Source organism: Nuphar pumila, chromosome 13 (assembly GCF_984573655.1).
Source record: "Nuphar pumila chromosome 13, dmNupPumi1.hap1.1, whole genome shotgun sequence".
Lineage (NCBI taxonomy): Eukaryota > Viridiplantae > Streptophyta > Magnoliopsida > Nymphaeales > Nymphaeaceae > Nuphar > Nuphar pumila.
In genome coordinates, this window is record NC_143261.1 from 24,259,984 (window position 1) to 24,376,024 (window position 116,041).

The following is a 116,041-nucleotide window of genomic DNA, read 5'->3' on the forward strand; positions in this document are numbered from 1 at the left end:
GTTACATTGTAAAGGATAGAAGGAAATCAGTGTGTTATGAATACCAGGAGACATGTTTTTACAATAGCATGTGGCTGTTTGTAGTATTCCATGTTATTTCACAGAAGGACCTACCTTACTAAATAATGGACACCCAATTTTCTTCTGCCTATACGTTGTATCAAGCTATTGTATTAGACATTCATAAAGTTATTATATGGGGTTGGGTCAATAGATGTCTTGAGTAAGCTACACATCCTGTGTAGCCTCTAACTACTGACTTTAAGCCCCACATATAAAATCAATGGTGCAGCTATAAAAGAGTTGAGTGAATGCTACTCAAAATGGTTATTAATGTTGTGCATTTCTTGAGATATCACACGTCATGCTGAGTATGGGTGACCATGATGCCCTAATAAGATGCATATGGTGTATGTTTTATGCCCCTCTATAAGTTATACATATGCTATCCACTTTCACTTTTTCATATTTTTGGGTTTGCTATGTTTGATTTGATCCTTGCAATAGAGGGCATACAAACATGACTCTTGGTGCATTTTCCACAACATATCTATATCCTACAAGTATTTTGTGTCTCCGAAGTTTGATATCTCTCTTACTGAGCTTTTTAATGCAAATGACTAACAAAGTTTCTTTAAATCGTGATTTTGTGCGCTTCCCACATCTATATCCTACAAGTTTTTTGTGTCTCTGATGTTTGATATCTCTCTGACTGAGCTTTTTAATGTAAATTACTAACAAAGTTTCTTTAAATCATGATTAGTTGTGTGCTACAATGGTTTCAACAAACAAGATTGCATAGAGAGGTCTTGTTGTTGTGAGCTAGGGATTAGAGGGAGAGAAAATGAAAGGCCTCCAAATATTCTTGAAATTGGCAAGCCCCTCTTCATGGATAAGGTACTTGCTGGATGCCCATACAAAGGAACAGGTTACTAGACTGCCTCTCTGAAGTCCCCAAATGCCTCCTCAACACCTTTGTTTTATTTGGCAAATGATTGCATTGTCATGTAAAAATAGCATTTTTCACAAAAACCCACAAACATGTCAAAATTCTCCACATGCCCAAAATCACTGATTCTTGATATTTAAAACCAGTTTACCCTTCGTAACATATTTATCAGACCTCTTGACATTCTCACAAATATATTGTGAACATTTGAATATAATTAAAATTATCAAGGAGATTCGCAATATATTTGTGGAGACCTCACATTCACACAAATATGTTGTGAACCTTCGAATATGATTAAAATCGCTGAGGAGATTCACAATGTATTCTGTTTGGACTTCCTTATGTTCACACAAATATGTTGTGGACCTCCAAATATGGTTAAAATCATCGAAGAGATTCGCAATATATTTGTGTGAACCTCCTCACATTTGCACAAATATGTTGTAAACCTTCGATTATGGTTAAAATCACTTAAGAGATTCGCAACATATTTATGTAAACTTTCTCACGTTTGCACAAAAATGTTACAAACCTTCAAATATGTTTAAAAGTTAAATTAACGAGATCCACAACCTATTTGTGCAAACCTCACATTCGCAGAAATATATTGTGAACCTCTAAACATGGTTAAAATCAAACTAAGGAGATTCACAATATATATATATATATATACTCTTTACGTTCGCACAAATATGTTGTGAACCTCCAAATATGGTTAAAATAAAGATAAAGAGATTCGTGACATATTTGTCTAAACTTCCTCACGTTCGCACAAATATGTTGCAAACATCCAACTATGGTTAAAATTATCAAGGAGATCAGTAACATTTGTGTGAACCTCCTCACATTCGTACAAATATGTTGTGAACCTTCAAATATTGTTAAAATCTTGGCAACATATTTATGCAAACTAAATCACATTCACATAAATATATTGTGAACATTTGAATATGGTTATAATTGGTGAGAAGATTCACAACATAGTCAAATAAAAAAACACAAGTATTTATACATGTATGAAAGCATGCAACTATAAGATGTCAAGATAGTTTATGTGAATGTCGAAAGGTTCATGTAAATATCACGTGGATATCCTTAGTTTGATTTTAATCTTTCAGAAGTTCATAAAATATTTGTGTAAATGTTGGTAGGTCCACATAAATATCATGTGAAATTCTTTTGATTGATTCTAATTTTTCATAAGTTTGCAAGATATTTTTTTGAAGGTTGGAAAACACATGTAAATATCATGAAAATCTCTTTAGTTTTATTTTTGGCATATTTGAAGGTTTGCAACATATTTATGCGAACGTGAGGAAGTTCTCACAATTATGTTGTGAATCTTTTATGGGATTTTAACCATAGTTGAAGGTTCACAACATATTTGTGTGAATGTTAGGAAGTTGGTACAAATATATTGTGAATCTCTTTGGTGAATAGAACCATATTTGAAGGTTCACAACATATTTGTACGAATGTGAGGATGTCTGCGCAAATATATTGTGAATTTCCTCCATGATTTAAACTATATTTGAAACTTTGCAACATATTTGTGTGAACGCCAGGAGGTCTGCACAATTGTGTTGTGAATCTTATTAATTTTAACTATATTCAGAGGTTTACAATATATTTATGAGAACATGAGATCCATGCAAATATATTGCAAATCTCCTTAGTGATTTTAATCATATTTGGAGGTTCGCAACATGTTTGTACGAACATCAGGAGGTCCGCACAAATATATTGTGAATCTTGTCGGTAATTTTAACTATATTCATATGTCTACAATATCTTTGTGTGAATGTTAGAAGGTTCTTATAAACCTTCTGTGAAGGGTAGAATGGATTTTGAACATGCCAAAGATTTTGGCTAGTTTTTGCGAGAATGTTCCATTATTATAAGATAATACTGTCACTTTTTTTTTCTAATGTGCATGATGCTTGTGACTTTGCTCAATGATGAGCAATAGAATATGCACTATGGAGGCCTAGCCCAGTACTACCAGGGCCAAATACGTACTTAGCAAGGTACTTGTGCTGCCACATGTCTTGGGGGTCATTAAACCCCAAAATAGTGGTCAATTAACCACCATCCTTGGGAGGGTGGGCCCCAAGATGAACTGACCACCGTGCTTGGGAAGGGTGGGCCTGGATGTGTGGAAGCACCCAGTTGGGTTGAGTACTCAGCCCCATTACTGGGTCTACTTTCATTAGAATAGATTGCTTGCCATGGAGGACAGTGAATGGTGACCTTACAACCAAAGAGTAGGAAATGTTTTAAGAGCATGGAATAGGTAGACAATGGCAATGGCATGTCAAGTGGGTCATTAGTTTTAGACATCTAATGTGGTAGAAATCTTACAGATCCATAGCCACAGATATTTGGATTGTGGATCACCTTACTAAATCATGGCAAAGCCTGGTGCATCCCATCAAGAGGACACACATGTTGGGTTGGATTCCGGCAACGCCTCAATCGGCACCCCTGAGCAGCGATGGCCCTGTGAAAGAAAAACAGAAATAACACAGAGCACGCGTACCTGATGCCATCATTGGTGGAGCTGTTGTGCTCGTCGGAGATGGTCGCTGGAGTTTCTCTGCTCAGCCGGGTTGCAGCCACCACAAGCGCAGGCTTCCTCAGGCAGACAGTGAGTAGACCCTGTATTCCTCTTCCGCACACCAGGGTCGCTCATGATACCCTGTTTATATATAAAGCATACAGTGGGAACGGTTTGTGTAATTGTTCTCCCTTATCGTATGCACATTTATCAGATGGATCATCTCTGATGTGGGGATGTTTCCACATCATGGATAACCACCATGTCAATCGTGGTGGTTAATCCAACATTCTCCCACTTGATCCGACGATAAATCTTTTAACCAGAAAACCTTATGGGAATAACTTGATGAATAGAATGGCCTTTATAATCTATTCTATAGAGCCTTAGTTGAATCTCTAATCCTTATAAGATTAACAACAACCATAATGAGAATCAAGAACTGAAAGTGATCACTTTATTTATATGCATATGTCAAAAGAGTTTAACAATCTCATCCTCATTACATGTTCGGAATATAATCCCGGTGCTAGCTCTTTAGTAAGAGGATCAACGATCATCTCTTTGGTACCAATATTAACAATATGCACTAATTGATTCTCCGTTCTTTCTTTAACAACAAAAAACTTCAATTTCATATGCTTGCATGACGTAGTACTTTTGTTGTTGTTCGAAAATGACACTGCAGCTTCATTATCACAGTAGACCTTCAGTGGCTTCCCAATGGAATCGACCACCTTTAACTATGATATGAAGTTCTTTAACCATATAGCATGCAAAGTAGTCTCGTACAATACTATGAATTCTGCCTCCATGGTGTGGGCAGCAGTGGTCGTCTGCTTCCCACTCCTCCAAGAGATTGCACCCACAGCAAGTAAGAAGATGTACCCAGTAGTAGACTTTCTACTATCAAGGCATCCTCCTAAATTCGCATCTGAGTAGCCAATGACCTCGATGTGATCAACTTTATGATATGTTAACATATAGTCTTTTGTCTCTTGCAAGTACCGCAAGACTTTCTTGGCAGCCTTCCAATGGGGTAAACCTGGGTTAGACTGAAATATGCCTAGCACCCCTACTGCAAAAGAAATATCTGGTCTAGAACATGTTTGTATGTACTGCAAGCTGCCAACAACTGATGCATATGGATAAGCACTCATCTGTGTTTTATCAATATTATTCTGTGGACAATCCTTTAGGCTCAGCTTGTCACCTTTTGATATGGGTGTAGAACTAGGAGAACAATTCTCCATCCCATATCGCTTTAACACCTTATCTATATAGAATCTCTTGGAGAGGCCTAGAACACCTTTTGCTCTGTCTCAACGGATCTCAATGTCAAGAACATAAGCAGCCTCACCCATATCTTTCATATCAAAATGTGATACAAGAAACTGTTTTGTCTCTAAAAGCAACTTTATATCGTTGGTTGCAAGTAAAATGTCATCCACATACAACATCAATATAATAAACTTGCTCCCACTTTCCTTAAGGTATATACATTGATCAATAATGTTTTCTGTAAACCCAAAAGTTACAATGACTTGGAAAATTTTAATATACCGCTGTCAGGAGGCCTGTTTAAGTCCATATATTGTTTTGTTAAGCTTGCAAACTAAATGATCATTTTCAGATAAACCAAGAGGTTGTTCCATGTATACCTCTTCATTCAGATTTCCGTTGAGAAACATTGTTTTCACATCCATCTGATGTAGCTCTAAGTCATAATGAGCTATGAGGGCCAAAATTATCCTCATTGACTCCTTAGTTGAGACAGAAGAAAATGTTTCATTATAGTCAATGCCCTCAATCTGGGTGAACCCTTTAGCAACCAATTTTTCTTTATGAATCTCTATGTTACCTTTGGAGTCCTTCTTGGTCTTAAAGACCCATTTACACCCTGCGGGCTTTACTCCTTTAGGTAACGTGACAAGATCTCACACTTGATTTTTAGCCATAGAGTCTAACTCTTCTTTCATGGCTTCTATCCAATGCGAAGATTGTTTGCTTTCAACAGCTTCCATAAAAGTCAACGAGTCATCATCCATATCTATGAAATCACCAAGCTCCTGAAGGTACACCACATAATTAGGATGTATAGCAGATCTCCTAATCCTTGTGGATCTCCAAACAGGTCGTTCTTCAGGCTCAGATTGAACCTGATCATCATGTTTGTGCTCTTCTGCATTATCCACAATAGGTTCACTTTGGATTTGTGAATTAACAATCGAATGATCAACCACACCATCATTAGGAATAACAATGTGGTATCTTTTGATGTTTTCCTTAACAGGTGACGAAACTGGATCCTGTACTTCCTCAAAACCAAGGCTTTGAAGTGCACTCAATCCTACTGAACCATCTTCTAGGAATTTTGTCTTATCCATTTCAATAATCTGTGGTGAGTGAGATGGGCAATAAAACCTGTACCCTTTTGATCTTTCTGGATAACCAATGAAATATTCACTAGTTATTCTTCGATCAAAGACTTTAATGTGAGGGTTATACAGTTTAGCCTCTACAGGACATCCCCATATGTGCATATAAGACAGTGATGGTTTCCTACCTGTCCACAGCTCGTAAGGAGTTTTAGGTATAGATTTCGTAGGAACCTTATTCAAAATATGCACAGCAGTTCTTAAGGCTTCACTCCACAACTTTATGGGAAACGTTGAATAATTCAACATAGCTCTGACCATTTCCTTAAGTGTATGATTTATCCTTTCAGCTACATCATTCTGATAGGCACTACCAGGCATGGTATATTGAGGCACAATGTCTTCCTCTTTGAGAAATTGCGCTAATGGTCCTTCCCTTTGCCCCATCTTAGTAAATCTACCATAATATTTGTCACCTCTATCAGACCTGACTTTCTTAATAACCTTATCGGTTTGTTTCTCTACTTCTTTCTTAAATTCCTTAAACATCTGAAAAACATCAAATTTTTCAAAGATCAAGTAGAGATACATATACCAAGAATAGTCATCAATAAAGGTGACAAAATATTTTTCGCCTGTGTAACAAAGGGAAAAAGGTACACATACATCCGTATGGACTATCTCCAATATCTCACTACTGTGTTTGGCACTCTCTTTATATGTGTTTGTATGCTTAGCCTTTATGCAATCAACACATGGGTCATTATCGGTAAAATCTAGATATTTCAAGATCCCTTCATTTACGAGTCTCTTTATTCTCTTTTCAGATATATGATCCAACCTCCGATGCCAAAGCATGTAAGATTTATTATTTATCAAGCTACGTTTATTTCCAACCAATGCGTATTCAGAAGTCAGAGACTCCTGAGTTTGGATCTTCACATTCAATCTATATAAACCATCATAAATTGATGCAGAACCAATTTCAATTGAATTTCTGAATATGAACAATTTGAAATTTTCAAACTTAAAACAATATCCAAATTTATCCAACTTTGAAATTGGAATTAAGTTTCTACTATATGATGAAATAAAAAAGACATCATGAAGATCTAAAACTACGCCTGTGTCTAGAGTAATCCTGCAGGTTCCAACACCCTTCACATGTGAACACATCTTGTTTTCCAAATAGATGTTTTTCTCATGCATTGTTGGTTCCTTTCTGCTCAGGAACAGCTGTAGACAAATGGAAATATGAACAGTAGCACCAGAAGCAATCCACCAGCTATTTTCAAGAATTTGTAATAAATTACATTCATGAGAAATAAATGACAAATTTCCTCTCTTTTCCAACCACTTCTTGTACTTTATGCAATATGCTTTTATGTGTCCCTTCTTCTTGCAAAAGAAGCACTTTATGGGAGCACAGTTGAATTGCTTGTCTTGGGATGACTTATCCCCGGTTGGCTTCTTCCTAGCATTTCTCTTAAATGCATGCTTCCTTGGTCCTACCTTGGATCTATGAGAAGTCATATGTGCACTCTGCACATTCTCCCCTTTCAACCTCTCTTCTTCTTCAACACACTTGGACATAAGTTCATTGAATGTTCATTCATCATTATGTGTATTGTAAGAGATTTTGAAAGGTCCGTATTCCAAAGGTAAGGACGTTAGAACTAAATGTGAGCTTCAAGGTAAGGAAAGAATCAAAGATGGTGAGCTTCATGTCATTTAGCTAAGACGCTATGTTCCTCATCTCCAAAATGTGCTGGCGAATGTTTCCCCCTCTTGTATATTTCATAGATATGAGTTTTGACATCAGGGTACTGGCTCTGGCCTTGTTTGAGCTCATAAACTGTGCCTCAATGACATTCAGAAATTCCCTCACTGTTCTGCATTGTGGGATAGCACTGCGAATATTCTTAGCCACTTTAGATTGCAAAAGCAACAGGCTAAGCCTATTCGAGTGCTCTCACTTCTCAAAGGCAATCTTTTGATCAACAGTGCTCTGATCAGTGAGGGCAGCGAGTTCATCTATCCTTAGAGTCAGATCTAAATCCATATACCCTAATGTAAAAAGAACAGTTTATTTCCAATCACTAAAATTAGATCCATCAAGAAAAGGCATAGAGTTTGAGTCATCTAAAATCACATAACTAGAAACTGCATGACAAAAGACACGTATTAAGAAGCATTCGTACGAGACTAAAACTTTAGTGGAAAAAGCAAAAGAATAAAGACCCTTAATATGCTTATTTTCAGGCGAGTGAAGGGGGTCATCAGAGTCCTACTTTGGTAAGAGCTCCGACACGCGAAACCACTTTGCCTACCGACCATATTCGGTAAAACTAAGGTTCTTGTGAAGTTAGACCATCAACACAAGGTACCTTTGGATACACATATGTGATGTATCTCGACATATTTACCTTATTTTACACTACTTAAATTTCAAACACGATAAAACTACCTTTGGGTCGTTTATCGTTTCATGAATATAAGTACAACAATAATATTGGCTAAAACCATATGATAGTATAACATTTTGACAACATACGTGTATTCAGTCACTTTGGTGACATGAATACACTAAGTTATCTAGCTATCCTTAATGCCAATATTATAAAATAATATCTTAAAATGGTTCTTAAACCGAATGAACCAGTCATATGACCTTCAAAATGGTTCAAAAACTGAATGAACTAGTCATATGTATCACGAATCGGTCTTAAAGCACTCTGAAACGGTCGGAAACAGCCTCGAACTGGTCATCCAAGGGTCCGAACTAGTTCTAAACCTTATGAACAAGGACGAGTAAGAACAAAAGTTTATAATAACCCTATAACCACATGCCAAAATCCCTATATTTTCTTATATTTAAGAAAACAGGGTCTTAGCATCTCGAAACCGGTGAGAAACTGGAAGGAACCGGTCAAAAACGGCTCTAAACCGGTCCCGGAAGGGGGCTGAATTAGTCCCTGATCCGGTTCAAGCCAAATAGTGTCTGGACCCTAGTGGATCTGGGTCAGACCCGACTGTAACCGGATCTGGGTCAGATCCGGTAAGATCTGGATTCGGGTCAGACCCGGTTGGAACCGAATCTGGGTCAGACCCGGTATGAACTAGATCCGGGTCATACCCGGTATGAACTGGATCTGGGTTGGATCCAGTTACAACCAAATCTGGGTTGGACCCGATATTGTATGGATCTGGGTCAGGCCTGGTACTTTCTGGATCTGGGTCAGACCCAGAATTGATCTGGATCTAGGTCAAATCCGGTACTGACCGGATCCGGGTCTGACCCGGGGTTTACTGGATCCTAGTCGGACCCAGTACTTTTCGGATCTGGGTCAGACCTGGTATTGATCTAGATCTGGGCCAGACCCGGTACTAACCGGATCCGGGTCTGACCCGAGGTTTTAATTGGATACGGTCCAGACCAAAGCGGGTCCCCACCCGAATCCCAGATCTGATCCAATAAGAAAAACGAAAAGGGCTAAAAACCCCGATCTTTCAGAAGAGAGGGGTTTTCCCCATTTTCATTGTCGACGACCAAATGTCGCCCGTCGGTGACCAACGTCGTCTGTCGGCGAGCTGCCACGACTTCCGACAACCCTCACGGAGTCCAGACCCGGCGCAACTGCTTTATCGAAAAACCAAAGCATCGCCGGCTGGACGCTTGCATAGCCGGACAGTGGCTGGCCAGAATAACTGCGACTCTACGTGGCAGTCTCCGGCGACAGCGAAAGAAACAGCAGGCTCAGGTAAAAGAAAAACCCGAAACCCCTTTAAATTTATTTATTTTTTATTGTATGTCGCCCAACAGCGACACTCGCCGTCTGCGGTCGACTGGCTGTAGAATCGCTCCACGGCGATCTGCAATGTCGGATGCCTAAGCACACCCCGCAGCGGAAGCAGGGTGTGGGCCCATAACCCAATGTTGGATCGGATTCCGGCAATGCCTCAATCGGCACCCCTGAGCAGCGATGGCCTTGTGAAAGAAAAACAGAAATAACACAGAGCACGCGTACCTGATGCCGCCATTGGTGGAGTTGTTGTGCTCGTTGAAGATGATCGTCGGAGTTTCTCTGCTCAGTCGGGCTGCAGCCACCACAAGCGCAGGCTTCCTCAGGCAGCCGGTGAGTAGACCCTGTATTCCTCTTCCGCACACCAGGGTCACTCATGATACCCTGTTTATATATAAATCATACGGTGGGAACGGTTTGCGTAACCGTTCCCCCTTATCGTATGCTCATTTATCGGATGGATCATCCCTGATGTGGGGATGTTTCCACATCGTGGATAACCACCACGTCAATAGTGGTGGTTAATCCAACAAGACACACATATTGTCAAGTCCATGAAAGGGGTTCACACCAAATAACCATGTGGTCTTGCAATATCATGTCTCAACCTACTTTGGTTGTCCTTCTTTCTCTATATATACAGCAGTGTTCCAAATTTTGTTCATCAAATCATCTATTTCACACTTCTCATCACAATCATCTTGTGTTTGTTATTTCTTTCATCTTCTTCATCCTTCAAAAAGGCAAACTTATTCAGTCACTGGTTCAAGCTTAGTGCACAAAATTATGGGTATCTGTGTGCCGCAATTGGTTCTTGCTAAGAAGATTGTTCAACAAGTACTTGTGGTCAGAAATGAATCCCTTTTGATGGCTGACATCCCCAAGGGTCACTTTGTTGTCTCTGTTGGCGAGAATCGGAAGCCGTTTGTGATTCCAATTTCCTTCTTGAAGAATCCTACCTTCCAATTATTGTTAAAAAGTGCAGAGGAGGAATTTGGATTCAAGCCTCTCAATTCCATGTAATGAAGATGTCTTCCAAGCTCTTACTGCACAACTAACATCTAGATAGAGGAATGGCTCATCCATACCGTCTTCATTCAATTTTGCCTTCTTAAGAAGGATGAACATACTTGGTTGTATATAAGGGATCACATCCCATTGTTATCAAAGCATACATTAAATACAATTCCAATTTTTATTGGTCTAAACTCTTCACTTTATTTTCTTTTCTTTTCTTTTTTCTCCAATGGCACTTCCATGCATTGGCTTCCCTTGTTAACATAATCAGGTTCAAATTGTGCCACAATCCTCTATAGAAGATGGATAGAAAGTGAAATTTGTTGATATCTTCATTATCTACATCCCTAAGTTCTTCATCTAATCTCTTTGCACAGCATAAAATGACCCGAGCATGGTTGTTTATAGATCCTTTTTTAATCTTTCAAAAAGGGCACAGATCTTTTTCTTTGCATATGGATATGAAAACTGAAATCCAATCAAAGTTGGGTTATACATAGATTAGAAAATTCTTGATCTGATAATATCAAAATCAGGTTTTTGAATCAACATGTATTGGATTTGAATCAGTAAATTCTTGAACTGACCAGAATCAATTCAGATTTGGATCAAACTGATCCAATTTGGACACATACCCAAAGTAAAGCTTCTCATTGCATGTGTACGGTGCTACCCCGTGAGTTGGTCACAGCCCATGTTTGTGGTTGGCACCGGTTCCTTTGTAAGAGTTCAGTATTTATGAATGAATTATTACTATAAGACATGTTTTGAACAAGGGCACATGGGCGCCTGTTGAACATCCCAATAATTGTCCTATTGAGGGGTCCTTCTCTGTTCTGGGATAGATGTGCATTTGATTTAGGTCTCATGGGAATAAGTGGCTAAAATTTTCAGAGGTCCACAGTCAAGTCCTGAAATTCAAAAAAATTGCTGGGCATCTTAAAAAACAGATGGCTCAAGGGCCCCATATTGTTTAATATGGGTTGGCCACTCTCTAGAATAGCACCAAGCAACTTAATGTGGTCATGTCTTGTGAGGATTATTAGGCCAACCCCAAGTGGTGAAACCATACTTTGCAAAATTCCATTTAAAAAGCATCTTTTTGGATAAAACTTTGAAAAATAAAAAGAGAAAATGAAATTCTGACTTTATTGAAAGTATGCAAAAGAGATCATTCTTTTGCAGGGGAACATTCAGAACCAAAAAACTACAATTAGAAAATTTACTTAAAAAGAAAACTCAATTATGGATCCATTTTTATCTGATCCCAGGTTCAGATCACACTCTTGATTTTGAATCCCATAGTTCCTATAACCTAACTTGATTTTCAAGCAAAAAAACTGTTATATGTGCCCATTTTTTATGTTTTAGAACAAATTAAGAGCAAATTAAACTTGTCAGAATTGTCTACCAATTTTTTTATGGTATTCTTTCAAAATGTCTGATCTGCAGAACAAGTCTAAGATTCTTGGCATGTGCTTGGATGATGAAAGTATGAACGAAATAACCCATTCTTCCCAACATGCCCTATCCTACAGAGAGAGATCAAAACTTTGAAAGTATTGATATAAAACAAATTTATGGTTTTGTATACAACATTGGATTTAAATCCCTGTTTTTTTACAATTGTGTATGTGTATTGACTCTTTGAGATTGGAGTAAGATATGTGCATCTTCATGCCAATTGCAATGTGAGAGCTCTGAAAACATCCTCACTACATGGGATGGTGAGGCCCATGTTGGGATGGAAGCCATACTCCTCTTCAACTTTTCTTAGTAATTCCTGAAATGTAGGACTCTTCAGGTAGGATGTTGGAATCACAAACCGCTTCCGATCAGCGCCAACATAGACTGCAAAGTGACCCTTAGGGATTTCAACCCTTGAAGCTGACATATTAGTATTGAGTACCCGTCGAAGGACATTCTTAGCAAGGAACAGCTGTGGCAAAAGGGGAGCCATAATTGTAAGGAGAAGAAATGGAAGATGGAGTAGAAGATGACTATCACTCAAGTGATTCGATGGACGATGAAAATCTTTTCCTCAACTAACCTTATATAGAGCATAAGTCACAAGGGAGTGAAAGAATGCAAGACGTAAATTTTGCAAGGAGACATGTTTCTGCATATGCATGTGGTTGCTTGTCCACATCCTTGTCAATGTCTCACTCAAGGGCCTACCTTGCCTAATATTGAATCCTCATTTGCATTTGCTCATTTTACCTATGTCCAATTGTCTTGTTAGGTATCCACAAGAGCATCTCAGGGATCAGACAATATCGGCTGCCTTGCACAGTTAAATAGCAGAAATGGGAGACAGGCCCAATGTGGCAATCTATACATTAAGGCGCACCAATAAAATCAGAGGGCTGCCTCTGCCTATTATTTTGAAGGGTTGGGATGAGTACTCTTAATTCTTTTTTTTTCACATAAAGTACTCTAATTCTTGTCTTGAACTTCACACAGTTCTCTCTCTCATCAACTTTATATGATGAAGCTGACCACAAAGATGAATGTGGCAGGGTTCTGTAATAGAAATCGTACCTTAGGTCGAGTGGTTTCAATGTAAGAACGTGATTCTTTAACCATAGAATTTTTTGCAACATAGCCAGATGATTGAAACATGATTTGACTGTACAAACCATGATATAGATCATACCCATAAGAACCCTTTTTTATGAATTATATCCATAAGACTTGATTGGCAAAAAGTGAAGACAATAAGAAAATACAGGTGGCATCTTCAGTATGCACACCATAAATTTAGCGTCAATGAATATTATCTCATTATTGCTCATGAATTGTTGAAGTAAATATAACCAAAATCTGACCATATAGGTTGATTTATCATGGTTGCTATATATATATATATTTGCGTGTGTATATGTGTGTGAACTGAAAACCATACATGGTGCATGAATGGATAATGTTTTTTTATAGAATCAATGAACTGGAGGACATTTTTGTGTACATGCATCATCATGATTATCACATGTAATGTTCAATGGAACCAGAAAAAAAATTCTGAGGAAGTAGTTGGCAGCAACTTTTTAATTTCAAGTACTGTGACTGTGAGTCCCACTTCCATTTTAAAATAAAATATGCTTTGACTTTCAGCAGTGCCAACAGTTTTTGGTAGTGCCAACAGTTTTTTAAGTGGACAAGTTTTCATACTCAGCGCACTCCTTTTAGCATACGACAAAGCAAGACTGATTCAATCCAAGTTTGGGACAAGTTGTTGTGGACATCCAACGTGGGACTGAATGAATGAGTTGAGTTAAGAATCCATGTGGCTGCTCTGCTAAAACACTTGCAAGAAAGATGGTTCAACAAGCTTTTAGAAGCAATCAATCATCATTGGTAGCTCACACTCCAAAGGGACACTTCGCTGTTTATGTTGGTGAGAATCAAAGGCGGTTTGTTGTCCCGACCGCCTATTTGAAGAATCCTGCTTTTCAAGGATTACTAAGGAAAGCAGAGGAAGAGTTTTGGTTCAACCCTAGCATGGGCCTCACCCTTCCATCTAATGAAGATGACTTTATAGCTCTTACACTTCAGCTAAGGGGAACAGAAGATTCCATTCAGGTGTCCACACAATTTTGTATGCTTAGTGGCTGAAAAAGTTTGATTTACAATTTGTAGAAAAGGGATTAAATTCCCATTCTTATATTGCACACATCAGTGTACATCAATGTATATTCAGAGACTCTCTCTCTCTATCTATCTATCTATCTATCTATATATATATATAGTGGTAGCAGCTTGATTCTTCATATTGCAGAAATTAGTTCTGCAGTCACTTTTGATATCCATCTATGCTTTTATCTGTAGAGTTCAGGTATTGCTAGCATCCAGAACATATCATTTTAAATAAGAGGAACCAGAATAATATGAATGACCCCTAATATGGTAAAGAACCTTATGAATGGACCGACCCTATGGTATATATTTTGTGGAGAAACTAAGAGATGGAGCATCCCTTCATTTATGATAAACCCAGCATTGTACAACAAAAAATTGAAGTCTGATTCTTAGTTGGCCAAGTTTTTCATTGGATTTGAATTTTGTCATGTCAAATGGGCCATGGTACATGTAAAATTAGGGTTTAGAACTTCCGATTAGTCCAGGAATCTTTTAATTACTGTATTCTAGTAAAGGTTTTATCCACCTACCAAATAGGCTTCCTGATTGGAATATTGATAGCATCTATGAGATTGTTCCCCTCCTATAAGAGGCATTTTTAAATGTATACCATTGCACCAAAACAAGGGCCATGGTATTTTCAAACTGTACATGAAGCTTCCAGGCCAACATGTATACTTTTCTAAAATTTCATGTGTCCAGTGAATTTCCAGCATTGCCATCCATGTCTGATAGTGTGGCTGGACTGCCAAAGATACGTTTTGCTCACCTTATTGCCCCAGATAAACAAAAATTCTTGAGCACGTGATGGATCAAATAAAGGCAACTTTTCTTCTAGTTCATCATATGCTGCTATCTGCTATGAATGGTAACAGATAAAAATACTAGTCTATGGTCATCATGTTGTAGTGAACAAGGTAAGAAACAAGTGTTTACAATTGTAGCAGCATGCTTGATTAGCATGTGACCAGCCATGACAGTAGCTTGGATTCTGTCAAATATTCATGTCAAAGCAGCAATCTAATAGTCACTTGCAAAAGGAATGCATAAAGCTACAAACAGTAAATCATATTTTTTATGTACATAGTTACTGCAATTAGGATCATAATCACCATAGTTAAAAAACATATGCAGTTCGTAAGGAACCTGTAGTGAACCACATCAAATAAGGCATAAATAAATTGGTTAAATTATTTAAGGACATATCACCTACTGAAAAGCAGACAGCATGTAAAGGCTCCTCTGTGATATCATTATCATTAATATAGGAAATGGTGATCTAGCAGAAGGCTTTCAAATGCAGATGCCATATGCATGTTGAGTCATTTACTTTGTAAACTAATTTTATGTTGCAAATTGGAATATAAACTACTCGGTTTCCATTCCTGCCCCAAAAATAACAAAAATCATTGGAAATATATTTCTCACACTGAAAACACAGATTCTAGTGTTTAAGCTTACGCCTAAACATGTATCCTAAAGATACTCGTGTCTTTCCGGATAGCAAGTACTATCTGCTACCACATGACATTTTCAAAACAAGTGATCTTGAAATCTATGAAGAGCAGCCCATTAAGTGGCCTCTGTTCCTGGGCAGGTTCCTCGTCATAAAAAAGAAAATCCTGATGAGCATTTTCTTATGAATGGATGATCTATGTAATAGCTTGCTTACCCATTCATTTTCGTGGTTTATAGTACAAAATCCTAATTTTTCATTACTTTGCAAGTTGGCCATCTTAATCATGTCTCAGTCGAGTTGTAGAGACCTAATTTGATTTTACGAGCACATTTAGAGTCCTGAAGTTCTATTTACACTAAACATGTGTATGCATGTAAAACATGCACACAGAAAAATTTGATAATCTTTTTCTCAGATCCATTTGATTGAATTTACTTTTGTTTGCAGAGGATTAAGCAAGTGGTTCACCATGCAAGTAGATTGAACCAAGCGCTTTCAGCTGTCAGAGGAGTTCCTTTTACAGGAGCACAGATTAGCTTTGGAGGGTACTATAATGGTTTCTGAGATGCAGCTAGATCTAAAATAAGTCTTTAGCATTAAACATAACTATGCTCCATGGTATTGCCAACCATGAGCTTACAGTATAGAATACAAAGTACATAAAATAAACTAGTATACATTCCAAAATGCAGGAAACAAGATTGAATGTAATCAGTCAGTTTTGCATGCCATAGCCATCTGAAGACGCCTAAACATGTATCCTAAGGTACTGGTTATGTCTTTCCGGATAGCAAGTACTAGCTGCTACCACATCTATGAGGCTGATTAGTGGTAAAATCAATAGGGATTCAAACATAACTATGCTCCATGGTATTGCCAACCATGAGCTTACAGTATAGAATACAAAGTATATAAAATAAACTAGTATACATTCCAAAATGCAGGAAACGAGATCGAATGTAATCAGTCAGTTTTGCATGCCATAGCCATTTGAAGTATGGTGGCTTACATGTAAATAAGCTACATTTTCCCCTTATCATGTTACATTTTGCAGGATAACAGAGACCATTCATCAGAAAAGATAGAGTAATCTTGCTATACTGCTCCATCTAAACATCAAACTGCACATCCTCCTCCTTTGAAGCCACCCAAAGGTGTTTTTATGTCTGAATTTTGCAGATAGATAGCAGGAAAACAATACGCTCAAGCTTATAGCTACTCCATAACTAAAAGGAATAAGACAAATGGACCACATTTGCATTCTGCAAATGGAAAACATAAACCATTGTGCTCAGGGTTTGAGGCATCGATGCAGATACTAGAGAAACAAGTTGGTTTAAAGCACTACTTCCAAATAGCTAAAGAAACATATGTCAAGTGAAGGAAATTTTCATTAAAGAAATAAAAATAACAACAATATGTGCTATCCTAGAGTTCTTGCACTGTTCATGCTTATAAATGATTTTGCACATATTGGAAGACGAAAGATTGAATTCAGTGATCTCCAAATCCTGCTCATAAGAAACTGTCTCCTCATATTATGTTTGAAACCACTAACATCAATACACTGAAACAGAGAGTTTCGCAATCACGAGTGTGTAGACATTAACTGGTGTTTTGCTTGCACTCACATGTCCAGAAATCTTGAATAAGTTCTGCTCGTTGCATTATTTTCCACATTGAAATATCCCACTTTGTTCCATTGTTTTGCATGAGTAGGTGCAACAAGACGTGCCCTTAAACTCACGACCAACATCACAAAATCAATTTTTTTGTCTAACCATAAAGTTCCATAGTTGGTCACAAGACTTGAAACGATGAGAAGGCAATAAAAACTGAAGTAAACAAGGATCAAACGGACACCATGTAAAAATCAAAGGACAGAAAGAAACTACCAACGAGAATACCAACCGGAGCACCTTGGAGGCTGATATAGACGTCGGCATAACCACCAATTCATTCCTTCTGCTCGTCATCAGTGGCAAGAACAATCTGCAGAGTGACGTTCACCACACCATCCTCAAACAATTGAAAGCAAAGGTTCTGCAGGTATTGGTCTTCCTCTCATGAACCCTTTTAAGGGGACTCTCTGACCCTTCTTAGAGGATATGCGAGACTCATTTCTTTGGTTACATGCCAACCTCTTCGCTCTTAGCTTCCCTATTTGTGAAGCTGGATGTGCTAAGAGAGAGACGCAACAGAGAGAAAAATCTATTTTTCATACAGCATGCGAGGATTTTCCTTATATTTATGTAGACCCCGATCACAGTCCATGATTTATGGGAACATAGCAGTAAAACAACTTATAGTCCCACATTTTATGGGACGATAACAGAAAAAAGAAAATACACTTTACCCTAATAAATTTACAAAAGGAAAATGTATAAACAGATAACACGCTTTTGCTGAAATGCAGGAAACGCTCTTGCTGAAACTTGTGGGTTTTTGTTGCTGAAATGCAGGAAACGCTCTTGCTGATCTTGTGGATTTTCTGATAGAGCTCTCCGTCAGATCGTCATAGACGAGTCTGTTTTCTTCAATCGTGATCCGGATTCTCAATCAAGATCAAAATAGTGCATCGTAGCACTCCCCTTCAGACTGGAGCGTGCAAGTCAGAAACACGACAGTAGACTCGAGAATTCGAGAATTGGTCCTTGCCCAAAGATTTTGTAAATAATCTGTGATTTGATTTTTGGAACTCATCCTACTTTATTAATAAGCCATGTAATCTTTTCTCAAATAAGAGATGAAAATGGATGTCTATGATATGTACGCTTATGATAAACTGGATTTGTTGCTATATACATTGCAAAATTAGTGTTGGAAATAGCAAGTATTTCAACCAAGTGATTGTACAAGCTGCATTTTTCATTGCTCTATATTCTGCTTCTAGATACTGTAGTATGTTTTGTAGACTTTCAATATTGCCCAAAAAATACACAATATCTTTGGTATGGATCTCGGTGTATCCGAACAACACGCCCAGTCTCGGTCATAAAAAGCTTTTATGTGCAACGATGAAGATGAGAGCATAAGAATTCTTTAACAGTTTTTTTTTTTTAGATAATGCACTGTTCTCAAAGAAGCCCCAATGTGAGAATGTTTTGCATGAACAGGCTCAAGACATGGACTGCAAATAAGATGTGTGGTCGTGTGATGGTCAAATATATCAACCACTCAGATTTGGGTCTGAAGCACTTAGATTGATTTGTTGCTCCAATTGGTTTGGCTCCCAAAGTCATTTTTCATCAATAATCTCGGTGTAAGTTTTTTATGAAATAGATTTTTAAAAGATCTTTTTTGATGAAAACAGTGTGAAAGTTAGACACCAAATACTAAAAACCGGCTCACACTAGAATGGAGGTCGGGTTAAACTCAGGGAATGAGAAAAAACTTTGTATTCCACACAAATCTATGCTTTATTATCTTAAAAATAAAAATAATTAATTAACTAATCAAAGGAGAGTATGACCCTTTGCGAAAGGCTTAACCAAATAATAATTAGTTACAAGCTTTTTACAAATTCAAATTAATAAAATAAACAACCCTAATCTAAAAGAAAAGAAAAATAGGATTTCCAGTACTTGAGCTTATAGTCTCTCTTATCTTTCTATTGCTTCTTGCTTGCTATTGAGGGCTCTCTGAAGGCTCTAAAAGAGCCTTTCGAGGGATCTTTTGGAGACATTAGAGAGCTCTTCGAGGGCTTGTTTGTGGGCCTACCGCACATCCAAACAGTTTTCTGCAAAAACAAAATACAAAACAAAAATAATACAAAACTAGACATAAATCAAGGTTAGTCGAATAAAAAATTAACAAAAAAAGAATCTAGTGAACTAATCTAACAAACTAAATAAATCACTAAAAGACAAGATTGCAAAACAAACTAACTAATTAACACATTATGAAACAACTAAACTCCTTGAAACAAATATGCAACTAATGAATTCAAATCAAACTAATTACATGAATTAAACTAATGACTTGGAAACAACAAAAAATTGACTCACTAAATTGACACAATAAAAAAGTGAATTGAAAAGAAACTAACTAATCAATGAAACTCGTAAATCTAAATTAAATAGATATAATCCAACTATGGATAACATAAACTAAAATGCAAACTAACAATTTTAATTAAAGAAAAACATGAACTAGAGACTACCTAATGACCAATTCTAATTTATCAAAACCGTGAACTCATAAACTATCTTAAACAATTAAGAAACTAAAAAGTCGGTTCTAAACTATGTGATAAAATAACTAATTAAATCTAAACTGCACTTAATGACTAAACAAAAAATATTATCTTGCTGAAAGAAACGTGAAATCAACACACTTGCTGAATAAAAGAAAAATCTAATTAACTAAATATCCAAACTATGACAGAATAAATATATATATATATAGTGATCAGCGTTGATACACGACCACAGTGTGAATCTGGTTCTGATTGTGACTGTAAACCAGAAAATTTCTAGTAATTCAATACTGCAGTGATGATAAAATCGTGCTCAAACAAGGTCTGCAGCACTCGGATTGAAGGTGCCTCGTTGAAGAATAGAGGTTAGTTCAATCACGCTGGAATGTGATTGACGTTAACTTCTAAAAAAAATGAGAACAGCGAGTGCGAAGATCTACAAGCTGCATGGTCTGGGTACTTCAACAAAGAAGACATGCAGTGTATTGCCGCTACATTTCCGATCCACAGCCAATGAGCACAGATTCACACAGTTTCAGCATCACACAAATATGATGATCGTGTGATGTTGCAGTTGTGTTTCATGTTGTACATGAACTCGACAAACAATAAATAAAAACGGTAACTAAACAGCAACAAAAAAATGATTTACAAATTAACTATTGCTAAAAATATATATTTTTAATCTACGCTACCTAAAAGGATCAAGAAAAAAATGAATATGACAGAAAAATGCGACAAAACTCATTTTTACGATGCATAGATTATTTCCTAATATGTAAACACCGAACAAATAAAAAATAGATTATACTATATGCGATGAAGATGCTGAAATAACACAGGATGCATGCAATGATTCTAAAATAACTATAGAGATGGGGGAGAAGAAACAAACCTTACGATTTACCTCCGATGGAGGGGTTGAGACGTGGTCTCTTCTCTAGGTTGCACGTACCTTCAATGATGGGGACAAGAAGAAGCTGACAATAGCAGGAATTAGAAGAAAAATGAAACAAGAGGAAAGGAATAAATGGGAGAGGAACCGACCATGAGTAAAACAGGAGAAGAAGAAAAGAGAGGGAGGGAGGCAGAGGACGTGTTTTTCAAAAGAGAAGACACCTTCCATGGCTGGAAAAATAGTATTTATAATGAAAAATTAGGTTACACGATTTTTCATAAGAGGTCCGATTAAGTTTTGAAAATTCCAAAAAAAAACACCTCTAGAAAAATGTGTTTTCAAATAGAGGACACTTCTAAACTAATTAAAATATTAGTTGAACACTTCTAAACTAATTAAACTACAAATTAAAAAGTTTTAAACTAATTAAAACACTAAAAAATACAGTGAAGAGCTTGAAATATATGGATTTTCTTTTATTTTTAATTTAAAAGAAATTTTTCAAAAATATTGATAAGAATGGGGTTTTAACATGATTTTTCAAGGGATCATGCATAAAAATAAATGAATAAAATGCAAAACTTATGCATAATCAAATTCTTTTATGCTTATCGTTTACTAGTCCTCGAGCAAACTAACCCTTAATAACAAAAAGCAAAAATAAACAAACTAGCAAAGCAAAGGCCTAACTCACTTTTGTAGGAATCATGGTTGTATTTAGCATATGCAACAAGCACTTTAAACCCTTGGGTTACCCTAGTGGACGAGTAAGGTCTCGTGAGGGTTTGCAGTGATGCTACCCACAAACATTTCTGTCATGTATGCATAAAAATTCAACTTCAAAAAGTATTAAGCAATTCAGGAGTTTGTTTTTATAAATATTTCATGCCATTACATTCTCAAAACGTAATTAGAGTTTTTTACAGGTCACCATAGAATAAAAGTTTTTCTTTTACTTTTCTAAATATCATAATTATTTATGCTTTATTCTCAAAAAATCAAATATACATATGTCATTATTTACTTATCCTCACGTATATATTTTTTACACAGGTTTTCTCAATACTTATTCCTAAGCAGTGAACTTTTTCTTTTACGCTCTTGGTTTTCTTTTTTTTTTCAGATTTTTAAATTTTTTTATACTTTTCCTTTTTGTTGAACACTATTTTAAATTTTCAGTTTTCGTGACTCGTGTAGCGAGCTTTGGGTCAGTGACTCCCCGGCTAGACAACCTTAGGGCACCAGATACAAAGTATCCCTCAGACTTAATTGTTCGAGTCACTAGACCTTCCATTTTCATAGTTTTACGTATAGATTGTTTCTTGTCATGTACAATGGCAACATCTATTAAGCTCTTTATAAAGTCTATGTAATGGGCTTTCAAGTCAGTGGCTCCCAGACTAAATAGCTTTAGGGCACCAGGTATAAACACCTTTCATATTCTACTTGCTCGAACAAAATAGGCCACAAATATTAACTTAGACACAGAAGTGACTTCTTTCGTTATCCTTTCCGACATGAAACTCAAACACTTCAACTTGTGTCTGAGCCCAGCTAATAGGGAATACAAAGAGATCAAACAACTAAATGTATGCTCTTTTTCACTTTTTGAGCTCTTCTTTTCAATTTTTATTCATTTGCTTAGTTTTTAAAAATAAAATTATGCATATTCATACTTATGATTCAAAATAAACTCTAGCATGAATCTATCATCATTTCTTTAAAATCCATATAAATAACCACATTTTTTTAGATCTGTGTCAGAAAAAAAATTTGGGGGGCTTAAAAATTCTCTAAAAACATTAGATTATGTAAAGCATTTATATAAGGTCAAACTCATTCCTTAAAAGCACAATTTTTATAAGTTTTTACCAATGTGTAAGTAAAAACACAAAAAAAAACTTTGGGTGTGCAAACTACACCATCCCTCATGCTTGAATGACACTGTACTCACTGGCACTCTCCTATGCTTGCATGAAACTATATGAATGCACATGAGAAACAGAAGAAATAGGAGGAAAGTAATAGAAGTCACCTAATTCGCAATGTGAAATCTTACCTGATACTGCCATGTACTGGCTCTGCAGAGATTCCACTTGTCTCAATGTTTATAACTCATAAAAATGCACAAAATGCAATAAATACATAATCTAACATTCTTGCTCATGAACAAGGAAATAAACAAACACATCCTAAGAAAATTATGAAAGAATAAAAAATCTAATCCTAAAAATACAACATACAAACATTGTGCACTTCCTCACTCATCAACAAGGTCAATGACCTTGATGTTCTGACTAACTACAGCATCAGAAATATAGGGCTTCAGTCATTGCCCATTGACCTTGAAGGTCTCGTTCGTATGAGGATAAAAAATAATTATTGCCCCATGTGAGAACACTTTTTGTACTATGAATGGGTTGTCCCATCTGGACTTCAACTTCCCTGAAAAAAGATGGAGTCACGAATTGAAAAGCCAGACCTTTTGACTAGGCTCGAATTACTTTATCAAAATATGTTGATCATGAAAATGCTTAGTTCGAGCCTTGTAGATCTTCGCACTCTCGTAAGCCTCATTTTGCAACTCCTCAAGCTCACTCATTTATAGTTTGCGCTCTGCGCTAGCTTGGGCCATCTCAAAATTAAACTTCATAATCACCCAGAATGCCCTATACTTCAAATCAACAGGAAGATGACATGGCTTCTCAAAAACCAAGCAATAAAGGGACATGCCAATTGGAGTCTTGAAAGCAGTCCTATAAGCCCATAATGCATCATCAAGGCGCTGGGACCAGTCCTTTCGATCTGGTCAGACTGTCTTTTTAAGAATTTGATTGATCTTCTTATTGGAGTCCTTGACTTGGCCACTCGTCTGTGGATGGTATGGCATAGCAATCCAATAATGTACAGAGTACTTCCTGACCAGGGAAGCAACATGTACATTCTTAAAGTGCTTACCTCCATCACTAATCATAGCTCTTGGGACATTGAACCTACTAAAGATGTTGTGCTTGATAAATCAAAAGACTTCTTTGTGAATGTTGGTTCATGTGATCACAACCTCAACCCACTTGAAAACATAATCGACTGTCACTAAAATGTAAACAAAGTTGAATGATGGCGGGAAAAAACCCATAAAGTTGATGCCCCAAACATCAAAAATTTCTACGACAAGAATGGGAAGAAAGAGCATCATATCACACTTGGAAATGCTCCTTGTCTGGTGACAGCGTAAGCACCTCCTACAAAACTCATGAGCATCTTTATGTAGTGTCGACCACCAAAATCCAGACTAGATGACCTTTATAGCGGTCTTCTGGCTAGAAAAGTGACTTCCATAGGTCAAGGAATGACAAAACTCCAGAATAGATATGAACTCCTCCTCGGAGATGCACCTTTGAATCATCTGGTCAGAACATAGTCAAAACAACTCTGGATCCTCCCAGAAATAATGTTTCACCTGCGACATAAAGTGATCTCTCTCGTTTTTGTTCCAATGTGCAGGGAACTCTCCGATCATCAGAAAGTTTGTGATATGTGCGAACCACGGCAAATGCATGACATGAAGAAGTTGCTCATCTAGGAAGGAATCATCAATCTATCCATAATCAGTGGATGTCTCTATAGTCAGTTTGGACAAATGATCTGCTATAAGATTCTCACATCTACTCTTATCTCAAATCTCGAGATCAAATTCTTGTAGCAGAAGGATTCACCAGATGAGATGCGGTTTGGTATCCTTTTTACTCATCAGATACCACAAATCGTCATGATCAGAGTAAACAATAACCTTGAAGCCAATAAATATGAACGAAACTTAGCGAGGGTAAATACCATAGCTTGCAATTCCTTCTCAGTGGTCGTATAATTCATTTGAGCATCAGAGAGGGTCCTGCTAGCATAATAAATAACATGAGACCTTTGTTCTATCTTCAGGCTCAGAATAGCTTCTACCGCGTAATCCAAAGTGACGCACATGATTTCAAAAGGTACTGACCAATCGAGAGATCAAAGAATAGGTGCAGTGGTCAGGGCCTCCTTCAAAGACAAAAACACCTCCAGACATGCATCATCAAAACAAAACAGTTGATCTTTAGAGAGAAGGTTGCATAACGGTCTAGAAATCTTGCTAAAATCCTTGATAAACCGCCGATAGAAACCACAATGCCCTAATAATGAGCGTACCTGCCACACAGAGGTCAGTAGAGATAATTTAAAAATTGACTCCACTTTGGCCTTATCGACCTCAATCCCTTTCTCGAACACAATATGTCAAAGAAAAATCCTCTTTTGTACCATAAAATAGCTTTTCTCCCATCTAAGCATGAGATTTATCTCCATATAACATTTAATCACTCGTGATAATCCTTAGAAACAATCGTCAAATGAAGATCCATACACTGAAAATTTGTCTATAAATATCTCAAGGACATCATCGACCATATGGGAGAAAATGGCCATCACGCACCTCTGAAAAGTTGTCGAGGCATTGCAGAGCCCAAACAACATTCTTCTGAATGTGAAGCTGCTATAAGGACAGGTGAAGGTAGTCTTCTTTTGGTTCTTGGGGTGAACAACCACCTGATTGTATCCTGAATAACCCTCTAGGAAGCAGAAATAATACTAGCCTACGAGTCTCTCCAAAATCTAGTCAATGAATGGTAACGAGAAATGGTCCTTCTACGTTGCATTATTCAACTTCCTATAATCGATGTATATTTGTCACCCTGTGATAGTCCTCATGGAGATGCTCTCTCTTTTCTCATTAATCACAACGGTGAGCTCAGACTTCTTGGGGACAAGTTGGGTGGAGCTCACCCAGTGACTATCGGAAATGGGATAAATGATCATTGTGTCCAATCATTTGACTACCTCCTTCTTCACCACCTCATTCAAGTGGAGATTTAACCTCCTTCTCATCTCTCTTGAGGGCTTGTCACCCTCATTCATGATAATCTGATGCATGCAAAAGGAGGGATCTATCCCCTTCAGATCTACCACTGACCATCCTATCGCCTCTTTATGCTGGTGTAGAACCTGCAGAAATTGACACTTCTGAGTGTCAGTCGGGTCTGTGGAAATGATGACGGGGAGAGTTTGATCCTTGCCTAAAAAGGCATACTTAATCGAAGCTGGTAAGGGCTTTAACTCAAGTTCGGGTGAACTCTTAATGGAAGGTTGAACAAGCTTCTCTGCCAAATCAAGGAGTGGTTCAAACTGCCAGGTCCACTGCACTTCTTTTGTTAATCTATCAAACAAACCATGGTCCTCTCACATTAGTGAAGCATCATCCTCGTCTTGAGGTGGATCACTCAACGTCCATACCAGCTCTGCTTCCACCATGTCCTAAATAAAATCGACCTAGAATGAAGCATCTACTCCTGTAAGGCTCATCGCAACATTAAAGATGTTTAACCTCATCTTCTTGTTGCTAAACGAAACATCCATTGCACCAATGCGGCAATTGATGCACGCATTGGCAGTAGCCAGAAAGGGGTGACCAAGAATAATGGGCATCTGTCTCACATCATTCACTCCCTTCATATCCAAAATGATGAAGTCTGTAGGGAAATAGAAATTCTCCACCTTGACCAACACGTCCTCAAGAATCCCTCGCAGGACCTTGATGGAGCGATCTGCCAGTTGCAGGGTCATCAATGTCGGCTTTATTTTCTTTAATCCAAACACGTCATAAAAGAAACCCGGCAAGTTGTTCACACTTTCCCCGAGGTTGAGCAAAGCATGCTCGACTATAATGTCTCCTATGACGCAAGAGATAATAGGAGCCTTTGGGTCCTTGATCTTTGGTGGAGTTTAGTACTGGAGCACTGCACTCAACTGCTTAGTCAGATAAATCTTCTTCGGCACATTGGATCGCAACTTTTGTTTCTACGTACAAATCTATTTTAGAAACTTTGCATATGCAGGGACCTGCTGGATGGCGTCAAGCAGAGGAAGGTTCATCTGAACGTCCTTGAATATCTCAAGCATCTTCTAGATCTTCACTCTCTGCTTGTCGAACGACTTCGGCTTCTCTAGCGCCTTAGGAAATGAGGCTTTGGGTATATAGGACTTGGAAGGCTCATATGGGGGAGCCTTCTTGCTTTCTTGAGGTATGACAGTAGGGTTCGACTGCTCAACATTAGATCTCGCACTTTCTTTTGCAGCCTCCCTCGCTCTATATTGTTTTCCGCTCTTAAGGGTTATAATTGCTTGAGCCTGCTCTTAATGGGTATCTATTCTATGCAGGTCATGTATTGGCTCCTTACCCCTAGGGTTAACCATCGACTGACTAGGTAGTGTCCCCTCACTCTGCCTGCTTAGTGCCTCGATGAGCTGTCATATCTATGTTTCTAATTTGGCAATAGATTGCGTGTGGGAGCTCAGATTCGCCTTGATATCTGAGAAGGCCTGCAACATCTTGTGCTCGAAGGACTGACTAGATGCAGACTCTTGAGATGGAGGTTGACTAAACAAAGGCTGGGCTGAAGAGAAATTAGACTGCTGGAAACTAGGTGCATAATTGTCTTGCCTAGGTGGGTCGTGCAGGAATAGTAGACTGGTCTCTAGGGCTCACAAGCAACGTGGTTCTATAAATACTAATTACTGAATTAAACTAACAATCTTAAATATTATGCAAGAAAATAACCTAGTAATCATAGATAAATAAATGAAAGGAACCTAATAATCCTAAGTGAAATGAGAACACACAAAAGGCAATAAAGTGAATACTTGTTTCTATCACCATTCCCTGGCAACGATGCTAAAAATTTATGGTGAGTTTTTTATGAAATAGATTTTTAAAAGATATTTTTGCATAAAACAGTGTGAAAGTGAGACACCAAATACTCACACTAGGGTGGAGTCCGTGTCAAACTCAGGGAACGAGAGAAAACTTTGTATTTCACACAAATCTACTTTTTATTGCCTTGAAAATAAAAACAATTAATTAAGTAATCAAAGGAGAGTACGACCATCTGTGGAGGGCTTAAACAAATAATAATTAGTTACAGGCCTATTACAAATTCAAATTAATAAAATAAACAACCCTAATATAAAAGAAAAAAATAGGGTCCTCAGTACTTGAGCTTCTAGTCCCTCTTATCTTTCTACTGCTTCTTGTTTGCTATTGAGAGCTCCCTAAAGGCTCTAAAAGAGCCTTTTGAGAGATCTTTTAGGGACACTATTCCAGATCACGATGGGAGTGCGAAGATCTGTAGGCTGCATGGTATGGGTGCTTCAACAAAGAAGACACGCAGCGTGTTGCCTGCTGCATTTCTGATCTGCAACCAACGAGCATAGATTCACACGGTTTCAACATCACACAAATCTTATGATTGTGTGATGTTGCAATCGTGTTTCACCTTGTACATGAACTCAACAAACAATAAATAAAAATGGTAACTAAACAGCAACAAAAAAATTTGATTTACGAATTAACTATTGGTAAAAAAAATTGTATTTTTAATCTACGCTACCTAAAATGATAAAAAAAAATTGAATATGACAGGAAAATGCAGCAAAACTCATTTTTATGATGCATAGATTATTTCCTAATATGTAAACACCGAACAAATAAAAATTAGATTATACTATATGCAATGAAGATGCTGAAATAACACAGGATGCATGCAATGATTCTAGAATAACTACAAAGATGGGGGAGAAGAAGCAAACCTTATGATTTACCTCCGATGGAGGGGTTGAAATAAAGAACATGGTCTCTTCTCCGAGCTGCACGTACCTCCGATGATGAAGACAAGAAGAAGTCGATGATAGCAGAGACTAGAAGAAAGATGAAACAAGAGGAAAAGAAGAAACGGGAGAGGAACCGGCCATAAGTGAAATGAGGGAAGAAGAGAAGAGAGGGAGGGAGGCATAGGACATGTTTTTCAAAAGAGAAGACACCTTCCATGGCTGGAAAAATAGTATTTATAATGAAAAATTAGGTTACACGATTTTTCATAAGAGGTTCGATTAAGTTTTGAAAATTCCAAAAGAACAACTCTAGAAAAATATGTTTTCAAATAGATGACACTTCTAAACTAATTAAAATATTAGTTGAACAATTCCAAACTAATTAAACTACTAATTAAAACACTGAAAATGCATGGAAGAGCTTGAAATATGTGATTTTTCCTTCATTTTCAATTTAAAGTAGTTTCTCAAAAATGTTGATAAGAATGGGTTTTTAACATAATTTTTCGATGGATCATGCATCAAAATTAATGAATAAAATGAAAAACTTATGCATGATCAATCTCTTAAGTGTATTTTCTTTGATACAAAGAAATACCAGATTTGGATCAGTCGATTTCAATTCCAAGAAAGTACTTGAGGGCCCCAAGTCCTTTATATGAAATTTGTGACTTAAGTAGTTTTTAAAATGAGCTCATTATTCTATAAGATCATCATAATATACTAAGATGACCACAAACACTCGGCCTTGTCTCTAGGTGGACATAGAGTAATTTGTCTGACTTATAAAAGCCATATTTGACTAAGGTATAGGAAAATTTGCCAAACCAATTTATTGGGGCTTGCTTGTGTTTGTACAATGACTTATTCAGATTGCACACGAGTGACTGCCCTTGACGAGAAAATTGGGTGGCAAGGACATATACAATTATTTGTGTAGAGATCTCCATAAAGGAATGCATTGTTAACGTTCATTTGATGGAGATACCAATTTTGGACTGCAACAATGGCAAGTAAGCATTGAACTATAACAAGTTTAGCAATATGTACAAATGTCTTGTGATAATATGTCTTATTGTTGATAAAAGCCCTTAGCAACAAGATGTATTTTATACCTCTTAATAGAATTGTTTGCCTTATACTTTACCTTTTTAATACATTTACACCTGATAGGTTTACCACCTTTAGGTAAGGTAGTTAGAGACCATGTATTACTTCCAATGCATAGATTTTGGAAGCCATAGAATCATGCCAACATGCTTCTTTCATGACTTGATTAAAGGAAGTGGACTTAGGGGTGGTGGATACGACAATAAAAAAGGCTAAATGCGAAGACAAAAATTTATCAAATGAACAATTTTTTTAAGAGGGAAGTGGACCTTTGGAAGTGCTTGGCCTTGTAGACGATGATGGGGCAGGTGAATAAGCAATAAAACAGTAAAAATCCTTCAAGAGCATTAATGGTTGACATTCTCATAAAGAACGTCTTAGGATGGGTTCTTCTGAATGGTCTTCAAGGGGGTTGATGGTCTCGATGGTGGTGTCCTCCAGACTATCAGTTTCTTGAGGTTGCTTATAAGAGGGAATGGGATGGTGTGTCTGGGAATTGGTCATTTCTTGATGGTTGAATTCAAGTTGAGATGAACTATCAGTAATGTGCATTGGCATGATGGGTGTTGCATCCAACCCTTTCATCATATGAAATGAAAAAATATTCTCATGAAACACATTGTGACTTAGTAAACAAGACTTGGGATTCAAGGTCATAGACTTTGTATGCCTTTTAAGCAAAGGGATATCCCAAGAATACATATTTTCGTGCTTGATGATCAAATTTGAACTTATTGTAGTCTAAATTGGTGGCATAGCACAAGCATCTGAACACTTTAAATGATCAAAGGTAGGTTTTTTGTAGAATTATTCAATCATGAAGAGGGAGTATGATTAATGAGGTACACAGTGGTAAGAACACATTCACTCGATAATTTGAGAGGTAAGTTTGCCTTGAATCATACAACATGAGCAACTTCCAATAAATGATGATGCTTTCTCTCTACCGCTCTATTATGTTGGGGTGTGGCAACACAATTATGTTGGTGGATAACCCCATTATCAAAGAGAAACAATTGCATGTCTTGAGAAAAAATTCAATGTCATTATCAGATCTAATACATTTGATTTGGGTCGGGTACTGAGTACGAGTCATATTAAAAAAGATGTGTCTTATAATTTACACACAAGTACATCATGAATAATCATCGACTATACTAAAAAATAATGTGTTCTTGATAAAGGGGATTGAGAGTACGGACCCTAGATATCGCAATAAATTAATTCAAAGCCAAATAGAGCAAAAATATCACTAAAAACAAGTGAACATCTAGCTTGTTTGGCTAGAGGACAGATATAATAATGACATGTTTTTTAAACAGTAATACTAGAATCATAACTTTTAAATAAATTCCTCCGAGATAGAGAAAGATGACCCAACCGCTAGTGCCACAGGTTAAATTCTCATTTTTTAACAGTCAAGATTGATGATGAGTTGTGGACGTTGGATGCTTTGATCATGCATTCATTTTAGCATTTAATTCATATTAATCCATGCATTATCCAATAAAGAATCACATTAAAATCCCACATTTATTGTTAGTTTCGAGAAAATGCACGAAAAAAGATAAAATTCAGAAAAAACATAAATTGCAAGTTAATTTTGCGAAGTAGTGTTGTTTAGAAATTAGTTTTTTCATATTTTTCTTTAGGATTTAGATTTTTTATCTAATTAGGTTCGAAAAAATAAATTGGCGCAATAGTTTTTAGGAAGTTTAGTAGTTTAGGCAAATAGTATAAATTTTGAGGTTTTTAGGAAAAAGTTTTGTTTTAAGCTCTTTTTTAGAAATTATAAAAATTAATAGGAGTTAGAACAAAACCCCTTCTCTTTAAATATCTCATGTATGTGATTGAGAGAGGGTCCTTATTTGCCAAAGTCATTTCCATCTTCTTCTCAACCCCTCTCTCCATCGGTTCTCCTTGCCCCTTCTTTTCCCTCTCCTCTTTCTCTCAACCTCTCTTTCACCGGTAACACTTCTCAACGAGAATGTCGACAACAAGGGAAAGGCCGCTTCTCTCCTCAACCCAATCCAACGTGTGGTAAGTTCTTCTCTACTCCTTCTTCCCTCTTCTTCCTTATCTTCTCATCTTCTTTTCTCTTCTTTCTCTTTCTCATTGGATGATCTAAGATTTTTCTTCTCTGTTTTTTGTTACTCTTGCATCTTTGCATAAGTATTTTACTAATTCATCGGGTCTCATACTTGCATTTGCTTTCTGCTCACCAATCATCACCTCCATTAGCATCTTAATCAACCTCCATTGTAGATTCTTCCATTCATTCGATCTCTTAGCATCCATTCATCTTCATTGCATTTTATTATTTCATATGCATCTACATTATCTGATCTGCATCAGCATCCAAGCATTTTGTCATACCTATCTATAGATTTGTGCATGCTCTATGTGTTCATTTCATCGATTTCATCATTTTGTATTGTCTGTCACTAGGCATCAACAGTTTCTCATGTTTATAGCATTTAATGTTTTCATAAGCATTTGCATTAATTTCTTGTTGCATTCACGTTGCACGATTTCTTGTTTCATTCATGTTGCACAATTTCATAAGCATTTCATCTTCATTGCATTTTTTTTCATTTGCTTCCTCATAGCATAAGCATCCTGTAATCTGCAATTACAGCATATTCAATCCAGAATCCATCTCATAGCATCGATCATCGTTCATCGCATCATCTCATTTGCTGCTTTGCAATTGTTGTTCATTTATTCCATTTTTTGTTCCATGCATCATTTTGTGCATCTTTTGCATTGCATCCAGCTGTATTGATTTCATTATTTTATCATATTTTGATCATCAATCATCAAATTGTGCATCTAGCATGTTCGAATTCATTTCTGCAACGCAGTTTGTTTCTCAGCATTGCATTGCATTTCTAATTTTTTGTGCTCTGCATCATGAGCATTTCATTAGCATAAGCATCTTCATCTCCTATGCATCTGCATTGAATAGTCCATCAGCATATGCATTTCATCTTCTGTTTCATCCTCATTTGCATTTCTAATTTTTGATTTGCATTCACTGCATTTGTGTTGCACAACATCATCATCAGTATCACTCCTGTGAATCATAGCATCTCTGCAACAAAGCATAAAATGCATTGCACTTGCATATTTCATTCACGGTTCATCTGCTCATTACCTGCTTAGCATTGCAGAGCATTTTGTTTATTTTACTAATATTTCATTTCATTCATGCATCTCATCATCATCTATTTTTCTTTTGTGCAGCTGCATCGTTTGCATATCATTTACCTATAGGTTATTTCATATGCATTCCAATTAGTTGCCATTAATTTCCTGTTTTGCATTCATTAGCTAATTCTTAGTTTGCTGTTTGTTTCTTACTTTTTTACTGTTTGTTATTTTCGTTTTTCGCTACCTGTCATTTGACATTTGTTATTTTACTTTTTGTCATTTCATATTTCTCATTTACATTGCATCGCATTTTTAGCGCAATTGCATATTCTCTGCATTTAGCATCTAAGTTGCATTAGTGCATCTTGTATTCATTTCTCGCACAATTACTTTTCATATATTTTATATATTTTTTCAGTGTAAGTGCTATTTGTCTTGTGTTGCTGTTTTATGTTGTTCGTATTTTACAAGAAAGCGTGGAATGGAGACAAGTGAGCGAGCGATACGTGGTGGTATGCTTTTGATACGCGACATGAGGCACAAGCACAGAAGACATTTTTGCTTTTCTTTTAGAATTAGAAATTTAATTTTCATTTAATTTTGGGTTTGTAATAAAACCATTTTAAACCCTCTGTGCAGGGTAACATTTATGTAATAGTTAAGTAGTTTATTTTTTTATATTTTTCTATTTTTGGCAATAAAGCGTAGTTTAGTTGCGTGTTTGAATAGAAAGTATCTCTGATTCCTTGAAATCGACTCGGACTCCACCACTCGTGCGAGTAGGGTTTTTTATTTTTGGTGGTTGGCTTTCACGTGCTTTTAATTAAAAATCTTTTTAAAAATCATTTTATAAAACCAAAGAACCACCAAATTTTGGCATCTTTGTCGAGGAACGATGAAATACGAGTATTCACTTTATTGCCTTGTGTTTGTTCTCGTATTTTAAGTTGTTAGTTTACTTTCAGTTCATTAATTAGGATTGTTTAGTTTGATTTTTGTACTTAAGAATAGAACCACGTGTTTGCACAATGTAGAGACCAATTTACTTTTCCTGCACAACTCACCTATTAGGATACCCTTAGAGGTGACTGCACATGATTGGTACCGTGCTCTTAGTTTACTTTTCGTAAATTCCCTGTTGAGTGCAAGTGTGTGGTGTGTTATTTATTTCTAGCTTTTTATTATTGCTTTTTGTTTTACTCACTTTGTGGTTTTGGTGGTTTGGCTGCTTAGCGCATTAGTTAGGCAGAAAACCCAAGTTTAGGATATTTGTCGCACTGGTCTACTCCGTTGGTGCATGCAAGAGCGATGATCGCTCGACCCCGAGCTTGTTGAGCCTATTGAGGATCCTGAGTCTCTCATTAGGAGAGCCCGTCATCCCATCACCATGGCCGACAATCAGCCATTGATTCATCCTCTTAGGGAGTATTTCATTCCAAATCAGTACACTCTCGCCTCCTGCATCATGAGATCTGATGTAGGAGCGAACCAGTTTGATATCAAGGCCAGTGTAATCCAAATGTTATCATCTTTCTATGGCCTTAGCAACGAAGGCCCCTATCGTCATCTCGATGAATATTGAGATCTGCTCTACAGTGCGGATCAATAATTTTGAAGATGACGCATTGAGGTTGACGTTGTTTTCATTCTCCTTCAAGGATAAAGCCAAGCACTGGCTAAAGGCTCTCGATACGATTCAGATTACCACTTGGGAAGGAATACAGTGCGAGTTCCTCAAAAAGTACTTCCCAATTGGTAAGACGAATTAGTTTCGTAAAGTCATAACTAGTTTTTTTCAGATTGAATGAGAACAATTCCACGAGACTTGAGAGAGGATGATAGAACTTCTCTGCAAGTGCCCCCACCACCAGGTGCCTCGTTGGCAATTGGTGCAGTATTTTTATGATGGTCTGACCGAGAAGGACAGGCAAATGGTTGATTCATCATGTGGGGGCACATTCATGCTCAAGAGTGAAGACGAGGTATGGACTTTATTTGAGACTTTGAGTGAAAATGTCATGCATCATGCCTTGTCTTCACGGCTCAATAAAACCACATTTGTGCCTAGTGGTCCTAGGAAAGTTGGGATTTTCGAAGTAGGGTCCGAGCATGAATTGCGAACCAAAGTTGACCTCTTGACTAAGAAGTTAGATCAATTTTTAGTCAATTTATCTTCAAAAAGTCCAGTAGGAAAAGTGTGTGAGATATGCGCTAGCCCTACATACGTTGTTTTCGAGTGTTCGATAGCATGGATATATCCTGAATTCATTCAGGAGCAGGTGAAGGCTGCCCAAGGTTTCGCTAGACCCTTGCACGATCCTTTTGCACCTACATATAACCTAGGATGGCGAAACCACCCCAATTTTGACCCACTCTATCATCCCTCCCAGACATAGCATAAACAAAGTAACTTTTCACAAGGTTACTCGCATCCCATATTTCCACAGGTCCACCCCCAATTTAGTCTACCTTCTTCTCAAGAGCCCACATCGAGCACATCGTTTCAGGAGAAGATGTTAGAGGTCTTTTCTGACATTAAGGCCACTCTTTGTTTCCATACGTAGTCCATAGCCAAGCTAGAGACTCAAATTGAATAGTTGGTTGAGGCCTTAAGCAGGCGCAATGAGGGGACCCTACCTAGTCAGCTTGTTGTCAACTCAAAGGCAAAGGATCCCATGTCATTTGGCTTGCACCCTACAGATTCACATCATGCGCAGGTCAACTCTTTTATATCCCTTTGGAGTGAGAAGGCGTGCCACCTAATTCAGGAATCGACTGATGAGCCCATTGGCATACCCACTGATCAGTCGATCTCCTCCACCAGGCCTTAGGAGAAGAGGCAAAGCACGCAGCTCATAGCTTCATCATATATTTTCCAAGATCCTGTTTCTCAGACCTTAGGGCAATCGATTGCTTATAGCAAGCAAGAGGTGCGCATGCACAAGATGCTTGACCTAGTCAAGCAGGATCACATTCATCCCTTGCTTGATGTTGCATACAATGATAGTCGATCGGTTCTTGATTCTCCTTTTGATCATAGTTTTCATAAGGAGACTAACCTCCTACCATCTAGTGTCCAGAGTCATGATATCACTTTTAGGGGTAGACAGGGCAGAAATATAGTGTGCAGTGTCACAGATGATACTCTTTTTCTCAGAGAGCCCAATTGAGCACCACTTTATGTCCATTGATCTCATGGACGATGAAGGGTTTTTCAGAGATCCGTCTGGTTGGAGACGTAAAACTTAGTGCTTTATGGGAGGCAGCCCATATGTTGTATATTATTAGATTTGCCTTTAGGATTTGTAGATTTTCTTAGGTTGTATTTTTATTTTCATTCATGACTTTCATATCATGTCATGTGCGTATTACATTCAGTGCAGTCATCGAACGTGCATTCATATTTCATGTCAGGTTGTTTCTACTCTTTTCCCTCATTTTCTGTGTCTCATGTGCATTCACTTAGTTTCATATAAGTATGGGAGAGTACCACTGGGACAATGTCATTCAAGCATGGGGGAGGATGTAGTTTGCACACCCTGGTATTTTTGTCTACATATTTGCATATGTTTACACATCTTTCATGAAAAGTAGGTGTTTAAAGAAAGAGTTTGAACTTATATGAATGTTATTCAAAATCTAATATTTTTAGAGGATTTTTAAGCCCCACGAAATTTTTTCTAACATGGATCTAGAAATTGTGGTTGTTTAGATTTCAAAGAAATGATGATACATGCATGTTAGAGTTTATTTTGAATCACAAATATGAATATGCATAATGTTATTTTTGAAAAACTAAGCAAATGCATATGCTCAATGAGCTTAAAAGTATAAAAGAGCATGCGTTAGATTGTTTGGATCTATTTCACAATCCTTAGTAGTTGGGCTCAAACGTAAGTTGAAGCGTTTGAGTTTTATTTCAAAAAGGATTGTGGAAGTCTTCGTGATCCCTAGTAGCTAAGAGCAGATACAAGTTGAAGTGTTTGAGTCTTATGTCGAAAAGGTGAATGGAGGAAGTCACTTTTGTGTTCTAGTCAATATCTTTAGTTTATATTGTTTGAGCAAGAAAGCTCGTTACATGGATCTTATAGAAAGCTTAAAGATATTGGCATTGCACAGGGCATAAAAGCAGACCATACGCAAGCCATAAAAATAGTGCACAAAAAGAAAAAATATGAAAAATTAAAAATCAAGAAAAAGAAAAGTGCATAAAAAGAAAAAGTTCACTGCTTAGAAGTATGATTGGAAAAACCTATGCAGAAAACATATGAGTGAGGATGAGTAAAAAATAAACATGTATTTATTTGATTTTTAAAAAATAAAACATAAATAATTATGATATTTAGAAAAGTAAAAAATCTTTTTATTGTGTGGTGGTATATAAAAGACTCTAATTATGTTTTGATTATGTAATAACAGAAAATATTTGTGAAAACAAAGTCTTTAACTACATACTGCTTGTGAAAATGAGTACTTTTATGCATACATGAGAGAGATGTTTGTGGGTAGCATCACTGTAAACCCTCACGAGACCTGACTCATCCACTGGGGTAACCCAGGGATTTAAATGGCTTGTTGCATGTGCTAAATGCAGCCATGATTTCTATGAAAGACAATTAGTTGAGTATTTGTTGATTCCTGCATTCTTTACTTCAGTTTGCTTGAGGACTAGCAAATGATGATCGTGGAGGTATTTGATCATGCATTCATTTTAACATTTAATTCATATTAATTCATGCATGATCCAATAAAGAATCATATTAAAATCCCATGTTTATCATTAGTTTTGAGAAAATGCGCAAAAAAGATAAAATTTGGAAAAAAACATAAATTGCAAGTTAATTTTGTGAAGTAGTGTTGTTTAGAAATTAGTTTTTTCATATTTTTCTTTAGGATTTAGATTTTTGATCTAATTAGGTTCGAAAAAATAAATTGGCACAATAGTTTTAGGAAGTTTAGTAGTTTAGGCAAATAGTGTAGATTTTGAGGTTTTTAGGAAAAAGTTTTATTTTAAGCTCCTTTTTGGAAATTATAAAAATTAATAGGAGTTAGAACAAAACCCCTTCTCTTTAAATATCTCATGTATGTGATTGAGAGAGGGGTCCTTATTTGACAAAGTCATTTCCCTCTTCTTCTCAACCCCTCTCTCCATCGGTTCTCCTTGCCCCTTCTTTTCCCTCTCTTCTTTCTCTCAACCTCTCTTTCACTGGTAGCACTTCTCAACGAGAATGTCGACAACAAGGGAGAGGTCACTTCTCTCCTCAACCCAATCCAACGTGTGGTAAGTTCTTCTCTACTCCTTCTTCCCTCTTCTTCCTTATCTTCTCATCTTATTTTCTCTTCTTTCTCCTTCTCATTGGATGATCTAAGATTTTTCTTCTCTGTTTTTTCTTACTCTTGCATCCTTGCATAAGTGTTTTACTAATTCATCGGGTCTCATACTTGCATTTGCTTTTTGCTCACTAATCATCACCTCCATTAGCATCTTAATCAACCTGCATCGTAGATTCTTCCATTCATTTGATCTCTTAGCATCCATTCATCTTCATTGCATTTTATAATTTCATATGCATCTACATTATCTGATCTGCATCAGCATCCAAGCATTTTGTCATACCTATCTATAGATTTGTGCATGCTCTATGTGTTCATTTCATCGATTTCATCATTTTGTATTGTCTGTCACTAGGCATCAACAATTTCTCATGTTTATAGCATTTAATGTTTTCATAAGCATTTGCATTAATTTCTTGTTGCATTCACGTTGCACGATTTCTTGTTTCATTCATGTTGCACAATTTCATAAGCATTTCATCTTCATTGCATTTTTTTTCATTTGCTTCCTCATAGCATAAGCATCCTGTAATCTGCAATTACAGCATATTCAATCCAGAATCCGTCTCATAGCATCGATCATCGTTCATCGCATCATCTCATTTGCTGCTTTGCAATTGTTGTTCATTTATTCCATTTTTTGTTCCATGCATCATTTTGTGCATCTTTTGCATTGCATCCAGCTGTATTGATTTCATTATTTTATCATGTTTTGATCATCAATCATCAAATTGTGCATCTAGCATGTTCGAATTCATTTCTGCAACGCAGTTTGTTTCTCAGCATTGCATTGCATTTCTAATTTTTTGTGCTCTGCATCATGAGCATTTCATTAGCATAAGCATCTTCATCTCCTATGCATCTGCATTGAATAGTCCATCAGCATATGCATTTCATCTTTTGTTTCATCCTCATTTGCATTTCTAATTTTTTATTTGCATTCACTGCATTTGTGTTGCACAACATCATCATCAGTATCACTCCTGTGAATCATAGCATCTCTGCAACAAAGCATAAAACGCATTGCACCTGCATATTTCATTCACGGTTCATCTACTCATTACCTGCTTAGCATTGCAGAGCATTTTTGTTTATTTTACTAATATTTCATTTCATTCATGCATCTCATCATCATCTATTTTTCTTCTGTGCAGCTGCATCGTCTGCATATCATTTACCTATAGGTTATTTCATATGCATTCCAATTAGTTGCCATTAATTTCCTGTTTTGCATTCATTAGCTAATTCTTAGTTTACTGTTTGTTTTTTACTTTCTTACTGTTTGTTATTTTCGTTTTTCGCTACCTGTCATTTGACATTTGTTATTTTACTTTTTGTCATTTCATATTTCTCATTTACATTGCATCGCATTTTTAGCGCAATTGCATATTCTCTGCATTTAGCATCTAAGTTGCATTAGTGCATCTTGTATTCATTTCTCGCACAATTACTTTTCATATATTTTATATATTTTTTCAGTGTAAGTGCTATTTGTCTTGTGTTGTTGTTTTATGTTGTTCGTATTTTACAAGAAAGCGTGGAATGGAGACAAGTGAGCGAGCGATACGTGGTGGTATGCTTTTGATACGCGACATGAGGCACAAGCACAGAAGACATTTTTGCTTTTCTTTTAGAATTAGAAATTTAATTTTCATTTAATTTTGGGTTTGTAATAAAACCATTTTAAACCCTCTGCGCAGGGTAACATTTATGTAATAGTTAAGTAGTTTATTTTTTTATATTTTTCTATTTTTGGCAATAAAGCGTAGTTTAGTTGCGTGTTTGAATAGGAAGTATCTCCCATTCCCTGAAATCGACTCGGACTCCACCACTCGTGCGAGTAGGGTTTTTTATTTTTGGTGGTTGGCTTTCACGTGTTTTTAATTAAAAATCTTTTTAAAAATCATTTTATAAAATGAAAGAACCACCATGCTTAAACTTAGTAAAGTCCATCCTCTTCACATGCTCTAATCGTTATCTTCGTAGTTAGGTCCTGGATTATACACAAATGAGGATAAGAGGTGATAAAACAATTCAAAGATTTAGTTAGTTGGCTAACTGACAAGAGATTAAACTTGAATGAGAGAATATATAAAACTCTATCTAGTATGACTTTAGAAGAAATGGATGTTGGCCTTACATGCAACACAACGATAGAAATCTCATTTGATAGTTTAGCAGGTAACATGCAAAAATGAATGAATTTTGAAAAACAAATCTAATAAAGAAGACATATACTCACTAGCTCGAGTGTTTATGATTCATTGGGAAGATAACAAGTTAGTGATAAGAGATAGACCTATGAAATTGACCAATGGGATATTCTACATATCCTTGATGAGTGGGCAAAGTTGTTAGTATTCTTCCATAGTGAGAGTAGATTTCATAGCATTGGCGTCTTTTCCTAAGGTCTTTCCATCATTCTCACTGACCACTTGTGGGGTGACTGAAGCACTGGCACTAAGTGTGTCAATGGGTCGGGTTTGGTTCAGACTCAGGTAAAACCAGACTCGACTCCAATTTTTAGGTATGGTATTAGGTTTGGACCCGAGTTTACTCAGACCCACCATAAGAGAAACCGTACACGGACCCGATAATAACTACGTGAACCAGACTCGGGGCATACCCAATAAAAGAAATTTTTTTATCATGTTTACATTGAAAAATTGCGGGTCTTTATCAAAACTAAGGTCGAGCCCGTGTCTAGTATAAAATTTCACAAGCTATACTCAGATCCATCTATTAATCAGACCTTCAGGTTTGGACCTGAGTCTTAATCAAGTCTTTTTATTTATCACCATACTCGAACCCTATAGGTTTTGGTTTGGGACTCGTCCAAGTAAACCTGACCCATTGACACCCCTAGTTGGTACGGGGCTGATTTTGATTGAAGAGGCGATGACCTAACAAGTTTGACCTATTGAATGATGGTTGCTCGACTGAGCTTAAAAATCTAAACAATGTAGTGACAATGAACTGCAAAGATATGTAGTTGAGCGGTGTCTGCACAAATGTAGGACCAAGATGATGTCCTCAGCCGCGATGATGGGCTACAAGAATGTAGAGTCAAATGACACAACAACGTTGATGGACAATTCTTCAGAAAGAAGGCTGCAGTCACTAAAGCAATTACTGCAACAAGAGATCATCAGTTTTGCACCACCCAATCAGTGTAGTATAGACTAGGACAATAGAGGAACAAAGGAACAAATGATCTTGTGTGCATAAGGTTGAACATCGGGTTGCATCAGAGAAAAAAATGAATGATCAAAAGAAAAATATGCCAGACAATCAAGAGAAGGCACAAATTAGGACAAGCTTGTATGATCAGAGTTGTGCTCTGATACCATGTGAAGCTGGAAGTGCTAAGAGATAGACACAACGGATTAAAAATTCCATTTTTCATACAGCATGAGGACCACAATCCACGATTTATGGAAACATAATAGTAATACAACTTACAGTCCCACATTTTATTTGATAATAGAAAAAAAGAAAATACATTTTACCCTAGTAAAATTACAAAATGAAAATATACAAATAGATAACACACTTTTGCTTAAATGCAGGAAAGGCTTTTGCTGATCTTGAGAATTTTTGTTGCTGAAATACAAGAAACACTCTTGTTATCTTATGGTTTTTTGGATAGAGCTCTTCATCAGATCGTCATAGACGAGTCTGCTATCTTGTTCAATCATGATTTGAATTCCCAATCCAAATCACAATAGTGTACCTTAACACTCTTAGGGTATGTTTGGTTATGTTTCGAAAAATGAAAATATTATTTGAAAGACATTCAATTTCAAAATCTCATGAGATTTCAAATCAATTAAGACGTGAGAAAGTGAATCTCACACAAATGAGATTCACTTTCTAAAACTTATTTTTAGGGTTTGTGTCAATTCACTTTTTATAAAACTTATTTTTTAAGTTTTATGCCGAAAGTTTTGTATTTGGTTGCTTTTAGAGTACTGTACAAGTGAAATTCACTTTCTAAATCTCATTTTTGGGGTTTGTGCCAACTCAATTTTTGCAAGGCTTATTCTTTGAGTTCTGTACAAAAAAAGTTGTATATTTGGTTGTTTTGAGGGTACTGTTTAGATGAGATTCACTTTTTAATCTCTAAATCATATGAGATGCAACCAAACATACCTTTACTCTCAAAGACCATCGGGTTGACAAGACTTCCACCATCAGGGTCAATGAGGAAACCCTTCATGGGTTTAGGATGAACACCAATAAACATGCACAGGTGGGAGGAAAGATCGCCTGTGGATGGGCCTACACTCTTCTTGCATTGTTGATGGTGTGAGGAGAAAGATCCATTCGGGGTGGTGCGCTAGCACTGTCGGTGGGTTTTTGAATTTAAAAAAATTACATTGAGGGCAAGCCTTTTGCTTTAATTCCAACTGGATTTTTTGATATAAGACAATTTTTCTGAAAACTGCCAAACATATACATGCTCTTATCATTGGCCATTAACTCTAAATCAAATCAAATCAAATGACAATAATACCCTTGAATAATTAAAATACCTTCCTAATCTTTTTTATGAGGGTAAATAAATTTTTTTGTCTTCTATTCCAAAGACAATATATAAAACTCAGAAGAATCACTTCTTACTAGATCATGGAGGTTGACAGGAGGTTTCTGTTTGGCAGTTTTTAGAAAATCCTGTGGCCTCGTGAGCCAACAATTTCATAAAAATGCAGCTTATTTTTGGAATTAGAGGCAAAAGGTTGCCCCTAAATGAATTTTTCCTTTGAATTTTTGTTGAGTAATTTTACACATTATGACATATTTATGTTTATCAGCATTGTGGCATGATTATGCAGAGTGTATTTCTTTTTGTGGTAATTTACATGCAAGTGCTTCATGTATGGTAAATTCATGTTTCGCCGTCTTAAGGCCCGTTTGGAAAACACATGACAAAATTTGAGTTTATGGAACTTAATTTTTTACTAAAATAATGTATTCGGAAATGGAATCTACCGATAAATTTTTTTTTCTGCTTGGATGACAAAATACATGTTTGAGTGGTCATTTGTTCAATTGTTTTCTAACTAACCACCAGCTGAAAATGGTTGGACTGCTGACTGCATATTGGACTAGCTAATTAAAAAGGATAATAAGCAACAACATTTGGGTTGTAAACGTATTGCTTATGAGCCAAAGTCTTTAGCTATTTGGCTTACATTATAATGTATGATGTAAAAATATAACTACAGTATATCTACTAAAAGACAAGCCCATATGAGCCAAGTCTACTCAAACACTTGTTTTTTGTGTTTAGGTCACGATGCCTATCTTTTAAGGTCAAACAAGCTCTTTACAAATTGAGACATAATGATGCAATGAACAAGAGGATCACTCTTGAAGCCCACGATAATCAATATCCTAGCACAACTACAAAACTGAGAAACTATGAAAAAAATACAAAAAATAACTAAAAAATGTTAATAATTCATTATCAACCTTCCTTTCTACTTCTCTACATGAATATTTATACTGACTGAGAAACTCTAAAAACGCTAATCTTAATAAATGATGCATGAGCGAGAACAAGATACCATTGGGTCTATAGGGTCCATTTGGATCTATATTAAATTATTTGAGTATTTTATAATTATTTACTTGAATATTGGTTTTGATTCATGTTTGGATCATAGTTTACTGTTGGATTTATCTCAAATCTATATTAAGATTAGGGTTTCTTTTTGTCTAGTGTAAATATTCATGTAGATAAGCATAAAGGAAAGTTGATGATGAATTGTTAATGATTTTTAGTTACTTTTCATAAAATTTTACATTATTTTATTTGTTTTACTAGTTTCTTAGTTTTGTAACTGCAATAAGTATCAATTTTTGTGGAGTTCACAAGTGATCCTCATGTTCACTGCATCATGTGAGCATCCCATCTCCATCTAATCTCTTTTCTCTTCCTACATACCACAACCAACATGAAATTTAATTAAGGTGTTCAAATGGCCTCAATAGATTAGTTGAACAAATATTTGATGGTCGGGTATTATACTTGTTTGTACTTGTCAGCATCAACCTCTTGAATAATTTAAAATGAAAAATGGTTGTTATACTAACAAACCTACAAAGTATTTAAAGTCATAGCATAGCTTTTTGCAAAGATTCTCAAATTAGTTTCCTTTCATGAACCCATCCGAGTTGGCCTTTCATCAATGGACTGCACTCTTGGCTTTATTGTCGAGTTGCTCACTATCCCAATGGGTACATACGATTAGTTGGCCACTATCTACCAATGGTTCTTTTAAGGCTTCAACTTTGTATCGCTTCCTTGGTCAACCATCACTTTCTTCGTTAACCAAAGAGTCCTATGGAGTGTTGGTCTTTCGCTTAGAGGTTCTCTTATGGGTTGGATGATCCTACAAGATGTAATAAACGCAGAGCTTAGAGTTTTGATGATTGGTTTGGAAGCAGCATGGTGATGGCTTTTGCTGAAATGCAGGAAAGACTCTTGCTAATCTTGAGGATTTTCATTGCTGAAATGCTGGAAAGACTCTTGCTAATCTTGAGGATTTTCATTGCTGAAACATAGGAAATACTCTTGTTGATCTTATGGATTTTTGGATAGAGCTCTTCATCAGATTGTCATAGACGAGTTTGTTATCTTATTCAATCGTGATATGGATTCTCAATCCAATTCACAATAGTACACTAACACTTTTAGGGTACGTTTGGTTGTGTTTTTGAAAAATGAAAATATTATTCAAAAGAAATTCAATTTTAAAATCTCATGGGATTTCAAATCTAATAAGACTCGCACAAATGAGATTCACTTTCTAAACTTACTTTTGGGGTTTGTGCCAACTCACTTTTTATAAAGCTTATTTTTTAGGTTTTATACCAAAATGTTTTGTATTTTGTTGTTTTTGGGATACTGCACAAGTGAGATTTACTTTCAAAATCTCACTTTTAGGGTTCAACTCACTTTTTACAAGGCTTATTTTTGAATTCCGTGCCAATTTTTTTTATATTTGGTTGTTTTTGATGTACTGAGATTCGCTTTATAAATCTCATATGATTCTAAATCATATGAGATGCAACCAAACGTACCCATACTCTCAAAGACCACCAGGTTGACAAAACTTTCACCATCAAGGTCTACGAGGGAACCCTTCATGGGTTTAGGATGAACACCAATGAAAATGTAGAGGTGAAAGATCCGTTGTGGATGGGGCTATGCTCCTCGTGTATTGTTGATGGTGTTAGAAGAAAGATCTACTGTAGGTGGCGCGCTAGCAATGTCGGTGGGTTTTTGAATTGGAAGTTTTGCATTGAGGGCAAGCCTTTTGCCTTAATTCCAAAAATAAGTGTCATAGGATTTTCTGATATAAGATTCTAATTTTTTGAAAACTGCTAAACAAATACCTGCTCTTATCATTGGCCAATAACTCTAAATCGAATCAAATGTCAATAATATCCTCAAATAATTAAAATACCTACTTTGTCTATCTTTTTTATGAGGGTAAATAAATATTTTTTATTCAACTTCAAAGGCAATATAGATAACTCAGAAGAATCACTTTTTACTAGATCTTGGAGGTTGACTGGAGGTTTCTGTTTGGCAATTTTTAGGAAACTTGTGGCCTGGTGAACCAACAATTTCAGAAAAAATAGTAGCCTATTTTTGGAATTAGAGGCAAAAGGTTGCACCTAAATGATTTTTTGTTCACTCTATACAAGAGTAATTTACACAATATATTTATGTTTATCCACGTCAGATTGCTGTAATTTACCTGCAAGTGCTTCATGTATGGTAAATTCAAGTTTGGTTGCCTTAAGGCCCGTTTGGAAAACACATGACAAAATTTGAGTTTATATATGGAACTTAATTTTTTACTAAAATAATGTATTGGGAAATGTAATCTACCAATAATTTGTTTTCGTTTTTTTCTGCTTGGATGACAAAAATACATGTTTGAGTGGTCATTTGTTCAATTGTTTTCTAACCAACCACCAGCTGAAAAAAGGTTGGGCTGCTTACTGCATATTGGACTAGCTAATATATGATGTAAAATATAATTACAGTATATGTATTACTAGACAAGCCTATATGAGCAAAGTCTAGTCAAACACTTGTTTTTTAATTGTGTTTAGGTCACGATGCCTATCTTTTAAGGTCAAACAAGCTCTTTACAAATTGAGACATAATGATGCAATGAATAAGAGGATCACTCTTGAACCCTACAAGAATTGATACCCTAGCACAATTACAAAACTGAGAAATTAGGAAAAAAAATACAGAAAACTAAAAAATGTTAATAATTCATTATCAATCTTCCTTTCTACTTCTCTACATGAATATTTATAGTGAAGTGGGAAACTCTAAAAACACTAATCTTAATAAATGACATAGGAGCGAGAACAAGATACCATTGGGTCTATAGGATCCATTTGGATCTATATTGAATTATTTGAGTTTTTTGTAATTATTTACTTGAATATTGGTTCTTGATTCATGTTTGGATCATAGTTTATTATTGGATTTATCTCAAATCTATATTAAGATTAGGGTTTCTTTTTGTCTACTATAAATATTCATGTAGATAAGCATAAAGGAAAGTTGTTGATGAATTGTTAATGATTTTTAGTCACTTTTCATAAAATTTTACATTATTTTATTTATTTTACTAGTTTCTTAGTTTTGTAACTACAATAAGCATCAATTTTTGTGGAGTTCACAAGTGATCCTCATGTTCACGTACTGCATCATGTGAGCATCTCATCTCTTTTCTCATCCTGCATATCACAACCAATATGAAATTTAAGGTGTTCAAATGGCCTCAATAGATTAGTTGTATATGATGGCCGGGTATTATACTTGTTTGTACCTGTCAGCATCAACCTATTGAATAATTTAAAATGAAAAATGGTTAACCTACAAAGTATTTAAAGTCATAGCATAGCTTTTTACAAAAGATTCTCAAATTAGTTTCCTTTCATGAACCCATCGGAGTTGGCCTTTCATCAATGGACTGCACTCTTGGGTTTATTGTCGAGTTCTTCACCATCCCAACGGGTAGATATGATTAGTTGGCCAGCATCTAACGATGGTTCTTGTAAGGCTTCAACTTTGTATCGCTTCCTTGGTCAGCCATCATTTTCTTGGTTACCCAAACGAGCCCTGTGGAATGTTGGTCATTCGCTTAGAGGTTCTCTTATGGGCTGGATGATCCTGCAAGATGTGATAAACACGGAGCTTAATTAGACTCAAGCATTGTGGGTTTCATCTGGTTAGATGCTGCATATGCTATCAATGAAAGTTAAATAAAAAATTTATTTAAACGAAAGGACATATATTTGCTTGGGCTCGACTGGTCTATATATCATTGGACCCAACTTAGGGTTGTATCTAACCTAGCCAAGCCAAGTTGAACGCCATGTGTTTGGGCTTAACTGATCTATGCTAAATAAACATCTCATAGCTTGATTCACCATCTACATGGACCAATCACAAATGAGCTCAAGACGAGACAAACTAAGTTGAGCCATGAGTCTCTTTTAGAGATGGTAAGCTTTTAATAGCTGGTTGTTAAAGAAAAGCTTAGGATGTTGGCTGTTAGAATCCCACAACTTTAATAAATGTCTCATAGCTTGATTCACCATCTCCATGGTCCCGATCATGAATGAATTCAGGATGAGCCAAACTAAGTCGAGTCATGAGTTGCTTAGTTCATGTGCCAAGTGACACCTTTTGGCTTGCATCATCTGAACATGCTATTGGAGCCTCAACGTTTTGTAGACACGACATGACTTTACCAAATTTATAATTGCCCAAGGGGCTTAGCTCATTTGGTAGGAGGAGTGACTTATAAATGTTACAAGTTTTAAACTCATCAGTGGCATCCCTTGTTGCAAGGTTGAAGCTGGACATACTTCTTGGTGGGAAAGGGGGGACCTCAAGGGTTTTACCAAACAATGTACCATTGGTGAGGGGTTCCCTTGGGTTATTCAAAAAATAAATAAATTTTACAAGGATGTTATATATATTGAATAGTCAAAGAAAAGTGTTTGATTTGTTGTTTAATTATTGAAAGTACAATTGATGTCCCTTGCTTCGATGAAGGTTCCTCATCATAAAAAAAGGAGAAAAGTTCAATCAATGGATTCCTACTTTGGCTTATAAAAGGAGTTTTCCATAAAACTCCAACTTTGGATAGAGGGAGAGCACCTTATCACAAATCCTAAACTATGTAAGTTGCCTCACGGGTCACCATAGGTTCTCCTTGTCCACAAAGGGGTTGTTTGATTCCCCATCCCCGTGCGATTTCTTACAGAAATCACGCTGAGAATGGGAGGATATAACAAACTAAGGATGCGGCGGACACGCCGAATGCATCCACTGCATCCTTTTTACCAAGTAATTTTCATTTTACCCCTTATTATGATTAGAATGGGGACATAAAGAAAAAAAACAATTAAAAAAAGTTGAGGGGTCCCTCAACTCTCTCTCTCTCTCTCTCTCTTGCTGCCAAGCGATGAGGGATGAGGCGGCGCTAGGGTCACCAACATCACTGATGAGGCTGCCGACAATGCCTCTTTCCCTTCTTCTTTATTTTTTCCCCTTTTCTTCTTTTCTCTCCTATTTGTTTTTCGTTTCCCCCTCTCTCTCTGTCTCCCCCTTCTTCTTCATTTTTTTTTCATTCTTCATTCTTCTTCTTGGGGATTCAAATCAAATTTCTTAAATTAAGGCTTTTTAGAGCTAATAAGATTGGTTTTTTTCCTTTTTGATAAGGACTTTGAATCAAATTTTTTAAATTATTGCTTTTTATGGTCAATTTGATTAGGATTTTGTTTGTTTGATTAGATTTGTTTTAGTTAGGCTTTTGAATCAAAAATTTTAAATTAGGGTTTTTTTATAGTTAATTTGATAGTGGTTTTTTTTATTCAGATTTTTTTTATTAGGGCTTTGAACCAAAATTTTTAAATTAGGCCTTTTTATAGTTAATTTGATTAGGGTTTTCTTTGATTTGATTAGAGTTTTTTCTTGATTTTCTATGACTAGGGCTTTGATTCATTTTTTTTAATTCAAAAATTGTATAGTTAATTTAATTAAGGTTTGAATTAAGGTTTTTTTATTTAATTTTATGATTTCTTTTTCTTATGGTTTAAAGTTTTTTTTGTTTATTTATGATTTATTTTCTTACATTTTAAGCTTTTATGATTTAATAGGATTTGATAATTTGGATTTTATAGTTGATTTGATTTTAAGGTTTGATATTTTTATGACAAACTATCATAATTAGATATAATATGGCATTGATTAAATCATTTATATATTAAAAAATATTAATTTTCTTGTCAAATTACTCCAAATTTAAATATTTTTTAGTTTTTAGATCCAATCCGGGATCCATATTTGAGGCTAAAATCTATAATGTGTTTGTTAAAATACTCATGATTGGGCAGATTGAGTTGCATGATCCAAAAAACGAAGTTATCCGACCCATTCTCCATGTGTGTTCATTTTATCCACATATAACCTAAAAGAAACCGTGAACACAAAGATCACAACTTTTTGAAACATTAGACATAGTACAATTGTTAAAGAACATGAGTTATGTTTGCTATGTTCGTTCATTCTATCAAATCTTGGACGAGCCATCAATCAAGCCCAAGTATGAAGACATGAAATGCAAGCTTTAGTTCCTTCTTTCTCTTCAACTTGATGATATACAAACTGCCTTCTAGGCAAACAAGTGATAGTTATATTTCATGATCATTATCATCAAGACTTAGTCGAACTGCATGGGGTTGGCTTTATGAGTCTTGTTTTCTCGTTCTTCCTTGTCTACAACTAAAGTGATTATATATATATATATATATATAAAGTAATGCACTCGGTTAAGTCCTTTCAAAAATTATAGTTTTCGATACTTTTTCTCACATCTAACACGATAGATGTGATCTATAGGTTTTGTTTAGTGAGAACGACTTTTGGATCACTGAAATCGAACTTGTATATAGGTTTTTCTGGTGATCCAAAATCAATGGCTATGAAGACACCAATTTTCTTCGGCTTATAAAGTACATTTTGTCATAAAAAAAATATGATCCAAGAATCGATTCCCACTAAATCTCTCGTGCTAAACACATCTAACGGTTCAGTCCTATAATAAAACATTTAATAAACTATGAGACAGAACAAGAAAAGAAGTCCTAAAATGTTCAGTTCTCATATATTAAATATCTACATATCCTTTTTGTACATAAAATTTACTCCGATGCATCCGTGTCCATGTCTTTCAGATGTACATGCTCCCTTTCCCTTACCCTGGCCCACCATCCAAATCCGTTGTCGGACGCAGCAATGTCACGTATGAGACAAGCCGTATTACAAAATCTCTACCGTCGAACACATTGCGGTACAAACCCTATAACAAAATATCTACCGTCCATCGTAGACACGAACGGCCCAAACTCATTGCGGGACCCAACATCTCCCGTAAATATCCAAACACATACATCACGACAGCTAGACCGTCCGATCTTCTGGATCCGACCGTCCATATTACACTCGCACAGACGCTGCATAAGCAATCCGCCTTCGTTGCTTTAAAAGAAGGATCGAATTAGGGTTCGGGCGCCTACGCACGGCACCGACTTCCCTATATGCCCTTCTTCTTTGATAAAATTATTAAGCTAGTAGGAGAACCTCTCCCGGTAACAAACGAAATCTTTGAGGCTATTTTCGAGATAACAAATGAGACGGACTCATATACGCATGGAATGGGGGGAAGAAGACCTTCTCTTTTTCCTTCGCGAGTGAGAGGATCGTTGCTCTCTGCAAACTCTCCGTTAGTTTTTTTTTTTTCCATTCACAAGGGAGGGTGAAGCTGTCCGTCCTGCGAATCTCCGGCGAGCGAGGATGGGAGTTCCGGCTTTCTACCGATGGCTGGCGGAGAAGTATCCGATGGTGGTGGCGGACGTCATCGAGGAGGAGGCGGTGGAGATCAACGGCGTCAAGATCCCCATCGACACCAGCAAGCCCAACCCTAACAAGTTGGAATTCGATAACCTCTACCTCGACATGAACGGGATCATCCACCCTTGCTTCCACCCCGAGGACAGAGTAGGCGTCCTCCGTTTGATTCTTTTCGTTACGATTTTTTAGGGTTTCTGAAGTAAAATCTTCTTCTTCTTCTCATCATCATCATTATCATCTTCTTTACCTGCATCGGAATTTGGTTGTCGTCCGTTCGATTTTTCTGTTTTTGTGGCTTTCTTGATTGGATGAAATGCTAGGTTTGTGGCGTTAAACGTTAGTGACTCCTCGAGTTGGGGCTGAGAGTGTGTAGAGAAGGGCGCCCGCTTGTCTTTGATTCTTATCTCTTCTTGTTCCTCCTCACTATATGTGTCACCGATGTTTCGCGGTCGATCACTTCATTCAATTATTCCATTTTGTGGCGACTTGGACAGGACGGGAAATTATGTTTGTGCCATTGAATGTTAGTGGTTCCTTGAGGGCTGTAGATGTGTAGATATAGACGCCTGTTTGTTTTTGGAATTGGAAAATTGTAGTCGGTTGTGATCACGGATGAAGAATTCATGTTTCGTGCGTGCTGTTTCAGAAACATCACAAATAAGTAAATCTATACATGTTGCTGCAAGTGAGAGGCTTTTGTTTGGGCCACTCTGAAGTGCCATTGTGCAGTTGTAGTGTTATGCAATGCTCTTCGGTACATTAGTGTGTGATTTTATTTTCTTTTTTCTTGCATACATTTAGGTGAAATATCCCTAGTGCTATGTTTGCACATAAACAATAGTGTAGAAGAAAAAAAGGAAATTTTGGGCTCCTCCTGTGCATGAAAACTGTGCACACAGTGACACACACACACACACACAAACAACTGCAGAGGCTGAATAGTGTGACGAGAAGCAACAAATAGCACAATCAACTGCCTAGGCTGAATGAGATAAACTGCCTAAAAATTAATTTGTCTTAGATGGTGCTTCGTAGTCATTCTCTCACATTGTGTGGAAGATGTGTGATCTATGCATTGAATAAAATAAAATTTCACGGTAGAAGAGTATGTATTCGGATTGATTTTTAATTTTTTGAAGAATGAATATCTTTCTGGGATCATCTCACTGCATTATATGCCTTCTATTAGAGTTCGGCGTGCTATCACTCCATGCACGTAGAGTTCTTGGGGAGGTGATAAAAGAGTACTCAACCTTGTATATAGTTTGTACCAATTGCTCGTGTATTTTTTTTGCTCGTGTATTTTTTATGGCATTAATGGTCAAACTGTTGGACCAATTCCTATAAAGCCCTTCCTGCACCACACAGACATACTTCTTCCTCTTAGGAAAAGGACCGATAGATGCTCTGGATGCCCATTGGAGTTGTAGTGGTAGTAGTTATTGTTGCTGCTGCTGCTTATGTAATGAAGGAGAATGGGTAGGATATCTGAGGCAACCAAAAGAGGAAGATTTCTACCAACAGTGAAGGGACAATAAGATGCTGAATCTAGAATAGATGATGTAAGGGTTTTGGGTTCTTAAATTTGGATCTTGGATCCACTTAACAATTCCAAACAATGTTTGATTGTCATTCTCAAATGCCAGAGTTCAAACTTTCAAGAAACTGGAAATATAAAAGAACTGTAATGCACCTATCTGATATCCAAGTTTGGAAAATCAATATCCTTGGAAATCTAATTCCAGAGAATTATCAAACAAAGTATTCAAGCACGTACTTAGTCACATAAGGTCTTCGAAAAAAGACATAAAATAGTTGAAATCTATGAATAATGAGCAACTGCAATCAATAATGTTCCAGATTTCATGAACTGCAGTATTCCCTTTGTACCGTTCCATTTTTTTCAGATGTCTCCAAGGACACATAAACCGAAGAATTCCACCAAAACCCAGGTGAAAATGCAGCAGAAGCTATGGAAAATCCTACAGAGTAATGAAACAAGCACCCAAAATTTGATACAGAACTCCCACTGAATTATTAAAACAACTATCTTGGAATTGATAGAGCGGAAGTGGAGAAGAAAGAAGGCTCTGATATTGTTGGAATTGCTAAATTGATTATCTTTGTGTGTTCTGACTTTGTGCTGTCATTGTTGTCCTTGCCCTCTATTGAGTTTGACTGGTAGAGGCAATCTCATTTTTGTTGCTCTTCTTCCTCTTTGTATGAGGGGACTTTCCATTGGCTTCTTTCAAATGAGATGTTTGCCTGAAACCATGAGGTGCATGCCTCATGGAGCTTGCACTTCTACTATGTAACCTGAGGCATAGAACTTGTCCCTGCCCTGGGGCATCTACTCTACACAATGAGACCGCTATTTTAACATTGCATTTTGAAGCCTTAGTGTTATCTGTTTTCACTGGTGACATATTTATCTTGCTTTAGGTTTATGTTTGGCGATATGTATTGAGTCATAGTTTTTCCCAATATTTTGCAATGTTCACTCTAACTTTTAAAAATAAAGAATCTAGAAAATAAAGTATCCCCTGTTTTTTTTCCTTTTTTATGATTTTTCCATAATCGTCCCTAACATATAGGCCATTGGAAAATAAGTCCTTGTCTCATTGCCATTTTCATATCAACCCTTGCCTTTTCAGACATTAGGAGAGATTTGTCTTTCTGTCTAGTTGACTTGAAGTTAACCATGGTCAACTTTTAATCATGGTTAAATAAACATGGAAATGACAAAATCACCGCTGTTTTTTACATTCATCCGCCTCTTACTGAGTGGCAGTTGCACCTCTTTTATGCAAATCGTCAAGCTAATCCGCCTTTCGGCAGCAGGTCTGGTGTGGCATGTGTGTGTGGTGATCTGCTTCTCTCCTCCTTCCTTGTGGATATTGGAAGATTTAAACTTTCTATAACCAATCTGCTCAATGCTTTTTTGTTCTGATTTCCTGGTCGAAATCACATTCTAGGGTAACCTTGATCTCTGAAATTCTCTGTAGGGATTTCTGGATACTTAAAGATTAGAGTTTTTGGGTTTCTAAGGTTTGGGTTTGGGGCTGGACAAATTTGTGGTGTTGAGATTAGCCAAGCTCAGGGGGGTGTTGCTATGTCATTCGACCTTCTATTCCTTTTCTTGTTCCATATTTTTATGGTTTACATTTGACCTTCCATTCCTTTTCTTGTTCCATATTTTTATGGTTTAATTTGTTGGTGATTTTTGTATCTTAAGGTTTTGGGTCATCCCACATATGAACTAAATCCTAAAAAGCTGTTATTGTCTTTTTTTTTTTTTGGGGGGGGGATGATTTGGTTTGGAAGGAGAGCTAGTACTTCTTTTTTGTTGAATCTTGAAGGAAGAAAAAATGATTCTTTTCTTTAGTTTTTATTGGAAATGATTTTCAAACTCGTGTTTGGTATTGAGAAGTTAGGGATGTTTACTTATTATGAATAGTAAAATGTTGTTGCATTCAACTCCAATTGTATTAAACCCAATAATGAAATGGATACCATTTGCCCTTTCCCATGTCATTCCTAATCATAGGAATCCAAGTTTCAGTGGGTGGTGGATTTTGGGTTCACATTTCTTGGTGGGTGTTGGAAAATCCTCACAATAAATAAAAGTTGGTTTTGGGAAAATCTATGGAAAATATTAGCATAAGGAACATCAAATCTTTAGGAAAATATGGAATATAAAAAATAAGAAGTAAGACATTGTGATTGTATCTCGATTATATCATGCTATTTCCAAATAAGTGATATTAGGTAAACGTGAAGGGTTAGGTTTACATTATATATATGAAAATTAGGCTCTTTGTATCGAGGTGTCCTAGCAGTCAGTTTGTGTTTGTGCCATTTCACACCTAAATATTTAAATTGATCCAAACTGTTCCCTTTTGACAGGTTTTTCCATAATCATCAGTATTGTACACATGAATTCCAAATCCATCCTTATCTCTTTTGCCAAATCCATCCCTATCTTATGCATATTCGCAAGTTCATGCCTATGTTATCTTGTTTTCCAAATTTGTCCTTGAGGGTAGATACATCATTTCATAAGAGTTGGTGGTTTCTGTCAGCTCAATTGGTGGCAGGTAACCTGAAGATATTTTTTTTTGGAATGGCCATTGAAAAGGCAGGAATGAATATGGGAATGACAATAAGGCAGGGATGTGTTTCAATCTCTCATATCCTGGCTATGTCACATGGGTGCGGCACTTTCAAAAACCTTGGGTACGGGGGTGCGGCAGGGGCAAAAATGTAATATATATATATATATATATATATATATATAGAGAGAGAGAGAGAGAGAGAGAGAGAGAGAGAGAGAGAGAGAGAGAGAGAGAGAGAGAGAGAGAGAGAGAGAGAGAGAGGTCCGGGGGTTCCCCCCGGCGCGGGTCCAGCTGCGCAGGGGTCCGGGGGGGGGGGGGGGGTATAGGGGGGCACCCCCCCCCCCCCCCCAAGATTTTTTTTTTAAATTCCGCATCCCATTCCATAGGGCAATTTTAAAAAAAATCCAAAAAATGGACCGAATGACCCTGGGTGCGGTCAACGCACCCAGGGCGAATCCCTGTGACATAGTTTGCTAGGGATAATTATGGAAAAAACCCTTGTTTTTTAAAGATGGAATGTGATTATGTGACAATGCCACAGTGTGGTGTTATCACAGATTTTGAGGTCTTGCTTTGCTATTAAAATGCCCTTTTTTGCTAAAGTTGTGCTGATATTTTTTCTTAGGAAAACACACATTCTGTTCATCTTAGGCGTGCTTTCTTGCCAAAATCCCAAGAAAAATTCTTCTTGTTTAGACCAGTGTTGTCAGTACCATTGCGAATTGGCTGATTCGTATCGTATCAGCAAAAAATTGATACTAAATGAGCTGAATTGGCTTATTTTTAGATATTTTCAAAAAAGGTTTAAAATATGTTTTAATATTTTAAATATTATTTAATATTTTCCTGACATATGTAATCTGCTGGTTAAAAATTGACCGATTCAGCTCGATTCGGTTCAGAATCGGAATTGGCTGATTCCCTGAATCGTTTGAAAATCGATTCAGGGTCCAATACAATTCTTGACAACATTGATTTAGACATAAAGTTCTACATGCTTCTAGTTCATTGTGAGTGGATATATAGAAATGGTACTGTTCTTCTAGGGATGCTTCATGGATATTTGGGTGGACTTATAGAGCTATTGTGGAATTCATTTGTTATGTATTTGTTGCTTGTGCTGCTGTATGCTTGGATCTATACCGAGCTTATTTACCTGGACACACCATCACAGTTCTATAAAATATTTAATGATAAATTAATTTATGAATTTGATTCTTTGAATTTATTTTGTATTTATGTGATATTTAATATATATATATATATATATATATATATATATATATATATATATATACATATATATAGCCGTGTCCCCGTACCCACAATTTTTTTGGAATTGCCGCGTCGCACCCGCACCCGTCCTCAGGTGACATAGATTGCAGCCATCCATTCTGTCCATATTTTTACTTTTGAATGTCTAATTCTAGATGCTATACAGTTATTAGCTTAGTGATTTCATAGAGCTAACAAGTTGTATCCAGATCTTGTGCTCTTCAATTCCTTGCTGTTCCCTTTTCTACTTTCTTTCTAGAATTTATTTTTTGGCTGTGTTCAGACCTGGGGAAATATTTATCTGGAATTGTCTTTGGACTTCTAATGAACCATTCTGTCTTGTTTAACATCTTGCAGTGCGCACATGGCTATTTTACTTTAGCTTACTTGATTGTGTATATTGTCATAGTTAATTAATTTCTTTTTTGGTGGTCAGCCTGGTCCAACTACCTTTGACGAGGTCTTCCAGTGCATGTTCGATTACATAGATAGGCTTTTTGTGATGGTACGCCCAAGGAAGCTTTTGTATATGGCTATTGGTAAGTTGTTGGATTTGGGCTGGTTTTAATCATGCTGTAAATTTGATAATGATATCTTGTAATAGGTTTCTTGCCTGCCCATGGTTTGATCACGATTAGAAAGCACTTTGATATGCTTCCTCTTGTTTTGGTTATTGAAGGAATGGCCATAGGCTGTTTCTTCATTAATTGCATGCTTTTTTGGCATCTTCATAAATCTTTTAAATCAAGTGTTTGTCCTACTATATTGTCTCCTTTTGTCATAGTTGGCCCACTCAGAAAAAAACTGTTTGGGATCTAACTTGTGACTCCGCAAGTCAACTCGGACGACTCAGATTTTTTTATTTTTCATATATTTGAAAATAAAATTACTTTAAAATACATTTAACTAGTGAAAAATAAAAACAAAACATAGAAAATATAATTTACATGAATTTTTGCTACTCAAGCTTTCCTATTATAGATCCAGATTCCAGTTTAATTCAATAACTCAATAACCTTTGTTTCCAAGGTAATATGGTGTTGACCCTGATCCAGATTTCATGCATACCACATGCTCAAGTCAACCAACTCAACCCAGATTACCCATGGGTTTCCTCAAAAAAAAAATTATATAATATAGTAAAATAAAAGTTACCCCATGGGCCATGCCACTTTTCCCTAGATCCGCGTATGGTATGTGGACCCACTAACTCTGGTACTGGCACATATTCCATTGGCATTTAAAATTTAAAATTCCAAAAAGGCAATTTCGTCATAAGGAATTAAATGGGATTCAAAAAACTGATGAGAGAAGGAATTAAATGGTAACGTGTAATCCCATTTGAATTAAATGGGATTCAAAAGGGAATTAAATGGTCATTGCTATTACTGTGTGTGCATGTAATAGTTGATAACTCGGGAACTCGGCCAGAGTGGAGTGGTTCACACCGGTTATGACTGAGTCCCAACCGAGCTTTGGTTCAAAACGTGTTAAACTTGAACCGCCACTCGGTTGGGACCCCACTCGGACGAGTCACCGAGTTGAGCGGTTCAAACCGGTTAGTTTGCCAACTATGCTATTTGTTTCACTTTTGTGTTTCTGGCAACATGACTGATTGTTGAACTTGTGTAGATGGTGTGGCACCAAGAGCTAAGATGAACCAGCAGCGATCAAGACGGTTTAGGGCTGCCAAAGATGCTGCAGAAGCGGTACATTTGTAGTTATTGTTCTAGGAGAAGCTTCTTCTTCTTCTTCTTCTTCTGCTGCTGCTGCTACTACTACTACTACTTCTGCTACTACTACTACTACTACTTCTCACAACCTCTGGTTGCTCCTTTTAGGCAGCAGAAGAAGAGCGCCTAAGGCAAGAGTTTGAGAAGGAGGGGAGGTTACTTCCTCCTAAAGAGAAATCACAAGTTTGTGATTCTAACGTGATTACTCCTGGGACTGAATTTATGGCTGTTCTATCAACCGCTTTGCAGTACTACATTCACCTACGTTTGAATTATGATCCTGGATGGAGAAATATCAAGGTCATCTCTAGAAGTTTTCAGATGCAATTCAGTAAGATGACACTGTTGTTCTTCATGTCCTTAACCAACTAACTATTTATACATGTGTCTTCTTGAAGGTAATCCTTTCAGATGCAAATGTTCCGGGTGAAGGAGAGCACAAAATTATGTCATACATACGCCTTCAAAGAAACCTGCATGGTTATGACCCAAATACACGCCATTGCTTATATGGTTTGGTAGGTTTTCTATCACATACATTATTTTTCTCGGTAATCTAGGTGGGCGTGTAATGTAGTTAGTGTGTTCAGTTTCTAGTAGCATATTTATCCTTTTTTTCTTCTTGCAAAACACAGGATGCAGATCTAATTATGTTGGCTCTAGCTACACATGAGGTTCATTTCTCAATTTTAAGAGAGGTAAGTGGATGAATTGCCCATTTATTCTAGAATTGTTGTACTGCTTGTGCTAACTTAGGAAATCTAATGAACATTTACATTTTGCTTAGTAATCTAATATGGTTTGTCATTGTCAAATTTCTTGTGCTTAGAGTAGGGCATTTTATGTCCAATTTCACTACTTCATGTAATCCAGTTGCTGTTGCAAATTTAAGTTAATTCTTTCTAGTGCAAAACATTTGTGGGTTGTACAGATAGTTTTCACCCCTGGGCAGCAAGACAAATGCTTTATATGTGGTCAAATGGGCCACTTAGCTGCTGATTGCCAAGGAAAAGAAAAGAGAAAAATTGGAGAGTTTGATGAAAAGAGTGCAGAATCTTCAGTTACAAAAAAACCTTATCAGGTCTGAGTTTTTTTTTGCTCCTTCCTGCATCTAGAAATTCTCCAACCGTGTTGTTTCTTCAGCATATTTAAAACACATTAGAATAAAACTGGTGCTTGACGCTTTTCTTATTACTGGTGATCATTTTGCAGTTTCTCAACATTTGGACATTACGAGAATACTTGGAATATGAATTTAGAATCCCTAATCCTCCTTTCAATATTGACTTTGAACGCATAGTGGATGATTTCATCTTTATATGCTTTTTTGTCGGCAATGATTTTCTTCCACATATGCCCACACTAGAAATTCGCGAGGTAGGTTCTCATTTTTCTTTCGTTCGCCAAATGCATCTTGTGAATGTTTTCCATGTTAGAAGATCATCTCTTTCAATATGATTTTTGCCTACATAGATGGTATTTAATGTGTGTTCTATAGGTTCTCTTTTTCTTTGCTGACTTTAGTTTGTAGCAGTCAAATGTATCACATGTATTGACCACATGCTGAATCTCTGTTATACGTTTTGCTGATTAGGGTGCAATCAATTTGCTCGTGGCTGTCTATAAAAAGGAGTTCAGGGCAATGGGTGGATATCTGACTGATGCCAGCAAGGTACTGAGGGTTTTCTTTCTCTAGTATGCTCTTTGGTGCCATGATATCAAATATTTAATGTGTCTGCCTTCTTTGCTGCTAATCCCCAATCGTTGTGTATTATTGTTCTCTGTAGCCAAATCTGAAGAGAGTTGAGCAGTTTATTCAGGCAGTGGGATCATATGAAGATCAAATTTTTCAGAAAAGGGCCCGACTTCATCAGGTCTGTGTTTATTTTTTGTTGCTACATATTGGTGGGGCTCTCTACTGGGAACTTTTTTTTGAAGCCTTGGTAACTATGTTTCTTGTAGTTTGTAGTATGTGTCAATCTTTTCTAGATTGTGCCTAATAATTGGGTTGTGACCCTTTATTCTTATACTTTGTAATATTGTGCATCTCTAGTCCTTTGTTATGTTTACATGGACTTCAATGAAAAGATGAGTACTTGTTATAAAAAATTTTAGATGGAGTCATTAGATGTCTTATCACTATTTTGTGGTGATATACTTTACATTACTTCTAGTTTTTGTCTTTTTTTATTTCCCATTTTGAAAGGACTTCTTCTACAATGCATGTCATGCAACTTAATAGTAGTATTCTATGAAATTTATCTGGACTTCTTATTTGAACTATTTTGTGTTTTTTTGAGGGGAAAAGAAAATATTTTATTCAATTGAAGGTGTTGAAGTCAGCAAAATACATTCGGGCTTGAGAACAGCTGAAAACTGAAGGGCCAATTCTAGGAAATACCATTCCATTTAATTTCATCCCCCCGAAACTGATTTATTACATATGTCTGTATCTTCTTGAATTCTTTGATGAAGTACAGTAAGATTTATATCGGATATTATTAAATATCCAGTTGTGTCTTTCCCACCAAATGGACAGCAGTCATCACCTCCAGATTTTCTGCCATCATTTTGATTTCTGTGAGCTGTTTAGGGTCCTAAAGTAGTTCTCTAAAACATGATGCAGAGCAGATCTCAGGCTGTATCTGTGGCCATGCAAGCTTGAATAGGTATTGGAAAGAGTTACAGAACCGAAATAGGTGAATTGCTGACTCTTCAGCTTATATACACATGGCATGCTTATTAGCCATTTGGATTCTGAACCTCTTTAAGGGTGGTGTAAGAATTTTTCCCATGCACAAGCCCACCCAAAAATGGCTTCTTTAGGTGAAGGCCCCCAGACCCACAGCACCCACTTAGGTAATAGATTCATACCTGATTCTAGCTCGGCTGTATAAAAGGATGAGGTGGAGTAGATACTACAACAACAACAACAACTACGCCTTCATCCCAAAACAATTGGGGTCAGCGATATGAACCAAAAAAGAAATTCATTTTGGGTCTTCCACATGAATCCTTTTCCTCCAATCATTTCTATCCAATGCCATGTCCTCGGTGAGGTTCAAAGCATTCATATCCTTTCCTATCATCTCCATCCAAGTCTTCCTAGGCCTACCCCGCCTTCTTTTAACTAATATATTTTCCCATTTCTCCAACCTTCTAACTGGAGCATCATTAGGCCTTCGCCGAATATGTCCAAACCGCCGTAAACGATTCTCTCGCATCTTATTTTCAATGGGTGCAACACCTACCTTCTTACGTATCTCCTCGTTCCGAATCTTATTTTTTATTGTATTTCCACACATCCATCTAAGCATCCGCATCTCAGCTACACTCATTTTTTGAATATGATGTCTCTTGGCAGCCCAACATTCCGTACCATATAGTAAAGCGGGCCTAATAGTTGTCCTATAAAACTTTCCCTTCAACCGCAATGGCATTCTACGATCGCACATCACTCCAGTTGCACTTTTCCATTTCATCCACCCAACCTTTATCCTATGATACTGTCTTTTGTTAATTTCCAGCTAGCGCCATCATGCTGATCAGTAAGCTTTAAGTTAGGGCTCTATCATGAAACCAATGACACCTAGTTTATGCACAATTACTGTATCCCATTTGGTAACAAACCGGTGGTAATTTTGCACGTTAACATTTAAGCTCATGGTCATAGCAAAGCAGTGTAGGACAAAAATTTGGTTTCATTGTTAGTTTTACTGTAAAGAAAAGGTGATTAGTAGCAAATACTAGATGTGAGAGTATTGGTTCATGGAAAGTCCATATCAGATGGCAAAGCCTGTATCTGCACTGATACTAGATGGTTATCATTTTGAAAGTCCATATCAGCTGGGTTATCATTTATAGGCTTGAGAAGAATCAACCCAAGTGTTGAAAAGAATGTATACACAAGAGTCTTGGCTATCAAACCTGTTAGTTTGACTAGATGGTACCTATGGATTGGGAGACTATCAAGCTGACTACTTGGTCTTGTGCTGTGTCACTGTGTACGGTCAACCTTTGGCGACTGTGTTTGTACAAAATCACAACCTTATTAAAGACTTGATTAGTCCGCTGACTCTCGCTTGACTTGTCTCACCAAATTGAATCTAATTTTTCTTGTTGACTTGCTGAATCGATGAATTTCAACCATTGTATTTTTCATATGAACGTCATGGTCTAATACATAAATTTGGATGCAGATTTTGCTTTTTTATAGTGGTTGTATTTTATGCTGGAAATAGGATTATCTTTTGTTCCATGTTAGAAAATGAATCATCTTACATGTTATGTTGTCTCAAAAATTTCCAGCGCCAGTCAGAGAGAATCAAGCGTGAGAAAGCTCAATCTAAGCGCGGAGATGATGTGGAACCACAAATTTGTCCTGATTCTTTAGTTCCAGTTACTCGTTTTCATGGTTCACGACTTGCATCAGCGCCTGTAGCTTCTCCATATCAAAATGTGGGATCTGCTAACAAGTCTGCAACTAATCGACTTGGGCATGCTATGGATGGCGTGTCAGGTCTCAAGATAAATGTGGAGCAATATGGCACATCATCTAAAAAAGAAGCTTCTGTTCGAGCTCATAAAGTCGCCCGTGTTTCTGTACAGGGGCCTAGTGTTGGTGCTGCTATTGTTGCAGCTGAAAACAGTCTTGAGATGGAAGTATGCTCATCTTTTCTGTGGTTGAAGTTAGTTTCATGCTTTTGTGTTTTCAAGAGTCCGTCTAATCGATGACAATTTGCTGTTTAGATTTCTATTAAATGTAATATCATGAATTTTTTGGTTGTTGTAGTATGGCTGGAGATCTGTTTATTGTATTCACAACTTATTTTGGTTGGCAGGTTCGTGAAAACAAAGAGGAGCTGAAAGCAAAGCTCAAAGATTTACTTCGAGAGAAGTCTGATCTTTTCAACTCTGAAAATCAAGAGGAAGACAAGGTTTGAAGAAGTTGATTTTAGCATTGACTGGAAGTTGTTCAACTTACTACTTGTTGTCTGTAAAACTAATTAGTTATAGTTTTAGTTGATACTATTGAAACTGGGTTAGGTGGTCTGCGTCCAGGTGGATGCAGATCTTATTCAATTTGAATCTGGTGCAGTTCTTTCATGGTGAAACTGTGAGGACCGGGTAAGTTATCTCTAGGCAAATTTCAAGTTGGATTGGTGTGGTCATAGTAGGATACAGATAGGATCAGTCTGAGTCTGATTGGATTAATTCAGATGCCCCTGGTGGGCACGTACATACACTTGCACATGCGCACATTGCTATGTTATATGTGGGCTATATCTGATAGCGATATATGTGAAAGTTGGTTGAGGATCATGAGTTTAATCTTGTTATATGTGGGCTATATCTGATAGCGAATTGAGGTACATGTCTGATTTGCCCTTATGTGGGGTGTACCTGATTTGAACTGGGCCACATGTTGGATGTGTCCTGACCCTGTCGGTCTGTAATCAGGTTGCATATGGTGTAATCTGTGTAACAAGACCCACTTTCACATCTGCAGGTTAAACTGGGAGAGCCTGGATGGAAAGAGCGGTACTACGAGGAAAAATTTTCTGCAAAAACACCTGAGGAACTTGAAAAGATCCGTAGAGATGTTGTAAGTTGAATGAACTTCTTCCATGTACTCTGTTTTATGCATGAAGTAAATAATCAAATTCACATTTGCCAGTCGTGTACGAACATACTCTAGCAACTTGCACCATGTTGAGGGAGTGCAACTTTTGCTATCCTCAATCAAAGTATTGCTTCTGGATGTGATCGAATTTATGTTTCTGGGTTGTTGAACTTCTTGTAAAAGTTTCCCTATAAAATAATTCTGCTTTTCTGTATTAAGATCACTGTAGCACAGAGAAGTTAAGTAAAAATCAACAGTTCATGTTGCACCAAAAGTCGATGAATTCGAGTTTTTTTGAGAGAGATGTTTTGGTCATCAAGTTCCATTTTTTCTGTTTGCTAACAATAACAGCGTTGATTTTGTTAGGTTCTGAGCTACACAGAAGGTTTGTGCTGGGTTATGCACTATTATTATGAAGGAGTATGTTCATGGAAATGGTGAGCCAGTATCTGAGACTTTCAGGAATGAATTGCATGATGTTGGCACATTTGTCACTTTCATAGTGGTTTGAACTTTGAATTAACACCTCTTCTTGTGTGTGTGTGTGTGTGTGTGTGCTCACTGTTAAGAAGTTGGAATAGATTTAGATTAGCAATATGGTCTTTTGGCTCTTGCTATGCCTGTTTTAGTAATATCTCTCTCTTAGTTCATCCTGAACATTTGGTCTTGCAGGTTTTATCCTTATCACTATGCACCATTTGCTTCTGACATCAAGGGTTTGGATCAATTCGATATAAGCTTTCAAATTGGTTCTCCCTTCAAACCTTTCAATCAGCTGATGGGGGTGTTTCCTGCTGCAAGGTTGGGTCTCATTGCACAATTTCTACCCTCTTTCTTCTATTGAATGAAGCTGATTGATGCACTTTTGCAGTTCTCATGCACTTCCAGAGCACTATAGGCGTTTGATGACTGATCCAAATTCGCCTATCACTGATTTTTATCCAACTGGTAGGTATCTGCATTTTGATCTGAGTATGATTACTGATTACATTTTATGATTCTGATTATCTTGTGTTTTCATGATGATCAGATTTTGAAGTTGACATGAATGGCAAACGCTATTCCTGGCAGGTTATTTTCATATCCTAGAATTTGGAACAAAAAGTTAATCTGATTCATATCCAAGATATACGGAATTATCTTGGGTTTAGACCACTGACTTTTCCATTTTGTTCTCTATGTTACTGAAGGGTGTGGCTAAATTACCTTTCATTGATGAAGGACGTCTTCTTGCAGAGATAAGCAAAATTGAGCATACTTTAACAGTATGGTATTTTGCTTGTAACTTTGTGAAATTTGGGTTTTTTTTGCTGGTCTCCATATCATCTCTTTCTGAGAATTAACTATGTGATGCTGATCTGAAGGAAGAGGAAGTACGGAGGAACAGCATGATGTTTGACATGCTTTTTGTGACCGTTAGTCATCCTTTGGCTCCTTTTATATTTTCACTCTATGATCGCTTCAACCAATGCTCCGATAAACAACGGGCTGAAGTCAAGGAAAAAATTGATCCAAATGCCAGGTCTGTTTGCAAACTTTGTTTGATGTACAGTTATACACTTTCCCTGATGTACACATGTGTTATATTTTCTGCTACCACAATTTTCAGTTTTTCAGATCTTGGATTGGTTTGTCTTAGCTGGTCAGGTTATATTAGATAGTCAACTATCATGTGAATTTTCCGTAGTTACTTGCCAATAATCCACATTGGCATTGTTATTATCAGAGTGTCATTTCATTTCACTGTCGCCTGGCAGGAAGATCATGCAGCTTATTGTTCTCTCTTTGAGTTTCTAAGTTAAACTGGCTCACCTATCGAAAAAAATAGGCCTATTGAGAAAAAAAGTTAAACTGGCTCAGTTGAATGATTGCTCACAAATTAGCAACTTTATTCTTTATTTTTTTAAGACAATGAAATTTTTATTAAAAGGGAGGTGACAAGCTGTCACAAAATACAGCAAAGCTTCACCAAACAACTACATATCATCAGTTCTACACCTGCCTATCCAATGCAGATCAGAAACACCCTATGTATTAATGGCATATATCTGGGTCTCTATGTCACATAGGTGCAGGTGCGGATGCGGCAATGCGGCACTTTAAAAAAACTTGGCTGCGGAGAGGATATATATATATATAATTTTAACATTTTTAAGTTAAGCATTCTAAGCAACCAACCTTCTTTGGAAAGTATAAACACAGAGGCTCTTGATTCACTTAATTAGGACTTCTACTGCATGGATACGACCTGTTCTAGGGGGAATAGCTGGAGGATGCGGATATGTGGGTTGCTAGATTTGGCTTCGGTTGTGGTGTTCATCAATAGTGTGGCAAAAACTGTTTATTGAGCTCCTCAAGGAAGCCATCACGTGAAAGAAGCGTGTTTTTGGTGCTCGTCTTTCAACCAAAATGCACGAGTCCTATATCCCCATTTCAGCTCCTTTCTCAGCCTCTAGTTAGTCATCTCCTATAGTTACAAAATAACCTGTTGATGAGCCTGAAAATCAATCAAGTCAATCCCAAGAATATTTTCCTGCAATTCCAGTAGTCTGCACTGTAGTTTCTTAATCCTTGCCGTTGGATCAACCCCTCTGCTGCACCTCCAAGTCACAAGATCCCTCTTGACCAGGTTGAGTTTCCTCATGATAACAAAGGCCACCCATCTACTTGACTGCACAGGGCTCCACCACAGTTGACATTTTCTCTTTTAGCTCAGCAATAGACATCCACCAGTTTGGCCACCCATATACTTGACTATGGAGAGCTCCACTGCAGTTGACATTCACTCTTTTAGTTTCAACGGTAGACATTCACCAATTTTCCCATTGGAAAGTGCTCCCCCTCCTATGCTATTGCTCCCAGAAAGGTTTGTTTGAGTTGTGATATGAAATACTACATGGCTCAAAATGCTAGTGTATCCCTGACCACTTCTCTTCACCAGAAAGCAATGTAACTTGTGCTTGCACAAGCACGGAGTTTATCTGTTTTTCTACCAAGAGAAGTGTAACCCTGACAAAGGCATGTCCTGAAGTCCCTATCTGGAAATCATGGTCTCATGATGAGGCCCCTTGTTGAGACATCAATCCTATCAGCCAAGGTGAGGATCATGGTAAAATCAAACCCCCTTTTGTGCACGCTCGTCAAGGCAGGAAAATTATTCCTCCATCTCATTGAGCTCTGCCCAGAATAAGGTTCTTATCACTGGTAACCAGGTCCTGCACCATAGTGATCATAAAAAGGGCTTGTGTGAAACGTCTCTTGAAACGTAGCGTGATAGAGATCTACTCAGTCATCTATAGATCTACCCATATGACCTGTGTTATTAAAAGAGCGCCTCGCCTCAAGGAGAGGGGCCGTGTGCCTTGAGGCGCAGGCATAAGGTGCAAAAGCCCTGAGGCGCATGCCTCATACGCCTTGAGGTGTACGCCTCAAGGTGAGGCGTACGCGCGTCACCTTGTTTTGGAATTTTTATTTGATTTCACTGCAAGCTGCATATGATTTCACCAGTTTTTTATTACAACCAGCAGAGGACATTTGTTGAACTTATGCCATGATATGTTGTCATTCATCAGGTGGACAATGTCTGCCTTATCATTTAAGTTTAAATACATGTGCTCAAGAACTCTATTTGACAGTAGTTTCCTATATATATATATATATATGCACAATTATCTTATATTTTATAAAATGCTCTAGATATGAAGTTAGATTATCAATTACAAACTAAAATGTCTATTGCTACTATTGCTATGAAAGATTATTGATGTTTTCTGATTTTTTTCTATAAAAGAAAAAACAAATAAATGAGAAAAAAAATCAAAATCGTGGTGCAATGCTACAAATCGTAATCATACAATAAGGTTTTTTCTTGTAAAATATGTTTCTTGTTTTTCCTGTTTGTTTTTAATAGATCATGGACAATGGGAGTCTCAGATAGAAATGTGTTAAAAACATATTCTTTTTTTTATAAAAGGCTTCCTGATTGGTAGGTTTTATGATTTTCCCTTATTATCTGTAGTCACTGAGGTGTCATATCATTCGGTTGCATTCTTCCCATGCTTATCAAGACAAATTCACAATATTCTTCTTTCAAAACTTCAAGTCTAGATACAATTATGTGTCTATCCATCTTTCATAGATTGTTACCAATAGATTGTTAATTTTGATATTTGTGCAAAATGAAAAAATAAAATCATTGTTATTGTTGATAGAAATGGCATAAAGGAGACTTATAAATAACCCCAATTCACATTTAAGAGATTAAAATAATGGAAAACAAGAGAGACCTTGAGTGCTGCTTCCAGTGGCACGGAATAAGTGACCATTGCAAGAAAGACCTGAGTCATTGCAAACTGCACAAATCTCAGCTAACGTCGGCAGATTGCTATCCATATTGTAGTAACTCCAATCAACAATCCCGCCATCCTTTGGATTATATGTCGTGCCTTCAATATTTATTTGATATTTTTTATTTTTTGTTGGTTGCTGCTTTATCAATAAAGCATTTTTTGTTTATTTATAATTTTAGATATTTTTATATATTTTTTTAAGTTTAAAAAAAAAATTGAGGCTTACGCTTTACGCCTCACCTCAGATTTTGGTGGAGCGCCTCGCTACGCCTCAACGTTTTTCACAACACTGCATATGACTGACAAAACCCCCTAGAAACTGGTTTTAGGGCATCAAAAGACCCCAAATTTTCCCATAGCAAGGAGACAACCAAGTCAGGATTTCTCCATATTAAGGTTGATGGTAGTTCGACCTTGATTCCTAGTTCGCCTTTGAGATGCAGAGGACATTGAAATTATTTTCTGAAATTCACTAGAAATTTTCTGCAATGTTGACCGCACCTAACAGATGCATTGCCCCAACATTCACTCTGACTTGATTGGCCGCTTTGCCCTCATCATCCTGAAGCAATCAGCAAAACTGCAATCCAAACCAATGTCCCAGCAAGCCTTACTGCATCTAACACCACCAATCTTCTCTAATGAAGCATTCAAAATTACAAATAACAAAGTGCAAAGCACATACAAGTCCAATAATGGACAATTACAAAGAAGATAGACAAACACTCAAGGGCACACACAAAAGTCCACTAAGGGACAATGCCAAAGGCTAACAAAAAGTTAATATTATTAAATAGTGAGGGAAAAATGAATAAGCTACATGTGGGGGTTATACCCCTATTTATTTATATACAAAATGAGAGAGAGAGAGAGACCATGGGGATCACCCCTTTCATAGTCTTTGGGGAGCTCCCTACGGTTATATTTATGACCGTTGGGGCCCCAACGACTCCATGAAGTGGGGGCTCCAATTCTCATAAAGGTGAAAAAGAAAAAGAAAAAGAAAAAGAAAAATAAGAAAAGAAACAAAATAGTTGTTTTTAATAAACAACTATTATTACATGTAAAAAAACAAAAATGCCCTTATCAGACAATTTATTATAATATATTTATTAACACTCTCCTTTAAACGTTACAGGAAAAGAACCGAAAGTTTGCTGGTACTCTAACGTGACATACGGTAATGTAATAGTTCCTCTCAGATATTCATCACAAACATAATGGCAATTCATCTCAATATGCTTGGTGTGCTCATGAAAGTTATGATTGCTTGCAATATAAATTGTACTCTTATTGTCACTATCACATCTTTGATGTGTTGAGATGATAATACTTATATCACTGAGAAGACTATTAAGCCACAAGCTTCATTGTTGTAGCCATTGCACTTATTTGGCTTCAGTTGAAGATAAAAATACTTTTTGTTGTTTCTTACCTCTCTAAGAAATTAACGAATCTCCTAAAAAATACAAAAACCAGTAGTTGAGATTTTATCATTTGGATTACCATCCCAGTCAGCATCAGTATAAGCAGTTAAATCAAAAGATGATCAAGAGCATAAGAAAAACCCTTTCGAAATGATGTTTTTAATGTATCTCACAATCCTCATCAGTGCTGCCATGTGCACTGTGGTAGGGGCATGCTGAAATTGACTGACTGCATGAACATGAGCAATATCAGGTCGGGTGATGGAGAGGTAAGTGAAAGATCCAATTAATTGACGATATGGAGTGAGATTTTCAAGCAATACACAATTTTCGAGTCTTAATTTAACATTTATGACTTCTGGGGTCTTCACTTTTTCATATGAAACTCCTGACTTAACACATGTTTCGACAACTAATTTCGTTTGAGAGAGAATATATCCTCTAGGGAAGTAGGCAACCTCAATTCTTAAGAAGTATCTCAAGAAACCAAAGTCAGATATATCAAAAGTTTTTTTTTAAGATTAATTTCTTGTGATGATCGTATCTTCAACATATAGAAGAAGAATCACAATTGTAGTACATGCTTTCTTGACAAAGAAAATCTTAAATTAATCAAAACATTATTAAATTTATTATACCAAGCTTTAAGAACTTGTTTAAGACCATACAAAGCCTTTTTAAGTTTTAAATTTTTTTCATTTAATACCTTTGGAGGAAGTTCCATGTAGACTTTCTCACCAAGTTCTTCATTTAAAAATGCATTTTTAACATCTAATTGAAAAATGAACCATTTTGTAATAGTGGCAATGGCAATGAGAGTTCAAACACTAGTCACTCTTGCTGCTGGAGCAAAAGTTTTCTGATAATCTATTACATATTCTTAGGCATACCCTTTGGCAACTAACCTTGTTTTATATATTTTTGGTTTTGATTTTAAACACCCATCTACATCCCATAGGTTTCTTGCCTAAGATTAACTATTTCCCATGTGTTGGTTTTTTTAAGAGCATTAAGTTCAAATTCCATTGCTTCATTCCAATGAGGGTATTGTTTGACATCATTAGAATGAGATGGTTCATGATAAGAGTGAAGAGTTATTAAACATGCTCTAAAGTTTGCTGAAAATTAGTCATGATACAAATCTACTTGGAGCACTAGAGATACAATTTGATTTCCTAGGTTGAGATTCTTCGAAAGGTATGTTTTGAGAGAATTTGTCAAGGGCACATGGATGATTACCTTCACCCCGTCTAGTATACACGTGTATCATTTGATACATTTTCATTCAAATTCTCATGTTGATCACCAACCTTATCAACAATCGGACTCTCAATACTAGAGTCATTGTCAAAAAATTCAAATACCTCAATAAAGTTAAGACTCATATGTCTTGGTAATAGATCAAATAAAAATAAATAATCAATTTTTTCTTTAGATTCTTTGCTATCAAACTAATTTTCATTTTCAAGAAAAGTAATGTCTTTTAAAACATAAAGTTTGTTATTTATTTTATCAAAACATCGTTATTCTTTTTTATTTTCTCTATAGCCTAAGAAAACACATTCAATATCTTTTGGGGATAACTTATCATTTTTATGAGTAAGAGCATAACACTTACAACTAGAGATTTTTAGTCTTTTAAAATCGGGAGTCATTTGAAAAAGCTTTTCAAATGGAGAAGCATTTTTTAATGAAGACGAAGGAGTTATATTAGTTAAGTAAGTTGAGGTTAGAATGGCTTCGACCCAAATTCTTTTTGGAATGCCTTTTGAAATTAAAAGAGTCCTAGTGGTTTATATTATACGTCTATGCTTTCTTTTCGCTAACCCATTTTGTTGCGGAGTTCTAGGATATGACCTTTGATGACAAATTTCATTTTGTTTTAAGTAATTTTGAAAATCATTAGACATATATTTTCCTCCTGAATCCGATATAAAAATAGAAAGTTTGCTTAGGAATTTGTTTTTAATCATTATATGAAATTTCTTAAAAAAAGAGGACACATCATATTTATGATTGAAAAAATAAATTCACATATATCTAGTAAAATCATCTACAAAAATAACATAATATGAGTAACTTCCTTTTGATATGATAGGTGAGGGACCCCATACATCCGAATGTACTAATTCAAAAGACCGTGTATAAACAAAAGTTTTTTGAAGAAAAGGAATTGCTTTCATTTTTTTAAAAATGCAATCTTTACAAGATATGTCTTTTTTATTACATGTATTTTTCAAAAAATGAAAGAGAGAAATCTTTGAAAAGCTAAGATGCCCAAGTCTCTTATCCTTAGCATCAATACTTTTGACATGTACAAAATGACAAAATGACTTGGGTGGAAGGGACAAAAAATCCATAAAGTAAAGATCGCCTCTTTTATATTGTTGCCCAATCAACTTTTTTGACTGGAGATCCTGCACGGTGCAATCTTTAGGTGAGAATGAAATTTTGTAACCACGATCAAAAATTTGAGAGACAAAAGAAAGATTTAAATTTAATTTTGGAACTACCATTATTTTTGGAGCAAGAAAATTTTGAATCAAGTGTTCCAATACTTTCTATTTTTAAAGAAGTTCTATCAGTCATTGAAATATAAGATGACGTAGGATTAATGTAAACTTTGCAAAGAACATTCCTATGAGGTGTCATACGAAAGGAATCACCCGAATCAAGAATCCACATACTTGGAGGAGACGAGGAAGATGCTATGGCGGCACCCAAAGTGAAGGATGATTTGAGAAGTTGTTGAAGTACCTCCGATATTTGGTTAAGTGCTAAAGTATCTTTAATATCTCTTTCATTTTTGCTTGCTTCTTCTTTCTTAGATGTGATTTCTCCAACGGAAGGAATTTTACCTTTAAGCTTTGGATATACCAGTCTAATGGGCCCATTATGTTTGAAGGAGAGCTCTACTCTTGATTCATGCTCCATGATGAAAAGAGACAGGTAAAGATAAGAAAGTGATAGCACATTTGTCATGATCTTCAATCACCACAAGAAATACTTTCAAGATCAAGAGAACCCAATGAGCTCTGATACTATGTAATGAAGTATGCGGAATTACAAATAACAATATGCAAAGCACATACAAGTCCAATAATGGACAATTACAAAGAAGATAGACAAGAACTCAAGTGCACACACAAAAGTCTACTAAGGGACAATGCCAAAGGCTAACAAAAAGTGAATATTATTGAATAGTGAGGGAAAAAAGGAATAAGCTACATGTGGGGGGTTACACTCCTATTTATATACAAAATGAGAGAGAGCGAGACCATTGGGAGCTCCCCTTTCATAGAGTCATTGGGGAGCTCCCAATGGTTGTAAAATATGACCGTTGGGGCCCCAACGACTCCATGAAGTGGGCCCCCCAATGTGCATAAAGGTGAAAATTTAAAAAATAAGAAAAATAAGAAAAATAAGACAATAGTTGTTTCTAATAAACAACTATTACTGCATGTAAAAAAAATGCCTCTATGGGAAAATTTATTAAAACATATATATATATATATATGCATATATATAATTTTAACATCTTTCCCTCCTTGTCCATCACTTATCGTTAAATTACCAAACTAGTACATCCTCCAACACCAAGTAGAATGTGCTTTGTTATGTTCAAGATTCCATTTCTTCATTGAATATGAACTTTATTCTCTCTCTAACATCTTTTTATCTTTAATTTTCCCTTTCATTATACTTATTCTCCTTTGTCAGTACCATATGCCTTTTGAGAGACATCTGATTGTAGGTCTCCTTGCAGTGGTGGCATGAATGGATATCTGTCTCTTTGTAATGGAGATGCATGCCCCCCAATTTTCCAATCTCCTGTCACAGGAATGGAAGACATCGCACAAAATCAAGTCCTGTAAGTTAATGTTGTAAAAAGTTATTTGCTCAAGTAGATGTGCTACTTGGGACCGTATTCAAACTATTCCTGTTTTTTGACTATTATGATGTTTGGTTATGTCAAATAATCATCATGATTATCCTGTTTACCATGTTACTTGTTTCAGATCTGCTAGATACAAGCTTCCAGATGCACACAAGCACATCACAAAGCCACCTGAGGGTGTGATTATGCCACAAAAGGTATGTTTGATTACTTTCTAAATGTAGTTGGAGTTTTCTCCCCGGTTTTGTAGTTTATGAGGGTGGATATAATTCTTGTATTATGTATTTCCTGCTTGGACTTGCTTTGCTGATCATTCGATATAAATTTTATTGATGTTCTATCACTTGGTATTTCATGCTTTGTAAATGGCATGGTCAGAGTTCCCATTTAGTCGTCTTTGTTGTAATTTCTTTTCCAAAATAGTGTGAGTGGCATTTTGCAACTGCAATTATCTGGAATTAGATTTTGAGGAATGAGCATTTCCTTGTAGTGTAAAGAATCCTTGCAAACAATCAAGTTTTCAAATAACTTGATACTTCAAATACTCAAGAGTCAAGACACAAAATAAATGCACAGTGTTTATAAGCTTTACCACAAAAGAAGTGCAATAAATGCACATTGTTTATAAGTTTTACACCACAAAAGAAGTGCAATAAATGCACATTATTCATAAGCTTAAGGAGACAACTCCTTACTGTAATACATGACTTCAATGGGCTCACATAGCCCTTGTTTATAAGCACACTTAAAGAGTCATTCCCAACAGCTCTTAATAGAGACGTCGGGAATCAGCCCAACGTCTATCTTTTAAACTGTGTACAACAGTCAATGGCCGACTGTTGTACACCTTACATAGTCAGCCACACCACTGACTGCGTACAGAAATATTACATAAAAAGAAAAAATAAGAAATGAAAAAAATTACAAAAATAAGAAAAAATAAAAAAGAGGAATTACAATCATATTCAAAAACATGAATATTCGTAAAATGTAGAAATGACTGAAATAACCCTATAGCTAATACAAGAAAGAAATATATACTTTATATATATATAAGTAGATGGATACATGTACATATATATGAATATATATGTATATGTATCTTCTTATATATATATATATAATACATTGTCTTTTGAATTACAATTTAATACCCCCCTCAAACTTAGGGCAAGATGACCAAAAGTTTGCCAAAGAGGAAATTGAACCGCGGAGCACACAAAGCTTTGGTGAAGAAATCTGCCAACTGATATTTTGAAGTTACATATGGAAGATCTATAACTCCTTTCGAATACGCTTCCTGAACATAGTGACAGTCTATCTCAATGTGTTTAGTCCGCTTATGAAAAATATGATTTTTGGCAATGTATATTGCATTTTTGTTATCACAGCATAGCTTGGTGGGCCCTTCTATTGAAATCCTCATGTCTTCTAATAACTGATGAATCTATACAATTTTCATGGTAGTAGTCACCATGACACGATATTCAACTTCTGTTGAGGATAGAGATACTTTTTGTTGCTGCTTACGTCTCCATGAAATCAGCGAGTCTCCTAAAAACACACAAAAACCAGTGGTGGAGTGACAATTATTTGGGTCACCTTCCCAGTCAGAGTCAGTATAAGCAATTAATTTTAATTCAGAAGAAGAGGATAAGAATACTTTCTTATTTAGTGTGCCCTCATGTGAATTGATGTTGGTGCATGCTGGAATTGACTTGTAGTATGAACTGCATGAGAGATATCTGGTCTAGTAATACTCAGATACATCAAAGATCCCACAAGTTGTCTGTAGGGGGTGGGATCGGAGAGATGAATACCATCATCAATCTTCATTTTAGCTCCTACTATAGTAGGAGTTTCACAAACCTTATCATTCGTAATACCTGACCTGTCAATAATCTCAGAGGCAAGTTTAGTTTGAGATAAAAAATGCCCTTTATGAGAGTATGCTACTTCAATACCCAAAAAATAAGTTAGAAATCTCAAATCAGACATTTCAAACCTATCATTCAAAATTGATTTTATGCTTTTAACCACTTTAGAATCACTTTCGGTTATAAGCATATCATCCACACATAAGAGCAGAATGACAATCCCTGCATTGGTTTTTCTAACAAATAAGGCAGTGTCAGTGAAACAGGAAGAAAAACTATTTTCTAACATTAGGAAGTTAAATCTATCATACCAAGCCTTGGAGGCTTGTTTTAAACCATAAAGTGCTTTTCGAAGGCAAAACACTTTCTCTTTTGGAGTCTCCATTCCTGGTGGAGCATCCATATATACCTCTTCATTCAGATCACCATTTAGGAAGGCGTTTTTAACATCAATTTGATAGATGTTCTATTTGTTGATTGAGGCAACGATAATGAGACATCGAATAGTGACCATTCGGGCCACAGGGGCAAAAGTTTCTTCATAGTCAATCCCGTATTCTTGACTATATCCCTTTTCAACTAATCGAGCCTTATATCTCTCAAGAGATCCATCGCTCTTAGTTTTTACCTTAAATACCCATCTACACCTTATTGTTTTTTTACCCTTAGGAAGATCTTGGAACTCCCAAGTCTTTGCTCGGTTGAGAGCTGAAAGCTCACATTCCATTGCTTTCATCCATTCCTCATTCTTTTTGGCTTCTTCAAAGTTTCTGGGTTCTATATAGTAATGAATGACGCTAAGACAGACTCTATGTTTAGGAGTAAACGAGTCATATGAAATAAACCTAGAAGACATCTTTCTATTTCTCTCGGTTCTTCGTAGGTTTTTTTTATTTGTTGAATTGGAACCACTAGGTTCACTGAATTTTTCAATTGCACTCCTAAATCTGTTTTTATCTCTATGAGTATATCTTATAGGATCTCTCAATGCTCCTTCATTTCTATGTTAGGAGATAGGTGGATGAGAAAAGCCATCTTCTTTATCATTGACGTCATTATGAATGAAATCGTCGTCACTATCATCATCATGTGCTAACATTTTAAATAAAAAAGAGTAATCCATGTTTTCTTCAAAGGGTTCACTCCTTTCAAAACCATTAACGTTTTCCAAAAAACTCACATTTCTGGAAACATATAGCTTGTCATTCTTAATATCATAACAAATAAACTCTTTTTGAGTTTCAGAATATCCAAAAAAAGCGCAAGCAATGGCTTTTGGTGAAAGCTTGTCGTTCTTGTCAGTAAGAACGAAGCATTTACAACCGAAAATTCTCAATCGGCTATAGTTGGGTTCTTTGGTATACAATTTTTCAAAATGCGAGATATTGTTCAAGTTTTTAGAAGGTAGCCAATTTATCAGATAGATAGATGCTAAAGCCGCTTCAGCCCAAAAACCTTTTGGGATGTTTTGAGAAACACGTAATGTTTGAGTTGTCTCTATTATATATCTATGCTTCATTTCAGCTAATCCATTTTATTGAGGGATTTTTGAATAAGATCTTTGATGAAGAATACCATGACTTTCAAGATAATTTTTGAATTCACTTGAAATGTATTCTCCACCAGAGTCAGTTCTAAAAATTTTTAAGTTCTCATTAAATTGATTTTTAATCATCATATGATAGGTTTTAAAAATCGAGAAAACTTCATATTTGTGTTTAAGAAAATAAATCCACCAATATCTCGTGTAGTCGTCAACAAAAATGACATAATATGCAAAGCCTTCTTTTGATAGGACGGGTGCCGGTCCCCATGCATCCGAATGAGTAATTTCAAAAGGACTTGTTGTAAACATAGATTTTTGACAAAAGGTAATTTTTTCATTTTTCCAAGAATACAATTGTTATAAGTGAAATCACTTTTACATAGACTTTTAACAAAAGGTAAATGAGAAAATTTTGCAATATTTGGATGTCCTCTCTTGTGCCACACATTAATATCCTTTTGTTGGACAACATTACAAAACGAGTTCCTTGAAATTTGAAGGGAATCGACATAGTATAGATCGCCCTTCCTAGAGCCTTCCCCAATCAATCTCCCAGACCGGCGATCTTGTATCCAACATTTGTTAGATGAAAACTTTATATCACACCCAAGATCCGAGAGTTGAGAAACGGAAAGCAAATTTAAGTTTAATTTGGGTATACATATAATTTTTGGAATAAAGAACCCTTGATTTTCAAAATGTCTTATTCCTTTACTTCAAGAGATTTTCCATCCCCGGTTGAAACAAAAGATGAAGAGGGATTTTTTTGAGTATTCAAAAAAGAATTAAAACTTGGGGTCATGTGAAAAGAAGCACCTGAATCTAAAAGCCAAGTGGTCTTACCAGGAGGAGAAGAGGGGTTGACATGGCAGCTTCGGAAATAGCCCTTTTTAGAAGATGTTAAAGTGCATCTACGATTTATTGCAATGAGAGAGCTCCATTTAAAGATGACGAGCACTCTTCCTTTTGAGGTTGGGATGTAGTAGTCATGCCAAGAAACTTTTTCACTTTGGGCAAATAGGCTTGATGTGCCCCGGTTCCTTACAAAAATGGCATAAAAGCTAGCTATAATCGTTCTTTCCTACTTGACCACTTGAGTTTTGATTCTTGAAGTGAGGAGGCTTGTAGGTCCTTAAGTTGCTCCCCGGTCTTGAGACAACATTAACTCTTTTATTTTCTTCATTATTGGAAGGTGTAACTAGAACACTTGGGTTGCTCTTGCTTATACCCATACGAGTCTCTTCCCCACTTAGTTTAGTAATTACATCTTTAAGAGAGGGGAAGTGAAGGCGGATAAAAGAGAAGACCGAATTTGTTCGAATTAAGGCCTAAGCCCATTCAAAAAATTAAAAAATCTATCTTCTTTCGATTGTTTATGACGGAGCTTTATGGCTTCTCCACTCCACTTGGGTTCGAGCATAGCAAGTTCATCTCAAATAAAAGAGAGTTCGGCAAAATACTCCCTTATAGTCATCTCTCTTTGATTAAGAGTTAGCGCCCTCTTTTGGAGGTAATATTTATGGGACAAGTCTCTAGAGGTGTACATCTTGTCAAGGTACTCCCACGCTTGAGAAACCTTTAACTTGATAATATTGGCGTTAATTCTTGTTTCTACGGATGAGAAAATCCATGAGGATTTTGAAATTATTCATCTCCCATTCTTCATGCTATTTGGTGTAGTCTTCAAGAGCCTTTGGTCTTTCTTCACCTTCAAGAATTTTTATTTCTCTTTTCTCTATCAAGGTTATCTTTGGCTCCGGTTCGGGAATTGAGCCTTGGATATAGCCCCAAAGCTTTTTTTTCTTTAATATGAGCTTCCATATTTTCGGCCCAAACGTGATAGTTGGACCCATTGAGTTTGAAGCTGAGAGAAAAATGCGAGTGTTTTTCACCCATTAAAGAGAGAGATGATGAAAAAGAATACGTACCACAAAGGATTTTTAGACCTTTCTTGATAGAAGTCTTCTAAAATATTGGATGAACAAGAGGATCCACTCTCATCACCAAAAAATCGAGGGCACGCTTTTCGAGGCACCCAAAAAGTGAGAATCCACACGATCTTTCTTTCTCCAACCTTGCTTTGATACCATGTAAAGAATCCTTGCAAACAATCAAGTTTTCGATACTTCAAAAACTCTGTGTTTATAAGTTTTACACCACAAAAGAAGTGCAATAAATGCACAGTGTTTATAAGCTTTACACCACAAAAGAAGTGCAATAAATGCACAGTATTCATAAGCTTAAGGAGACACCTCCTTACTGGAGTACATGACTTCAATGGGCTCACATAGCCCTTATTTATAAGCACATTTAAAGAGTCGTTGGGAAATTCCCAACGGCTCTTAATAGAGACGTTGGGAATCAGCCCAACGCCTATCTTTTAAACTGTGTGACTGTTGTACACTGTACACAGTCAGCTACTGACTGTGTACAGAAATATTACATAAAAAGAAAAAATAAGAAATGAAAAAAATTACAAAAATAAGAAAAAATAAAAAGGAGGAATTACATTCATATTCAAAAACATGAATATGCGTAAAATATAGAAATAACTAAAATACCCCTACAGCTAATACAAGAAAGAAATATATATTATATATATATATATATATATATATATATATATATATATATATATATATATATATATATATATATAAGTAGATGGATACATGTACATATATATGAAATATATGTATGTATATGTATCTTCTTTTATATATATAAAATATATATAGAAAATACATTGTCTTTTGAATTACAATTTAACATGTAGATGCTTGTGTATGTGCGTGTGTGCATGCATTCCGAGATCATGTGTGCATCCCTCTATGTAAACCTGGTTCAAGTTTTAAGGCCAGGGATGCACTGTACTTCTCAAGCATTTCGAGCATGCACAAAATTCATGCAAGTTAGAATGCCTTGTGTTGGTGCACGTGTTGTAGTTTTAGTGTCTTGTGATGGATCACAGAACAAGTAAAACTGTGTGATTTTACTTTTGCTTATTGTGAGTTAGTTCTAACAACAGGGAGAGTTAGCATTCACTCTGCCTTTCTTTCGGATGCACGTTTTCTGTGCATCGGATGTGTCTTTCTTTTGTCTCTTTAGGCCTTCTTGGGGCATGCTAAATTTAAGACATTAGAGCCTCTTTGGTGTTACTAGTCTTAATGCGTTAACATGGTCAAGAATAAACAAATGCACAGTATAAACAGTGTCATTCCCCTCAAACTCATGATAAGATTTATCAGGTGTTTGTTGAAAGTTATAATGTCTTTAAGCTGATGACCTGATGTATATGGAAATTTGACATGCAATGTGATAGAATACATCAGAAACGTAATGTATCAAAATGATGGTTCATCTCATGTTTGTTTCGGAAACTTATCCATGCTCTTTGATGATATGGAAATTTGATCTCATAATGTGACAGCTATTCTGTTATTTGTATTTTTCTCTCTCTTCTTATGGGCTTCGTCTAAGCTACATGTCAACTGGAAAACTTTATTTTTCCTGATTATGGATTGAAGTGCTTTAATGCAAGCACTTCACTGGTCTTGTGAGCATAAGTGTGTTTGTAGCTATTGAAAACTGCAAGAATCAAAATCTTCAGTTTGACAAGAAAAAAATCAGAAATCTCCAGTCTTTCTTCATGGGGAAGTCTTTGTTATGCTTGAGTTGGGAACGTTTGAAGTCACCTGTATTTCTGTGGGTTGGAATTCCGGGTGTAAATTGATGCTGTGCTCAGCTAGTAGCTTCTAAAACTCCAGTCTCGACAATGTTTTTTTGTTTGACGGACTTTCAACGTACCACACTTGCAGTCCAGTCCATGCATGAATAGGTTTTGTGCTGAACATCCAATTTGCATGCAACCTGTATCATTTTAAACTCTATTTTCACTTTGCTCTTATGACATTCAGACTGTCACAATGGGGGATGTTCGGCCAGCGCCTGTACTTTGGCATGAAGATAATCGCAAGAAGCCATGGGAGAATGCAAGGTATGCATTTACTGGTGTAATGCTTGTCAAATGGTTCCAAACCGGAATTAATCCTCTTGACTCTGTTTCAGGCAGAATCCTCCTGGAACCATTTCTGGAAAACAGCTTGGAGAAGCAGCTCATCGGCTTGTGGTCAACAGCTTACAGTTGAAAGCTAACCGTCATGGATCTGAGCCGGTGCACATGCATTATGATAATGGTGGTTTAGTCGGTATTTCTTCTTCTCCATACCAAAATGGCAGATATCATAATCAACACCAAAGGCCACCAAGGGAGTACAATCGCGAAGAAAGATTTGTACCATCTGCTGCCCAAAGGCATCCAAACCATGCTTATGGGCAGGGTTATGCTAATCCATCGCAAGGATACGTACAGGAACAATGGCAGGTTCAGCCATACCATACTTCATATCACAATGGTGGGGTACCACCAGTTCCTTATGGTGCCGTGCCTGCACAGAGACCATTTGCTCCACAGTATGCACCACCTCAAGGATATGGGGGCTATGGAAATTATGGATCAAGCGCAGCAGCACCACCAACTCAATGGGGACGTTATGGAGAGCCCCCAGTTCGAGGTTCTTCTCCACACCAAGCAGGCTCTAGCAGAGGCTATGCCAACTCGCGACCTACATCTAACAGGTACTCATCTTTAGATAGGAGTGGTAATGGTAGACCTCCATATGGCCGCTACTAGTCTTCGTATGACAGCGGATATGGAGTTCCTGCAGAGTTCAGAAAGGGATTTCTGTAACATTAGATATTGTATGATAAACCAATCTGGGCGGTTTCATTTTTCTTATGCATACTATGTATTCTTTTATTAGATTAATTCTAGAAATAGATGATCAGAGCCTAATCCAGGCTTTTCTGTTTGATTATGCTTGGTCCTAGGAGGCCATTGTATAATATGAACATGGAAAGTTGCCATTTCCCTTCTTTTCTCTTGGAAGTTATCAAACATGATAAATGAAACGAACGAAAAAGTAGTATTCATCATGCCATGTGCCCATCTTGGATTTTTGGTCTGCACAAGAAACTCTACTTGAAGAGCTTTGTGTTGCAAACCCGGGGCAGAGGGCGGCCTGGGCATTCATACCACTAAAGAGACCAACATAGCGGCTCTTACTAAATTGCCGTGGACGTTATGCCAACAAGTTACTTCTTGGACTTCGCTAGTCAAGTGTAATGGGTTTCTACGAAAAGCAACATCATATCCTATTGGTTTAAGGGCATTTGTACTGGAGCCTTGGCATTGAAGGACAAGGTCAGTTGGGTTGTTGGCAAAAGAAAAATTATTGAATTTTGGTTTAATCTATGGTCCTTTGATTCTACAATTGTCAAACTTTCAGTGGGTATGGTACCACACTCTTCGTAACATCCAGCTCTCAACGAGGTCATAGACAAACTCTCTCACCCCAAGATCCATATGTGAGATAAAAATGTAATAGTGACAACCTTGGAAAGAATATAACATTAAATGGTTGTCGACAAAAGAATACTCCATGACAAGTGCTTGGGAATTTATAATATAAAAAAAACTTAAAAGATAAAATATTCAACGAGGTTTATAACAACAAAGCCTTTTTAAGAACCACAATTACCTTATTATGCAAGGAAAGTTGCGCAAAAGTTGAGGTTCCAAATGCCAAGTAGGTTTAAACCATGTAAAAAGGAAGAAAAAACAGTTACTTATTTTAAAGGTATCCTTGTGCGACTCACATGAAAATCAGTATCCAACTTGTTTGAGAGGAGTTGAAAACCATGCGCCAGTGTAATGGACGATTTGGTCAGGTGAACAGGTGGAAAATTCAAGGAAAAGGATGTTCAAACACCTTAGGATATAACTTATTACGTGGTGATATCAATGATATGGAGGAAAAGAAATGAAGAAATTTACGAAGGGGTTGCCAAAACCTTACATTAAGTAACTATGGAAGTGATTCAAAGAGTGCTGGAGCAAGTGATTTTCATCATAATTACTGAGAACACTCATGACAACTTGATGGAGGCACCTATGATACATGGGATACACGGTCTGTATTATAAAAGGTTATATAGTGGAAGAAAGGTGTTTGTCTTATGAAAAAGAGTTGAAGGATAGAGAATGATCAGCATAGTTAAAAATCCTAAAGAATGCGAGAGTGAAAAAAAAAAGTCATCACAAAAACAAGCCAAATGAACGTCTATTACAAGCTTCAGAAGGTAGGGATCTAAAAGGACAGTTGTCTATAGAGCTGTTACATACTTTGTACAGTTTTGATAGTATTAATATTAGTTATAGTTACTGTAAAACTCAATTTTTGGTTAAAAACCTAACACAGTTGAAGAGAAGGGGGAATGACCAAGACTTGAAAGATCGCTCCCTTACACCCATTGACAGAAGGGTGAATTTTTATATACAAAACATTACATGTTTTACATCAATAAACAGGTAGGGGTATGCCTAATCCCAGCTCAACTATAAAAAAAAACATTGTGAAGATCATGAACTTCAAGCCACAAAATTGAGAAAAAAGAAGGGGATATGAGTTCTTTTGTTGATGGAAATTCTTCAGATTTCCAACATTTGAATATGAATTTGTTACTGACAAGTAAAACTTCAGTTATTGCATGCATTTTCAAGTTTTAGTAAAAGTAGAGCTTTAGAGAGCGTCGAGAACTGCTCCCTGGGGTATTTTCAACATTCAAGCTAGCTATAAGCTGCTAGTTGGTGGGGAAGATAGTAAAATATATTCTGAAAAGATCATGAAAATAGATATTCTAGGTTATGTCAAGATGCCATATTTAAGAAAATAATCGTTGCAATCAAATTGTTCTATGCAAAAAAGATACTAAATGAAGTTAATGCATCTATATGGGCTGATATACTTGAAAATGCATTCATGGTGTGGACTCCTGCAGAATAAAATTTGGTATTAAGTAAATCTGTTCACCACATCCATATAGTCTTAGAAATATTTCTACAAACTTATCAACACTTAGCGTAGACTTCAAGATAATAAAAAAGTTCTAGTGTCATCTTTAAGGCATCTAATAGACTAATAGTGCAAACTGGGTCTTAACACATACTATGATTTGCTTTTAACTTTCATGAAAATCATCAGCAATTCCGAACTAGTATTCACTAGAAACCAATCAACCATGTTTCCACCACATCCATATAGTCTTAAAAATATTCCTACAAATCCATGATAGTGGTACTCAACACCCTGGTTGGACTTACATACCCATTTTTATTAGATATTGGTGTCCATTACTTTCCTGACCCATATTTTGATCCATTCTCAAATCTTAAATTGGTTTTGATTTCCGATGTAAGCCTACTAGGGATGAAACGGGTTGGATACTGGCAATACGGCTGATGAATGAACCAAACTGCTCATAACCCAGCTTGGCTTGACTTGTCAATGAGGCTCATGAACTAAGATTATATTAAGCAACATTGAACTATGTTTAACAAGCCAGGCTTGAATAGGGTTCTGCTTGGCAACTTCAGCTCGAATAGTCTTAATTTGTGTGTGTGTGTGTGTGTGTGTGTGTGTATGTGTGTGTGTGTGTGTGTGTTCGGTTTGGTAGTGTGTGGGGGGTGGGAAGAGGGGAGAGTGGGGCTTTGTCCTCAAGGACATGGATCCACCCTAACTGAACTCAAACTCAAAGATTAGGAACTCTATTGAAAAAGACTCTTCTAGATGAAAGGTATTCAAATGACACCGCCTCCCTCCAATAGGCTCACATCTATGTAATAGAATCCAATTTACAGATCAAGTCATATAATTGCTTCAATTTTCAATGATCCTATTAAACCATTAGTTCCTTTAATTATTAGCCACAGCAATGAAGTTAATTAAATTAGTATGCCGATATATATGACATGTTTTTATCATATAGTTTACAAGACACAAGGGCGACATGTCAGCCACATACAAAGGTCAATTACTCAGTATTATATGGTTTAGATGGGAACTGCTAGTTGTTCAGAAATAGGGAAAGGAAGATAATTATAAAGGATTCAACAGTGATGTCCAAAAATTTTCCATTGTTAATATATTTGTCAAAGAATTAAACTCTTGTATTAATATCCTAAATCTCCAATGTCAAGTAGATCTCAGTAAGGAACTAGAGGTTACCCTCGAAATCTTCTTTAATATAATTCCTTGTATGTATTTATCTCAGCCCTCCTTCCATATTGATATAACACATGGGTCCTAAGCATCCAGAGTAGTTCACCTCTTTTTTATGATCCTTGGCATCTATTTGATTCTTCGAACCTCCAACAAATGCATGTAGCCGTTCTGAAGATATAATATGTTTGTATCTAGATCATTCATACAGGGTTCCCTACTATAAATTTCTAATGGGGCCATCTGCTTAAATAAAAGAGATTTGGAAGGGAGGTGGCAAAACAAACTCCATCATATTCAATAAACTAAATATCCAATAGATCAAGGGTTACTGAATAATAACAGGGTAGTTAACTTAAGCTAGTGGTTGACCTCATGTTAGGCAATTTTTTCATTATAGATGCCAATTTCATGAGAATCAGTTGAGTTTTAGTGTCTTGCCATCTTTCCTTCACCTAGACACATAGTACGTGCAAGGGTTTATTTATTCACTGCGTTTTTAAGCATGACATATAACTGGTCCTAACAAAATGCTATGTTTTGGAATCACTCTGGAACATAACCAACTAAACCAAGTTCAAGAACTCCTTTCTCCACCAGTGGTAAAATAAATGAACTTGAACATGTTTTATAGGGTGCCAACTGTTAGGAAAGTTTTAAAATTGATGATTTCTTTCCACCAAAAGTGTTTTAAAAAGTTTTGTCTCATATCTAAGAGAAATCAGTTTTTCTAGTGGTTTAAATACAGACTTTGTTCTCTATTCTTTACTTTGGTAAGCCTTGTGCGTTTGAGGCGCAATGTGGCGTTTTGATGGCGCACTTTGCGCTTGAGGCGCAAATATCCGTTTTGATTTTTCGGTTTTGAGATATCTGGCCGTTTGAAAAGTTTTAATATCATTTATATTGAGGTTAAGGCGCTTTGTGACTGTTGGACGGTTTTGGAGGCCTTTGATTAACAGTCAAAGGTGGGTGACCGTTCAGGTACATTTTCGTTCTATTTTCAAACCGTCAGATTTATGGCCATTAATCTCATTTATCGCAAAAGGTTTTGGCCTCTCTAAAAGTCTATAAATTCTTCTATTTTCGTCTTTTGAAAATGATCAGAATCTTTGACTCTCCAGTTTTCTCCTTTCTTTCTTCTCGGTTTGGCTTGCAGAGTTCATGTGTGGGAGAGGTCATCTGTTATTGCGAAGCAGTGTCTCTCTTGAGGTTCAAGCCTAGTTGTATCCTGGGAACTCAGTCGTAACAAAACCCTTTTTCGCATCTTCGGAATTTCCGGAGTGGGGCGATTGAAGTTCTAAAGATAACGATCTTAAAAACGTGCCTCTAGGCTTGAAATCTCTTTTCAGAAATCCAATTTTCACCAGGTTGGTATAACATCAACTATACACTTTAATGGGAAATCATAAGGTTTTTATGCTTTGCCAGTTTGATTTGCGTTACCGGAATCGATGGTCTAAGCTTTGAATCATGCTGCATCTGTGTGCACCCAACAACATGTGGGCTTTGTAGGAACAATCCACACAGTTGATATCCCAAAACTGGCAGTGGGGGACATTCAAGACGAACTAATTTTGGCAAATCAGAAGGAAGCACATGATATGAATATGAACTTTAGTTGCACAATCAGAAAGCATGATGGAAGGAAAATGCGAACACGCCCAATAGTCCTTCCTCAAAGTTTTCTGCTCACTAATCAAAGGTATTTGCTACTACTAACCTTGCTCTAAATTAAACATGGTTGAAAAAAACATTGTTCCGAACGTGAGAATAAATATCACCCAGGTTTTGAACATTTAGGGATATTACGCGCAATAATTGATACAGCGATACTTTGTACTGTATTATAAGATATTATTCTTTATGTGAATCCAATAATATCAAAAAGCCCGTCTAGCTCAGTTGGTAGAGCGCAAGGCTCTTAACCTTGTGGTCGTGGGTTCGAGCCCCACGGTGGGCGATTCTGTGTACTTTTTTTGTTTTTTTTAATAGCACGAAAATGAAAAAGGAACTTTATAATAATGCTCGATCACACTGTCAATATAGCTGGAATAGCTCAGTTGGTTAGAGCGTGTGGCTGTTAACCACAAGGTCGGAGGTTCAAGCCCTCCTTCTAGCGTATAAAAGTTTTGTATCCCAATGATTTTAACTGTTTTGCATATTTTTATATTTAAATGCTATGTGATTAGACATGCGATATTTTCCCAAATCTATATTGTTTGAACGTCACCAGTTTCTTCTATTGCCAAATAAAAACCGGGAACAAGATTTGTGAGTATTGTTCGAAACTATTTCACCGGGAACACGATTTATGAGTATTGTGCGAAACTGTTTCAAACATATCACCAATATTTCAAAAATATCATGATGCTATTATAATATTTTCAATTGTTCGTACCTTACTGATAAAATCGTGATATTTTAAAAATAGCTTCCAGCCATTTTCTTAAAATCGCGATAAATCGTGATGTACATAAACCGTTAGCTCAATCAAATAACATATTCTATTGCCTTTATTTCGAAAATATCAAATTTTACATCAATATTGCAATAAAAAGAGTTTTTTTTATGTTATCTATATTTTTATATTTTTAATACGGCTTTATTCTTAATATATATATATATTATTTTTGTATTTAAGCATTATATAATGAGATTTATGTGATATTTTTCCAAAATTTTTTTTTTTTTAGTCTCAGCGGCTTTTCCCAGTGCCAAGAAAAACCCGATAACAAGATTTGTGAGTTTGGTGTGAAGCCATGCCACAAATATCACCAATATTTTTCAAAATATCATGACTTTATCGTGATATTTTCAAATCCCCATACAATGCAAACAAGATCATGAATATCATGTTTTTTTTTTAAATCTCAACATTAACACAACGAAAAGAGATCGGTTTTATTATTATTTGAGTTTTTCAAGAACTTGTGGGATTTTCCCATGCCGACATCTTGGGGAGAGACTCTGTCCACAAATTGAAGGGTCCCCATCAAGTCTAGGATAAGGCTTGACCTTAGCACCCCTCCCAACTGAACTTTGTGCCCCAGCCATTTGTGAGAACATGCCTAGTGACTTAGGGTTGGGGATGACCCTATCCATCCCTAGAGTTTGGTAACATATGATCGTTGCACCAAGTATCACTAGGAGAAAAAAAAGAAAAAGATTTTGGTAAACTAGGAGCCCTAGGATCTTGCTACTACCAACCAAAGAATAAAAGAAGACAAAGACCCAAGAATAAAAGGAAGAGTCTGGTCTTAGCTTGGCAACCCTAAAATTTTCAAGACCATGGCTTGGGGGGCCCCACCAGACAGTTGGAGCTAATGAGGATTGAAATAATAGTCTACATCTCCATTCATTTTCAAGAGACCTTTCTTCTTCTTCTTGCTACGTCATATTTTGATGTTTTACCTAACACCAAGATTCAAGATGCAATCAACTTGTACCAAGATCCAATTTGTTAATGTGGCCACTTGACCCGTAGGTCCCACCAGAGAAAGCATGTACGCCACCATACGCCAATGTCTTGCACAGTTGCACTTAATGTAGCTTCAAGACAAAGACCATTTAGCGAGACCCACACGCTTTTGGTACCTTTCTTAGTTAAAGATGCCCTATAGATCCGTGGGATAACATACTTTTAACCATAGTCACAAAAATCTAGATTTCAGGATTTTCTCTGCAATGAATAATCTCGTGTTATTTAAAAAAAAAACTTTTTTGGGGAAATTTTTTTTGCAGTTAAAATTTGAAAATATACACAAAAAATAATGAAAATTTTAAAAATTTTAAAAATATAAATAAATATAGAAATGTCAATAATGAAATAATATCATGATAAAATCCTGATTTCTTCAAAATAGGCAATATTTTAAAAAATATAATGGTTTTTTAGGATTATATTAGGTTTTTAGAATGCATAGATAAAGTCGTTATGTTTTAAAAATATTGTAAGTATTTGTTACTATTTTTTATGGATAATCCAAAGGAGCCCCCGCAACCCCGCCAACAAAAACAAAATCATCAACTGCACATATGGTTGGTAAAACCCTTGAGGTCCCCCTGCTCACTGAGGAGTATGTTACTGTGTTTTTTAAAGGCATGGTTACAATAAACTAAAACAAGAATAGATAGTCCAATTAAAAGATATATTTAAGATATATAAGTATAAATGAATGACTTTTTTTTACTCAAAGAAACTGCTCTAGGATCAAAGTGTTAGAAATTTTGTATGGGCCCACATATGTAATTGATCACACATTATAAATTGTCTAAGAAAAGGCCATATAAAGTGATCTTATATGGTTGGGTCACATGACATCTTATAGAGTATGGTTATAATAATATGTAGATACATCATGTGCCCTCATATGTTAATTTCTGATTTTATGATGGGCTAAATTGAAAAGAAGACTATATGGTGATTACAATTAAGTTATGGTTACCAAAACCACATATAGTGGTTATTCTTTTTTTTCTCCCCATCAAGAAAGAAAATTGTCCCTCTCTCATTAGGTTTAAAGAAGAAGAAAATACCACCTATAAAGGTTTTGGAAGATCTAACCCATAAAGATCTATCGGTACAACAATGGATTCGGGTACGCTTTCGCATTATGTTTTATTTGTTTATTTATGATATTTTCAATGATTTAGCATGAACAAATTTAGAGATCAAGAAATATGATTTCTCTAATCAGGAATCCAACAATTGATATCAGAGCCTCTTGTTCTTGCTAAATTGTTAAAATATTTGTTTTTGCCATTATTTCTATTAAAAATATACATATAACACTCTTCCTTAAACTTGACAAAGAAAGTTATCCTAAAAGTTTGGAAATACAAAACGAATCTTGGAAAGAAGTCCAAGTCTTTAAGAAAAATCTTCATCTTTATGGCATCTCAATTTTTTTTTACAAATATAAGTCATTAAAATGCCTTTATTGGTGATCATCCCCAAGCACCTTCATTGGTTATCTCCATGATATATCGAAGGTATCATATCTTAAAGATCCTGAAAAGAAAAAATAAACCAAAAGAAGACTCTAAGTACACAAAAACAATATTATAGCCCAAGAGTTGGAAAACAATATATTGTAAAGCAAGAATAAAATGGTTTGAACAAAATAGTAACAACTTTTCGAATCATTAGATTTAAGGACAAGAGGAGCATCCCTCAAAGATCATAATCAACTTATTTTTCAAGTAAGCATAACATTGATTATAAGAAGATTTGATTATTTAAATGACATATGATTCATTAAGAAGAGATAAACAATTATGCATAAAAGTGAAATGGTGGTCTTCCAAAAAGCATATGAATCTCTCAAAAGAGTGTCTATTATAAACACTTCAAACAAATCCCATAAAATAATATAAATGAAAGAATATGATAAAATAATGAATCTTTATTTATCACAAAAAAACACTTAAGAAGCATTTCAATCAAGCACCATGTGAAAATGTCTTCAAATAAAAGAGAATCAAGTTCAAAAAATGACTTTAATGTGAAAATATCTTCAATAAGATCAAGTCCAGATGACTTGATCAACCTATAAGAATCACAAAGAGGCTAAGTGCACAAAGGCACAATGAAATACTCATAAAGGAGTACAAATGCACAAAGGCATGAAAAAATCTTTATTTAGAGAACTCAAAATCTTTAGAAAGAGCTAATTAATCTTTATGCATGCAATTATGTGAACCTTGCACATGAAACAACAATGAAAAGATAACATTTTTTATTAATAAAAGATAAGTTAATTAAATTTATGCACACCACAATGTGGACATGATAATCAATTAAAAATATAATTCACTCACCCATCCTAGAGTGATTTTAAGTATAGAGGGCCAAATATACACGTACACACACACATATATACACATATATATGTTATCAATGAAATGCATGAGTTTTATCGATAAATAATTTTTCATACAATGAAGAAAAAATGAAATTTGTAAATCAACATCAATTTATGAAAAATTATATTATCACAAATATCAAGGAGTGATATTTTGCAAACTTTAATAATGCAATGCAAGATGCATGAAATTATTTCAATCAATCATTTTGCATAGAAGGGAAGATGAGTTAGACAATTTTAAATAGATTAAAAAAATTTCAAATATTTGAATAAGTAAACTAGAGCATCGATTTAACCACTACAAGCAATCACCTCCTAGTCCTCCAAACCTTAAATATCAAGTGTATTAGCGACTGAACCAAAAGCATAAACAACATGTCACTAAAGGGCCAAAGACACAAACGAAGGTGTGTAAAAACACTTCTTGTCTATATATAATAACACTTGAAATGATTGTATCTGCGACTAGAATAAGAGCATAAAGCCAACAATGAGCTAAAAATTACACACGAAAGTGTGAATAAATATCTCTTGTTTACATATAATGACACTCAAAATCAAGTGTATGTATGCGATACATACTAAGCAAATTCTTTCTTTGAATCCAAACTTTGAGTGACATACTTTTTGAGGTGACCACCATGATGATGCAACACATGAGCTATTCTTGTAGAGGCCAAGCTCTGATACCATGTAAGAAAATAAGCAGAAGTGTAACTCAAGAATGCACAAGCATTCACAAAGTTCAACAATGGACAAACACTACAACATTCAAACAAAAAATCCATAAATGGACAATATGAAAGCCTAAAAAGGCTAAACAAGCATAAAAAATAATAAAATAGTTATTGGAATGAGCCTTCAAAGATATACAAATACAAGTGGGAATGATCCCGATTTATACAACAAAAGAACAAAAGGAAGAGCCAGTGGGGGCTCCCCATAGAGACGCTGGGAGCCCCCAACACTCACATTTGTGATTGTTGGGGGTCCCAATGACTCTATGTGGGACCCACAATGCATGTTCAAAAAGGGTATTAAAAAGAAAATTTATAAAATATAAACTAACCTAATTAATAAATAGTTGTTTCTATAAAATAACTATGTAAAAAGATAAAAATACTCTTATTGGGTATTACAAAAGAATTATATATATATATATATATATATATATATATATATATATATATATATATATATATATATATATATATATATATATATATATATATATATATATAATCAGTTTCTTTGTTGGGTTGCCAAAATCTCATCGTATTCGTTTTTTCCCTTTTGACCACCGACAATAAGGATCATTAATAATAAAAAAATAATTTATTTTTGCCGCAGTCGACGGTGTAAGATGGGGTTTTGCTGAAACTGGTGACCAACCGTGGGGTGGAACGCCCTTCTGGTGGCATAGGCCACCAGATGACATCGGGCGATTTGTCGGATGTCGTCCAGGCTTTTGGCACATGCACCGTTGGGTGCCTGCATGTATAACGAGGAGGAGGGGAGGACTAGATGGTTCAGGTCGGCTGCGCCTGGACGAAGGGAGGGTCGATCTGGCCCTTCTACTAAAGTTTTGGATGGAGGAGGGGCTGATTGGCCGTTCCATTGTTTTCAGAAAACCAGGGGGTGCCGTTAGGTGCCTCCGGCTGGTCACCCTCGCTGAACATTGACTGGTGCCCGATGACGATGGCTGGGGCTTTCGATTCGCCCCAACCACCGTCGGGTGATCAGGTACCGACACCTGGTGACCAGCGATTGGGGTTTTTGGTTCGCCCCAGTCACCGCACCGTGTCTGGGATGCGGTGCACGACCAACCGGGCTCGATCCCCATTCGATTTACAGGGACCGACCCGGGTTTGTTGTCGTCTAACCCGCAGGTTGGGTCTGGCTTGACTCGACCCGATGGGCCAAACCTCGATGCATGACTATGGACTTAACAAAAAAGGGGGAACTTTTTTTTTTTAAGATTTTTTTTTGGTCCATGCCATTAAGTATGCATTTTGGGTCCCCTTTTGAGGGTTGAATTCATATATATTTTTGGCCCTATTTGGATTATGACTTTGTTTTCTTTTTGTTCATATGCATGTAATCACATATTAAATTTGAATTATGGTATTCTTTTCGAAATAAGAGTCTGATAATCTAAAATGAGTTGATTGAAACATGTTACTAAAGTAACATCTCTTATGAAGATTGACTTGTTTAGAATATTAAAACATTTATATATTTGAGGGTCATGCGAATAGTGATCGACTCAAAAGAAGATTACTATTTGGCCAAACTCAAATATACTTTCAGTAATAAATATAGAATGATTATCAAGTTTTTTATGTGAACAATGAGTCGGTCTAAAGAAAGACTTGTTGTTTGACAAGATTAATTCTCCATATTTGATTATTGTGATAAGAGTACTACTTACAAGTTGACATTTCTGTCTAAAGACTAAATGTCAATGTTGTACTGGGTATCTTGACCACAGTTTAAATATGTTTATTAATGTTAATGTATATAAATATGTATATTAATTGTGAGTACGTTGGGGTTTGTTTTGTTTTTTATTCAATTAGTTCTTCTGCTTCTACAATATCTGCAAATATCAATTCAATTCCTGTTTTGAATGGCTCAAACTTAAAAAACTGAAAAGACAACGTTATGATTGTTCTTGGGTGTATGGATTTGGACCTTGCACTTCAAGAGGATCAGCCCACTGCTCTTATAGATAGAAGTTCCACTGAGGATAAAAGGAACTATGAGAAGTGAAATCAATCCAATCGCATGAGTCTTATGATCATAAAATGTGCAATTCCGAAAACCTTTAGGGGTGCTATGTCTAAAGAGGTTAATGCCAAAAAGTTTCTTAAAGAAATTAAAAAATGTTTTGCTAAAAATAAAAAGGCTGAGACAAGCACTCTCCTTTCGAGTCTTATTTCAATTAGGTACAAAGGTAAAGGGAACATAAGGGAGTACATTATGAAAATGTCTCATCTTGCTTCAAAACTAAAGGCACTAAAGTTAGAGTTGTCTGAGGACTTACTCGTGCATTTAGTTCTGACATCTCTTCCTGCACAATATAATCAATTTAAGGTCAGTTATAACTGCCAAAACGATAAATGGATTCTAAATAAGCTCATTTTATATTATGTACAAGAAGAATAAAGAATGAAACAATAAAAGACAAAAAGTGCTCACTTGGCGGTTACCTCTAAAGATAAATTTAAGAAAAGAAAAGAGGATAAGGAAGCTGCAGTGGACACTCCATCGCAAAAGAAACATCAGGATGCAAAGTCAGTTAATTTTTTTGCAAGAGCAAGGGTCACATGAAGAAGGATTGTACCAAATATCATGCTTTGCGTGAAAACAAAGGTACTCTCCTTACTTTGGTTTGTTTTGAGGTTAATTTAACTTCTACATTCAAGCATACTTGGCGGATGGATTCTAGTGCTACCACTCACATAAGTGTGTCTATGTAAGGTTGCCTAAGTTGCAGAACGTCAATTGATGCTGAAAGATTCATCTATGTGGGCGATGACAAATCAGTTCAAGTTGAGACAATATGGACTTTTAGGTTATTATTAAAGACTGATTGTTATTTAGATTTGAAAGAAACATACATTGTACTGTCATTTAAATAAAATTTGGTTTCTATTTTCGTATTAGACAAATGTGGTTATTCTTGCTTATTTGGAAATAGTCAGTTTAAGTTATTTCTTAATTCAAATCTTATTGAAACTAGTTTTTTATATGTGGTCGATAACCTATATTTACTTAATATTGTTGCCTTATATCATGAAACCTTGCATTCAAGTTCACATGATACAAAACGAAAATTAGCCAATGAAAATTCTATTTTATTATGGCACAAACACTTAGGTCACATTTCTAAACAAAGAATTGAAAGGCTTGTGACAAGTAAAATTCTTGATTCTCTTGATTTCACTGACTTTGAGGTTTGTGTTGAGTGCATAAAAGAGAAACAAACAAACATAAGAAAAATAGGTGTCGACAAAAGAACAAACATCTTAGAACTTATTCATATGGATATTTGTGGGTCATTCCCTACTGCTTCTTAGAATGGTCAACAATATTTTATTACGTTCATAGATGATTATTCACATTATGGGTACTTATATTTGATTCATGAAAAGTCCCAATCACTAGATTTGTTTAAATCATTTAAGGTTGAAGTTGAAACTCAACTAAGCAAAATGATTAAAGTCGTCAATTCAACTATGGTAGATATGGTGAATACTATGGTAGATATGATGGATCAGGTGAATAATGTCTAGGGCCATTTGCTAAATTCTTAGAAGAATGCAATATTATCCCACAGTACACTATGCTAAGCATTTCTAGCATGAATGGTGTTGCTGAAAGACGAAACATGATCTTAAAGGGTATGGTAAGGAGTATGATTTATCGTTCTACTTTATCAGAATCCCTCTGTGGAGAGGCACTAAAGACTGCAGCTTATGTATTGAATAGAGTACCAACTAAAGTTGTAACCAAAACCCCATATGAAATGTGGACAGACAAAATGCTTAGTATAAATCATTTTCATATTTGGGGATGTTCAACTGCGGCAAGGCCACATAGGTCACATGAAAAAAATTAGACTCAAGAACGGTTCACTGCTATTTTGTTAGATATTCTAAAATATCTAGGAGTTATAAATTTTATGACCCTGTTAATAAGTCCTTGTTTTAGACAAAAATACTTGTTTCTTTGATGATGTTGAGTTTGGGGGAAGTGATAAAGTAAAAGACATTACTTTTGAAGAAGAATCTGTTTCTCTTCCTACAGTTGTTGACAATGATTAGATTTTAATTTTTGATATTGTTCAAACAAATCCACAACAAGGCAATGTTCTAGATCGCCTTATCCAAAATCAGGTTTTTACTCCTTTAGTACAAACTCAACAACCTCAAGAAATACCTCAAATAACTCAAGAACAAGTGCCATTAAGGCAATCCACTAGAGAGATAAGAAGGGCAATTTCAGATGATTATATTATTTTTCTCCAAGAACATGAGGGTGATACTGGCTTAAAGAAAGATAATTTAATCAACTTCTAGCTAGCTATACAGAGTTCTAACTCTCAAAAGTGGATAGATGCCATGCATAAAAAATTTAAATCCATGAAAGACAATGACATATGAGATCTTTTTCCATTACCTGAAGGTGTGAAACCCATTGATTGCAAATGGATATTTAAAACCTAGAGAGATTCAAAGGGTGATGTGGAAAGATATAAGGCGCGTCTTGTTGCAAAAGGGTTTACTCAAAGGGTAGGCATTGACTATACATAGACTTTCTCTTTAGTTTCTACGAAAGACTCTTTTAGAATAATGATGGCACTTGTGGCTCATTTTGATTTGGAGCTGCATCAGATGTAAAGACTGTATTCCTTAATGGTGACATTGATGAGACAATATATATGGTGCAATCAAAATATTTTGTCTCAGGCGATGTAAAGAAAATGGTTTGCAAATTAAAGAAATCCATCTATGAACTTAGGCAGGCTTTCCGTCAACGATATCATAAATTTCATCAAGTTGTCCTCTCATTTTTTTGAGATGAATGTGGTTGATGAATGCATATACCATAAATTCAATGGAAGTAAATTCATTTTTCTGGTTTTATATGTTGATGACATACTACTTGTCAGTAATGATATAGGCTTATTGCATGAAACTAAGAAATTTTGGACAAAGAAATATGAAATAAAAGATCTTAGTGATACCTCTTTTATATTAAGAATTCAGATACAGCGAGATCATTTTCGAAGTATTCTTGGATTATCGTAAAAAAGCTATATTGAAAGGATTCTTAACATATTTGGCATGAAAGATTATAAACCAAGTGACACCCCTTTTGCTAAGGGAGACAAGTTTAGTCTCACTCAATGCCCCAAACACCGGTTTGAATTTAAGGATATAGAAAAGATTTCCTATGTATTTGTTGTAGGGAATCTTATGTATGCTCAAGTGTGTACACATTCGGATATAACATACATTGTTAGGATGTTAGGCAGATATCTCAATAACATAGGTATGGATCATTGAAAAGCAACCAAACAGGTATGTGGTACTCGCATAGAATAAAGGATTACATGCTCACATACATGAAGTTGAATTAGTTAGAGATCATTGGGTATTCTAATTCTGACTTTGCTGGATGCCAATAGAGTTGCAGATTCACGTCAAGCTATGTTTATCTATTGGCTACGGGAGCTATCTCTTGGAGGAGTGCTAAGCAGACACTCATTGCATCTTCCACCATAGCGGCAAAGTTTGTAGCCTGTTATGAGGCATTCAATCATGAAATATGGTTACACAATCTTTTCACTGGGTTGTGAATTTTGGATAATGTTAAAAGATCATTAAAATTGTTTTATAACAATAATTCAACAGTGCTATATTCCAACAATAATAGGAGCTCATCAAAGTCAAAGCATATAGCCATCAAGTTCCTTGTTTTAAAGAAAGAGTGCAGAATGATCAAATATCTATTAAACATATTGGCACAAACTTCATGATTACAAATCCGCTTACTAAAGGTTTATCACTCAAGGTCTTTCACGAGCATACTGCTCGAATGGGTGTTGTATCATTTAATGATATGCCAGTTTAGTGAGAGTTTATATTCGGATGTTTAGAGATAAAATAAAGTTTCAGTTTATTACTTCAGGATAAGGCTCAGGTTTCAGTTTCATTCTATACGCATTTATGGTAATTTTACTAAAGAATAAGGCATGATCAGTTGGAAATAGGTATGTTCGGATCACATTACATGCAACTTCCATGCTTTACATCCACACTTGATCTATGTCGTTGGTTATGTCAATATACGTGATCATTGATGGGTCTAATTACGATGATTGTAATGAAGATCACATTGGTTCTATGTTGACATGATTAATAGATCAGATTGTTAGAGATGTCATCTGGTAAGACCGTATTTTTGAGCTCATAAGGATATTGTATAATGCGTAATTATATGGTAATATATGTGGCCCAAGTGGAAGATTGTTAGAAATTTTGTGTGAGCTTACATATATAATTGATCACACACTATAAACTGTCTAAGAAAAAACCCATATAAAGTGATCTTATATGGTTGTGTCACATGACATCTTATAGAGTATGGTTATAATAATGTGTGCATACCTCATGTGCCCTCATATGCCAATTTTTTATTTTATGATGAGCTAAATTAGAAAGAAGAGTATAAGGTGGTTACAATTAGGTTATAGTTCTCAAAACCATATATAGTGGTTGTTCTCTTTTGCCTCTCCATCAAGAAAAAAAATTGCCCCTCTCTTATTAGATTTAGAGAAGAAGAAAAGAACACCTATAAAAGTTTTGGAAGATTTAACCCATCAAGATATACCGATGCAACAATGGATTCAGTTACACTTTTGCATTATGTTTTATTTGTTTATTTCTGGTCTTTTCAATGATTTAGCATGAACATATTTAAGGATCATGCATGAAATATGTTTTCCCTAATCAGGAATCCAACATAAAGACTTAGCCGCGTTGGCTTTGCCTGTCGGTCAGTGTCCTGTCAGAGTAAAACTCTAAAGGCTCATCCCCTTGCCCTCGGGGAGTTGCAAAATATTGCATTCGAAGTTCATAATGTTAGAACTTCAACATAGTGTCACAAATTATCCTCATTCTTGGTTTTTTTTTTTTGAAAGGTATCAAGAAAATCTCGGTACATATAAAACTGTAATAAAAAAATGTATGTATAATAAGATAAAATAAGCCATTAAATTCACAATACATGAAAAAGGTGTTATAATGCATTTATCATGATTTTATTAGGAATTTCAAATTTCACGAACTTCTTGTGTTAAAATAACAAGAAATTCAAAATATATGGCTTGTTTAACCAAACGTGCAACTGCAAGCTCAAACAAATTCAAAAAGAGGTTAGTGAGGCACTATTTTTTAATTTAAAAGGATTAAAAGTGTGTAAATTTCAAAGAATAGTTTATAATAAAGTTAGACTATATAAAATACTGAGTGTTAGTTGTAAAAGACAACACAATAGTTTATTTGATTATCAACGGAATAGTTGATACCATTATTTTAAGAACAATGACGACATGTGATACTATGAAAATTTCTTTTTTTTTTTCTTTCCCTCTAATAAGACCAAATATGTATTTATTATTTTATATTTTATGTTCAATCTGTTAGAAATATCATAGGTGCAAAGTTGTATCCACTCAATCTGACTTCATAGATGTATTCAGCATAGTTTATTTGCTAAGGATGTCACAATCAACCTTTTTATTGTTAAAATATGATTTTTTGAGTCGTAAAATTTTTGAAGTTCTTGGAAAGCAAATTTACATGTTGTAAAAGCAAGACTCAAAACTTGTTTACTTAAAAAAAAACAAGTGTAAAAAAGTTTGAAAGCTAGTGGTTTTTACTTAGATTGCATGTACAAACGACTGTATCAAATTTATGTCCAATAAAACTTATAGCAAAATTTACTTAATAATGTGCCTAATGTTATGCAATATAATAATAGCTTACTGGCTCAACCTTGATGACTAATTGACAATCAATATGAAGTTGAAAAAGCCTAGAGCCCTAAATAGCGGTTGCCTTTTTATAAACCAATGTGTTGGAATTGAAGGAGACAAAATAACATTATTGACTATGTGCTTCTATTCCACAAAGAGGTTGCATATAAAATGATGACCAAAGTTTGGGGAGGGAAAAGGGTTAGGCTAAATAAAAGCACAAAAGTGATTAGGTGTCCCCATAACCAAGTGGACGTGCACTATTACAGGAAATAAAAGGTCTCTGACTCCTTTTCTGGATTCTTTGGACCCTCAATCACGGGTCCAAAACTTGGCTAATTATCGCCGACAAGGGCCCTCATCATACCAACCATAACATAAGGTCACTGTCATTCTTTAGTTTTCTCTGGGTTTTATCATTCACTGATTATTAATTAATTAGCTAATTAATTTTGTAATGAGTACAATGAGGGTTACACGTGGTTATATATATATATATATATATATATATATATATATATATATATATATATATATATATATATATATATATATCGCTGATCTACGTGATCAGTGGCAGAAAAAAACACCATTTTTTTTATCAGAAAAGGTCTTTAATTGAAGGCTGAACCGCCGCTAAAGACCAAAAAAGAATGAAGACTCGGATGTGTAGTGCACATTCAAGGATTGGACATTTGATGATATCCTAATGGGCAAGAAACCTCTTAATTTGAACTCATAGAGGGAGGTTGTTTTGATGGACGTGGGAGTTCAAATTACAATGGGAAAACATTTTTGTTACCCTCATGGGAGGTTGTATTTTAGATATTTTTGTTAGGTTACGTTGGGGCCTTTAAAAAAATCATAGTTTAAGGTGTTTTATGTTAGATGTGAACGGTTGGATGCATGTGTTTATCATTGCTAATTCAATATAAAACATGTTTTTGATTAAATGTGTATTTTAAAAAGAAAAAAAAATCAATGGCTGATATTATACTAAAATTTGAAGATAAAATATTTACGCCAACTCAATTCTAAACAAAGTTTGCTTCTTAATAAATAAGCAATGATATACACATCTAGCAATTCAGATCTAACTTAAAACATCTTTGACTAACTTTTGGATGATCCTAACCAGACCTAATGAAAAAAGAGGCAGCATAAAACCAATTCTTATATATATATATATAGGGTTAATCTAAGATTAAACTAATTAGGTTTAACATTAGATAGATTCAATCCTAAGAAAATGACTAAAAATACTATTAAAAGAATAATACTTTTAAAAAAATGAATGGATACTTTTTGGGATTTGCAGGTCGTTTGAACTGGAAGAAGAGAATTAAAAAGTCAAACACATTTTCCAAGTAACTTTATAAATTTTATCAAATTTACTTTTTTGACCTAAAAAGTAACCTAATATTTTTTTAAAAAACGTCAAATTTTAAAAGTATTTTAATCATTTAATATACCATCAAACACTCAAAGTGCTTGATGAAAATCATAAGTTTTTTCTACCATTGTCGCTAAAAGCGGGTTTTCCTCTCAGATATTTAGCTGAGCATTAAAAAAATGCTAAGGGCCAGTTTGGAATCTATAGCTGGGATGAACATTTATGGAGTTTATGCATTTGAAGAAGTGATAGCTGCTAAATCCATGATTCAGTGTAAGTACAAAGGAAAAAGGGCCTCACTTTCCATATTAAATACATAAACACCCATACATACTTTCAGAAGCAGATCAGGTCATGCTGAACATGAGCGTTTTTGCTCCTGCCGACATCGTGGCCCTCTATTTGCACTTTCATCTCTCTCTCTCTCTCTCTCTATATATATATATATATATATATATATATATATATTTGGGTTCATTTGGCTTGAGAGTTTGGTGGTGATATGCATCTTAGACTATGGTTAATATGTATGGTACTTTCTAAAGACATCCTGCCGTATACATCAAAATGCAGGCATCTTTCTTTGAACACGTGAGGTTGCTGTCTTTTTGTCTGCACTTTGCCTCTTTGACCAATTTTTTAAAGGCACACTTGTGCATATGGAGAGGTAGTTGCTAATCGTTGCAATGGATTACTTTTAATTATTTTGGGGAAACTTCTTGGACCAATCACAATTTGGCCTTAAGCATTAGCAAAAAGCAGTAAAATCTGGGCCCCACTAGCACCCGGACATGTGCTGGACTCTAGCAGCTGTTGTAGGCCCTACAAAACCATCCCATTTCCAAAAGACAGCTGGTTATGTTATCCTTCAGGAAGTAGATAGTACCGTAATAGAAATTTTCCAAAAGACAGCTGGTTATGTTATTCTTAGCAAATCCACTAAGTGGAACACTGGTTGGATTTGCAAAAAAAAAAAAGTGTTGAAAATGCCCAATTCATATGGTAGTTCTCATATTATCTAGTGACTCATCTACTTGGTATTCAACGTTAAGAATCTTGTTACGAGGATTTTGTTTGCAAGGAAAAATCTCATAATATCTTTTTAATATCAAGAAAGTATCATTACAAAAATAAAAATAAAAACATGTTAAAATGTTATATTTAGAGAAATTTTTTTATTCTATCAATATTTTTCTTTTTCTAAAATTAATATCTTACTTGAAGCGCCAATATGGGGCCGGGCATTTGGTATGGAAAACTTGCGAATAACTAAAGTTCACGGGATATTACAAGTTTGAAACCCACGGGTGAGTGTCCTTTGGCCCTAGTTGAAGTTTGAGCATGCTCTTGCTAGGCAACGAGATCTAGGGTTTTACAACAATAAACTCTATGAGAAAGACAGTTTTATTTTTAATTATAAAAAAAATATCTTAATTTGACATGGATTTTGATTTTCCAAGAGCATGGGTAGGATGAGAGCAGATCAGGTGATCGGTCAAATCACTTTAAGAAACTGGTTTGACATCTTCACCGTCCATTGATTCATCTCACAAGGACCTCATGATCCTTGTGCATATTGTACACGGTGAGAATGCCAAGTCACTTTCTTAAAAGTAATTTGGCAGATCACCTGATATGCTCTAAGGAGGATTCTGCTGTAAAGCAAGGATTTGGCATGGGACCCATGCCACCCCCATCAATTTCAGAAAATACCTACACACGCAATTTTTTTTTTTAAAGGCAAGCAGTGGTCAGGGAGAGTTAAAAGATCAGGTGCAATATGATAGCACAAAAATTTGTGCCTAACGCACCGGATCACCCTTCATCTTGGAGACACAGCCTGTGATCAGTTGTGGGGCCCAAGATCCGATTGAGGGTGATCAGGTGCTTAATGCATAAATTTTGTAAAATGTGATTGCACCTGATTCATCCTCTTTGTAGACCCCGACCAATTATTATTCAATTTATTAATGAGTTTTGAACCTGCAACGTCCCACCACAAGGAGACGTACATTGACAGGTCACTGCTCCTACCAACCACGAGGAGCCCCCGTTGGTCTGTACACGCTGTTACGGGTGTGTGTTCCATCTCAAACCCATGACTTGGACACTAACACGTGCGGACATTATTTTAATAATGTTAATATTATTTAACATTATTTCAATAAAAATAGTTTTTATTAAAATATTAAAAAGTTTTTTTTATTGATTATAAAATTTAAAAATTTCCTGCCTTCATGCTTTACTTTCCAGAGAAAGTTTTGAAATTGCGTGTCACGGTTCTTCGTGATGATGTATCTTTATAGAAAAATACAGAAAACTGATTGGGTAGGATTTTTGCGAATAACCTATTTATCTAAACATGCAAGTTGCACTTTAGTGCGCACTGCCGCAGGTTTGGGTCCAGTACTTAATCGAACCGACCCCATCCAGGAAACTTAGGAAGCTATTAATCATCAGATGCGGGTTTGGTTTTGAGTTTTGCATTCAAACCCAAACTTGAATCCAACAAAATCCAGAACACAATTAAAACCGGAACCTATTAAGTATAAATGTCAGGTTTTAATAGGGGTGACAAAATCTGACCCGACCCACCAACCCGCTTCTTAACCGGGTTAGGGTTTGGCTTAAATGGGTTCGTATCGTAAATGGGTCGACCCGCCTAGCCCGTTTATTAAACGGGTCGTGTTCGTGTTAGAGGTATGCCAACCCGCCAACCCGTTTGATACGTTTAATAAATGGGTTAGGCGGGCGAGTCAACCCGTTTACACGAACCCATCAACCCGCAACCTATATATATATATATATATAAACTTATCTAACCCTAACTTCTAACTTTACACTTTAGTTACCCACCTAACTCCTTCCTACCCAGCCGCAACCGAGAGCCCGAGACCTCTCCTCTCCGGTGGTGGTGTGCACCTGTGCGGTTATCGTGTCTATGTTATCGGGTCATCGTATCGTGTAATCATGTCATGTCGACCCGACCCATTTATTAAACGGGTTAACCGTGTCATGTCGTGTCGGGTTACAACAACAACAACTACGCCTTCATCCCAAAACAATTGGGGTCAGCGATATGAACCAAAAAGAAATTCATTTTGGGTCTTCCACATGAATCCTTTTCCTCCAATCATTTCTATCCAACGCCATGTCCTCGGTGAGGTTCAAAGCATTCATATCCTTTCCTATCATCTCCATCCAAGTCTTCCTAGGCCTACCCCGACCTCTTTTAACTAATATATTTTCCCATTTCTCCAACCTTCTAACTGGAGCATCATTAGGCCTTCGCCGAATATGTCCAAACCACCGTAAACGATTCTCTCGCATCTTATTTTCAATGGGTGCAACACCTACCTTCTTACGTATCTCTTCGTTCCGAATCTTATCTTTTATTGTATTTCCACACATCCATCTAAGCATCCGCATCTCAGCTATACTCATTTTTTGAATATGATGTCTCTTGGCAGCCCAACATTCCGTACCATATAGTAAAGCGGGTCTAATAGTCGTCCTATAAAACTTTCCCTTCAACCGCAATGGCATTCTACGATCGCACATCACTCCAGTTGCACTTTTCCATTTCATCCACCCAACCTTTATCCTATGATTTACATCTCCATCAATTTCTCCATACTTTTGAATGATGGATCCCAAATATTTGAAATAATCATTCACCGGTATATCTTGCTCACCAAGCTTCACTACACTCCCATCACTACTTCGTTGCTTACTAAACCGACATTCCATATATTCAGTCTTACTCTTACTCAACTTAAAACCTCTAGCTTCCAATGTCTGTCTCCATAATTCTAACTTAGCATTAACCCCAGCTCTAGACTCATCAATCAAAACAATATCATCAGCAAACAACATACACCACGGTACATTTTCTTGAATTGATCTCGTAAGTTCATCCATCACTATCGCAAATAGGAAAGGGCTTAAAGCAGATCCTTGATGTAACCCAACCGTTATCGGAAAATTGGTTGTCACCCCTCCACAAGTGCGGACATTGGTTACTACTCCTTCATACATATCTTTAATTATACTAATGTACTTGAGAGAAACACCTTTCTTCATCATTGTCCACCAGAGAACGTCCCTAGGTACTCTATCGTATGCCTTCTCTAAATCAATAAAAACCATATGCAAATCTTTGTTCATCTCTCTATATCTTTCAATAAGTTGTCTAAGAAGATGTATAGCTTCCATAGTTGATCTTCCAGGCATAAAACCAAATTGATTCTCCGATATCATGACAACCTTCCTCAACCTAGACTCAATCACCCTCTCCCAAAGTTTCATAGTATGACTCATGAGTTTTATACCACGATAGTTTGTGCAATCTTGTATATCACCCTTATTCTTATATAAAGGCACCAAAGTACTCTTCCTCCACTCATTAGGCATCTTATTTGTTCGCCAAATCAAGTTAAAAAGATTTGTCAACCATTCTAAACCTTTCTCTCCCAAGCATTTCCAAGCCTCGATAGGTATACCATCTGGGCCAACTGCCCTTCTTGATTTCATTTTCTTCAAAGCCTCTGCAATTTCTTTCTTTTGAATCTTGCGCATGAAGTCACGATTTATCTCATGAAAAGGAATGGAGAAGTCTCCAAGATCTTGAGCATGACTATCATTAAATAGCTTATCAAAATAATCTTTTCATCTCTCCTTAATCTCCTCATTTTTGACTAAAACCCTTTGCGTTTCATCTTTGATACATCTAACCATACCCAAATCCTTCGATTTCCTATCTTTCATCTTTGCAAGCCTATAAATATCCTTCTCGCCTTCTTTGGTATCCAACTTGTCATAAACCTCCTTATATACCTTAGCCCTCGCGTTTCGAACAACTTTTTTAGCTTCCTTCTTTGCTATCATATACTTCTCCAAATTCTCATTATCACGACTCTTACTTAGATTTCTATAACACTCTCTTTTAACCTTAATAGCTAATTTGACATCCTCGTTCCACCATGATGTATCCTTACCTAGTGGTGCACCGCCTTTAGACTCACCCAATACCTCCTTAGCTACTTTTCTCATACCACCCGCTATCTTATTCCACATTGATTCTGAATCCTCCTCGAGACACCACTCAACTTCCTTAACTACCTGCTCTACAAACATTCCTTGTTTAGCTCCTTTCAGTGCCCACCACTTAATTCTAGGATCTATCCTATGTCTATCCCTTTTGCGGCATTGTCTAATTCTAAGATCTAAAATTAAGACTCTATGTTGTGTAGCTACACTTTCTCCTGGTATAACCTTACAATCGATGCAACAACCCCTATCTCTCTTTCTAAGTAGGAAAAAATCTATTTGACTCGTATTAACCCCACTTTTAAATGTTACTAGGTGAGACTCCCTCTTCCTAAACCAAGTGTTTGCTAAGATCATATCATAGGACAAACAAAAATCTAAAATCCTTTCTCCACTTTCATTTCTTTCTCCTATACCATAGCCTCCATGGATATTCTCAAATCCATCCCTACTAATGCCTACATGTCCATTAAGGTCACCGCCGATGAAAAGCTTTTCTCCATAAGATGTCTCTTGTACTACTCCATCTAAATCTTCCCAAAATTGATGCTTAATGGAATCATCTAAACCTACTTGAGGTGCATAAACACTAATAATATTAATAATATCCGTACCTAATACTAATTTAATAAGTAAAATTCTATCACCCTTCCTACGGACCTCAACTACATTATCTATAAACTGACGACTCATAACAATCCCTACTCCATTCCTATTCCTATTTATTCCTGTATACCAAATCTTATATCCCCAAGGTTCTATCACTTTAGCTTTCTCACCTACCCATTTGGTCTCTTGAAGACATAAAATATCAATCTTTCTCCTACACATAACATCTACTAACTCTACCAACTTACCAGTTAAAGACCCTATGTTCCAAGTGGCTAACCTAATTTTATGGTCTTGGACTAACTTCTTTACCCCCACCCGTCCAACAAAGTGAGGGAACCCTTGCCTATTTGACACCACACCCGGGCGCCGGTGTGACGCGTCGCTTCTGGGCGACGACCTAGCAACCCTTGCACATTTATCACTGCCTCCGGGCCTAGAGAGTACAGCGCGTCGCTCAGTAGGGAACGCCCCAACGAAATTCTCATATTGGTTCATTTTCATAGGATATGACAAAGTTTTTATGCTGGCTGTCACAGGCCTACCGCAACCCTCCTCCTTTATCCGGGCTTGGGACCGGCAGTGTATAACTACACAGGCGGAGTTTAGAAAGAGAGATAGGGGTTACGCATTTCATAAATTGGTCATGTTCATGTTTGCCACATCGGACTTTTTTAATAAACAGGTCGTGTTCGTGTCCGTACCTGAATAAAAAACTGAACCCGATTAGGCCATACCCGGTTAACTCGGACTTGGTACTGCGTTTACCCGACCCGTTTACATTCCTAGCCCCAGGAGTAGGGATGCAAATAAGTCAGATCCAGGATGAAAGTTTTGAAGTTTTTGGCAGCTCCGGATTCGATCAGATTCGATTCTCCCATGTATTTAACTGTTTCGGATTCGACCCGTTCGTATTTCTACCCATGGGTTTCTGACGGAGTAAATACCGAAAATGTCCTCTCATTGCAGCGGGTTACTTCCGGGCTAAATTGGTAAATTTATTTTATTCATGATGGGACAACAAAAGCCGTTACTTTTGAATTAGGCGCCTTACCTACTTGACGGTCAATGCCAAACTTTCCGGACAGCGACGCCTTGTTGACGGTTGAAACTTAGAGGACGAAAATACCCTCCGGTAGATGCGAAGAAACGCCTTGTAACCGTAACTCCAATCGGGTCAGCCTTAGTCCTTCTTCAAATAATTCCAAGACCTTTTGGTCATTCATGAATTGTGCGGCACCTTGCACGTGTGGTAAACTCCCTTGTTTGCTTTCTTTGCCTCCCACCCGTGCGACCTTTTTTTTTTTGGAAGAACGAATGCCTAGGTTGTCCAGAGTTATTTTTTGTTAAGTCAATCCGGTTTAAATGGGTCGGGTCTAAATCCGGATCCGAACATGTTTCCCCGACATATTTACAAAAGTTTAAAACGGTAATTTAACGGCTGACACGTGTTCTGTAGAGAAATTTAACTCAATGCTGTTAAACCCAGTTCAGTAGGTGAATCGGTTTCTCAAAAAAATAAAAAGCATTGAATCGAATTAAATCGAATCACTTGCGAATCGGTACTTCTTTACCATTAGATGACATGCGCCATTTATAAAAAGTATTTAAAAGTGTTAACAAAAAATTGACTCTTAAAAAACTTTAGTTGAAATGAAAGGTGAATCAGCCTCATTTAAATATATAGGCTAAGGACCGATTCGATCTGAATCGGCCGATTCTGACACATTTATTTAACTTTTTTGTAAATTTTAAAGTTGAAAACAAAAAGCATATGCGAAAGCAAGATTATTTTTACCTAACTGTTTTTATATACATAAATATCATGATAAAAATGCAAAATTAACAAAATCAGAAAAATTGCATGTCTGAAAAGGCATGTCTTGGGTGTCAGGGATGCAAATGGGTCCGATCTGAAACAGCTAAATACATGAGGAAAGTTGGATCCAGTCGGATCCAAAACAGCCAAAAATTGTAAAACCTTCCTGGATCTGACCCATTTGCATCCCTGATGGGTGTGCATCCTTTATTGGGAGTCCAAAACTAGGAGCACTAATAGGGATGGCAGTGGACTGGGGGAAAACAGGGCCTCGTCCCGTTTGGACCGGAGATGGAGGACATGAAACGGGGATGGAGGCGGAGATGGAGGTTAAAATCAAAACCCATGCGAGGATGAACTTACGCTTTCTCCCGCCCCACCCTGCCCCCTCCCCGATCTCCGTTAATAAAATGCTATTATACTCGTTAGGGATAATAGTGGATCGAGGGAAAACATGGCCTTGCCCCGTTTGGATCGAGGATGGAGGACATGAAACGGGGATGAAAGTGGGGATGGAGGTTAAAATCAAAACCCGTGTGGGGATGGAGGGTGAAATTTTGAGATGAGACGGGGTGAAGACCTTGTCCCCCCTTCCCCGCCCCGGTCCACTGCCACCCCTAAGCACTGACCAACAAAGTCTAGAGCCAGCTGGGTTGACAAACATCTAGGTCGCGGCTGATGAGAACTGGGTTTTCCCTTGGCTAAGCCAAAATAGTCAATACCCTAAAAAAAAGTTACCATTTTACCCACTACCAAAGTTGCCTCTCAGCGAATTATGAATGTCACCAAGTTCACGAGACATCACTCCAAACTTTCGACCAGCATTGCTTTCTACAAGGTCAAAACCGAGTGTACTTCCCAACAAATCAAGCCAAGAAGGAGACTTGAAGGGTTTTACCAATCAAAGGCCTGCCAAGGTGCGGTTGGTGATGGAGGGTTTCCCCTCTAACTTAAAAAATTGATGTAGAAGCATAGCGATGCATATTTGGGTCCACTTTTTTTATTGGATCATTTAATATTCATATTATTTAGTTTAGATATTTTTAGTATTTAGATCATTGTGTAATGAATTTTGGATTTGATATTCATATTTAATTAGATTAGGATAATTGAGATGGATTTTATCTTTTTAGAAGTTTATTAAATTAAGTAGTTTACTTGAATTGAACTTTGAGGGGACTCATTTATAAAAGGATGTGAGGCCTACGTAGAGTGAACAATTGAAAGTTGATTTGAGATTGAATTTAGTATTTTTAGTTATTTATTTTAATTTTTTGTTTATTTTTTATAATTTCTAGTTATTTCCTTGAATTTCTCATATTCTTTTGCTTTTCTCAATTTTCGTACATAGGACTAGCATAACATATTGTTTTCTCATAAATCAAGCCCTATTGATTTATATCAATTTTATGTCAAAGTGAGAAATTATTGCCCCCGATTCCATTCGATGGACGTTCTTGTTGATTTTATCAGTCACAAGACCGTCTATTCTAGAAGCACAACTGACAACACCATGTGGCAGCTAAATTCTTTACATCCCAACAAATGGCATAGATAAGTGAGGAACTTATAATGATTGAGCTTGCTAGTGAAGAGCAACGAAAGAAGATAGATCAAAAGTTTGCCTTGATACTTAGGATACATACGACATTCGAAGTATTGGATGAATAAGATCAAGCATGAAATAGGGGCCGACAACATGAACATGCACTACAAAAAAAAATGCTAATTAGCGACGAGAAATTAAGACAGCTTTTTTTCGTCGCAAATTTACGATGGATTAGCTAGAGAAAACTATCCGTTGCTAACATTCGAATGATTTGTGGAAATAGCGTCGAAAAAAATTTTATCGTGAATCTGTCGCTAATTAGTGACGGATTTGCGACGAAAAAACTTTTATCGCTAATCTGTCACTACTTAGTGACAGATTCGCGACAGAAAAAATGTCTCAAACTCCATCGTAACTTAGCGACAAAAAGTTTTTTATCGCAAATCTGTTGCTAATTAGCAATGATATTTTTCCGTCGCTAATTCCCAATACAAGAAAAGCATTAATTAGCGACGGAATTTACGATGAAAAACTTTTGTCACAACTTTGTGACAGAATTTTTCTGTCACGAATCTGTCACTAATTATTGAGAGAATCAGTGATGGCATTTTTTCATCGTTAATTAGCGACAGAATTCACGATGAAAAATTTTTGTTGCTACTTTTTTATTTAAATCGACCCATCTAGGGCACAAAATTTTCCCTCTCTCCCCATGCGAAATTTAAACTGACCCAAAAGTCGTTCGATTTAAACAGGATTTTGGCAGGATGTTCGAATGATGACGACTTCGTGGTCGAGGAACGCGAAGAAGAAGAGGAGTCGGAGTCGCCAACACTGGAGGACCAGGCCGGTCAGACCTCTCTGGTCTCAAACGACTCTTCTTTCGCTGGTTTCGTCGACGTTCTTAACGGCAACGAGTTTTCCGTCCCGGTAAGTAGATTTCTTTTTTGAGCATGGCTTTTCATTCCCGGCCTCTATTTTTTTGGCCTAACGATTTTGCTGGGGGTTCTGGTTTCAGGTCGACGGACAAGCGATGGAACCAGGTCAGGAGGGTGCCGGAGAGCGCGCCGGTTCAGAGGTGCAGTGACTGCCTTGTGCTGAAGACCCCACAGTGGCGGGCCGGGCCGGATAAGCGGGGAACCAGGTCGAGAGGGCACCGGAGAGCACACAGGTTCGGAGGTGCAACCATTGCCTTATGTAGAAGACCCCGCAGTGCCTGGCCGGGCCGCTCGGGTCTAAGACCCTACGCAACGCCTGTGGGGTGCGGTATAAGTTTGGCCTGTTGCTGTCGAAATATCGCCCGACAGGGAGCATTTTTTTTATTTTTTTATTTTTTTTTTAAAATTAGCGACGAATATTATTCGTTGCTAATCCATCACTAAATTAGTGAATGAATCATGTTTGTCGCAAAACCAAATATTTGCTTATTTAGCAACAGACTCGCAACAAATCATATATATTCGTCGCTAATCTATCACAAATTAGTGACAGATCAGTTTTGTTGCTAATTAACGACCAAAAAATTACGATAGATGCTATCCATCACTAATCCCCTGTCAATCCATCGTTAAACAGTTTAGCGATTGTTAGCGTCCGTCGCTAATCCACGGTTTTCTTGTAGTGATGAATCAATCAGCTCTCCTAGCCTCGTCATCGTTGAATCCAGCGCCGATGTGTCCTCCATCATCGTTGCCAGTTAACCTACTACTGTCATTGACTCCTCCTCCATTGTGGCTCAAAAGAATGTAGGAGGAGGTTTTCCACCCTCTCTCCCCTTTTTGCCACCGCCCTTCTCTCCTTAAATGTCTGCCCTCCCTCACGCACCTGCCACTTCCCATGCCCCCCAGCACTTCATTATTGGCGGGGGACAACCGCTCCATCGGTAATAGCCGACGAGGGGCCTGGGTCTCAACCCTACCTCCCCCATATACTTCACCACCACCACCCTCGTCTCTCGTGCCCCTATTGTCGCTGACCCACCCGATGCTTCTTTGCCGACGGGTATAGGCAACGGGGACCAACCCTACCGTCAGGGCTGACCGACAGTGAACATCGTCCCACCCTTGGGTGAACCTCGCGGAAGCACCATCAGGGGCGCACTCATCAGTGGCTAGCCACCGTCCGACAAGTTTTCGCCGGACTAAGCAAGCCGATGGGGTCTCCCAATGGCTGATGCATCATTGGTGCTAATGGTAGTGGATGGCAACCATCGTCCACCCGTCCTGCAGCAGGAAACCCTTGTGTGATGCAGGTAGGGAACCACGTAAAATGAGAACCGATTGAACCGGTTTCCATAATTGGGTCGGTCTAAGAACCAGTTCTCAAGTATAGAACCAAGTTTTGGGTTTAAATTCGGATCGGTTCTGACCCATAACACCATGATTATATGTGTTGTAGGTTCGATCCTAGGGATCCCACCTTCAGATTGTGTCCAACCCCTTGATTTTTGTCCAAAATCTTTTTTCGATCAATTTCAAACTCATGTTTTGAGTCTCACTGTAAAGTATTTGACCCAAATCCAATTCTTTTATCCATATGAACCCTTGGAATCCATTTCTAACTCTTACCCATCCCAAATCCTATTGGATCCCGTTCAACTTAACCTAACATATCCATTTAACCCCGGCCATACTATAACCCACTTAGGTCCTATTAAGATTAACTAGGATCTGATTGATTCTATTTAGATTCAAGTGCATCTTAAAATGGATCTTCTTAGTTTTATTGATGTTCTATATGAAGACCCATTTGATTACATGATATACCAGTGGATGATTGGTTTGTCAATTCGCACTTGTTTGAACATTCTTCGGATTGGATCACACCATCGATAGTGGATCTGTGCCTTCTAGAGGTTGTCAATTCGCACTTGTTTGAACATTCTTCGGATCGGATCACACCATCGATAGTGGATCTGTGCCTTCTAGAGGTTTCGTTGGTCCATTATTTCACACCATTAGAGCACAACTGGAAAAAGTGTAAGCCAGATCAAGACTTGATTGCAATTCTTATCCAACCCAAGAAGAATGATGCAGGAAAGGAGCAATACATATTCAGGTTCACTTTTTTTATTGGATCATTTGAGATCCATATTACTTAGTTTAAATATTTTTAATATTTGAATCATTTTGTAATGGATCTTGGATCTGATATTTATATTTAATTAAATTAAGATAATTAATATGAGTTTTATTTTTTTTAGGAGTTTTATCAAATTAGGTAGTTTATTTGGATTGAAATTTGAGAGACCTCTTCTATAAAAGGATGAGTCCCATGTAGAGTGAACAATTGAGAGTTGATTTTGAGATTGAATTTAGTATTTTCAGTTATTGCAATTTCTTGTTTATTTCTCATAATTTTTAATAAATTTCTTGATTTTTTGTATTTTCATATTTTTCTCTATTTTTGTGCATAGGAGTAGCGTAAGATAGTGTTTTCTTGTGATTGGAGCCTTCTCGATCTACCTAAAAAATACACTTGTTTGTGTTTGTCTTGTAAAAGACTTGTTCAAACTAACAAAATAAACATGACGACGTATTGGATACAAACAATTAAGTGTATGTCTCACCCTTACTCATTAAGTAGTAATAAATATGCTTTAGATATATTTTATATTAGATAGCTTAGTGCATAACAAAAAGGTGAAGTTTTAGCTTGCAAGCAATAAATTTAGAGTTCAATGCCCATCACTTTCAACTTTGAAGAACCGTATTTTCTTGTAAGCCAGCCAGATTTTTTGTGTCGTTTTCCAGTCTTCACAAGTTTCATTATCAAGATTTTTTAGGTGGAAATAATCTCTTGTAATAAATTAAAGGTTCTATTCCAAAGAAAATATCTGGAAAACTCAACTATATAAAACTTGAAAATTTTAAAATAAAAATATTAATATTGTGATAAAATCATGATATTTTAAAATAAACGATATTTTTTACAATAATGCAATAATGCTGTTTTTTGTGATTGTACCAGACTTGGAAAATTACAGTATTTTTTAAAATATCACTTATATTAGTGACTTGTTTCCAAAAGGAACTTGAAAGTATGGGCCTGGTTCGGGTTGCCAACTAGATGAATCTGAGTAGAATTCATTTAAATTAATGTGTCTTTAATTTTTCCTTAAAAGTGAGGCAGGTCTGTGGCTTCATTAACCAATCTAGGCAAAAACATAGGTCGACCATGGTTTTGGATCTTGGCCTGGCCCAACTAATTGAGGATCAAAGTTGATGCAGTCCAACATGATAACGGGTTTGGCTCTTTCAAAACACTGGGCCAGGCCTACCTGACCCAACCAGATCATTGACATGCCCTATGCACGTGTTGCACGTTGGTCCTTCCCAAAGGGTTTGTGTAGTGGAGTGTGGCATTGACTGCTAGATGGCTGGTCAAGGTTTGACACCCATGAACATGAACGTTGTGGCTACCATTCTAATTTTTAAATGAGGATTGCTATGACATCACATCTAGGGTAAAAAAGCTTTTTGGGTTTGATTAGATGGGGTACGCATAGGGGGTATCAACAGGTAGGGTTTGCTTCGGACTCAGGTGGAACCAGACTTGAATCAGATTTTTGGGTATGATATCGGGTTTAATCCCCGGTCTAATCGGGTTCACTATGAGAAAAACTATGCCTGAACCTGATTAAAAACTATACTAACCAAACCCGGTAAAACTATATATTTATCATTTTTACATTGAAAATTGTGGGTCTCTATCCGAACTCAGGTCAGGTCCGGGTCTGGTATAAAATTTCACAAACTATATCCGGGTCCATGCATTAATCAGACCTTCGGGTGGGTTTGGACCTGGATCTTAATTGGGTCTTCTTATTTATCACCATACCCAGACCCTATAGGGTTTGGTTTGGGTCGGGTCTGGGTAAACGAGGCCCGTTGATACTCCTAGCTAAGATAAAAACGAATTCCCATTACTTATTGGTTCTTAAATATTTTGGTCACATAATAGCTTCAAAGAGGTTTGGCATAGTGGGATGGGGCATATGCCCCTAGGTAGACGGTCTAGGTTCAAATCCCATGGGCGTCACTTCTTGTGCATGCGGAAGCATGGTGACTCCTTTGGGGGCAAGGGGTATGCTCACGGAGTTTTACGCTGTCATGACAGTGATCGTAAGTATGGCATGCAGAGCCAGCGCGGTTAGGTCTGTGATCTTGAGGAGCGGTTTCTCAGTGTAAATATAAAAAAATGGGTCTCACAATTTAAAAAAAAAATCAAATATATATATATATATATATATATATATATATATATATATATATATATATATATATATATATATATATATATATATAGTGCCTCCATAATTTTATGTGCTTCACCTAAACAAGTGAAATGAGAGCCCCGAGAGAATTCTCACAATGGAGAATTTTTAGGTAATTAAGATATCCAAACGCACCTCTAATCACATAAGTTCCCTTCCGACGCCCACGTTATCAACGTGCATCGATCTGCATGATTTAGTTAAAGCATCTTTAACTTTGATACTTATATGCTAAAATGGCTTAAAAAAGTGTCGGTCATTTCTAAAACATGTTAAAGGTGAACATGTTACATCCAACTTTTTGTACCATTATAAAAAGAATTTTGCAAGAGTGTCTCACTAGCTAAAATCCTGTCACAGAGATTCTTGAACTTGCCCCCGTGTCGTGTCCCTTTGTAATACTGTTTTTAATATAAAATTGCACAAAAATGGTGTCTCGTGTTCTTTTACTGGATACCCGTATGACGATGAGAAGTGAAAATATGAGAACTAATAAGTGAACCAATATCTTCATGAAGTTTTTGCTATTTTCTCTTGAATCTAACAGTACATGTGATCTACATTCTTAGTTTTATATGAACCCGTTCTTGAATCATCCGATTTAAATGCATAAACTAGTTTTTTTAAGGCTTTAAAAATCATATTTTTTAATAAAAAATACACAATCCAATGGTTGATTCCTAGCAAATTCAACATGCCGAGCACATCCACATGGTTATTTTGCAAAAAAAATATTGCAAATACTCATATCACTACAAGAAAAATGCTAATTAGCGACAAAAATTTAGCGACGGATTAGCGTCGAATTAGCC

At 36.4% G+C, this 116,041-nt stretch overlaps 2 protein-coding genes and 2 non-coding genes across 5 annotated transcripts; 3 read left to right on the forward strand and 1 right to left on the reverse strand.

Moving 5' to 3' along the window:
* Window positions 1-12,382: 12,382 nt before the first annotated feature.
* LOC149818106 (auxin-induced protein 15A-like) lies at window positions 12,383-12,667 on the reverse strand. Its single transcript, XM_089986149.1, has one exon. It carries the CDS (start codon window positions 12,665-12,667, stop codon window positions 12,383-12,385), a length of 285 nt encoding a protein of 94 aa, XP_089842275.1.
* A 38,315-nt stretch (window positions 12,668-50,982) lies between these two features.
* Window positions 50,983-81,931, forward strand: XRN3 (5'-3' exoribonuclease 3). Of its 2 annotated transcripts, none has more exons than XM_089984059.1 (23): window positions 50,983-51,304; window positions 56,984-57,086; window positions 58,180-58,256; window positions 58,389-58,580; window positions 58,679-58,798; window positions 58,916-58,978; window positions 59,212-59,361; window positions 59,493-59,657; window positions 59,875-59,952; window positions 60,068-60,154; window positions 62,589-62,942; window positions 63,122-63,217; window positions 63,790-63,885; window positions 64,270-64,340; window positions 64,576-64,704; window positions 64,775-64,851; window positions 64,934-64,974; window positions 65,094-65,168; window positions 65,268-65,425; window positions 73,434-73,550; window positions 73,699-73,774; window positions 80,918-80,997; window positions 81,069-81,931. In XM_089984059.1, the coding sequence occupies exons 1-23, from the start codon at window positions 51,101-51,103 to the stop codon at window positions 81,691-81,693; spliced, it is 3,234 nt and encodes a 1,077-aa protein (XP_089840185.1). In that variant the 5' UTR covers window positions 50,983-51,100; the 3' UTR covers window positions 81,694-81,931. The 2 variants fall into 2 exon arrangements, with proteins under 2 accessions (XP_089840185.1, XP_089840186.1); XM_089984060.1 differs by having other exon boundaries at window positions 73,446-73,550.
* A 5,076-nt stretch (window positions 81,932-87,007) lies between these two features.
* TRNAK-CUU (transfer RNA lysine (anticodon CUU)) lies at window positions 87,008-87,080 on the forward strand. The gene has a single exon. It is a non-coding gene; the product is annotated as a tRNA-Lys (tRNA).
* Window positions 87,081-87,165: 85 nt separating this feature from the next.
* TRNAN-GUU (transfer RNA asparagine (anticodon GUU)) lies at window positions 87,166-87,239 on the forward strand. Its single transcript has one exon. It is a non-coding gene; the product is annotated as a tRNA-Asn (tRNA).
* Window positions 87,240-116,041: the final 28,802 nt, after the last annotated feature.

Excerpts from the sequence above, each read along its gene's own strand:
- LOC149818106 (XM_089986149.1), bottom strand. The coding sequence starts at position 12,667 with ATGGCTCCCCTTTTGCCACAGCTGTTCCTTGCTAAGAATGTCCTTCGA.
- XRN3 (XM_089984059.1), top strand. The coding sequence starts at position 51,101 with ATGGGAGTTCCGGCTTTCTACCGATGGCTGGCGGAGAAGTATCCGATG. Across the intron at positions 58,979-59,211 it reads ATTTCTCAATTTTAAGAGAG|ATAGTTTTCACCCCTGGGCA; the intron begins GTAAGTGGATGA and ends TGGGTTGTACAG. Across the intron at positions 59,953-60,067 it reads ATCTGACTGATGCCAGCAAG|CCAAATCTGAAGAGAGTTGA; the intron begins GTACTGAGGGTT and ends TGTTCTCTGTAG.